The sequence below is a fragment of the Aphelocoma coerulescens genome, chromosome 5, assembly GCF_041296385.1.
Source record: "Aphelocoma coerulescens isolate FSJ_1873_10779 chromosome 5, UR_Acoe_1.0, whole genome shotgun sequence".
Taxonomy (NCBI): Eukaryota; Metazoa; Chordata; class Aves; order Passeriformes; family Corvidae; genus Aphelocoma; species Aphelocoma coerulescens.
In genome coordinates this window covers 11,189,249-11,333,427 of record NC_091019.1, presented here as the reverse complement: position 1 = coordinate 11,333,427, position 144,179 = coordinate 11,189,249, and the positions used below count along the sequence as shown (strand labels likewise).

At 40.6% G+C, this 144,179-nt stretch overlaps 3 protein-coding genes across 9 annotated transcripts in view; 1 reads left to right on the top strand and 2 right to left on the bottom strand.

The window, feature by feature from the left end:
- HIPK3 (homeodomain interacting protein kinase 3) overlaps nucleotides 1-45,781 on the bottom strand; it is a 68,373-nt gene extending 22,592 nt beyond the window's left edge. For 3 of the 6 annotated variants that reach the window (XM_069016525.1, XM_069016528.1, XM_069016529.1), the window contains exons 1-2: nucleotides 45,494-45,781; nucleotides 29,332-30,427 (exon numbers count right to left, since the gene is read on the bottom strand). In XM_069016525.1, the coding sequence (XP_068872626.1) occupies nucleotides 29,332-30,425 (1,094 nt within the window). In that variant the 5' untranslated portion in view covers nucleotides 30,426-30,427; nucleotides 45,494-45,781. Of the gene's footprint in view, nucleotides 1-29,331; nucleotides 30,428-44,703; nucleotides 44,813-44,834; nucleotides 45,042-45,493 lie in introns of those variants that run through there. The other 3 variants (XM_069016531.1, XM_069016526.1, XM_069016527.1) reach the window with 3 other exon arrangements.
- A 33,030-nt stretch (nucleotides 45,782-78,811) lies between these two features.
- CSTF3 (cleavage stimulation factor subunit 3) lies at nucleotides 78,812-127,151 on the top strand. Its single transcript, XM_069016521.1, has 21 exons — nucleotides 78,812-78,991; nucleotides 88,053-88,154; nucleotides 88,284-88,379; nucleotides 111,085-111,117; nucleotides 111,500-111,597; nucleotides 112,922-112,988; nucleotides 113,085-113,119; nucleotides 113,227-113,353; nucleotides 115,901-115,978; nucleotides 116,178-116,340; nucleotides 116,843-116,952; nucleotides 117,351-117,467; nucleotides 118,596-118,670; nucleotides 119,889-120,032; nucleotides 120,130-120,232; nucleotides 121,688-121,757; nucleotides 122,926-123,121; nucleotides 124,595-124,748; nucleotides 125,127-125,221; nucleotides 125,353-125,413; nucleotides 126,438-127,151. Exons 1-21 carry the CDS (start codon nucleotides 78,962-78,964, stop codon nucleotides 126,638-126,640), a joined length of 2,157 nt encoding a protein of 718 aa, XP_068872622.1. The 5' UTR covers nucleotides 78,812-78,961; the 3' UTR covers nucleotides 126,641-127,151.
- On the bottom strand, nucleotides 127,152-142,811 carry TCP11L1 (t-complex 11 like 1). Of its 2 annotated transcripts, XM_069016522.1 has the most exons (10): nucleotides 142,720-142,811; nucleotides 139,110-139,275; nucleotides 136,792-136,924; nucleotides 134,895-135,015; nucleotides 133,983-134,203; nucleotides 132,807-132,943; nucleotides 132,186-132,379; nucleotides 131,678-131,859; nucleotides 130,865-131,037; nucleotides 127,152-130,644 (listed from the first exon to the last, which is right to left on the bottom strand). In XM_069016522.1, the coding sequence occupies exons 2-10, from the start codon at nucleotides 139,261-139,263 to the stop codon at nucleotides 130,409-130,411; spliced, it is 1,551 nt and encodes a 516-aa protein (XP_068872623.1). In that variant the 5' UTR covers nucleotides 139,264-139,275; nucleotides 142,720-142,811; the 3' UTR covers nucleotides 127,152-130,408. The 2 variants fall into 2 exon arrangements, with proteins under 2 accessions (XP_068872623.1, XP_068872624.1); XM_069016523.1 differs by lacking the exon at nucleotides 142,720-142,811 and having other exon boundaries at nucleotides 136,792-136,920; nucleotides 139,110-139,200.
- Between the last annotated feature and the right edge of the window lie 1,368 nt (nucleotides 142,812-144,179).

Here is a 144,179-nt window from a genome sequence, read left to right as displayed (position 1 = left end):
AATCTATAGGACAGGATATTCTGTTAAATAATTATGTACTTTCCATTCATGCTAGCACTTCAGTTTTCCCCATCCTTGCCACAAACCATTTTGAATGTGATTAAATGAAGGCTAAATCTTGTCACGCTGAAGTGAAACTGGAGAGGCTCAGTTTTCCACTGCCTCCAAAGATTTGATTACAATAAACTTCTGGGGATCAAACATATGTATTTCTGTAATGCAGGATCGTGACACTGCAGTAAGTCTTAGCTAGTTTAGTTATCCAAGAAATCAATTCAATATCTCTGGATGCCATAAGACAGAAATAGCAGCGAGAAACGTCTGCCTTCCCCCGCTGGCTGGGTGCCAGTCTGCCTATGGTTGTTAGAGATCTCTGTTAAAATACACTTCCTTTTGTTGTATTATGTTACAGCCCTGAATAGTTAATGAATATACAAACAGCCTATGGATATAGGGGCTTTAACAAATGCTTCTGCTAAAATAAGCTCTGTAAAACCTCTTAGGTTTACTCAACGGTTAATATGTGCGCCACATAAAAATAGCCGCAGTCCGTCGGTCTGTCGTGCATCCCTTTGGAGAGACAGGATTGCAAAGAAAAGAAGGATGAGGGTAGACACAATGCCAAAAAAATAGAGAATGCTTGCTGTGTTTCAAAATACAGTAATCTGTTAGTTTTTCACAAAGAAAAGTACTAATAAATAAGTCTAAGGAAAAGGGATGGATTTCAAGGGAGGCAAAGTGCTCCTCACTTGCCAACACCAGACCTACCATCCAGAATGGAAGAGGAAATAAATGTGCTCCTGAGCACAGCTACCTGCACCATACTATAGTACAGTGAACAAAAAACATTTTCAGGCTAGCTTGAAGTGAGGCAGATGAAGAGCTGCTGCTCTTCTGGGGCCAATGTCTCCTACCATGTCTCATGTTAGTCCTTAAAATGGAGCAGCTTTCTCACAACAAATAAAGTTCCAGGAGAACTGTAACTGAGTTTGCTTATGTTTGGAGTGGTCTTAACCAGCTCAAATATTTTTGTTAAGGAAAGTTTGTTAATGTCATGCTCAAAACCACCTTCTTCTGTTTCTCCTTTTAAACTTCCTGTAAAAATCTGTCTGGAGAGCTGGAGAGAAAAGTGTTAGAGAGAATCATTCTTCAATTTTTAAGATGATCCACAGTTCTTTTCTCCTATAAGGAATATTTCACCATGCACCTCAAAAGGAAGGTATTCCCTTTCCTAACTACAACCATAGACATGAGAGTGGTAGGAACTCCAGATGTCCCAACAGTGACTTTAGCATCAGATTAAAAAAAAAAATGTGTAACTTAGTATTTCTCTCTCTCAAAACAGCACCACCACACACACCCCCTCCTGCCTGGTTTTTACTACAGATTACAAGATGTTCAGTGCACCAGAAGATAACACAGTGTCCACCTCAGTAAACAGCACCTGTTATGCCATACCAAGACATCAACAAGGAGAACACCAGATTTTTCTAAACTTCCTAAGGACACCGAATCTTACTTAAATGTACTTAAATGAAAAGCAAGATTTTAGAAAGCACCTATTTCTTTCTTATCAGTGTTAATTAAACATTAATTTAAAACATTATCATAAAACAGCTTAGACTTTACAATTAGAAAGATCTAAAAAGATGAAAGACACAAATTAATATTCGCTTCAGCTGCTTGTTTGGATAGTCACATTTCTATTTATTACATCACAGACCATAAATACATATAGTATCCTATAAGTTTTTGTAAGCTTATGAGGAAAGAAATCACACAATTTATTCCATTAACTTGTTCAAAGACCAGAATATTTCATAAAATAGTTTAGCTTCAGCATGTTAGCCAGCTTGGAATGAAGCAACAAAATAAACAAATTTGAAAAAATATGAGATCGATTCTTGATAGGAGGATTAAAAAAAACCAAAAAAAACACAAAAACAAACCCCAAGCAAAAACTTACAAAGAAAAGATCAAAACCAGCATAGTAACAGAAAATGTCTTCTAACCCTTACACTCGGGGAACAAAGAATGAAGTGCAAGAATTACCCATACTACAAAAAAAAGTCATAAAAAAATCTGTAAGAAGTCAAACCTTTTCAGATGATCATTACCTAGAAATGGTTGGTTAGAAATCCAATTTGGAACAGAAGTTACATGAAAAAGCTAAAACCCAACAGTCATTGTACAAAGTAACAACTGAAGAACAGCACAAACAATAAGAAGCAGCTTCCCAGAACTGTACTTTTATGAAAAATTCAGTTGAATGCAGGAATAACTTCCCAAATATGTTCCCACTGCAGGTCCTGTAACACAGTCACACTACACATACCCCCCCACAGACCAAGGAAATGAGATAAAGACTGAGCAATTTTGATTTCTATTTGTCTGGCAGTGTGAGAGGGTCAATGTAGCGACTGTCAATCACACCACTGGTTTATTTACTGACCACCTGCTGCTCTCCAGAGTGGAGAGTATAGAAATAGCCTTCCTCCCCTCAGGTCTCCCACTCCTTCCAACACAGCTGTGTGATTGCTTTCCAAGACCACACCTTTTACCCGCCACCCATACCAACTTCTGTGTTAGAAGCTGAAGGTAATGGTGCTGTATGAGGAACATGGAGCTAAGCCATTCCACAGGTGCTGCTGCCTACTCCAAAGATGCTGGACATCAGGAATGCTGGTAAATCCTTGGCAGTGTTAGCTCTCCATTACACATTTCGCAGAAAAGTTCTTTCCAAACAGGCATAAAATCCCTATCATGCTATTCCAACTTTACAGTATCAAACATACTGAATAAGAATTTTAATACTGGTTCTCCATAAATTTTGGGTTCTATACATTCATATAGGTGAAGGTATATGGAGACAATGCTCCTAATATGAGCATGTTACACAAAATGTATGATGTTCTCATACAAACCAAATTTTACTACCTCTATTTACCACTCTTTGTGGTGACAATGCCTAATAATTACCTACTCTGGATACAACACATCACCATTATAAGAAATACTAATGCAAGGAAGTCACCAAAAGGGTGGGATGTTTGTTTGTTTGTTTGTTTGTTTGTTTTTATTAGTGACCTGATAAAAGTCCTGGTATGGAGAACTCATGTAAATAAATCCAATTTGCAAGAGTTAAAGCCAAACAAGATGGCCAGCCTGAGAACACCTCCCCTGCTACCATCACAAGCATAATGCAAGCATATCCCTTCTGAAAGAAATAACCAGACATGGGTGGTAAGATGTACAGTTCTTCTCCTAAAGAGAGGAGGTCTAAGAGAAGGATTAGATGCAGTGAATAAGTTAATGAGAGATGGCAATGGGCATTCTGGTGAGTATTCTCATGTACAGTTCATTTTCTTCAACTACCAGTCTTTATCATGTACATCGAGGAATGCAAACCTTTCTTCAAGATCTGCAAGAACATCGGAAAGAGTCTTGGCTAGAGGGATCAAAATCAAGGTGGCAATGCCCAGAAAAAACTCCCAGGCAAGTACACTTCAATAACCTGAAGGATGAAATAGGAAGGAACCATGTAATGACAAAACCTGGAAATGATGAATGATATAAAGATCAGTCAGCTCTATTGTGGATTCATGATGGTCTTCAGAAGGAATTTCAAATATGCAATTAGATCAACACAACAACAGGAAGTAGAGCATACATGGTGTGTAGTAAACCATAGTGAAAAATTAATGTACCATATTCATTTATTAATTACCCATAAGAAATTATGTTATAAATTAACCACCTTTTCAATGAAAAATCTAGACAACTTTACAGATTACTCAAGAAAAATATTTTACAATTGGGAGCAAAAATAATCAGGATATCAGTATTTATTTTTAAAGGACAAAGACATATAAAAAATACTATGCCTTATATAAAACTAGTGATATTCCCTCACCTTGAATAGTGTGTGTTCACTTTTGAATTCTGTGTTCAGTTTTGGTCACCCCCATCTGAAAAAGGATACATCAAATAGAAAAGACGCAGAAAAGAACAATATAAATTAAAGACTTGAAGAGATTTGGGTACAAGAAGAAACCCTGGTTAGAACTATAAAGCTTCAGGAAGGAATGATCAGTAACATTACTCAAATTATATAATAAATAAGGGAAGAGAAGCAGACAGGTGTTTCTAACACTCTATCTCACTACAGAAGACCAAGGAATCCCCCACCCACTTTGAGATAAAGACTGATGTAAATACAAAAGTAGATTTTTAAAGCCAGAATTACAATTACCCTCGGAATCACAGGTCACTGTTAAGATAAATATTAGGAGTACTTAAGAATGGATAGACAGGAAAATATCCACAAGGGTTCTAGATTATATAGTAAGGGTTGAATCCATGTAGAACAAAAACAGCCATCAGTTTTGTAGAGCTGTAAGAAACCTGCATCAGAAGACACTGAAGTGCAACCTTCTGCTACAGTAAATTTTCTCCAGCAACAAAATACCAGAATACATAAAATGCTGATCTGAGAACATATATGTATCTCATTTCCTACATACTAAAATCACTGTTCTTGCACAAATATATGAGTTACCCAAGCAAATCCCTTGACCCAAACTACAATCTTCTGCACAATCTTCTAGTCTCTACAATCTTCCTCATGGTCAGAATAGTTTTAGCTTTTAATGTCATTTTGTTAAAGTTGGAATTATATCAACAAAATTTATAGATGTCTTTAAAATAGTTGTGTTACATATGAAAACAAAATCACTCAACTGCACTTCCTAAGAACACTTTTATAGTTGAATTGCCTCTTGTTTTCAAGCCCACTGAGATGTCAGAATGCAGACTGGCAGTGTCATGTGCTAACATATATTTGGTCTTAGAAATGCAAGTATGGTACACGATGCCAGACAACGAGCCTTCCTCCCTACCCTTTGGAAGGAATGCTGCAGCAAGTCAATAATGAAAAACTGAATTCTAGATTTACATTCACAATCCTGGCTTTTGTTGTTTTCTAGGGTTGTTTTAACTCTTATGATTCGGCAATAGGAAGTATATAAGTAGCAAACTGGTTGGGGGGTGTTTTTTTAAACTTTGAGCATGTAGGAGGACTTAAACAGAAAGCAAAAATATAAGTGCTTAGACACAGACTCAGGAAATGTTATTTAAGCTGGATAGGGGCATCTTTGTCTTTGAGGTAGCAAGAAAGACTCAACACCACCGCCTCTGCAATTCAAGGCTATGTCACCATGTACCACAAAAGACAGGGAGAATAATTATGTTCAAGCTGATAAGGGAAGTTATCCCCTCATTCCTAGTTTCATTCCTCCTTTGAAGGAGTTTGGTGCATGGGAAGTGGCAGTGAAGACACAAGCAAATGAGTCGCTGTATCTCCTGTAAATTTCTATGGTCACAGTATTAATTCTTCTACCATGAAATAATAAAACCTCATTTTTGCCTCATAAAACATTTTCATAGGACTATGCATGCTCAACAGCCAGAAAAGATCTACTTCCCCTCACAGCCTCCCAGTGATAAATATATAATGTACAAGACTGACATGCAGCTGCCAGTTTAACTTTGAACCCTGACCTGCCCCAGAGAAGGATTTAAAAATCTTATCTAGAAAGCGGCCCACATACATGACTCCTAGAAAAAAGAAGCAATCACTGCAAAAAAAATTCTTTAGAGCTTATGGCTCATGACTGAATGGGGAAAAGAAAATTCAACAAGAAATTAAATGAGACAGAAAAATAAATCCTAGGTAATTTCCTCAAATAATAAAAAATCACAAACTATCCTAGATCTTTTTCCTGATACTGAAAAACAATTTCGTTTTGGAAGAGCAAGCACCTATTTTAACCTAATATACCTTCTCTTACCACTTACCAAAAATACTGAAGATAATCATTATTTAGTTATTCCTGTCTGATTTATTCAGATGAGAGTAATAAAACAAGTGATTTCAGCAGACTCTCTTCCAATTATCCACTATCTCTCATGAAATGAGGAGTTGATTTTATTAAAACTAGAAGATGTTTATGCCTCTGCCTTTTCATGATTTTGATTTTCCTTGAAAAGACTTACCGAGTGATTTATTTATACACTTGATATGTTCAGCAGTTTTTGAATTACATGAAAATTAAGCAAAGTAGATACTGATGTAGCAATACAATGAACAAAATGGTGTAGAGATAAATCTTCAGATGCCTTATTGATAAATAAAGTCTGCTATTTAATACATTTACATTTTGGATAGCAAAGTGTCAATATATTTTAAGTGTCAAATGAGGTTACTTACCAATAACTGAATTTTGACAACACCCTTTGTGTCCTTGTACAATTTCCTCCTAACTGTGGGACGACCCTGCAGTGTTTTATCCTTGCACTGCTCGAAGGTTGCAAGAGATGGTCACACAGATATTGCCTCTGCCCAGAAAAGGAAAACATCCAAAATCTTGTACAGAGTTTTTGTACAAAACAAACCCCCAAGATGAGCTGGTGAATTGTCTAGATTGTTTTTGAAAAAAACCAGACTTGAAATGATCCTGTTTGGAAGAGTGATTGCAGTCAAGGCAAGCACAAGTAGCTGTGGAAGGCCAGGCAGTGGGGCTGTTGGCAACCACGAGCTGACCTCCACCCAAGGAGAGGATCAAACACAGATTTCCAGCTCTGGAGGAGGACAAGAGAAGAGCACAGCATGGGATGTTTCAAGGCCTCACAGATCAGACATGTTAGAACTTAATTTCCCCCCCCCCTTACTTTGTTATTCTTGATTCTGTGGGAATAACAGTTTCTAACTCTCTAAGGGTCTACGTGGACTTGGCAGTGCCCAAACACATCAGCTTAAGAACAGGTAGAGAATTTCTACAAAAGAGTAAGAAGCTCAGAAGCATTGGCTTGTGGCATCCTTGTCAAGAATGACATGGCATTGTAATTACGTCAGTTTTGTGCAAAGGCTTTTTATGCTTTAACCCTTGATGACAACAGTACTACAACTGGACTGAGGGTACAAAGTAACAATGGTGCTAAAAGAAGCAAGCAGTCAGATCCTGCTGTAAAAAAAACCAGCAGACACAGTGCAATGTGAAGAGGAATTAGTTTCTAATATCACTGATTAGCATGAGGGTCTCTGTTACTGGCATAGTCCAGGTAAAAAAACCAGAGAACACAAGATGTTGCTGTCAAGAATCAAGTAAATCATTACATATTACTTTATTTCAACCAGCTATTAAGAAAAACAAAACTAAAAAACCAAAACAAAACCAAAAAAACCCATACCAAAACAATACCAAAGAAAATTCCAACCTGAAGACACAAAGGAAAATTTCTTTCATTCTTCAGCAACACTTGTAAAAGAGTTTGTCCTCCAACACAGGGCAACAACACACCTGCCTGCTGCAGGTCTGCAGCTCAGCCCAAGAGTTCAATAAACCATGAAACTACTGAACTATATGAAATAATTTTCCAGCATAAAGCTGTTGCAGAGCAGTTCTCCAGGCAGGCACACTGGAGACAAACACATCACACAGGTACTCTACAGAGTAAGAAAATCTGCTCACATCCTTGTCCATTGTGAAAAGGATTTTTTAAACTGCTGATACATGCCCATCTGGGTGATGCAAAGTGATGTTCTGGTGAAATTTTGCAACTCAAACTGGAAAATTTTGACTTAAAATTACATTACTTAAATCATAGAAAACTCACCAAAAATTAACACCAAAAAAAAAGAAAAAAAATGCAATCTTAGAAAAAAATCCATATTTTCATTACAGATAATTTATGTAGTGATACTAGATTATAAAAACATTGTCAAATTGAGATTCAACACTGACAACATGACATCAGGCTAAATAGAGACAGTAGGCTTGTTAAAGCTGTTTAATTTTGAAAGACAAACAAGCAACAGACTTGTAGGAGAAACTAGTATTTTAAAAAATATTATCTATTAACAGCAATGTGATCACTTAGAATTCAAATATTCAAAGCACATACAATTTAAACAGTAGTGTCCTGCAAAATGTCATGTATTGATGCCACAGCTTCACACTGGAGATTCATGTCCTGTTCACTAAATAAATGGAACACCAGAATCCACTTCACTTTGAATACTCCCCTATAGAAAGTGTTATCTAAACACTTAGTATCTATGCCAGCTGCTAAATTAAACACAAAAAATCAGAAAGAATAGTAAAATGAAAGTTATGACAGAAAACCTACAGAGCAGCAACTGGGGCAGATGAATTAACACACATGAAAAATTAAATCTGCTTTCTCAAGGTTACACTAGTAGAGACCTTTTGGTGAATAAAAATATTTTTAAATATTTCTAGATACTATATGCTCTGCTGGATTCATACCCAAAGGTTATATCTCTAGCTCAATGTCCTGTGGGAATCTGTAACTTCCATAGAACACTGCAGAAAAATACACCCAACACACAGTACACATCAACACTTAACAGCATTAATTTTAATTTGAATACTGCTGTAGTATTTATGCTGTTCTGGCAAGTGATCCGACTGGCTGACTTGGCGAGTTTTTCCCATACAGATTTCTATGATTAGACTCATGGTGTAAACATGACACCACCAGAACAGGTCTCATCCTTACCCACTGCTTAGTGATCCCTCTAACACAGCCATGGGGACATACAGCAGCACCTCAGCTTTGGAGCACTACAGAAAATCACCTGCTAATGTTCCGACAAAGCTAAGAAATTACTTTAGAAGATTTAAAACGCTATTTTCTTCCCCTCCCTGATGAATTTAACCTATGGACTGCTCCCGGGGAAAACTACACAAGTCTATTTTGGTAGGCTAGACTGTAAGACCTCAGCCTTCCAGCACATCCCATCACTTGCTTCCCATTACACCAGTGTGCTGAAAGAATCCGTATGCAATGGTCCCTTCCAAATGTTCCACCCCAGCCTTGAACCCCAACAGCACAAGGCTGCTGGTTTTTCCCTCTTATTGTTCTCCCCAGATGCTTTTTCCTCTCTGCTTTTTTCCTATTTTTCCTTCCCTATTTTTCCATTTTAGTTTATTTGTCCTTTCCTGTTGAAAGAAGAGCCAGTCTATTCTTAGAAGAGTTTTGGATCCTAAAATAAACTGCTTAACTATGTATCTATTACATTCAGAATTGATGTCACATCAGACCCTGACAACATGCTACGACAAGAACGTGACTACAGCAAAGAGCCCCAGCATTTCTGCAAGCCCTGCTTTGCAAAGATTTTTAAAGTCAATTTACATCCAAAATGCATCTACCCAAACATAGGGTAAGGATTTTTTTCCACTTCTTCTTCTCACTACATAAATGCTGATATTTTTAAAGCCGTTCTTGCCTGATATTTAATACTAAAACCCAAACCCTCCACCACCACACTAGAGGAAGAAGTCAGGGTAACCAGATTATACTGGGAATTCTTTTTAATCACACTTAATGTTAAAATTCTGCTGTGAGCAAATAAAGGTTAAAAGCAGGTAGTGCAGTTTAAAGAAAATATATATATATATATATAGAAACGAGATATAGATAATAACTGGGTAATAATGGGAGCCTTTCATCTGAGTGAATCCTTTGAGCCTGGTCCAGGACACTAACAATGGCAAGTAGCTCATTAGTTATGGCTAAAAACTTCATTCCGTTCCCAATATAGACAGAGGCTCATGGTAGGAAAGGCACACTTGTTGACAATAATAACAGAAGCAACAAGGATCAAACAGGGAACTTTCCCCTCATTTACAGAAGAGCTACTGCTCAAACTGGGCTGAAGCACACGGACTGCACAGTGCCCTGAGCTGGGGCTGAAGAACTTTTGTCTCTAAGAGGAAAAGGAAAGGTAAGTTATCTACACTGCCTGGTCTTCTCAGAGTGCAGAGAAAGAATTATACAGAATTTCACAAGGCCCCACAAGGCCTTGCTGGAAAAGTCTGAGGGGCGATAAACATTTCCTGGACTTTAAAAAATAACAGCAATACTTATTTCAAGAACACAACTGTCATTTCATTTGAACTATTAAACACGCATTAATAGAATACCAATAAAGATTATGAAACACTTTCAAATATGTCCTGAACAGAGAATGGAAATATACACCACATAAAGCCCATAATCCATCTAAGTACCATACTAGGCCAGGGAGATATTCTGGGTTCAACTTTCAAATGACCTGTACCAAAATACAAAACCAAAATAATGCCAACTAAAAATTTATTCAAAGCATCAACAACTAACAAAAATTGCAAAAATAAAGTAATTGTGAACTTGGACTATTTTGCATGTGATGGCCAAACCCTGAACACTGCCCTAAAGGCTACAGCATTGTGAGAGTCTGCACAGTGGGAGTATTTACCTGGAACTCCTGCTCCTCGAAAAGATGAAAACTAAAGTCCAGTTGACAAATCTCTACTAAAAAGGTATCTGTGATTTCCTTGGAGATGTGTAGAATTCCACACTGTTTTGTTTCTAGCATATACGAATTTTCCATGGGGGAAAAAAAAAAACCAACTCAAATTAAAGAGCTACTTTTTTCTTAGTCCCAGCAGCTATTTTTAGGTTATGTTGTCACACCACAAATTGACAGGACAAACTTTCAAAGGCCAGCCCTGAATTATGTCATTGCTTTTTAGTAAGGCTCCCAGCACAGCCTTGCTGTGTCTTTGTTAATAGAGTTAATATTTCCTTTTGAGTCAGGTTCATTACGTTTTCTGGCAGTTTTACATTGTGCTTTTCACTTTTAGGAAGAAGTCAACCTACAAGCATAAGTGTAACCTGCATATGCTAAAATAGGGAGGGAAAAAAAAGTATTATTGAAAGGAAAAACACCTCCAACTCCAGCTTCATTTCAGCAATGTCCTACTTTGCTGCCTGCAGTCTGAGCAGTCTGTACACACACACTTCAGTTGGTGGGGAAAATCTTTGTGGCTTTTTTCTATATTCATTAAGTTCCTGTAGTTCTTTTGGGTCCCTGACATTGACCGAAGCTTATAGGTGAAATCAGACAGGATCAGCATCATCAGCTCAGTGGGATTTTTGTGTAACATGATTTTCCCCATAATCAGGTTTCCTGAATGTCTTCCTCGCAACATGGCAATTTTAAGATTGACAGCAGCAAAGAGTATTGACTACACAAGAATAAGAAATTATATTATCCATGAATAGGGTAGCATAAACTACCACAAGCAGGCCAATATACTAAATAAATCCTTGGCAATAATCCCACTGCCAAGACAGACTTACAAATTTGTTTACAATTACCCAGGAAGAGCTGCTGTCAAACAGCCTTGACAAGGCTCTGTAAACAACATATACATTAATGATGATGCTGGGAAAGGAGCAGCAAAATTATCCATTATCAGACAATTGCTGAGATGCTGGAATACTTGAAGCCTTATACAGAAATAGCCTCTTGAGAATAAATAGCTGGAAACAAGGACAGTATCAGATCTACATCAAAATCAAAATAGAAGAGATTTACAGCCTGGTAACATAACCTTATGAGAAAGAGTCCATTAGAGCATAATGATAAATACAAGTATTTTCATTAGTCATTTCAGAACTAGACAAACTCTTTATTATTATTATTATTTTCTGTCTCTGACGCTGCAAATGGCCTTAGGCAAATCAGTTTGTTCTATGATTTAAGATAACCAATTTTTTATAAACATAAAAATAACCAACTGAGAAAGACATAAAATCCAGCAAAGATGGGTTTTTGAAATAAATTTTCATCTGAAGATGAAAATAATTAAAGTCTACAAAAAGTATGTCACTGACTTATCAAGCCTTGGTAGGGTACTGTAAGTACCTAAAGACAAAGCTGCTTTGGTGAGGTACCAAGGAAACAAGCCTTTACCTTAGCGACCTCAAACAAGTGTCCCTGGAAATAAAAGGCAAGATGGCCCTGTTACAAAACAGAGAACAGAACATTACATTCTGCTACCTTTTCATGTTCTTTAAGGATGGCCAGCGTAGCATTACAGCGTTGACTTCAAGGCTTATTAAGCCTCTTGTAGCATTACGATTACTAAAGAGCTTTCCCAAAGGTGGTTACAGCCCCATAGAATAAGAAGTGATCATTTCTGCAATTTAAAACCATACCTATGCAACATATTTATGGAGCTCCAGCAGTTAAACCTGATGTAAACAGGTTTACATGATTTATAAAACTATAGGTGTGAAGGTTCCTCAAAGATGCTAGACCTGTTTCTAAATCATTTTTATTATTTTAAACATGACAAAAATAGACTCAATTGCATTTCCCTGATTTAAGTTGATATGAACTATAGCAGATGACAGGTTGCCACTCACTTGATTCCATCATCTTTCCAACCTCAAAGCAGCATGGGAAACTATCAGGAACACCAACCAACCAACCTAACAAGCATCATGAGACTTTATCTGCCAAGGTCAGGGGAGGGGGCGTTCAATTTTGAGTGATTATAGTTTCATCAGCAGAAAAAGAAAAAAGCCTATAATCAGCCTCAAACATTTGAAACAAAACAATTGTGCTCAAATGTCTTACATTTGCAAGAGTTAAGGACTCTATAGCAGCACCTTTCAATAAAGAATGGTGTGGCAATCCTAACATGGCACACTTTTAGCATCTCTACCAAATTTCAGAGGACTACCAAAAATAGGCTTCATTCTACAGAATAAGCACATACCTCACTGCGTTGTATATTTCTTATGCCCCACTGGTGCAAGTACACCCACTGAAATGAGAGACAAGTGAAATCATAGGTTTTTTTGTTTTGCTATTCAGCATGGGGGAAAAAATGTTAAAAATCGATGAACTGAGAGATTAAAGTTCCACCAGGAGTTAACTGAAGGAAGTCATCATGCATTTAACCAGCTCTTCTTCCTTCTAGGTGATTTCATCACCCAACCTCCAGAGGGGGAAGACAATGGGAGCTGAACTGTGTCCAGGGGATCTCTATGGTGAAAACTTACCCCTGGGAACACCTACTAACCAGGTGAAACAGAGGACTGGCTTCATAAACTTCTCCAAATCATCGGTATGTCTCAATGCAAGCTTGCTATGATTTAAAACTGGTGTATAAACACAAGCTGAATTACAATTGTCATACATTTGGTATTTTCTAAACAGTAAACAGGAACAGGCAAAAACTAGCTGATGAAGTCAGTGCTTACACATATCAACACAGCTTTAGATAAGAATGTTCTGAAATAAATACCATCCAAAGCCACTGCATGTGCCACAGCTTCAATAAGAAGTTATTGCTGTGTCATAACTGTGTCAAAAAAAGAAATCACCAAAATATCGAGGCAAAGTTTACAAGTTGCATGATTACTTTAAAGGTAATTATTTAGCTAGAACACATGACTCTTATTTCCCTATGAAAGGCTCTCTGCTTAACTGGATTAACACACTATTGATAGCTAAATTCCACTGCCGGAGGCAACTGTCAAGTCATCATTTCCAGAACAAACCTATAAGCTATTTTCTTTATCCTGTGTGCAACTATTACACCAAGCTCATCATGAATTTGTTCCCAAAGTGCTCTAAAAAAACTGCTGCAAAGAACATTCAAGAGATGCATGACACAGGATTACCTGTTCTAATGAAATTAGACCATACATCAGTCATAGGTTGGAAGGCTAAATACATTTTGCAGCCAACCAAGAACCTAACATCTGATTTTCAACATTGGTGGGGTTTTGGTTTTTTTTTTAGTTTAAAAACAATTCAATTTTGATGCCGTGAAAATTGACTATCGCCTGGAACTCAACTCTCAGATGTTTTCTAGGGAAAGCAAATCCAGCTCTGCATTCTCAGCAAATACTTCTCATGAAAATGTTTACATTTTTCTTATCAAAAGCAACCCTCAGATATATACACTCACTTTCTCCACCCCTTTCTTAGCACACACAATACACAAATTTTACACAGAGATGTTAGATAGGAACGAACAGAAAAAACCTTCGAGATAACCTTTCCTGCACAAACCTGCATTCAGGGTAATGCCACTGGAAAACGCGCCCCATCCTTTGCAGGGCCCTCATCCTCACATTTCTGTGGGATGGTAACACAGAGGTAAACAAGGAAGAGGAATTTCTGACCTCTCTGCCTTCATGGAATCATCAAGAACCATGACAACACAAGCAGAACCCTCATTTTTTTTTAAATCTCATTTCCATTTGCAGCATCTAACTAAAATCAGACAGAAACTGAAAAAAGCCTTTCAATAAAGAATGGTGTGGCGAAAAAAAGAACCCTGAAAGTGGCGTCACCATTTGTTACTACTGTACTTCACACAAAGGGAATTTATTTTAAAGTTAGGCTTAGTAACAGGAACAAAAACAATAAAAAAACCTAAATGATTCCAAACTGGGGAATTTTGAAGTCTAACTTCCTTCCTCGTCTCCCAACAACACTCTCTGTTTCCTGACGTTGATAATGCCGGGTGGGAGACAAGAGCACAGGCCTTCCTAATGAAGGGCCCCAAAACACCCCTATGAAGGGCCAAAGGGGAATAACCAAAAAGGTTAAAGTACAAAGGGAACACAATCCAAAGAAAACATGTTTGTTAGGGACAGGCCAGGCCAATGTGCTGGCTGCACAAAGGACTCAGAAAGCAAGTTAGTTTCCTCATTCTGTACTGGCAAAAAGTACTACCCTACTGAACTGACACAGGGCTGCTTGGAAAATTTCATGAGAGCATCTTTCCAATGCAATTTACCCTCTTTTCCTGGGCTCTTGTCTGCCTCAGCAACATCAGCAGTCAGTGATCACATTTCAAAGCATTGGTCACTCATGCAATAAAACTGCCTGTTGCACCACGCAGCAGCTCCTCATCAGGACCTTCTCACACAACAAACACAAAATCTATTTCATAAAGCAGAACTGGGCTGGGGAGCTTCACTGTACAATTTTGCCAGTGTAGTATGTCATTAATAAAAAAATAAAAAGGAAAAGAAGCAACAAAAAACTACTTTTAATGTGCTACCAGACAAAAGGTCCAACCTAGAGAAGCTAGAGAGCTCAGCCTGCCAGCAGCTAGGAGACAAGGAACCACACATACAAATGCACCTTCTTTGCTGCTTTGCCTTTGCATTTGCTATCAGTCACCAGCAGAGACTGGACACTGACTGCATCTTTGATCATTCAGAGCTGGGTTTACATTCTTCACAAAGTTATTAGAGGCAGCCTCTGCCTCATTCCATCTTTTACTGAATGGGTTATGTGTAATACAAGAAAAATAATGAGATTGAGCATAGGAAGATTCCCCCTTTACAAAGGAAATTACATTGTAATGACATCTAGGTTTCCTTGAGATACATTTGTTGATCACAGAAATCTGTGTGGAGTAGTTATTTTTATTATTTTAAAATGTATCAAAAACAGTACCCCTAAGCATGCATTTGCCAATTATGCAAATTACACAAATCAGGTTTCAAAGCACAACAAATCTTTTGCATTTTTCTTAGACAAGCCACACCTGAGTCCAATAAAGAAAAAAAGTTTATGACTAATGACAAAGAAAAAACAACTTGGAAATTTAGTTTGATTATAAATGAAAAGTGAAAAAATTAAAATATTTTCCTTAAAATCCAGCTTAAATCAAAAGCTAAGTGCGACAAACAATAAAAAAGGCTGTGTTAAACCACATCATAAATTAAAACCCAGGGTATTAATCCCTTTCAGTTACCAGTTCTCTAGCAACATGTAACAGTTCATTCAATGTAAAAAAACCAAAAAATGGACTAACTGTTGTACAAGAGATTTAAGAACAAGGAAAAAAAAATTGACTTGCAAAAGAAGATATTCTTAATCGCACATCATCCCTTTCCAGCGACTCCCTTTGCACTCCCACCTTTTTTGCACACCAAAATTCCAGCGTGCCATGTCGCCTTGAGCCAGCAAGGAGCATGGGAAGGGTCCCATTGCATAAGATGTTATTAAGGCAGCAAAGCCTGGCTGCTTAACTGCAGATACTTAAATACTCAAAATAATTACACAGATTAGCCAGCGACTCCGGCCGGAGTGCTGCTGACCTGGAGCAGCAGGGAGCTGTTCCAACACACCCTCTCCAGGTGCATTCTGCACCCCAAGGGCCGAGGTGGGAGATGCTGACCCTTGTGTGTTTTCCAGGAGGCAGAACAGGACTGACCACTACTCGTGGTAGACCCACACACTTCCAAGTGGTGGAAGAACTCCCCAACCACAGAACTAATTATGCTATAACAATAAGGTAAATGTGACTCCCACTGAAGTTCATTTACAGGCATAAAGTACTTTTCCTTCCTTCTCAAGCTGCTGCAGTTAAAGGACTCTGCTTAGCAGAAATATGTGAAGAATCCCACATTATAGTATTTCAGATGTCAAGCACCAGAGTGTATTTTAGGACAATCTGGGCTAATTTTAATTTTTCAGATATTTACTCCTAGGCTCAGACCTACAGAAGTTTGGCACAAGATACAACATACTAGTTTAAAGCAAGCAAGACATTATAAAATATTTGTTTCTTCAAGGGATAGTTAAAAACCTAACCAAAGCACCTAACAGAAGGAAAATTAAATACAGCAATACACTGCTCTGAGGAGGCAATCCTATAAGTACAGCTGTATACAGTTACAGTTATCTTCACGTGATTCCAAGCATGCACTCTCTTCCCATTCCCCATACACTTTTGGGTGGGGATGTCTTTTGCTTTTGGGGGTTTGTGGCTTTGTTTGGTTGCTGGGTGGAGGGTTTTTGTTTGCATTTGGGGGGGTATGACCATTTTGTCTTGATTTTCTTAAATAAAGTTCCCTGCCCTGTCTGCAGAGGTTTTTGTTCCTCTTGCAGTGGCAGTGCTAGTCATGAGAAGCAAGCATTGAGCAATGAGCTGGAGAGAGAACTAAGAGCACAGGCTCTTAGTCAACATCAGGAAACTATTTCCACTTCAGAAGTCAGGAAGCTTTTCGCACGTTACTCCACAAGTCTTTGTGCCACATTCTATTGAAGAAGAGAATCTGCTGTCATGCCCCACAAATGTAAACAAGCTTATCAACAGCCACTGGACCTAATTATACTTCACTGTTGCTGTTTTTTTCAGATTTGCACTACTACTCTCCCCAGACAACAATGAACAACCCTAGATCTCTGTTTTGTTTCCTATAGCATACAAAGGCAACACACATATTACTGAGTTAGTCCAGAGCTATGCACACACTGACTTGCCAAATAGCTACTGCAAAACAGCAAGAATAACTACCAGCTTCTTCCTTTTCACCCTGCAGCAGTCACTAGTTTGAATCTTCCCCTCTACTCTGCAGCTGCTGTTCATACCTCTGCCCCTGACACCTTGGGGATTTTCATCTCCTGTCAGATTTGGGTTGAAGTACTTGAAGGTTCAGTGGTACTGGGACAAAGGCACGCTTTATGCACATTAATCAGTCAAACAAAAAAAGCTCAGAGGTCAGCTCTGAAGTTTTTCCAAAAATCCCCACTAGATTACACCCATCCAGTAAACATCAGATTTCTTATTGCAGGAGTTTCTTGCACTACCCATTTCAGAAGTGCAAGTGCAGGCCACCAAACGCCCCCTCCAACAAGCTGATCACAGTCCATTTTCATAACAAGGTGCTGTCGCTCGTCCTCACAGCTCGACCACCGGCAAGTTAGAAGTGCAACACACACAGAGAAACTCCAGTGATTTATCTGTAACCATTCTCTTAACGGAAAACTCAAAGAAAACATTCCAAGAATCTTAAAGAGGAACTACATGGACACTGTCTCGTGCAGAAGAAAAATTAAGCTATGTCACTGTAACTTGAAAACTGCAGAATGAATCCGCTCCAATGACTGCCATTAAACCACAGAATACTTGTACTTTTTGATTTGCTAGAACACACTAACCTGTGTACTGCCTTTTACCTCAGAACATGTAAATCACGTGCTTGACAAAATGTTAATTTTGTCTCACAAAGGAAAGAGCCATCTCTTAAGGTAAAGCCACAAGAAAAAATTAAAATAGAAAAATGTTTGAAAACATCTTTCTAAACTTAAAGAGCAAAGCTAAAATCAAAGCACAACAGCAAGAACGAGTTGTTACATCCAATTTCATACATATTTAAAATACAAAAGCGATGCAACTCATGACCAACGAGGACTGAGAGCATGCACGTGTGCAATACACAGTGGTGGGATGTACAAATAAACCACCACCAAGTAGAGCAGCTTTTTGCCATACTTAAGCAGCCACAGATTAACATATGAGTTTTCCAACAGGTACACATTTTGTCACACAGTCTCTGGCTCCCCTGAGCATCAGCCTGGCACCCACTATCAGAAACACACGGAAACCCAAAACAAGGACCATGCTAAAACTAGGAAATTGCAAGTCTCCTGTGTCTGGAGAGAGAACAGCACTAATTATAAAGTAATTAACTTCTGTTAGAATTTTCATTGTGTCAGTAAAGGAGAGGGAAGGGCTGAGGTTGCTGTTATGCACTTGGCATTCCACACTCACGTAACACCACCTTCTTTGAAATGGTTACATTGATCCAGATTCTGTATCTTGGAGGAATATGACCTATATACGTTGGTTAACAAAGTACTTGAACGGGCATTTCACTGGCATTATTCCACACAAGTCTGCAAGAGAGAGTCAGTGGTCTCATGCAAGCTCAGTCCTCTGGACACACAGAATGAAAATGCTGAAGTGTCAAAAAATAGCTACAGAACAGGAAACCACATATGGGCGTGAGCTCCATCCAATTTAGTAAATTAAATATTAGACTAAATTTGGGGGCTTCTCTTTTAATTTTGTATCAGATACCTCTATGTGAGAACAGGGTCAGGGGGAGTCATTTGATGGTATTTGTACACAGTCTAATAATGATGCTACAGACAGACACATGAAGAAAAAAAGGTGCTTCATATATGCAAATGCTTAATAATCATAACCTCAAAAGAAGTGGTGTGTGGAGAGATTAAGTGGAACAAAATTAGAGCTAATTTGTCTTAGGCAATCCCAACGTTGTTCTTTCAGGAAGGCAACTACATGGCTACAAATTGAATATCCCAAACGGCACATGGCACCACTCCATGAGCAACCATCCCTGTGGGACAGTCATTCCACGGGCAGGGTGGAGTACTGGGGCACTAATGACACATGCTAATTCCTAATTCTCCTGCTATGTAATACCCTGCAGGGTTGCAGGGTTCCTCCCTTGTTAAATACCAGTTAGTTTCCTAACCTTTTTTTTAGCAGCTAAACAACTGCTGCCTATATTAAACACTACATTAAACAGGAAAATTACATAAAGCAAGACAACACCAGCGATGTAAGTGGTGTTGGTCAGAAAAAAACAGATCACTGTCAACTCAGTGAGAGAAGACTCAGAGTTCATGGTAGGGCCAAGAGACCAGTAAAAGAACCAGCAGAAATAAACCTGAGAATCAGTTAAGCACTTCACTCTTTTAGTGCCTCTCTGTGCAGAAGTTACTCAGCATAGCCAGACAGACATCAACTACAGAGCTTTCCCAGCTACTCTGCGTGTACAGGAAAGCTTTCAATTTAAGAATACTTTCTTACTGGAAACTGTTGAAATAATTCGAGGCTATATGAAAACCAAAGCACAGCCAGAAGCCATACCATATAATCTACAAATTATATGCTCCTGTTCTACTTTCCAGCTCTTGTTACCAAAAATGCTGAGGCCCTCTGCTCTACTTCCAGCTACTTTTCCAGAGAGGTAAAGTGTCCAAAGCCAGAATCATCTCCACACAATGCTGAGCCAGCACAACAATGGAGTGTGTCCAGAGAAAGGCAACAAAGCTGGTGAAGAATCTGGAACATAAAGCATATGAGGAGCAGCTGAGAGAGCAGGAGTGTTTAGGCCTGGAGAAGAGGGTCAGGGGAGACTTTGTCACTGTCTACAATCACCTAGAAGGAGGTTTTGGCAAGAGGAGGGTCAGGCTCTTCTTTCAGTAACCAGTGACACAACAAAGGGTGCCTCGAGTTGCACCAAGGAATGTTCAGTTTGGATATAGGAAAACTTTTTTCACAGAAAGAGCAATTAAACATTAGCAGGCTGTCCAGGGAAGTTGTGGAGTTCCCATCCCTGGAAGTGTTCAAAGAATGTGTAGAGGTGGCACTTCATGCTATGGTTTAGTTGGCATGGTGGTGTTCACTCAAATATTGGGTATGATGATCTTGGAGGAGTTTTCCAACTTTAATGGCTGTATGATGGGAATAGCAAGGACATGGTGCACAGACAGCATCTTGCAAGTCCTTACATTACTGCCAGAAACAGAGGAGCAGCTGGAGGTCTCTCCAGCCCTGCTGTGACCCATGGGGAGCATCCAATGCAGAATTCATTCACCAGGTAGTTCTCTAGAGGAGCCAAAAACCTATGGCATAGTCTCCAGATATACCATAAGACAAAGTCCAAAGCCCATGAACTATAGCCACCCTAGTGAACTCAGAAACTTGGCCACATACAAGATGCAGATGTTTAAATGCAGCTCAGAAGCCACATTCTTATAGTGATGGGTGGGACAGGTGTGTGGACATAGTGAAGAATACTTCAAGATACTAAAAACACTCAACAAAATATGTGTAGCATAATTTATATAAAAAAATACAAACTCAATCTTGACTGGATGGTAAGCAGTGAAAGGGTGAGAAAATTAGCTCAAAAATTTAAATATTAACTGGGGTTCAAAAAAAAGGCACCAAGAACAATATCCAATACTATTAGCGTGAACATGGCTTTTGCCATCATATCTTTTTGGCAAGTATCAAGTGCTATTACTGATCTATGACCTACAGCACACCCTATCAGTTGATAAAACAACAGTAATATGCAGTTTAAAAGCTTCATGTAGTGTTATACAAAAGCCTTGTACTTCAGTGAGGTGACAGGTGTTGCCTGCAGTTTTTCAAAGAAGCCATGAAATGCACATGTTCGAAAGTTATCAGGGAATTAAGTTTTATTGAGAGAAAGTAACAAAAATAACAATAAAATCTGTTTCAATTCAATTCCTAGAATCAATTTTGGGCAATTAAAATACATTTTAAATTCCCATTAATTTTTAATCTTCAACATTAAGAAAGGTTTTGTGCACTACACTTGAAACAATAAAGTGTACTCTTGTGAAAGATTTCATCATTAAGTATTGGGTGGTTTAAATATTTTGAATACTTACAGATTCACTACAAGGGTAAGACCTTATCATTCTAAAAACATCCAAGAAAGCATTCAAAACACTGATGAAAATTCAACAGTGCAATTCTGAATAAAGGTAACCACATAAAGAGATGCTTTGTGAGAGATTGCTGCACTGTCCTGGGACAACAGGAATATCCTTGGTATTTACAGAAGGGGTAAAGGTTCTTAAGGTAACATCATAGTCTCAAAATGCAACTGCTTGAAAATCTTATCTATGAAATGCTTTTGGCTTTCTTCTCCCAGCCCTCTAATCCCATTTCACTTGTTAGCAGCTGTTTTATTAACAATCCAAACAAACAAAAAAAACCACCTTGAAAACATTGTAGGACCAAGGACCATCAAATATACAGTATAAAATTTAACTGTCTGGACATTTCAGGCAACTCATTTTCATACAAACTTTAATTCTACTTAATTTTTATTTATTTTTTAAGTACTTATTTTTATCCCAGACACCTCTACTACTTTCCAATCAGTGCCTGAATTCACAAGAGGTTTCTTTTCTTATCAACATTTTGGTTTTTAGTTCTCTAATATTTTATTGCTGGTTTTGGTCTGAATACACGAGTGTTAAGTGTCCCAAACACGCTCACGTATCAATCTGCACTTGCTCAACCTGCTTGATTTTCCAAGCAATAGACTTCCCACATGTCTCCTCCATCCTCTTCCCTCCTGCTGGATGCCACAGATGCAGAAGAAGCCTTCACCCACAAAACACCTCTCAGCTGAAGCCAAGGATGTCAGGTGGAAGAGACAGGGCCGGTGCAGAGGCTTCACTTTTGATCACATTGATTCAGATCTACTACCTGCTCTTACACCAGAAATGCACAGCCACATTTTCAAAAGAAGCCCAGTGGGAGCAACTTGTCACAATATTTACAAATACAGCACTGCAGCTAGCACTGATATTTTCTGCAACAGAGATATCTGATATAGCCACACTCCCGTACGCACAGATGTACGATGAACAGATCTTTGTGACAGAAATATCAGTGCAGTGAAAAAAAAAAAAGGATCACATTTCAGGATCTATTTTAATGTGTGAAAAATAAAAGCTGCTTCCCAAAACTTTAGCCACAGCACACAGGTCTATCATTCAACCTCAGAAAAAATGCAATATAGCAAGAACCATGAGCTCATTTGTCTTGAAAATTAGGAAAGAATTTCCCTTCTGTTCAAACTGAAGCAATCTAAACACTGAGAACCCCCATCTGAAGTCTGAATTACACTGTTGCTCCAGCAATCATAATTAACTTGAAATCTGGGCTGACATTACTAGAATCTCCAGCAAGTACGTGGTACCTTCAAATGCTTCCTGTGTTATCCCAGGTTATGGTACTCAGAAAATCTCTAGCTCAGGAAAAAACCCAACATGAAGACTGGATGCCATTTCATCCACTCCCATCCCCACAATTCTCCTCTGGATCTTCAGAGAGTATTTAAAAAAAAAAAAAAAAAAAAACACAACTTGCAAAATTACAGTAACCCTGACACTCTCTTCTACAGCACTTAAAAAAAAATTCCCAAACACAAAATCAAAAACTCCACACCATTACCAAAATATCTACTCTTATTTTCTGCTTCTATGAACAAAGAATAATAAGGTATTAGAGACCACATTATGTTGACAAGAAAATAATGAGAGAATTGAAAATACATTTGTTATCAAATAGCTACACAAACATGAAGTTATGATGAGCTAAGATTGCCACTCCTGGATGATACTCATAAAGGTTTTTGTTAGGTCCTATTAATCATGAACTAGAAGTTTAAAATGGGAATTCAATGAAACAATTAATGAACAGTATGCAAAAAGTACAAAGTCTTGCCAAATCAATAAAACAATTTGTTCACAGACACAAGCCATGAAAGCTTATCTTGACATTAAGTTCCGTTTGCTCAGATAAGGAAATAAACCAGCCGCTGCAGCTCTGCAACTTTAAAGAGGGGAAAAAAATTGTTAAGTGTCCCAATTCACTTGTAAGAGCAATTCCTTACATTATCAGGACTCTCTTACATATACCACTGACAGTAACCATGCTCACAGCAGAGCAGCTGACTTTGAACAGGCTGACCTTGAGCAAGCAAACGACCTCAGCAGCATGTACTTCTGGCTTATTTCACTGCAACAGCGAAACAGCCTCACCATCTATAGAAGTCTACCGTCTCTGGCCACCACCCCTGACTATTTTAAGATATCCCAATACACTTTGGTGATGCACAGTTCAAAGTGATAGAATAACATCTGCTAGCATGTTGAAGTGCAAGTTGTTTACAGAGGCATTTTGAGCTTGTTCTCGTACCGCGCTTCCCAAACTGACGGAAAAATCAATTGATTAACAGAGCTCTGCTTCTCATTTAAACATATCAACCTCAAAATTTAATAAATAATGAGCAAGAATTTTAGGCATTGTGAAAGGAGAAAAAACCCCAAGACATCCCACTCTAGATAAAGCTCATTTAGAAGCTTCAAGTATACAACAGCAATGGGTGAACTTGAAAAGGCAGTTGCTTCCTGAGATGTCAGTTTTGCACAGCTTCTCCCCTTGGTCACTGCTATAAAGAAAAGCTGTATTAAGACGGATGTTTATTTGTATAGAGGTTTTTAACTGCTATTTTAAACATACAGAAGCTGCATGCTGATGTGATATTAGGGGAAGATAATCGTCAAGTTACTCGGATGCAACGGTTGTGTTACTGAGTCATAACAACCCATCCTGCTGACAACCCCAGCCTACAGAGAGAAAACATTCAATTTCCAAAAATCGCTCCAGGGAGAGTCACTGTCAGCCTGTGCTCTCAGGAGTCCCTGGAGTGACAAGGACTACGTCTAACCAAGTTACAAAGGCCAGGGAGAAAACAAGCCTCTCTGGGAATTTATGGCCATGAGAATTTTTTTTTTCTAATTTTGAAGGAACGCATATAATAAAGAGGGAGAACAAGAAATCTAGTAAATTGCATAAATTTGAGGGGGAAAAAAACAGCATAAGCTCTTGGTGGTATATTCTGAAACTTAGCATAAAGCTGAAAAAATCATAAATAAAAAGCTGTCCTAGTGCAACAGCCTCAGAGCACGCACAGAGCCCTCACTGAGCCCAGCTCACGGGCAGTAATTAAACCACACAGCTCAACTACTTTATTCTTTTTTTAAAACCCTTTAAAACAGAAGAGCCCACATCAGACCAAATCACTCTTTAAGCGGCAGCAGAACTGACTGGGCAAGTGAAAACAGTGTCGTGACCACAGAACACAACTATTATCACTTTTCCTCTGTCCTCTCTGATCTTCATGGGAGAGGACGGTAAGAGAAGGAGAGGGGGGAAAAGCCTGCTCTCATCCACCAGGAATACATCCAACAGCAATTTTTCCATCTCTCTGAGCTCTGTTGCAACACTATTGACATTTGGCATTTTGTCTGGAACAAGTCTGTTGATTAGCAGCTATCCTTAGTTGGAAGGCTGGAGGCAGAATATCACTGTCCGGTTCTGGAATGAGTTGACTGCACTGAGTGCATCTACTCACAACATTTGCTTTTCCTTATGAATGCACTGCTGAATACCTAGGATCCTATTTTACCGCTGTCACCAGTGGAATAGGAAAACATTTCTGAGCTACAAGCATCTCTTACTAACCAGACACGTTCCATTCTGCCACACCACTGAAGCTGCCCACCAGCCTATTGGGTCCAGCTGGTGCCCAGTTTAATCTGGAGATCAGCTATATTGCTTCCCACTCGTTTGGTTTTCCCAGTAAATTTGGCTATGCTGAACAACAGTTTGCTTGCAGACCCCTGGATGCCAAAAGGAGCATCCTTTGGTTGGGAAACCAAGTGCTTATCTTCAAAACACATTTTTAGTCAAGCTTCCAGCTGCACTCTACCAGCAATATAATCTGACACAGCACAAAGATGATGATGTTTTCTTTGGAGACAGGAGGTGAAATGACCATGGAGGCAGCTATGATGAGCCACTGTTCAACTCCCTTTGGGGGCTGTGCTGCAGCAGCCTGCAATGAAGTAGCACACTCGCTCCTACGCCTGCAATGGCTACTGTCAGATCCACAATATTAGAGGGATTTTATGAATTATGAGTTTGGTAAGGTTTACTGAAGACTCATTTTCAAAATCCCCTTAGGAAGACAATCCAAATTATATCAATATGAAGGTGATTCCCCTTGAAAAAAAATTAAGCCATAATTCCCTGAAGAGTTACCACTGAATGCAACACACTGAGAAGGCCACTGCTTCCCATGGAAACAGAAAGGAAGGTAACTTGGGTCCCTGAAGCAGGTGGGCAGCACTACCTTGATCATTTCAGATCACTTGACTCTTGGAGGCTACTGCTCATTGCAGACAGCCATTTCGAAGCCCCTCTTCTCATACGTGCTTTCCTAAATGCATCTCACCTCAGGAAAGAGGCAAAACAAAGGAAAATTACTTCCAGAGAGAAACACCATGCCCTGGAAAAACTTTCTGCCTCACCAGATGAGCACAAGAGACCAGACTTAGAAACAGATGTTTTTATTCTCCTCCTCCACAGCCTGCACTGTGTGATAAGGGGGAAAGAAGCTTTCTGTTTAGGATGCAACACTCCTCTCTTCACGATTTGGGGGGCAGTTGACCAAACGGGCAGCAACACACTTCTCATACCATTTCCATAAATGACAAAAGCTTGATCACCTACACTGCATGTAAGGGCATTTTCTTTTGAAAATGTACACACTGCTTAGTTATTTACCTCCTTAGATCACTCATAAAAGGTCAGCAGTCTTAACGTGTGAGGCCAGAAGCAAAAAAGGGCTTCAAATACCAGATCTCTCTAGTCCACAGCTATTAAAATCCAGACCAGCATAAAAAGAGCGTGTAAGCACAGACACTGCCTTTCAGGGAAAGAGCATTGAGAATAACATCTGATCTTTAAAACAAAAATCATCTGTGACTTCAGACAGTGTATCATAGCTAGTATTTACTCATACCCATACTCAACAATTTCTAGCAATATAACAAACAGGAGTTTCCAAAAGGTAACAAAACATCAAAATCTATTTTTCATATTTGTTTTAACCATTTTCTTATTTTCTCTTTGCTTGACACAGAAATGGGAAAGCATCAAGTCATTATCACTCCATCCACTTTGTCTCCATTTTTCTGCTTGCCTATACCCTTTTAAAATTCAGTTAGTCTCACTTGTTTAGGACCTCTCCTCATACAAAAGTAGCCTAAACATCTCCAACAGTCATCATTATGTCACCTCTCCTTCTGCTATAGGCAAAGGTAAGTCAGCTCATTATGCATTCACCTGGCTACATTATGTTCCCCTCCTTGAGTCTTAATCCTCTTATTACTCATTTTTCCAATTCATTACTCACTTCCTCTTACAGATGCAAAATACTGACACTAGAATTCAAAATAAACACTAACACTAGATTTTGTGGCATTCTCCATTCTCATGATCATTAGTTCACTATGGTCCCAGGAACAAAAAGAAGAAGTAGTGATCAGATTGGGGGGAAAAAATGAAAACAAAAACCCCCAACAACAAACAACGTTTTCTCTTTATTCAGTTTTGTAAAACTTGTTTCAACATGTCATAGTCAAACAGGTCAAACCTGCACTATCACCCCCAGTCTTTTCTAATACAAAAAGCATTTAAGTATAGTTATATTTTATATACAACTGCTCCTTATTTGATTGAAAAAAAGCACAATCTCTCTTAAAATAAATTCAATCTCAATACAATATATTCTCTGAAGGCCTTCTCATTCTTCAAAAAGAATTTTCACATTTCTCCAGCATCATCTATTTTGAAACCTTTTGAATCAAATCCCCATTTTCTGACATTATTTACACTAGTCAGGTGCTTCCAAAGGAACAAAAAGAAATTTTGAGGAACTGCCAGGCTACACAAAGTTAGTTTGAATCACACAACGGGTAGAGAGCTATGCATCCATGACGAAATGCTGAAAACCTTTTCAGAAGGAAAACGTTTGTTGACAGTAATTGTGAAGTATAGTTTTTTTTTTTTCAATATTATCTCAATCAATATTTATATATTAAAAAAAAATTCAAACAGATGGACCCTAAGCATTTTTCTTCTTTTTATGTCCTTTGTATTTTCAAAAATTACTGACTTAAATGCTACTTTATAGAGGGATTATAAAACTATACAAGACAAAGAACATGAGCTACCAAAGCCTGAATATTTACAAAGCTCTTAAGCACAACTTACTAACTACGAAATTTTAGATGCACATGCCATATGATTCAACATCATTGAGGCAAGACAAATACATGCACCCACAAATCTTATCTTATTCTTGGAGGATGATATTTTTGAATAAACATCCACAGGGAACCTCACTTGCTCATATTTCAGTGCAATACAAGCATCCAAAATGCACACAAGGTGCCAAGGAGTTGCACATTGATCCTGCCAGCATATGGACCTGCTCAACCCCATAAGCATGTCAGAATTCTACACAGAGGTGCAAAGTAACATCCAACCAAGTAAAACAGCACTACAGCTACTACATTTTTACGTAGGCAACTAAAAAAAGCACAACACTTTGTCTACTGAGCCATCTGAAACAGAAAAAAAATCTTGAAAGTAGTTAGTTGAGGCTGAAGTACTACAGTAGGACCACCCAGCCTGGCTGTCCACAGCCTCCCCTCTGTCAGTTCTCAGGGAGGGAGAAGGGAAAAATGGCAATAGCTCACAATAATATGTAATTGCTTAAATAAATAAAAAAGCCAAAATAGGTAGGGAAACTGTCTCAGACCATGCACCCTCAGTATCTGCTGGATTATGATTCTGTATGGACCAGCTGAAGCTAAGACCTTTGCACTTGTCCAGAGCCTCTCAAAATTCCTGCCACCTTTGCAAGCCTGGCCTGATTTTGTCCTGAGAGGCCCAAAGCAACGGTATCTTAAGTGGTGTATAGCTTTTACACCAAAATGAACTCCCAAGTTACTTAATTTTTTATTCACTCTTGTATACATTTTTGTATAATGTGGGCATGCATCACTCTGTATCGTTTCCAAATTTAGTTTTCTGCTGATGAACTTCATGTAGTTTTTAAATCCTCTGCTGCAGTTTGCAATTAAGTAATAGAGAATGCAGGTGATGAATTGGAATATTTTATGTGAGCACTGTACATGAAGCATCCTTGTTTACAAGCTCCAGTCAAAAAATAGATTCCTCTGGCATGAACTCCAATCACTAATTTCATCAAGCCTAGAATTGCACTGCACAAGTTTTCATTTCCAGCATGAATAGCCGTAAAATATTCAAAATTTTCTTCAAAGTACTCATTGTCCTAGTTTACTAGCTTCTTACTGAATTGGCAGACAGGCAATACACAGCACATACTACTGCCAATGACGCAAAGCAGAACTGAAAGAGGTCTTCCATCAAGACAAATTTGGCTTATAAGGAAAACAAAAGGACTAAATATTGGTAATTTTTAAATGTCAGGCAGATTGGCTAACTATTCAAAGAAAGCTTTAAAAAAACAACCAAACAAAACTATCAAAAACATACATCCATTTTCAGGCAAAAGTAGAATGCAACCATATACCAAAATCACTTTAAATACCCTTCTGGTATCACCCTAAACATTTAAGCATCCTATCACTCCCTAACTCCAGAAGTCCACTGAACTCCACAGCTGCTGAAGGCACTCAGTCAGAATGGAGTTTCTAAGAACTAGGGAAAATATTTACAAGTGCTGGAGAAAAACAGAGGCATTTACATAATCTTTGGCAATAGGATATAGAAACATGGCACTTCTAGTACACTGTCCAGCTGCTTACAGAAAAAAAATCCATCACGTCAGGAAGGCTGGAAAGACATCCTAAACAGGCAAGCAAAAGATAATTTTTTTCTCTTTTCCTTTTAAACAGTCTCAGAGGTCTCAAAATAACAGTAAGTGATGACTTCAGAGAGCAACACAAAACATACTTCCAGGAAAAAAACAACACTGTAAAAACATTCAAAGCAAGTATTCACATTCAAAATGGCTACCAACCACATAATTTGCACATTCCTAGATGGTTTTATCTTTTCCAAATCATTCTTATTAGTTACCTGGAAGAGTAATTATTTAAGCCATTAACTTCCAGAAATGCTAAAACCTTGTTCCACTACCAGCTAAAAAACCAAAGTAAAAGACACCTACCTGTAATACCGAGATTGTAAGTAAGTTGAACAAATAGTCTTTGATACATGGCTGGCAGACCCAAAGTCTATGACTTTGACCCGGTAAGGCTGCCGAACGGGATCCACCAACATAATGTTCTCTGGTTTGAGGTCAGCATGGATTAAACCCAGACTTTTTAGTTTTTTCAGTGCAGTGGCCACCTGTTGCAGAATAGGCCTTATTACTTTCAGTTGCAGAGGGCTGAATTTGTTTTGTTTCAGGAAGTCGTACAAATTCTGTTCCAACATCTCAAAAACCAGACAAGTATGGTTACGATGCTGAAAGCATTCATAGGCTCTCACAAAGTTAAATTCATCAGCATTTTCAGTGCTTAGTCTTGCTAAGATGCTCACTTCTATTTGCCCTTGCCGTGCGTACGAAGGATGATTCTTCAAGATTTTGATTGCCACAATCTCATTTGTCCCCCTTTTCCAGCACTTGACTACTTGTCCAAAGGTCCCTCGTCCCAGGAAATCAAGAACCTCGTAGGTGTTTTTCACAGAGCACAACACCTCGTGCTGCACTAACTGGTAGTCTCCATCCCCGCCGGTACCGCTCTGCTTGGAAGCCGCGGCCGTTGTCACCACCGTCACCGGGTTCCCCACGCTGGTTTGCAGCATTGCGGGCAGGATGGACAGTTCATCGACGATCTGCATCGTGCTGTTCTGATTATCCAGCTCCTCGCTCTTACGCTTCAATCCACATCGCTGGGCTCCTTCCAGGAGATCCAACCGGCTTCCCTGCGTCCCAGCCCGAGGGGCCTCTAGCTGAGGTTGCTGTGCCCACGCTGCCAACGCTTTTGTAGCACCTGCAGTATTTTTTAAAGCAACAGCATTTGACTGCAACCAAAAGTTCTGTCCTCGAGGTCTATCAAATGGATTTTTAGTCTGAAAGAAAGTACTAACCCTGTGGGGAGAAATTCCAAAGTTTTTACCATTCACATAGATTTGCGGGTAGGTTCTTTCGTGGTACACACAACTGCTTGGTTCTAGTTTGAGTTTCTTCACACTACAAAAGGCACTTGACTGGGTTTGATAAACATATGGTGGATAGACCAAGACTTGTGAGGCCATACCTACAGAGGGAGAGAAAAAGAAAAAACAAGTGAAAATTGTGCACATTTCCAAGCTTTTCGGCAGCTGCTACTTCTAAATGAAGAAACACGATACAATTACGTTCTCCAAATGAGCTGGTCTAAAGCTGTTTTACATTTAGTTTCTTGTGGCCAGAACAAAGCCCTCAGCGCTTTACCAGTGCATGCAGAAGGGCTTTGGCAGCAGCAGGTTACTGCAGTTAAGTGCTTTAGCTGGTTGCATAGGACTGAGTCTGCAGCAGAGCATTACATGTCATTTTTCAGGCGGGGGACCTACCTTTGTGCTATTAAACTCAGCTTTCCTTTAAAACCTCCCACCATTTCTACGTATAAAAGTAGCAGTAACACAAGTGAAAAACCAATTCAAATGTTTAGCAATGACAACACAAAATGACGCACAAGTTCTTAATTGTGAGTCAGTGCTACCTGCTATCCAAGGTATCCAACCCACTCATTGTAAGCACCACCAGACTTCCAAGAACAGACAAATGTCACGACTGCCAAAGCTCAAAGAATTTCACTGGGATGAAAATGAAAGTGATCAAGCCATGTGATAGGGCCCAAAATAACTTAGGGGGGCATGGGTATGTACACATAAACAACAACAAAGTTCCAGTAAATTACGATGTACAGTAACCTAATCCATTCACGAAAAGCAGGTGCTTTCCCTGAGTTCTGTTCTACTCCATTGCAGAAGTTCGTATATCAGTGACAGAGTCATCGAGGTAAAGGCACTGACTTTGCCTTCCAGGTGTCCTCTTTGCACTGACCCCTTGTCCCCTTCCAGACACCAGCCCTAAACTCATCTGTCATGCTAAATACTAAGAAAAAGGCTCTGGATAGACCCCAGTGTAACTACAAGGTTTCAGGGAAGTTATGGTTTATACCAGTCTGATCAGCTCCCAGAGACAAATTCAATACCAATAATACCTTAATTAAATCACTTACTCATACCAAGCACATGAAAATTCTGGTAATAGGCATTTAAATTGCAGATGAGCCACATAAAACCTGAGCTAGACATTGCAATGACTCTGATCAAATGAAAACTAACCAAAAGCATAGCATAATTATTCTGAAGCTGTGATTTGATTTATGCAAATGAACACTTAGATATCTTAAGAGCAATTAAAATAATCATACCAACACCTCAGTTTAGAATCCTCTAATGGGTTTTGTCCCAGCTGTAGAAGAAAATTTCAAAGCCCTCTCCTTCCCAAAGTTGTTTTCCCAGAGCCAGATGATGTAGAAAGCTGGAGACAACCAGGAAACAGCCACCAGCTGGGCTCTCCCACCACCAAACATGATGGGACTGCTACTGGCCTCCTGCTCCACACCAAGGATTTAACACTAACTATTAATCTCAAAACACAGCCAAAAATTCCCCAAGCTCTTGATTTCTCTCCTAAATAACTTACCCCATTACAAGGTACATAAGCATTATTACTGACTATGAGATCTTACTGCCTTTCCTATCATAATAAATAAATCACTTACACAGATCATATTGTTTAGATAAAAAAATCAGCCCTCACTGACCAGCCCAGAGTATGTCCAAGCCTCTCTGGAGCTTCCAGTGGCACCTGCATAGGTCAGGCCAAGCCAAACCTTCTATCAGCACATTACCATTCCTCCAGTTCTGGGATGACTGGAATACCACATCTGCCAAAGACACTAAAATATCAAAATAGTGCTTGGTTCAAGGTTCTCACTAGAAAACACTCTGCTTGCTTCTTCATCACAAACCCCTTGCTTTTTGACATACATGTGCATGAAACAAGTAGAATATTCAAACTCAAAAAACATTTACATTTCAAAAGCAAATAAACTTCTCAAGGACACACTAGTGTGTTATCCCAGTTTGCTGACAGGAGGGTTCAGATGCCCAGCATCATCTTTGTGACTCACAGACAAATCTAAATGCTGGGCAGGCCCAGAGGCACAGCCACACCGTGCAGCCCCTGGGCAGAAACAGGTCCAGTGCACTTCCAAGCAGGAGGGAGTGGGGACACCTGGCCCACAGGTGAGAATCTGGCCAAGCTGCAGCAGCCCCAGCAGGTCCATTTGCCTGAGATGTGCCGTGACCTAACAGCAAAAATCCTGCTCCATTTAACTTCTGGAGAAGGTATTTGCCTGTATAAGCATGTCACCAAAGCTGAGAACACTAGATTATGATGATGACTACTTTGAAAAAGCAGTGATAAAGCTACACTGCAATTAAGGATGTTTTTGGAAGACAGGACAACAGTCCAGTATGAGGGAGAACCAGAAGGACCAGAGGCCCACTCAAATCCTCATTTGAGCTTGTGGGGACCACTGGCATTCAAAAACAAATTTTCCATAGCTCATGGTGTTCAAACCAGTCCAGAAGATCTGGAGGAACACAGTCCCAGCTTTCTCTTTAACATTAATTTCAGTTCTATAAGAAAAACTAGGCTATCATCTTTTGGGGTTAGTGTGTTTGTTACAGGCCTAACTCCACGACCCTGAACTCCAACCACAGTAACAGCTCTGTTTGCAGATAAGAAGTGTGTACTGAGTTATTACAAGAACAGTTTTAGCAATTAAAAAAAAAAAGAAAAAAAGAAAATTGAGCACTAAATAGAAGAGATAACATACCCTGGAAGAACTACCTTTGATACAATCATGACAGACTGAACTAATAAAATAAAATTTTACTCCATGCAAATAAAAATGGATTAGTACAATCATCTTACTTCTTACCTTCCCCTAAACATTTCCTCATTACTCCCACCATTTTGCTCGGTTTTTTCTAAACATACACTTCTAGATGCCAATCTCATTTGGAGACGCTACAGTATCTTCACATAACCAGTGAATAAGGTGTTCCTGTGAAACAGGCACATAAAACCCTGCAGTATCCTACATTTGAGACTGCTTAAAGACCTCTGCCACACATTCACAGTGCTCAGAAGGCATTTCAGAAAGAACCACACTCTACCCAACATATATGCATGAAATCCACCAGAACACATGTAACTATCCAATACAACCAACTGCTGGAGGCCTTGGCTTTGAGAAGCTAGGCTTATAAACAGAACTGCTCTCCCCTCACCCAGATAAAAACAAGTCCCCAGACAGCAGAGCTGCACAACAAACCTTGAAGGGAAAGCGAAAATACCACAACACCCACTACCATAACAGCACCATAACATAACTGCTGTGTGGTAAGGGGCTGTTTGTTGGTTTGGGGTTGTGGGGTTTTTGTGGTTGGGGATGGTTCGGGTTTTTGGTTCTGTTTTTCTTACTGGGTTGATTTGTTTATGGGGTAGAGAAGCCTTTTCTTTTAAAAAGCTACACCTGAAAGAATAAAGAGTTATTGTGTTGTAGGTTTTATGTTGCCCTTCTTTTTTTAAACCAGGACTCCCAGCAAAAGAAAATAATACACAGCACATTTTCACCTAGCAGAGAGTGGATCTTTCTTTTCCCCATCACAAAACATTTCACTGAGTTTATACATCTTTCTACATACTTCTTAATGAGACTGTTCTAGCTTTTGAGTACAAACTGAAGCTGGTCAGACTATACCTACATTAACAAGCCCAGCAGCAGAATAAGAGAGCGATGTGCAGAGCCAAGCAATCAGTGCCAAAGGAAAGAAAAATCTTCTGTGCTCATTTCAGGGAGGTTGCTTGAGCCTGAACACTCATACGCAGCCAGTGCACATCTTCCAGCTAAATTTAATTTAAAATAAAAACCAAATGTGTGCACTACAAGACCTCACCAGGATGCAAACCAAAGCAGAGTAAACAAAACCATCAGAAGATGGACTGAAAAGTGCAATCCCCAAGTGACAGCACCACAGTTACTTGAGTAACTTCACAGTTGACTTTCAGTTTTAGCCTCAGAGAAGTTGTCCATTCCCCCACACATTTTTAAAGCCCTCTTCTCCCTCCCCAAGTGCAAGGAAAGTGTAACAACTTGACTGCGGCACAGTGACTGCTCCTGGGCAGTGATACACACAACGTGAATTTGGCTCTGGAGTTCTCCAGCTTGTATTCTCCAATATGGAGGTTGCTGATTCCACCTCATTGCTAGTGAATACTGCAGGGAATGTGCAAAAGAAAGACTGTCCCAAAACACCTACCAGCTGTAACTACCTCTAGATAGGCTTCCTGCAAAGGAATAAGTCTTCTTGGTTTGAAGCAGAGAGAACTAGGAAAACTTGGCTTATTAAACTATACAAAAATATGTGATTTCTGACCAGAGTTAAGACTGTGAATTCTGTGCTTCTGAAGAAAGTATGAACAAAGTAATGAAGCAAACATATTTCAACTAAGTAAATTCATTGTTTATTCCTTTAAATAAATTAATAAATATAATTTCACAAAGTAGTATCAGTCAACAGGAGATACTTCACAGTTTGTCCCCCCTGGCCAAGCTTCTCTCTACAGAAACTGAACAGCAAGCCACACAGATGTGTCTCAGCAAAATGAGACACCTCTGGTTAACATCTTGCTAATGTTCACCTAACCATGACAATGCTCTTTACTTCTCAAAATTATGTCTCCAGCCTTCTTGGGCAGTTCTAGGCAAACTCAGGAACATGACCGATTTGGCAGACTGTGACAACCTTGAGAGGCACAGGCTGTTCCAGGCCTGACCACCATTAATAATTAACTTTACTGTGACATTTCCACATGACTGAGTGAGGGGGTGTGTGGCAAAGTAACTGGTTAATAAGGCCACTGCAGGGGAGCTCAGGAGAAATGGCCACACTGCTCCCTTAACTCATCTGCAAAATACACAGCCCCTTCTACCTGCCCCGAGCAGTGCAATCACCATGTTGTTCCTGGCGTGTAAATTACCCGCACGCAAAGCCCAGCCAGCGGCAGCCACCTAATAACAGAGTTAAATTGTAACCCAAGAAAACTTGCTTTCCAACTGCTTTCTGGCCTCCATGGGCAAGAACCAGTTCCAACACTCTCACACCCTTCTCACAGTGCAGCTGGGCATCAAGGGAGGCTTTCTAAATGCTCAGTGGCTTCCAGCAAATGCACAATTTGAGCAGTGGCACTTAAGAAATGTTTTGTTTATGTTATGCATCACTTTGGAAACACTGCAAGGATACAAACTCTCATTTTTCCCACGTAAAACAATTGCTCTTTTTATATTAGGTGCCACCCAACTTCTCAAGCTATTTAGCAAATACAAAGCCGAATTAGTTGCCCTCTCTTTCCCCACAGATGAAAATTTACAACCAGTAGTAGCAGCACCTCTATGTTATTGTTTATTTTGGATATGTAGCTGAACAAGCTGTACTGATGCAAGTACTCTCATACCCCGTGACCTGTTCACCCTGAGGAATTCCCTTACTCCAGCTGTACAATTAATAACAAAGCACTGGCAATTGAGGTTTCATGCAATTTATAAAAGAAAACATATCCATAGAGAGTGTGAAGTGTCCAGAAATACAAGCCCCAGGAGTTCCACCCCCTGGCCACCTCAAAAGCAGCTCTGTGAGCAGATCTGTGACCCACAGAAGGGAGAGAGCAGAGCAAAGAAGACTGCACAGAGGTGTTTCAGGTAACTTATGCCATATAAATCACTTCCTCACATGACCACGGAGACAATTCTGGACACAAACTGCACAGGCACACACACACTCCACCACAGAGAACCGGGAAATGCAGAGGCAGTTGATGGTACCTCACCAAGGAAGCCAACACCCAGTTTGGGGGAAGCAACCAGAGACGCAGTTTCATGACAAAAGAAGTCATTACCATTCTTGATTACAACACATATTTCAGAGCTCAGGGATTTTGGCCCATCACACACCAAGAGAATTCAGCTGAACCAACACAGCCTTTGCACAACATGAAACCTCAGTCCTGCACAGGTCAGCGGCACAGGTCGAGGCTGAAACGCCAAAGGTTGCTTCCAAGCTTGGGAGAGTTTCAGTGGGAAGCAAATGATACAATGATCCAATTCTGCAGTTGTAAAACTTAGTTACTAACCACCGAAAAAAAATGTTACAGGGCTGACTTAGGTCTGTGCAGCAGTGGAGATATTTTTAATCAGACACCACCAGTGTCATGCTGATATCAGAAACTGAAAATATCAGTTCGTTTAAGTGTGATACAAACCAGTCTCAATTGCACCATTGTCTCGATACTTGGAAACAGAACTGATGCCATACACTGAGCACAAACATATTTTACATAAAATATCAGAGTGAACTGCTATGACTCAACGCTGCCATAGCACCAGTAGCAGTGCTCAAGAACACAATTGCTTTATTCATATTTTCCACGAATATCAAAAGCCAAATCTTGTGATACCAATACGACTGCAATCATAGCTGAAAAGATAAATGAAACAATGCTCGAAGCGTTTCTTTTTCTTCTGGGCAAGCTGCTGTTGTGCAACTGGAAAGCAAGTACAGGCAGGGCAGCATTGGCCACCAGCCCCAGTGAGAACATGCCCTCCAAATCAGAATGTGCCACCATCAACATAAACAGCACATTTCAACCAGCCAGGGCTTTGCCAGCCTAATCTCTTCTTTTAGAAGACTAATTCTTTTTGAACCTGAAAACAGAAGGCACACTCAAATAAAAGTCCTTAACAGTGGGGTTTTGGAGAGCCCACACCTTCTGCACGACAGTAGTGCTGAAGGATCTGTTCAAACTACTGCGACTGTCTGTCACTCTTCAGTGCAACAGGAGGGACCAGGGCAAGTAGAGAGGCACGACACAAAGCCAGACTTTTTCCATGGCTGTATTTCCAAAAGATTTTGCCACCTTCCCTCAAGCAAAATAAAATTTCATAGAGGAAATTAGCTCAAACTGCCTGATGGTATATTACGTGTTCAAATGCCACTGTATTTAAAACAAAAAATTCCTTCTTAGCCCTTTCTTACTTCCACTCATTTTATTTTTTATTCAAATTGCTTAACTTAGCATTCTTCAGAATGCTGGCCTTTTGTTAGAACTAGAAATGGACCAACCCAGCTAAGCAATTTATTTAGAAGTTTCATTTTAGAATAGCTCCAGACAATACCAAATGCAGCTCCTGTAAGAATATAAATCTAGATGGCTGTTATCTTCGTTGCCACTTTATAGAATGTCTGGCATGCCAGCACATCTGCACAAACATGAAGGGGTCCGACATACAAAGAGATTATCAAGTCCTCTAAACTACTCAAAGTGGAAGAAATTAATCCAAAATTATCTTTTTTCCTCTCACTATAAAAAATTTCCACCTAGACCAAAAAAAAAAAAAACACCAAAAAAAAAAAAAAACACAACAAAAAAAAACATAAAAAACCACCTACAAAACAATACACCAACACAAAATTCCCGTTCTCCCCACAGGACCTGCACATTAACTCTGCAGCAGCACACACACAAATAACCTGTCAAGCTCACTGAGTCTGACATGCAATGCAAAAATTTGCAAATCAGGCTCTTCTGTACCAAGAAGGTGAATAAAGCTGATTCCTACATTGAGAACCACCTGGCAGTAAGTAATATTTGAGTTAAAACTTTCCCCAAATACATGGAAAAATCAGCCCCTCTTCCAAGAGGACCAACAAGAATGTCACTATCAAGTGGCTACTGAGGTGACAAGACAGCACACCTAGAGAATATTCAACTTCCTCTGCAACAAAAATGTCAGAGTAAATAAGAACTTAAACCTTTATTTGTTTTAAAACTGACTTAACTGTAAAATAATTAAGGCATCTAATCCAATACACTTATCTTGATTGATCTTTTTCTGCTGCAGTTTTCAGGTCAGTTGCCCCAGCTACATCCAGTAACAACTTTCAAACACACACAGACTGAGGTAAACATGTACACACAGTAAGCACATGTTTGAAAGGTCTTTTTATACATACACAGAAAAAAACCTCTGTGAAGTCCCAGTATTTTTCCCATAATAAAAATTCCTTATTTAAAAGTGGTTTGAATATTCTGCTTTTATACAACAGGTGTTTTTCTTTCCTTGTAAGCAACATCATCATGAAAATAGAATTGGTCGCTTGCCGAAAACAGCTGCATAAATTGGACATGGCATATGTAGAACAGCAAAGAAAAAACAGAGGGAAAAGGTGTTTACCACTCCTTTCAGCTTTCTAAGGATGTGGAGGAAGCAGTGTTTCCTACAGGTAAGCATCAGGGCATCAGGGTCTCTCACAGAAGGATCAGCCTTCTGCTTCCTAATGAACCAATAACTATAATAACCCATATTATAATGTTCCCCAAAGCTACACCAGGGCAAGAAATTTCTCCCTCTCCCCTATGCAAAGAAACTTACTGATTTAATTACACAGAAGGCATACAAAAAGAAAGGCATGATCACATGCAGCATATGACCCACTACCTGGGGGCCATAATAGTATTGATAAATGTGCACACATTTTTTCTCTGTTGTATTCCCTTCCATGTTTAATAATCTTTCCACTTGTAGCATAAATAAACTTTTAACAGCCACTCTTGTTTTAATCTTCAAAAGAATGTTTAGACATCTCTGCGACAGAGTTTTAAAAACACCTTTAGTCTCAAACAGCATTTGTCACAAAGAGGTCCTAAAGAATTTCTTGGGAAAACTTCCCAGCACATCCTCTTGCTGGGCTCAGAGTTGACACAGGCCAAAGGAAGAAGCCAGCCCACAGCACCACTACAAAAGCCATAAAGAAGAGTTATTAAAATCACCCTTTAGCATCTCATGAAAGCAATCCACTCCTATTACACTGAATACCAACTAATTTCATGAATCACAAAATAAGTTGGTATTAAAAGGAAAGAGGAGACAAAGAGCTTTTTTCTCCTCCTAGGAACAAATCTGGTTCCTTCTGAAGGGCTTCACAAGATCTCAAACACCAAAATTCCTGTATTTAACAGACTCAAATGCTGAAAAATAAAGATATTTGAGGACCTCTTCTACCCCTATACAATTCCTATAAATCTTCAAAAAGAAGCTGTGGAAAAAACTTCTCAACTGGAACACACAGACTATAGACAAGCAACCAAGTCCAATAGTTAAAAAAAAAAAAAAAGGTAAGAATTGAAAGGAAAGGTGTAAGAAGTAGCAGATGACCAAAGTTTCTAGGAAAACACAGGAAGGAAGATGTTTACAAGACAGTGATGCACATTAACAGCTTCAGTCCAAAAGGCAGAAAGGCATCTTACATGAAACAACTAAAAAGCCTCCTGAAAATTGTGTGAAGTTCCACCAATTGTGCCAACACAGACAAAACCTGCACCATAGGAAAGAGGGGAAAAGTTAATATATTTTACTTAAACTAGTGGAATTTGGTAAAAGTTAACATAGCATTTTCTTTTTAAATGCTGACAGAGGACCAAAACAAAGTAGTAAACATGTTGAGATGCTGGAAACACAAGAGAAGAAATGCTTATTCTATCTATGAAAGAAAAAGTAAATTACTTTTGCAAAAATAAATTAATAAAACTTTAGATAAAATTGTGTATCTAGATATTTTTTTATGGATACCTGATACTAGTGGTTATTCTTGTCTTCCAAAGGGAGCTTAGATCACCAGTAAGAAAAGTTTCTTTTCCTCCCTTATAAACTTTCTAATGATTAACAGTATTGAAGTAGTTTTCTCTCTGCATTTTTGCCTTTATAGGTGAACTTCCTCATCCAGCCCTTGAGCCTGCACTAGCTCCTCTCTGCAGGACTTGTCTCAGTCTATTCCAGCAGGAACAGGGAGAGGTTCAGATGTCAGTTGACATCCAGAGACCCCAGGGAGCAGGCCTGGAGGGATCTGGTCACGCTAATAAAAGCAGCAAACATCTTTGCAATGAGGACACTCCAGCCCCACACAAAGCACAGCTGCACCAGTTATTGCAATCCCAGCTGAAGTTGCTCTCCTGGCACTTTTTCCTGCCCAGGGACCAGTTTTGCCATCTTACTTCACCACTGCAAGATGACGTCAGCACGAGGCGAGAAGATCCACTTCCATCCCACAGTTCACAACCGAGAGTCAAGTAAAACTAAAGCAAAACCCCTAAAATAACCCAAAGCAGGTTTTCTCTGGTACTGGTGGCTGCTTGCCCCAAGGCACGCTAACAGCCAAGCCAAGCTTCGAGATAAAAAATCTTGCCTCACCCAGCAATTTAAGTTCCTTGGGAGTTTAGTGTCCTGGTCACACAAAGAACAGCTGCAGGACAGCAGAGCGTGGTAACCCAGAGCAGCACAGCTTCCAGAACAGAGGAGAGCATGACACACTCACATCAGTGGATTACAGAGAGTGGTTTCCAACAGGCCTGGAAAAGCAGCCGTGGGCATCTCCAATCATCTCCAAATCCTCCCCTTTGAACGAGGATGGTTATGGGACTCTGCACAGGTATCAGCACTGAGCTTTCTTGCTCCTAAGTTTTCCACCACTTACTCTAAATGGGTGCTTACTACAGTGCCATATGTATCCAGCAAGTAATGTTCATACAAATAAAAGCAGACTTTCATTTGACAATAGCTGATTTTTTACATTAGAAACGTTATTTGTACTTAACTTGTAACATGCTTTAAAAAGCACTGAAAAGTTTTCTAGAACTGTTACATTATCTTAGCAAGAATGGAAAGCATGAGTTTAAGACTACTGATTTTAAAGACAGTTTTTTTGATGGGAGTGCCCTTCCTAACACACAAGAAGAGTTCTCTGTACATAAGAATCCAGCTACTTTTTTAATATTGGGAATTGCTGTAACTTTGATCATACTCAAAGATAGGAAAATATTTCTTATGCCTGCTGTCTTTGGATGTTTGACTGCATCTTATTTTATTGGTCTCTTTTGGAACTCAAACTTAGCATTTTCCTGTTATACCCAAATACTAGAGCATAAGAGAGCTGGAGAAAAGGGGGGAAAGGGATTATACTTCTTACTTACAAAAAGGAATAATTTTCTAATCTTTTTCTGAAAACATAATGTAAAAAAGACTGTCCAAAAAGTTTACATAGTGCTGGAACTAAAAAATATATGAAGTTAATAACATAGGGAGAAGTATTTTGAAATTACACACTGACTCCAAGTCACAGCATAAGAAAAAAAAGCCAGAACTAAACTACTTGAGTCAACTTGCTTAAAAAACAGTTCAGTTATTCAGCTCTTCTTCCTTTTCCAAGCACAATTGCTATACCAGAGATTATCTCCCTTTTGTCAGGAAGTTACTCACTCTCAAAAATGAAGCAGAGTACCAGGACACTATATGGAAAAAAAAGTGATATGAAATGAAAAAAATGAAAATACATGAAAAAAATACTACAGAACTTTACAAAGATTATCCCCAAAGTGCATCTAAAACCAAGACTCTCACCAACTCCTACCATCTTTTTCGACATTCACTATATTGAAATAAAACAACTGAAGAACAGGGAGGGAGGACCTACCCTGCAGGAAATACTGCATTATCAAATATAGTCACCAACTAAAATCCGTTTTCTCAATTACATGTTGTTCCCCTGTCATTCAATACTCAGTGACTCTGAAGAAAAACGAAGCTACAATTTCTGTAAAATTGTGTAAAAAGGTAGAGGCTCTAAATTAAAACAGTCTATAAAGGGAGGTGGGGGAAGCCAAGACCAGGTAACAGGATTTTCCAGGCTTTATCCTTCATTATAGGTTATTTCAGGTTAAACAGAGGGTGTTCACTGCCTGTGGAAGTCAGAAAAGGTAACCCATTACTAACCCATATCATAGCACTAGTTATTTTAGGCTGCTTTAAATAGAGTTACGTGGTCGTTTCAGGTGCACTGCGCACACAGCAGCCATCTCTAACATGCTCAGTGCTCATCCTTGCTCCTTTCCCCGTGTTTGGTGCTCTGCTTAGCACAGGCAGGGCTCTGAAATACAGTTTCAGATACCTCAAGAGCCATCCTATACCTATCCAAAATAACGAGCTCTTCTTTCAAGATCTATTAAAAGTAATACATCATTTTCCACTCCACCTCTGATTGTCAGTGAAGGCATCTCAAGAAATAGAATGTTTCAGTGACTTAGGAACTCGGAAAACACAAAATGCTACAAACAAGCTTTTTTTGAGGTCTGAAAGGTAGATTCTATTTGACAAAATTCAACAGCAAACTCGTGACAGAGGGATGTTGGTAGCACCACCGTCCTACTTCCACATTTCTTCTTCCCTCGGCCAAGGATCACCAGGTGATTATCAGGCCTGCTCTACCCAACTCACACTTCTGTCAGTCAGAGCAGTTTAATTCAGCTGTAATGCTTCTGCAGATCAGATGAAATCGTTATATATATTCAGAAAAGCCAAGGCTGATCTAATAAAAAAATGTAAGAAGGCCTCGCTGTCCTCTGCTTTATTCCCCAAAGTTCTGTGCAGAAAGTGACACTGCCTACAGCAACTGTTCTGTATACGTGCACGGCACTCATATGCCACGACACCTCACACTGCAACAGCAAAATTTAGGTCCACTAAAAGCAGTTTCTCCTCCTGTATTTAACATCCCTCCAAAATACACGTTCGGCCTCAAATGACAGTGTTGTTCCCGTTACCAGTGCTGCCCTTCTCCCCACCACATACAAGAAAGCCAACTACAAAATTCCCGTTTCAAAACCCACTGCTTTGTCAAAAGGGCCTTTGTTGCCATGATCAGCACACTGGCAAAAGAGAAAATACAAGAAAGAGAACCTATAGAGGTAAAAAGAAAACTATTCTAAAAACAGGAAGTGTGCAATCCCTTGAAATAGTACAAAGAGGTGTATATACACCTAAATACGGCAGCTTGGAAAAACACAGCCTGACATTCCTACACGTTTGGATTGGGGTTTTCACAAGAATTAAGGACAGTTAATTCTGTTCCACCCAGGGGCTGGAGAGCTAACCAACCCTCTGCCTCTGGAAGTGCTGTTCAGCCTCCCATCCCCTTTAACAGACACGATCAATCCAACAGATGCTTTTGGAAAAATCACCTCCAAAACAACATTTGTTTTGAAGCAACCGCTACAAATTGGAGGACACAACGAGAAAAGCAGCACATGCAAATTCTAGTATTTTTATCAGTTAGTTCTGTAAGATGAGTTGCAAGCTCACTCTTCCTCCCCACACCCTGTCTTTGTCTCTGCTATCTTGTTATGCAGGAGCCGGTCTCATTTCCCTGTTTCTGTAGGTAGCTGTTTGAAAGAGGAGGGAGGAAACATGCAAACACCAAAAAAACCTGAAACAAAGAAAAATCACAAGTGCCGCAGAGACCCCAGGGCAGGGGTAGCTTCCCGAGCAATTTTTCAATGAAACTTTATTCCAGCTCATGGAATCCGTCCAATTACAAACCGTCCCACAGCCCGGAGAGCCACACACCACCACCACCGCATTCTGTACTAGAACACCCAGCAAAATTTATCTATGAAAAAATAATTTACGAGCACAAGCAGCGCCACACCCTGAGCAAGCAACTACAAGAGAAGCCCCCAGGAACAAGAGCAGGGAGGGAAAAGTCCAAGCCCTGTTTTGCAGGGCTGCGAACACCCCCTCACTGCGCGCTACCATAAAAGGTCCGCGGCAGCGCAGATAAAGCCGGCACCGCCGCTCCATCGGGATCAGTTTTCCCCCGGTGAGTCCACGTTAACACTTTGCTCTATTTATTTGCCATCTCACCATGTCACTTCGTAATACAGTATTGACCTATTTTCCAGGTGCTTAATTAATCTCTCTGCTGGCTGCCACGCTTATTAGACAATTACTGTGTGTATTTTAAACTTAGTTTATAGAAAGCACTAGCAAATTAACTCTGTTGTGGAATTATTATGTCAAGAAAGTAAGCCCTCACAGTCCATCTGAGCTTTCCTACTTGGTGTGACATGAATCAGAGCCTAAACTTCTTGCAAATGATGTAATGGGAGGTAATATCGGGCAGAAAAAATTCCCAGAAACATGCGTTGTTATCAACAACTGCAGCTTTACGTAATGTAATTGTCTCGCATAATAACATATTTTCGCACAATTTAAAGACACTAAACTAACTGAAATAAACAAGGTGATACACAAGTAGGAAGATGTAAAAACATCAGGGCGCCACATAATTTCTGGGAAGTCAAGCCTTAGAGTCCCAAAAACTAAGTTAACAAAAACGGAAACAATCACAGTTTCTGACATTTTAAGTCAGATGCAACAGTTAGTAACAAAAGTATAGCCTCAAAAGAAAGCCCTTTATATGCGTGTAAGCACACAGCAGTAACGATTGAGGACTTAATGTAAATCAAAACAATTTTTACAAACTCATCACTATTTCTTACAGCGTTAAACACACGTAAACGCACCTGCCAGCTTTACAATTGATACCGCGACGAATCCAGAACAAACCCCGCACAAACCCTGCCGCAACCATTACGGTAAAGCCTCCAGCAAATAAACCCCTCTGTTTTTACAGAGCTCGTTCTTGGGAACTGACCAAATTTTAAAGCGTCCACTTCCTTTCCAGTTGCTGTTAGTGATACCGGCCCTCGGCACCATTTGCCGCCCCAGCTTCCCCCCAGCGCGGGTCCCGCGGGTCTCTCCTCGGGGGTCAGGGGGCGAGGGTCGCGTCCCGCCGGGACTGCCAGGAGCCACCGCGGCGGCGGCGGCCGAGCAGGACCCGGAGAGGGCGGAGCCGCGGCCGCGCCCGGGCGCCACCCCGGGACCCCCCGCCGCCCGGGCGGCCCCGGCGCTCCATACAAGGCGCAGGAGGAGGCGGCGCGCCCGGAGGGGAGCGGGGCAGCGCCGCCGCCGCCGGGAAGGGGCGAGGGGCGGCCACGCCTCCCCCGCCGGGCGGCGGCGGCGGCCTCGCCCGGCACCCGGGGCGGCTCAGGGTGGGCGCCTCGCCGCACCGAGGAACGGGAAACTTCGGGGACGCGGCGGGGCGAGCGCCGTCGAGGGCAGCGGGAAGGGGAAGCGGCGCTGCCCTCTCCCCGCCGCCGCGCTCGGCCAGGCCGGCGGCGCTGCCGCCGGGCATCGGGCAGGGGGGTCGGGTCTGCGCCGGAGCCCCCCGCGGACAGGCTGCGAACGCCGCCGGCGGAGGCAGCGCCGCTTTCCGCCTGCCGGGGCCGGCCCCGCTCGCCGCCGGCCGCTCACCTTCACGGGTCGGGCCGCGCTGGCGTCCGCGCTGGAGCTGCCGCCGCCGCCCTGGGCATGTCCGGGAGCGCTCCGGGGAAGGGCCGCTCCGGCCGGGCTCAGCCGCTCAGCCCCGCCGCTCCCGCTGTTGCTGCCGCCGCCGCCTCGGCTGCTGCCATCTTGTCCTGGCGGCTGCGAGGAAAGAGCCCCAGCTCAGCCCGCTCGACAGACCGGGCCTCCGCCTCATCTTCCCAGGGAGGGACCCAACCCGCCCCCGGCCGCCGCCTCCTCCGCCTCCGCCTCCTCCCGCCTCCGCCCTGCCCGCGGCGGCCTAGCGGCGCCCGCCGCCGCCCATCGCCCCGGAGCGGCGGGCCGCGGCCCCGCCGAGCACTGCGGAGGGGGCGCCGGCCGAGCCCCGCTCCGGCGCGCCCCGGCCCCCGCCCAGCCCGCGGGGCGCAGCCTGCGGGGCGCTCCCGCCGCCCGCTCGCTCCGCCCGGCCCGGCGGCAGCGCCCCCGCCCGGACCCGCCGCGCGCCGCAGCCGCCGCCGCCGCCCGAGCCCGCCGGCAGCGCTCGGACCGCGCTCCGCGCCCGGCCCCGTCCACGGGGAGTAACGCCGGGCGCTTCTCCTGCCCTCCCGCACTGACCGGCCGAGGCAGCTGTGTGGCCATCACCGCCCCTGGCAGCAGCTCAGCGGCGGAGCCTCCTCAGCGCCAGCTGACGGTCCCCCCAGGAAGCCCTGGGAGGATAACTTGAGATGCTCCTACCGCGAACTCTCCTCTCTGCTGGCCCCGGTCTGTCACTACCCGGAGGAAGGCAACCTCATGCTTTGCGGGGGCTCTCCGGCGAGCACCTGTAAAACCCCCAATAGTCCTCCAGTGCTGGCCATCCCAATCACCACACCCCGCGCGGTGAGCTCTTCTTCCCACCTTGTTAGCTGCCAACTCCCATAACACTATTCGGATACATAACGTACATAGCGGTGAGGAAACTGGTGCCAGGGGAAAGGCCTGACTCTCAAGACCTGGAGCTTAGACGATGACCAGGTGAGAATGAACATGTGAACTCCCAATTCATTTAAATGAGTGCTCGTGCCTTATAAGAAGAAGAGACTTCCCCAGCCAGCCCTCAAAATAACTGTGAAGCACCAACCTTCCAGATCTGGTCTGAGACATCCTTCGCTTTCCACGTTAGCCTGAGCCCATCAGAGACACTACTAACTATAGAGGTAACAGGACAGAGCAAATGTATTGACCAGTTTGCATCCAGTATTACACTTCAAGCATTTTGCCTTGCTCAACTCTTCATAAAATAACAGGATACACCCTCAGTAACAACATGTCCCTAATATTATGCATCACTTAAATATTAGTGGTTGGTTGTAGGACTGGTCAACTTCTGCAAACAGCATTCTTGACCCAAAATAGTGTTCAGCTGATGTGGGGCGAAAAAGGAATTACTGTTTGCCTATAAAGTATTTAGCCCCAAGATAAATCCTTGGCTACAGCTACAACTGGACATCACATGCTTCTCCACCTCTTGCCAAAAATAACAAAGAATTTCTTTATTTACTTGCACAACTACATGTACTCTGCTATTTTTTCTCACTACTTGTTCCAGTATTTTCAACACGTGTCTGCTTGATCTTAACCTTTATTTAGGACCAATCCTTGTAATAAAGATTGTTTGGATGTGAAGTCAGAATTTGAATTAATTAATTGGAGAAGACAGACTTATTGTACAGAAGTACTAAAACCTAACATTGGAGTTACTACCACAACACCACCAATGCTCAGTCTTGTAAGTAATGAGCCATATCATTTAGGGCTGCAGAAGAGATAGGTGGGTGTCAATGGTAGTAAATTATAGCTCTCAAGAGCTGCTTACTAATTTTAGAAATATTAATCAAGCTCCTAAAAAATATCATCCTACAGAATTATTTCTACATGTTTTATTAACATATAAATAGACAGTAAATGTTGATAAACATTCTTGTTGATTACTTAACCATACAAACTCTAAAATGGCTTAACCAAAAAAAAGCATTAAATGTATGCTCATTCAATCCATACTTCATCCGCAAACTTAAATTGGTGTACATCACCCCAAATTGTGATCCACTGACAAGTCTCAACATCATATTTCCAGCTGGTTTTTAGGATATATTTCTAGTAATTTTCCCATGTTTCACCATTCTTATAGTTTGATAACCAAAACAATCCAAATACAGTTGTAAATTTGAATGATACCAATCCTCTACTAACAGGCAAAATTATGAATCCAGTGCTCCACTGATACATATGCACAGTTTCAACCAACTTTCAGAAACAGATTTTAATTTAGATTTAGAAAAGGAGGGGTGACTTTGGGCTCATTAACCTCTCTTATCATACTGTTCTCTCACTGGAGTTTTGAGTTGGTCACGTTTACTAAATGACAGCACCACCCAAAACATCCCAGCACTGTCAGTTCTGTCCTCATGTTCCAGTTTTAGCTAATTAGATCAAGCTAGACTTCCACTCACCTTGCAACAGGAGTATCATCAGCGTGTAATCAAACTCTCAAATCTCTTTGAAACTCCTTCAGTTGCTTTTGTGAAGCACATCATCCCTCTGCAGATCCATTATTCGTCCTTATTTCCTTACAAGATCCCTTCTTTGGAAGCTGTTTCAATTAAAGGTTTCCTCATCCACTGCACATTTCTTCGGTGTTAGGACTGAGGGCTGGCCAGAGCCAGTGGGAGCTGAAGCCCTGAACCTCCTCCGTCAGTGACTCCTAAGGATTACTTTGGCCACAAAAAAGTTTTTAAGTGCCCACAAAGCACAGTAAAACAACATTAGATGTATCAGCAAGCTTTAAACACTCTGATGAACGTTTCTATCAGAGGTTAAATATGACGGTGTCTGAGAAACCCTCACATGATTTTTTGTCACCTGGAAAACAGCAAACACTTCCTTGTCCTAATTTTCTCTTGGCAGGTACATTTGTGCTGGTAGGCAACTGAGGGGTTAATGTGGAAACTCCTGTTACACCTGTAGGTACTGTGGACTACTGATACCGTTTGGCGGGGAGTGTTTTGTTTCAAAGTACCTAAGTAACTCAGTGGAAGGAGGCCCCGTGTCATTTAGATTCATTTAGAAAGTCCAGCATTGAAACACACACCTCCATGGCCTTCTGTTCCTCCTTGTTTCTAAGCCTTTGCAGAGGATAAGCACTAGTTAGGTGTGAGTGCTCTGAGTGGAAAAAAGAAACAGAACTTAGAAGAAGATATTTCCAACAGACATAATCTATTATGCAGCAAAAAGAAATGATCTAAGGACAGGCTAGAAGCTTTTGGCAGAACACCTACCAATGACATTTTGTGCTATTTTTGTTACCAAAATCCCAAGTGTAGATGCAGACTGAAAATGCTTTGGCTAGAACAATTTGTTTTACTCCTCAAACTGCTATAAGCTATATCATCAAAACACTTTTTACAGCCAGTATGAGTTGTTTATATCAGCTTATGAGTTGTTTGTATCAGCTAGACTCTTAATTTTTGAACAACCTTGAGTCCTGAACAAGGCTCTGCTCTTAGAGCAAAGCCACAAAGATAGGACAGGAGAAGGCAAGACCCCAGGGCTGTAATTCCATCCAGCAGGCCCCGTGCTCAGTCCCTAATAACACAGGTGCAATTGCATGAAACAGCAAGCCACACTTCCAGTTCCTTGCTGTGAAAAGGGACAGAACAGGCCTCTTATAATTTTCCTGACCAGTTAAATTTCCCCAGTGATAGCTCTCCACTGCTAGCACTGAAGATCCCTTTTAGCAGATTCAGCTCACCCGGCAGAAAAGGCTTTTCTTGGGTCAGGAAAACACTCTGTGACTGTCAGAGCTAACACAAAGAGGAAGGCAGAATTTTTCCTTGTCACCTGGATGGGAGAGCTGTGCAGGCTTCAGCTGTGTTTTCTGGGTAGAAATTATGAAATCCAAACAACCCAGAAGTTGTTTGGCAACGTGTTGTGACCACTGCAGGTGTCCAGGCCTTCACCTAATCTGACAAGTACAAGCAGCAAGTACAGATCAACACAAGGAGGGTGGAACAAGCAAAGGTTCCATTTAAATTTTTCCTTCTTTAAAACTTGCAGGCCACAGTCTTTAGTCTTTCCCCCAGTACTTAATAATTTGTTAAGCAGGGAATTAATTCATGGATTCAAATTATAGGATTCCAAATTATAGTATTACTTTGCTGTTTTTCACATTGGATGAAATATTTTATGTTTACAGTATTTTTCCTTCCCAAACAGATGTAACACTGGACAAAATTAAGTTGTTTATTTTCTTCTCACAATTCCTTATCTAATGAATTTTTTTAACTGATGTAACTGTCACCAAGTATGACTTGTATTATGAGAAACAAGTATTCGATATTCTGCATTTGGATTAAAACTTTTCAAGATCCAGATTCCTGTGGAAACGTGTAAAGGGATCAGAGTTAAACTGATAAAAAGTGCTCTTTTAAAATATAAGAATTTAAATTCTTATAAGAATTTAAAATAAGAATTTAAATCACTTTCCACTGATTACCATCATATTCAGATAAGCTTGGTTCAAAGCTCCCCATCTCCCCTCCCCATAGATTTGTTTGCTAGGTATATCCAAAATCCAACCTTCTGTTGCTGGGTGTAAATGGAAAATTACTTTCAAATTTAAAGCAAACATACACTTTGCTCCTTTTGCAACAACTGGAAGGTCAGTTGAGAAGCACTGTGTTTCCTCAATTAAAAAACACAGAGGCTTCTCTATGCATTTTACACTGAGTCACTTGCAAAAATAAGCACAAATTTCACTTTTTATTCCCACTTTATTTTTTGCAGATTTAATACAGGACTAAACAAAATAGACTGGAGCAGAGGTGGGGGAAGGTATTTGTTTATTGTTTGCTGTTTAACTTACAAATTCAACAGCCTGGCTCCTCTGGAAAGATTTAAAAGCAGCTAAGGACAGAAAATACCTTCCATGGGCTTGTGGTGGTTTCTGGGGCTTTGTGCCTGCTTGTGCCAATGTTCATTTCACGAAGACACCACAGGTCCCTGTGCATCTCCCAGGGAATGAATGAGGAGTGATCCACTGCAGCTCTTCCAAAGAAGAAAATCAGATTAAAACATTCTTCAGATTGCCTGTCTTTCTACTTGTTCCTTCCTCAGCCTTTAAAACCCAGTTCCAAGAAACCTCCCGCACCATCCTCACATTGCTATTTCAAATTCTGCCAGGTAATGGTAACTCTTAGGAAATAAACTTGTCTGCTATCTAAAGGTAATGACAGGGTGACTAAAATGGTAATTCTTAGAAAATGTAGAAGGAACCTAAAATGGTTTTGGTTATCATGTAGGTAAAAGCTGGCTGACTTGAAATGAAATGCACACCTCATCCAAACTAAAACACTAATCCCCTAATTTTTCACATCACAGAAAGGCAGAAAAACTACACTATAGAATCATTAAGATTGAGAAAGACCTCCAAGATCATGGAGTCCAACTTTTAATAGATGTTTATATACAAGGCAGCAGGAAAAAAAAAACATAAATAGAAAAATATCATTAATTTATCTTGAAATTACATAAATACCTACTAGTTCAATTTAGGTTTTACAGAACTTATCTCTCTCTCTCTCTTTTTTTGAATTGTTTCTTTTCAACCTTATTGTCCTTTTCAGTGCCATAGTTGTTGAAACAGCTAACTGGGACAACTATAATTTAAAAATATGGCACCCTGCTAATTGTCACAGATGATTTTGCTCAGGGACACTGTGAAATGCTTATTTCTCTGCCTGTGCACATATTACATCAATAGGTGTAGATTTGACAGATGCTTCATTGCTGTGTTTTAAACTATGCTAAGATCTATGTTCATATTAACATGTTTTCTTTAACAAAGAGGTAAAGAAATGCAAGATTTTATGGGGTGGTTGAAATATCTTTACTGGACCATGTAAATGCTAAGGTATCATGGTATTGTATTTTTCAGACTGTATTTTCATTTTCAGTCTAGTTTTCCTCTTTGTTAGAGTCATAGAAGTAGATCCCCCTCACACATGTACCTTAGGAGATCCACAGGGAAAGGGTTTGTCTTCAGGAAACGTGTCACGATAATATACATTTCTAGTTTGATACTCTAAATTTTCTTGCAAGGGTCTTTCTAATTAGCTATTTTCATGTAATCAATAGCCTCGGTGGTGTCTGAGTGTCTTTCACATAAGTGTATTTAATAATTACATTTTTATGTTCACTCTCTCAAGCAGGAAAAGAATTGGAAGTGATTGTTAGGATTAACTAATGGTAAATGTGTACAAAAATACAGTATGTTTCTATTTTTGAAGTGTTTGGCAAGGACAAATATATTTTACAATATCAGATTTCTATACGATAAAATGGTGAGAACCTGGTTTGAACTGAGAATGATAATATTCAAGGTAATCAGCAAAAAATAAGATCATCCACTGTCAATTTAATGATATCCAAACATTGTAAAAATGTTTACTTTACATAAAAAGTTAAAAAAAAATTGAAACACTTTTTCTATGGAGGAGAAAAATCACTTTTTGAAATAAAAAGCATATTTAAAACTAAAATTCAATGACATTGTGCTAATGTAAAAAATCTTTAATAGCAAATATTACCATTTTTTCCTGTTGTTTTGAAATAAGCATCAATAAGCACCCTACATTTAAGAATATCCATAGGGTACCATCCACTAATACTACAATCATTTCATTTTTACAGGTGAGTAATGACTTCTCTCTTTAGTGACTGATACATTGCAAGATCAAGGGCTGCAGACAGATGAAGAGCACAACAAATGTTCCAGCTGACCTCACTCTCCAAAAGGCATCATTCCTACAAATAAACATCATTAAACACAAGCAGGCAGTCAAATTACAGAATTAAAACATAACCCTGCATTACTCGAGTGCGTCGGTGCTTATTAGCAGGTGCACTGACTCCAGGGAAACTATTGACATGAATAAAGATCTCTGGGGCTGTGCTTTTGCAATATATTCCAAAGCCTTTTAAAGCAAATAGACTGATTGACTGCCTGCTCGCTCAGGCAGATGCTTTCCCGTGGCAAAGAGAAGTTTTATCTTAATGGAGAATGTATCAGTCTCCCCCACAAGCCACAGCACAGAGGAGTGGAGCCCACTCTAACCCTGGCAGGCACTGAATCACTTCCAAGCCTATTTTAGAATTAAATGGAAGATGACCTCGTTACCTGGGTCTCTCCAACCTCACCGTGAAAGCACTTGAGGACTGAGCCAGGGCTTTGCTATCAGCAGCTAAAATCCAACCACATTAAAAGCAAAACCCAAACCACAAAAAAAAACCCCTTTTGTTGCAGTGGTGTAAGGCCCTGTTACTAATCTGTCTGTGGCACAAATCCTCCCTGAGAAGCAGTTTTACCCGAGTCAATGTGCACGTGGCTTGCAAATGTCCACATACACCCTCCCTTAATAGTTTAAGGCATCAGCAACTTATCCATATGCTTTCCTACCTTTTAAAAGTAGATATCCTTATTTCTCCCCTCCCTCATGAGACATCGTTAATGAAATACCAGTTAAAAATATCTTCTAAAGACTTAAATTCCCACATTAGAGACTCTCTGCCTAGAATGAACAACAGAAAAGACACATTAATTACATGAGTTATGAAAACAGATCAAACCATTATAAAGAAAAAAACCACTTCCTTCTTTAGCAAAGAGCATATTTTCCTATAAATGTGTTTATTCAGAGATGTAAGTGTTCTAATGGAATTCTTACAAAGGTTACAAAAGTAACTTGTGCTTATTTTTTATTTTTCTGTTCCAAGCCAGTAACAGCCCAAATCTGTTCCAAAGGAAAAGCTGATGTTCAGCAGTAGTTTAATGAATTGTTTTGACCCAGTGAAATACACCGTGTCCCCTCCTAGTAATGAGACACTTGGCAGAAAGTATCACATCACACGAACAATGGCAGCAGGCTGTCATTACGACCCACAAAGGCCCGTCACCTCTGAGCAGTCTCTCTTCAGACAATGCAGGGGAAGATCAGGTAACACTTCTGCTGAGCTAACTGCATGTGCACTTGGTGGTGGTGGTGCTTTTACCTGCAGCATTTTCAGTTTATAACCATTTTGGTGATAGTAAAAGCTTTATAAATATTTTCATTTGCTTTTCTTTTAACACCTCTTTGCTAGTTAGACATAAAGCTGGTGTTACGTTCTGACTCATGCTTTTGATTAAACAAATTTAATTTAAAAATGTTTTAGTGTAAAATACACAAAAATATCACGTCATCACGAAATGACATGTCTAGCCATGTGACATTTTAATTAGATTTACTGTGAAGGTAGACAGGAAATCAGTTGGGTTTTATGGCTTTATCATATTTTGATATAATTACCACTCTCTGCCATTGGAACAGGGAGTACAGCCCTACACATTTATGATCTGATGTTGAAAAGAACATGAGAGAGGAGAAGTGGAAAGGAAAATGGCAAACAGATATCTAGAAATAAAAACATGGTCATAAGCATCATGTCATGCTCAAACAAAATGAACAGCAATGAGATACAACAGGTGAGAAAATGAAAGGACAGAAACTGCAGAGCACAAAACACGACCGCTACCCCAGGAATACTGAGCCTGGTGAGACCATGGGGAGATTCACTCATGTGTACATGCAAAAGTTCTCATGGTATCCTCAGAGTTTGCCAACAGCACTGCAATGATTTTGCTGCATTTTCTCTTGAAGGGGATCACAAGGAATGGAAGAATTGCCATCAGGACATGGAGGCACAAGAAAAGGCCCACGGCTCCAGTCTCAGATTCTACTTCAACTGAAGGTCTCAAGAAAACTGGAGATCCTTCTAAAACAAGTTATTTTTATCAACTCTGTGGCTTAGAAAACACCGTTTCTACAGTTCTAGTATATGCACTGAACCTCAAGACCATTTTCAGATTGATTTTTCTTTTTTAAATACAAACTGCACATCTCAGACTAAGATAATGAACTGGCACGTGTTACATAAATAGTACATCTGTCAGGGATTGAAGTACTTCCATTCCTACCTCTTGTGCCATATCTTACAAAGGAAAGTATGTACAGCTATTCCCAACAAAAACAATTTAATAAGTGCAAATTAGTTTATCCTTTTTCTATCTCGGTGACAAGAAACATCTTTATAGACTTCATTATTTTTCTATATTCATGTTTTTAAATAATTTAAAAATAAAAAATACAAATCTGAGATTAGCCATATTTTCAGTAAAAATATGCTTTATTAATCAATTTAATTTATTATTTAATTACATAGATGTGGGACACTGTAATCTATAGTTCCTATTCTGGATAGTCCTCAAAATGTGATAAAAGTGCATCCTGTGAGGAAATGTATCACCTATCATTCATGTTTCACAAAAATACCAAAAAGAAGCTGAAGGTAATAGCTAAAAGAGCAGGTGTTAGGGCACAGACTGAAATGCCCCAAAATTAAGGCATGAAAAAGAGCAGGAAAAAGCATTACTTAATCAAAAGCTATGGGCTTTTCAAGCAGCCTGTGTACAGGGTAGAAGCTACACCATTTAAATCACTGATTGTGTTATTTTATATCTCTTTTTGTTCACTTGTTTATGACTTATGCTTAAGCAGAGATTACAGAACAGGGATAGGACGTGCACAGGTCTTGGGAAGCAGCTTCCCAGACTGTGGAAGTGGTGCCATGACTTGGAGAGAAACCCTGCAGGCTTCCCCTCATGACAGAGGTCCTGGTGGAGGGGAGGGCTGCATTCAGCACAGTCTCCCTGGCAACCGCGGTGGGCATCGCACACAGGGTACCACATCCTGCACCACAGCCAACACACACAGGAAGTCCTGCCAGAGTTCTGCTCTCCTCCTACACCTTACCGAGCTCCTTTTGTACCTAGTTTTCCTCTCTGTAGTTGTTAATCACACAGTGTGATAATAATCACCACCAGCACTGATATATTTTGGAACAGGCCCGGGCAACTGGCAGCATCAGGGCTGGGGATAAATTTTCTACACATCTAACGTGATTGTAGGAAGGAAGCTGATGGGCAGCTGTGCAAAACACAAGCAATGCTGGCTAAATGATCTCCTGGAGCAAATCCATTATGGTCAGTCTAATTATTTCTAGGATGAATATGGCTCCAAGTGCTTTTTGATTACTGAAGAAAATTTGCACACTGAATACTTAATTTATTAAGTTTCTTACCTATCCTAAGATCAATGCTGGAATAATAGTAGAAGTTCCATTTTCATTCAAGTATCTCCTGATGCTTTGTGTGTTGTAACTACTACATAAAACTCAATCAAAATCTCACAATGCTTACATTAAACTACTAATGAACATTTATGGGAAATATCCAGAATATCAGTATTAATTTTAATCGATATAGAGACAACAATATTAGCAAAGTAGTCCAAATTATGGACCAGAATTTCATGGTCAGGAGTCACCTGAAATATAAACCACAAAGATGGCTTCCAAATGAAATCTTACAGAGCTTGCTAAGTATCAGACAAGAGACGACAGATGGATTCAGAGAGAAAAAGGGGAGTGTACAAGGAAAGAGGAGACAATCTTGGCCAGCACTGTAGGGAGCATCATATCAGTGCACCAGCTGCCCACCTGCCTCAGGAGTCCTTGTTTCCTGAAGGAAGAAATTTTGCCAGTGCCAGTTTTATTCATTATTGTAGGACTGCCAACATTTTTTTTCTCCTGAAAGACAAAAATGTGTATGTCATGTAAAGCCCAATAAATATAATGCAAGTCCCACTGAAATCTTCAAAAAGTACATCAGTTCCATGGGTGGGATCAGGATTTTTCACAGAAATTTTTCCATTTCTTCAAGTACTGTTTACACATGTATTCATTCCCCCTCAAAAGCAAGCGCTTGGAGATGACAATTTAGTGAGAAAACTATTTTAAAAAATCCCAAACAAACCTGGATTGTTAGTGTGGTTCCACTCATCATTACATACCATAAAGACGTGGAAATCAGCTTTTTATAGCCTGGCATGATGACAGCTATTTGACTCTTGAACTTAAAAGCAGTATAAATATTTTCGGTTTAACACATTAAATATAATGATCAGACATCAACCATTCTTTACCATTTAAATGCATTTCTTCAGGAGAAGCAAATTCATGTATTATAGTAGAAACTAATAACTATTTCACAGCAGGGTATGAGTAGCTTCTCATTCATTTTTTATTAAATAGTTGTATCTGTTACATGTGTGAAAGATTGCTTTAGCTGCTTATATGAGGCTTTTAAGGCAGAATAGCATTCCACTCAGCAGATGATACTGAAAAGCACTAATTTAATTCAATAATTAACTTCCTTGCATTTCATTTCCAAGCTCAAAATATTATCTTTAATTAAAAACACAATAGGAAATTGCCTAGTTATCTAGTTCTTTAACAATGTACTTCTTAGTGTAAGGCACTTAAAACTAATTCAATCACTGTCTGTAGCTTTTGCACTTAGTCATACTTAAAAATGAGCTGGATAACTCATGTCCCTTAAGCTTTATAAATAAGAAAAAAGTGCAGCTCCTGGCTTTATTTCTGATCAGTGGTGGAGTGCAGCAACTGCAGCAACCTGGCCATTTGTCCTTTCCCCCTTTCATTTCAGTGAGTGTTACCTCATATCTTTCCACAGTAGCTTCAGAAATGCCTTTCAGTCCAGCAGAGTCAGTTCTGTCATCTCTAACACCATTTGCATTTACATTATTTACAACAACTTTACATTGCCTTTTGTACCTTATTACACTCACTAAGTGAATGTGCAATCAAACTTACTCATTAAAACATCTTTAGCAAAGCTCCTTTCTGAATCATAATTTTCATTTAGTTTCTTTTCAGGGTATAATTTTTAAAGCTTGATGTTTATTAGACAAACAATAATGAAGTTGTGAGGCCTCCAAAGTGATTTATTTTTGAGACCTCTTTCTAACCTTTTAATTTAAATCTTAATTTGGAATTAGTTTAACATGAGAAAGTGAGATCTATTTTTCACTCTAATCCTAAATCAATATTGGCTCAGAAAATTATTCTATCTGAGCCAGAGAGCATATATTATACCATTAAAAGTAACCTTTTGCAGGGAATATCACTAATGCTGCCTAAAAATAATTCATTTCCACAAATCAGAATCCATGGGGCTTTTTGGCCCAGACACCTTAAAATAATTTTGTCTCTCCATAATCCTTCTCTGTATACTGTTCTTGCTTAATTGATGCTAATTAGAATGTAGAAATAAGGTGGTTAACACATCCCCTAAAATGTTTGCCTTGACATATGTAGAAAGGTTCTTCTAAGACACACCAAGACAAGCCACAGAAGTAATTGAGCTGAAGTACATTGGAAGAAAATCATGATTTAAAGGCAACAGTTTGATTACATTGCAAAATGTTGACATTATTTATTATAAATATCTACAAAATCATTACACTTTCATGAATTCTTCCAATTGACTTGGATCCATCTTTCTTAGTAGAAAGGCAGGTTTAATCAGTATTTCCCAGAGAAGAATGGTAAATACTGCAAAATTGCTGAACTTAATCTAGACATTAACCAAAATAAAAAACTCTCCAAATATTTTATTCTTTAAGAAAACCTTATAAATATAATCCCATCCTGTCATTGGGAATATGCAATTATTGCAAATTGTGTGGTTTGGTTTAAAAAAAAAAACTAAAAAAAAAAAAGTTGCTAAGCTGTTTCCTCTCCACTGATCATCACGGCCTTATTTTTAAAGCTCTTGATTAGTTTGTCTCCTCAGGCCCACTAGGACATCCCTGCAGATTTTCCTCTCCCTGATGCCATTTCAGTGCAGACCTAAACCACCCATGGATGTGTCTGCAGTAACTGTGGTGTTGCTTCATGCCCCTGGTGGTCCCAGCAACACAGCAGGACTGAAAACCAGCCAAAGAATCAAAGAGAAACGGTGGAAAAATCAAGTTATTCTTCTTGCCATCACAAAGCTTTCCAGGAAATTGCCTTTCCAGCTAAGGGAAATCATAGTGCTCTGTAGTGGTCCGTGAGGAAGTACAAAATCAGCTGGAATATCAGTAAGGTTTTCGTTTTCTTTGAATGAGATGGTATTAAACTTTATAAATACTATATAAATTTAACATTATTAAATTTCATCACATTCAATAATTTTTTATCCTATATTAAGATCATGCTTCTCCTGGGCTGCATGGTAATTTTTCCCCTTCTATAGCCCTCCCTCCCACACATGCAAAGGCTCAGACCCTTTCTTCCCTTTCTCCTCATGCGCCGTAAGTCCCGCAGGCTCTGTGCCTGAGGTTCCCCAAGCAGAGCTCTGTGCCTGTGCCACCAGAGCCTCCAGCACAGAGGTGTGTCAGGGCACACACTGTACTCCATCCCTGCTGGAGTGGCCCCCGAGGGCCTTGTCAGAGAGGAGCAAACTGGAATAGTTCTCATCTTTCACAGACACCAACGCAAAGGCACCACTTAAGTCATCTGCATTCCCCACTTTTCTCTTTCAACCAGCATTCTGGGTAGTCTTTTCCTGCAGGTTTTAGAAGCAGCTGTGATATTCAATTGATTTTCTATTAAAGGTCATTTTATTCTCACAGTTAAATTTCTATTACAATTCAGATTTGTTTTGGTTTGGTCTGGGGACATGACAGAGGTTAACCCAATTCATAGATCACATTAGGTGAATCATACGTGGAAAGTTTCCCAGGTCATTCAAGGTGAAACAGAATTTCAGATGTAATACCTTCTTACAGAAGAAACAATATTCAGGTGACTCCTGAGCAACGATTTGTAATAAATTCTGACTTAGAAATGGCACTGAAGAAGGAGTACTGCAAACAGTCACTGTTCTCCCAGATTTTGTGCTGCATGCACACAGCAGCCACGAGCTGTGCCCTGACATGTACAAAGCATTGTCTAACAGTATGAAATCCCAGCACTGATGAAACTCTGATTACCACCCACTGAAATGCCCAATTCCTGCCATTCCTTTTTGCATATTTCTCCCCCACCCAGCTGGCTGAGCCATCCTGCTGTAGTCCCGAGGTGTCTGCTTGTTAGTCTCTGTCACTTGGGCAGGGGGGTTAAGACTTTTTATTTCCAGTAAGGGGTTTTATTCCTTCTCTGTTTTTTCTTTTCTTATTTCTGATAAGTGGCACATTCTCTAGTTTAAAAAAAGTTTGAGACAGAGCGTGAACACTAATTAGTAAAACGACTTCAATGTATGTACTTTATATTTTTCAAGTATATTCTACACATTATCCAAAAAAAAACAACCTAGAGGAAATCAAGCAGCAAAGTTATTCTGTACTGATGGTACTAGAAAAACCCCTTTTACAGAAATAAAATTACAGCTTTGTAATGTCATAAAGTAGAAGAAAAATTAAAGGTTGCCCAGAAATATCAAAAACATATGCTTTTATGAAGAGCACACTGCAGAAACCATCTCATTTCCATGAATTAGCATTTGCTCATCCTTATTAGCAGACACATATGCCTACTTGTCCTGTAACTTAACATTGAAGGCCAAAAAGATGTCATACACCAGTTGCTGAACAGAAATTATCCATATAAAAAGCTCATTATTTAAAAGTCTCTTCAGAGGATGCCAGTGTTGATTTGAATTGACTCCAGGCATTTCTCTGCTTATTATTTGGAAGGTTGTGAGTTAATTCAGTGGCACTTCACTTTGACACAAAAAGGTATGATGCAAAACTGAAATCAGAGTAATAAACTCTGACAGAAAGAAGACTTTAATAGGAGCAACCAATGACAAAATAAACTGTAGATCTAAGCAATGGCTTATCAAACCTAAGAGGATTTGCCTAATTAATCCTGTGTTGCACAGCTATCCAAATTGCTTTTCTGACCAATCCATATTGTTGCTATTCATTACTTACTCCTGGCTTTCTAGAAACAAGAGACATATCACATAACAATCTAAACAGCATCACCTATTTTTGAACTGCTTTACTGTACTATCCTGTAAGCAGTTAACTAATGCACTGCAAAAATAGTTCCAGAGCTCCAAACTGTTTGGAATTAGTTTCTTTTTTTTTAATGACTATCCAAAAGGTAACAGTAAGCATTAATTATTTGGAGAGCAGCATTTGCCTTTAGAGGGGAACCTCTTTTTTAGAATAAATTGTGGAAAAAGGACTTTATGTCTGCATACTTCATGTTTGGGCTTGAGTTCACCAAAGAAAATGTGCAGGCTAACAAGAAGTATATTGTCAGTGAAACCCAAATGGTTACAGTTTAAAGGCTGCTCTAATTGATAAATGTAAAATATCTGACAAAGAAGCTTCAGAATGTGGCAGGTGTGTGTCATGTATAGTTTTACTGTCTAAGTAAAGCAAACATATGAAGAGATTAAAAAAATAGATTAAGTGTTTTATAAGCTACTGCTAGCCTACACTAGCCAGCTGAAGGCTTTAAATAATTTAATCCCTTCAGCAACTGCCAGTCCCAACTGCAACACTGAAACAAGGTCTGAATTCAGTTTGAAACCCAACAGGTGCAGTCTAATACTGCTTCCTTAATTCAGCTACTGATCTATGTTTATGCTTGTAGAGGACAGCATATTCTTAAATCCACCATGGCATTAATTAAATTAGTCTAAGTGCCTCTTGTTTTATCCCATCTTCTACTATCAAATTTACCTCAGACAGTACTCTGTTTCTTTCCCCTCCCCTCCAGAAATGCTCTTCGTGCCAGATGGAAGACAAAGACTTCGCAAAAAGCTTTTAAAATAGATTTTTCTTTATATATAACTTACACAAAAACACAACCAGGGAAATTAACAAATGAAAACATTTAATACTGGTTTTCTTAGCCTGAATTTTAATATTTGAAAGTGGAAGGAGGTATATAAAGTTATTGGCAAGCAAAGTCTCCAGTGCCATATCACCACTTATACTCACTCTTTTCTTTGGTTAATCCAGGCAATTTAAGTTGTACCTGATGTGTGTAAGCTATTTATCATTCTTATATGCTAATTATTTTTACCAACATTTGCTAGTAGCATGAAATAATGCATATTGACAAAAGTAATAATTCACTAGGAAAAAAAAAGAAAAAAATCAAAGTAAAAAAAGCAGCATTACTACAAAGTTTCCAGCAACAGTAATAGGCAGGGTCCCCACCACCCTCCTTCTCTTTAGAATCACGGACTGTTTAACAAACCACAAGGAAATGCTGCTTAGTATCCTACTTCCCAGAGAAATTTAAAGGTTAATCTACATTTTTCTCCAATCACAAGACAAGAGAAGAGGAAAACCCCCACCACCTTACTTCTTTCACTTTGCCAGCAGAACTGGAAGATGGGACAATCCAAGGCACAACTTCCTTTCCCTTCCTTGCAGACGGGGCCATGCTCACTCTTGGGCTGCACACAGAGAGTTTTGTCGCTCAAGCAATTAAGCAGCATGTTTGGCATATGCAAATGAGAGGACAGAGTTACCTTTTAATGCAACCTTAACTCAAAATATCTGGATGCTTAAGTAGTTGGCCACTGGAGTAGTAAGGCCAGCTCAGACAGCAGTTCATACTTCAATTTCATTCAGTTGATCAAGACTATAATACGCTATGCAAGGGACAATCAGCCTTCTGAAAATGAAAACAGATTCAATGTATATTAAACAAAATGTTTTCTTAAATCCCAAGCTGCTCAAGACAGTAATACCTAGCTAAAAAAAAAAACCTGCAAAGATTGTCATCCATAAAAAATGTCTCGTGACTACAACAAAAAGTGAACTCTGGTACACCAGCACAGGTTTGAATTCCCAATAATTCTACCAGCACATGGACAAACAATACTCTTAAGTATATTAAAAGTATCTTTGAAATCTTTGAAATTTCCACTGTTTCGTATATATGGAATGCAACTTTCAATTATTAACCAACAACTATTCTTTTGATTATGTGAAGTAATACAGGCACCATCCCTCCTCTATTTCAAAACTGGATGGATAATGTTGAGGTTACACGAATTTATTAACAATGACAATGTGTTCTCTGATCCCAGTTGTACTTCAAAGCACTAAATGAATGAATTTTTGGAGCACAGAACAACCCAAAGTGAATTCAAAGCTTCTGAAATGGCTCTACCACTTAGTTTATGCAAGCCTGAAATTTAAAATTCAGTTTCAAAACCATCTATTCCAGGATCACAGCTTCTGAAAGAAGGAAAAATCAGGAGGAGGGAAAGTTACAAAAGACATTGTAGGAAGGCTCAGCAGTGATAATAACTGTATTCTATTAACAAATCCCAGTTTTAATTCAGAACTCCCTATATGTCAAATAACTTACAATATTTATGGTATATGATTTTATTACTGTAAAAATGTTTTTACATTAACAGTTTTTAGTTATGTGAATAATCACTGCCTAATAATTCCCCACATAATATTTTGGGATTAAGTTTGCAGTATCAGACCTTTCTTAAGTATTTAATTAATAATATGCTCAAAAAAACCCCAACCCAAACCCCCTTGGCATTGCAGTGGTAAAACACTATAGTACTCCATGGACTTTTGGGGCAAAAGTAGTGCTTTTATGAAGACCTGCACTTCCAGAGATAGTTGGTATGAGAATGTGTGTGGAAGTGTGATAAAGACCTAGAAACTAGAGTCAGACCTGAAAGACCTCAAAATAATAATAAATACTGGGTTCGTTTAAATTCCAGTCTTTATGTTTTTGAAGCTCACTACTTTCTTTTCTTTTCTAAAACAGTTGCTCAAGAAAATCTCAATTAACTGAATTTTTCAAGAACAGCGGGATTTTAAAGAAAAAAACAAAACCGAAACCAAACCAGCTGCACTGAAATGAGAAGAGACTCCTAAGACCTGCCACCTGAATAGAAGGCATTACCGATTCTCCTTTCTGTGTCTTGTAGGGATTTAATGGGCAATGAAATCATCTTGGTTCTCTTGTCCATTCCCCTCCTGGCAACACTTGTCCCCAGGTGTACACACATAGCTGGAGAAATTAATACATTTTTTCTTGCTTACTTGCTATGTGAAGGGTACACGATGCTCTTGGTAGCTCTTATACCACCTGATGCACAAAATCCAGGCAGAGTCTGGCCTTTCATCGAAAGCAGTGCTCCAAATCTGCTTTATTTTTTTGTTCATTTGTCTGCAGAAGAGTCCTGGTACACGACAGAAAACAATACCACTTGCTAGAGGCAAGCACGATTCCGAAAGACACAGCCTAATTTTTCCTCAAAGTTCTGCCAATGCACAGCATTACTGACTTGCAAAGCTTCTGGGAAGACTCATGGAGAGGCTGCCAAGCTATCCTGGTACAGTGATGTGGGCTTATGACCAAAACAGCTCCCATGCAGGCTGCTTTGCCATACTGCACAATAATGTAAGTATCCTTCCATTGTACGAGGGTTATTCCATGAAATCCATTGCCTTATCTAATCCAGAACTGTTTAGTGGCTGGAGGATACTTCAGTCTTCACTGCTCCTTGAGCAAGCAACAATTGTCTGTGTTGAGTCTTCACTTGGAAGGCATCACATCCTGGGAAGTCAGAGCAATTTAAGGTTACACTGGTGGGAATGCCCTGTCCACTGTTGTATTCTTTCTCTCTTCCACCCATGTGTCAGTATTCTGGACTGTAAAAATTTCTGTGGGAGCAAGCAAGGCCTCTCTAGAGATTCCTGATTTCATGACAGATGTTTGCCACAAACCAAAGAGAGTCTCCAAATAAGCAAATAATGTTTGCCTTTGAATACCATCTCTTTTTTCAAAGCGGGAAAATGATGTTTCAAACACACACTCATGTATTTTAATAGACAGAGTTTGGCAGAGAAGCACACTGAAGAGAAATCCAGCCCTGCCCTGCTTGTGCCAATACGAACTTGATCACATGTTCTTTGAAGTGAATAGTGAAGTCTCCAGTATCCACTACACCTCTGTAAAAACAGAACTTATTAAACAGGTTAATTAATAGCCTTGTTTTATGGACACTGGAAATGAGATTAGTAACTCCTTATTCCATTTGGGTTCCATCCTATGCCCAGTCACAGCATGACTGTCTCCATCTAGTCAAGTAAATGGCAGATTTGTGACTGCAGGGTTTTTTCCGCCTCTTCCAGAGGAGAAAAAGTTAATGTTAAAATAATACCTCTTGCACATGCAAGAGAAAAAGTGGTCTACTTTGTGTCAATTGTCCATTCCCATGAGAATTAATTCCAAGAGCAAGCAGGAGCCCCTCTGTTGTCAAGTGACTGTAAGTGATACGTGGTAAGCGATACACAGAACAGAAGCAGTGGGCTACATCCACACCGGTGTTACTGCAAGGAAAGGTGTTACACCACATTAACCTGAACTGTGCAATTCTGCCTGCTCACCCTGTGGCTCTGGGCTCCCCCCACTCACAGAGGCATGATGCAGTACAGCCAGGGCAGGCACTTCCTCACTGGGCGTTCTTTGGGACCGACGTATCAGTGACTATATGAGCTAACCCTCCCCACACAACCCTTGCAGCGCCCTCTCACCACGGTCAGCTCACTAGAGATTACTGCACATACAATTTTCAGCAGCTGACTCGGGTAACACCCACTCCTCTGAACATGTGTGACCGCTGAATCCCTGCTGAGCCCCACTGTACACAGCGTTGGTGAGAGCAAAGTGTGACAGTCAGGAAAACTCCAAGTACTAAACGTGCCAATTCCTAAGTATCCTTACTATTCTTAGTACTTAGGACTCTTATCCCCACCACCACCATCCTTTCCTCTCAAGCTCATTTTCTAATTTCTCTTCACCATTTGTACTCATTTCTATTCCAAGTTGTATGTGTAGGGTTTTAATTATCTTCTATTTTGGGGCATTAAAAGATTCTGAATCATCCCACCTTCTGGGAGATTAGTAAACCCAGCGATTATCAACAAAAACGCTGTTGAATGCTTATTATCCATGCTAATTATTCAATTAAAAAATATGCTGGAGCCATCAGCGGGACACTTCCATTTCATGGTTGAATAAAAGAAAAAACATCTTTTAAAATTGCTCTAAAGCAATTATTTTAAAACTTGCTTTTCAGAGCTAATCTTTCCCCAGTACCTCCATGCTGGTACAATAAAACCTGTGCATACAGATCAATGCATGTGGCAACCCATGCAGAAAAAATTCAGGAGATGCAGAGACTTGTCTTGGACACCCCACTAAGATAAAGCCCGGATTTGTACCCTTTTTTTCCTGAGTAGAGTACATTTTGTTTCTGCCTAACCTTTTCAAACACATGGATGCTGCCAACATGTCTCAGTATCCTGACACTCTTCTGGTCTCAGTATTTTAAGCATACAATTATGATCATGAAGGTAACTTTCAGCCTAATCAGTCTTAAGACCATCAGTAGTTCAGAGTCTTTATATGATTTCTCCTCTTTCTAGCACTTTCTAGCACTTCACCCCCTTTTAAAAAAATTTTTTAATCATGATTTTGCAATCACAGTGCTTATATGCCATCTTATCATCTGGCTACAGTCTAAAATGAGTTGCCTGACTAAACTGGCAAGGAAACCCAGAAGCAGGTGGAAAAATAGCCTGGGATTGACCTTTCCCAACAGGTATTTACATCAGACAAAGCACTCACAGAAGTATGCTTCCTCCCAGGTCTGTCAAGCCAGTCTTAAATTCAGAGATGCCCTTATACTTCATCACCACGGCAAATTGAGCTACTCCAAGACTCCTCTAAATCCTCCTAACAAAACCCTGGGTGCATTTCAAAGGAATCTTTCGTTTCTGGGACCTGTTTGTGGCACCTGCGGAACAAGAGTTAGGCAACATAGAGCAGCTTGCCAAAACAAGCAGTTTTGAAATTAGTAACCCAGCAAGCACTACTACATGAAGATCTCACATTACCTGTCTGAGATTCCCATTATCAGGACATTTAGCTATCACAAATAAACATGCCCTAGAATGCAGAATTTGAGCAGAAAACACATCTGGGGTACACAAGTATTAGACAACAACTTGCAAAGCTTGCCTGCCTTTTACACTTCCACAAAGATTTTCAAGAGGACTTTCAAAGGGCCACCATAGAACAGTGTCTACACATATTCTGCTTCAAGGGAGGATAGGAAAAAATAGGGGGTTTTATTCCAAGAGATGGCATATGCAGGAAGCCTGTCAGTGCCTTGTAATTCCAGTTACAGTCTGTGCTCACCCTAGCAGCAAAAGCAGCATGGATGTGACCATACAGAATGGGCTCTGGAGAACAGAGCAGATACATGGGAGTCAGCTGTGCATGATGCCAATGAGTGGGTCAGGGACTACCATGGAAGGCTCCTGTCAGACATATTTTGTATACATATTTTTATACATGCAAATATAAATATACACACAAGCTTTAAAATATGAAAGAAGGATGAATAAATAAACTTCAGACTTGCTATTTTCAGGTGCATTAACATCTGCTCTACAGACACAAAAAGCCAAAAAGGTTAGACAAACGACTATATGCAACTTGTGACTTAATATGAGAGAACTGTGTCTGCTGCCTGGCTCTAGGGTCTGTTCTTCCATTTGGGGCTAACTGGACAGGTTCCTGCTTCCCTTCTATTTCCAGCCAAATGGAAAAGCTGTGACCCCAGCAGAGCACTCCAACTACCACAACCACGCTTGTTTAGAACAACATGGTTGTATCCTTCACTTTTGTGCAGCTGGCACGGACAAAACACTGGTGGCTCCATGGAGAAAGTTCTCTATATCAAATGGAGTAATTACTCTTCCCAGTCCAACCTGGAATGATTCTACTCACCCTTCAGTATCAGACTCGACAGAGAAGGCGACTGCCATTTGGTAAAGCCACCCACTCATCTGTCTCATGAAGATTGAGGTCAGCTAACAAGCAGCATTTCTGTTCTCTCCTACCCAAAGCCAAACACAGAAAAGTAATCTAAAATCAAAATATTGAAAAATCCTTCAAGTACTCTGTTTAAAAGACTATTTCCATCCCCATTTGTTTTCCTCAGATGCTTAACTTCAAAAAAAAGAAGGCAAATGTTAATGCAGTGCCCTGTGTATGTACATGTAGACGCCTGACACACCCCAGTGACTTGTTTTTATGGGAATTGCACAGTAGTCCCCGTGTTGCCTCAGTAACAACTCCTACACTGGGATACTTGAGGAAACCAGGGCACAACTTAATGAGTACCATGGCACGTACTCTGTAGTCCTAAAGCTACTTCAGCAGTGTCTGGGAGGAGCCTGTTTACTCCCTACCTTCCCATTTTCAAAGAGAATCTGAAGTAAGACTGTGTCACCCATGACAAATGTGCAAATCCCAGTGCTGTGCAGAGCGATGAGACACAGTTACTGGCACAAATTATTCCACAGAAATTACCAAAGTAAGTATTGGGTTTGGAGTCTTTTCCTAAATGTCTTCTACCCTTTTTTTTTTTAACCCTGTCTGAATGCAATTTACGAAATCAAATATTCCGTAAGAAAGAAGAGACAAAAAAATAAATGAAAGGGAAAAAAAAAAAAGTGTTAGCCTTGAGATAGAACAGGGCAGATCCAGGATCCTGTAAGGAAAACAGTCCAGCTCAGTACCCACCAGATTAGTGACGTTTTACAGTACCCAAACCCTGTTCTGGATTTCACATGATGCCTTTGTAGGGGAGCTAGCCTATAGTAAAAGAGAACTGATGAGCTGCAAGCAGACCATTGGCAGCAAAAGCAGCAATGAAAAAAGCAGGACAGATGCTTTATGAATAGCAGAGCTGGATGTGACAGGACTCTCAAAAGCTGGTAGGGAAAGTTTAAGAGGTAAGCAAGTAAACAAGCTAATATGTCTTCTTCTGGGTTTACCTTTTTACTCTTTTCAATTGTAATCTTTCTTTAAAAAGCTGTTTACTTTTCCCCTACTCAAACAGCCTAGAGCTGCCAGACCAGTCTGGACTGAACACCTCTCTTTTTAATGTTTTTTTGTTGTTTTTTTTTTTTTATAGCTTTTTGCTTTTCTGGTCAGGAAACAGGCAGAGAGGAAAGATAGAGGCCAGACAGTAAATTCAATAATGACTTTGTGATTTTTTTTCAAAGATAGCCAGTTCCTAAAAGGATTTGAAGGGTCAATAGGTGTCAAGGAAACAATTTACTTTGGAACTACAGCACCTCTGCACATTTTTATAGTAATTGTTAGGGACAAGATATTATTCTTGCAATTAGGGGACAAATGCAACAGTCTACAGGATCTGACACAGCTGATGTGAGGAAAACAGCATTGCACTTGGGAAACGAGATGGCCACCACAAATATACTGTAACCCCAGTTTGAGCTGAAGCTTTGCAAATTCCAGCAAGTGATGATTCTTTGCAGTAAGATCTTTGTGAGCTTTACAATTAACTTCTCTAGGATCAGAATTTAATCCAAAGACAAGGACAATCTAAAGAGAAGAAATAAAGATCCAAGATAGCCATGGGGAAAGTACAAACTCTTCAGATGGCACGTTTGGACTTATTCTTCCTTTAGTAATGGCGAAGCCAGGTCTGGGTTTTTTTTATTTTTAAAGTATTTTTCAAATTACACTGCAATATTAAGCATTCATTACTCCTTGGAGATGAACTTGACAGTAAATTTCAGTGCTGTTCAAGGGTGCCTAGGATTTGAAGAAGACAAATTATACACACTTTGACACATTGAAAATTTTAGCTTTGTATCTTCTATTTTTTATTTACAAAATTGGCTACAGAGAAAGCAAAGGGCTACTACACTTCTCTTGCTCTATCCCCCCTCAAGCTCTCGGCATCTGTTTTAGTCTATGGCAGGTTTAATTCTTGTACATTTTGACACTGCATTCTAAATATTGTTTCAGACATTTTTTTCAGTATGTGTCCTTTCGTAATAGAAGCCAGCTGCATTAATCCCTGGAAAGAGCTACACAGAAGGCCAACTAACGAGATCTTCTCTTTACTCCCAGTAAAAAATCTGGACAATACCTGTAAAGGATATTCTATAGTTATTTGTAAGTATTGATCACAAAATAGCAACACAAATGTCTCTCTGAATTTTATCATTTTACAAGTGCCTAAAGTATTCATTTCCCCTTTTTTTTCTCAGCCTACAATGGGAAAACATATTTATTCAAAATCTTTCTAAAATGAAAAACTAATTAATTTAATTGAATCTTATATATTCAGCTAATCATTAGGAATAATATTTTTTCTGAATTCACAAAAATAAAAGGTAAAATAATTTCTCTCAAAATAGTTGCTTGTTTTTCATTCCCCTTTCTTACATTACTGGAATTTCTCAGTCATTTGTTGTTGTGTGTCACTCAGATGTTTTACTGAAATAGATGGCAATGCTACCAGAAAGCTCTACCAGACGGCTCTGAGACAACACACTCTATCACCCTAAATGTAGCTTTTGGCCCACATTTGGTAACAATTCAGTCTGTGTTCTAGAACCCTATGTCAAGCACACAAGATATGAGAAAAATGTATAAGCAATGCCCTGAGTATACAGAAGCAAGAGCACCGAAAAAATAGCTCCTAAGGCCAGTCTTAGCTAAAATGTATTTTAATAATATAAAATATTTCAAACTGATTTAGAAGGGAAAAAAAACAGAACTTCCAGATGCAGGACTGAAATTGCCTTTTCACCCAGACACCTTATGTCTGGGGTTTATAAATGCCTTTGTCTATGTTGTTACCATCGTGTGCTGTGTGTCCTCCTTTTTAATAGGAGTTAAATGCAAAAATCAGAACAAATTAAATTCAGCTGGAAAAGAGAAACTGAAGTTGTTTCCTCAATTTTATATATGCATGTAGAGACAGGCGTTTTAAAAAGCTGTAGAGACACTTTAAATATATTTAATCTACGCAGTTAATTCTTCCAGATAGCAGTGGTTCTGTATGAGTGCTGGTGACAGCTGCTCCCGCTTTTAAGCACAATGGAGAGGGATAAAACAGTCATTAACAGTTTTTAATCCACAGTATTCTTCTGAAGCCTTTGAAAATGTGAGCAAATACGGGTTTGAAATGTATCATCGTTCTAAGGGTCATTTACCACTGTATTTAAAACAGCGGCATTTTTCTTCATTACTGCTTGGTATTAACTTACATTTCTTACAGTGACCTCCCTTTTCTGGTGCATACAGCAGTACTTTTCCTTACAGACTTGAATTCGTTCGGAAAATAAAATATATATAATGATTTAGCACATAGTTTGGGCATGGATCTTTAACGCTGGTGACTAGTACCTTCAGTGAGAAAAACGAAAAAAAAAAAAAAAGGTCATGAATTTATAAACATGAATTCTCAAAGCAAGCCTGAAAAGAAGAGCAGCAAAAGGAAGGAGTGGGATTCATTACGAAACCCAGCAGATAATTGTAGCAAATGCGTATTATAAAGATGAATCACCCAGCAAAGGCTGAAACAAAAGGCAGCGTGAGGACAGAGACAGCGCTGGAGAAAAGCGCATCGAGCTAGATAACACACACAATGCACTCAGTCCTTTAAGTACTCCACGAAACCAGCCGCTGTCTTTCAGTTACTAAACACAATTACATCCTCTAATGAGCAAATAACTTACAAGACACTATCGCAGTGCCATCCTTCTCTCTATCACATATGCAGAATCATCAGTTCACTTATCATACTCCTTTAACATTGTCTTCATTATCTGAACCAAGAAGTAAATTGCCACCCGCTTTTCACCACCACTTGGACATCCCTCCATAATACCACACTGCTGCCATGTTCCCGATCTCACCAGCACACACAAACAGCAGCTTGGCTCTGTATTCCAAGAATTCCTGCTCACACAGGACTACAACACACTGTTATTTCTTGACTGCACCCTAAAGAAATTAAGGAATAACTTCTTAATTCATCTTGGGGAGCACGAAATAAAGGAGACTCCTGAAGAGAATTTCTTAGTAGGAGCAAAGTTAACACATAGAAATTGATGCTGTTCTCCCTAATTAGAGACCCGCTGCGCTTTAGACACGCAGCATTTCTGCCAGGAGACAGCAACGGGAGCTTCAGAAGCTGAACGAAAGCATCAGCAGCAACTTTGTCAGACTGCACTGACACACTCCATGGACTGCCCTGGTTCTGTCCTGTCAGAGCAGCGATTCTTCCATGGGCTCTCTCTCACCCAGGAACGGGAGCACACTCTGCAGAAAGCACATTTTGATGTTGGAGCCACAGTGGGTCCAGAGCTTTCCATACTGCCTACAGCTTTGTGAGAAAGTGCCCTGGTCGTTTCAGCATCCAAACAACAGCCCAAAGGCTTGTTTCTCCCATTCTGTGAAAACAATTACTGCTTAACTGTTTCAAATCTCCTGGCAATATGTTTGTTACTGGGAAAGCTACAGTTGTTGCAATAGGCACCTGGATTTACAAGGTAATTAGTGTTGACAACGTTCCCAAACCTCATCTGAGTGGATGGCACTTCCAAACTGTGCTGGGATACACACATCCTTCTGTGCTCATGATTTCTAACGAATTACAGAAGGGAAAAAAAAAAAAAAAAAAAAAAAAAAGAGAAAGAGAAAGTTGTGGGATCCATTCATTTTCGACCAAATTTGCATTGAAAATCTGTTTTTCATATAATGGATGCATACTTCTGATCAGCAGCTCTAGTTCTTTGCTCCAAGAAACAAAACCAAGACAAATGACCACAACAAGAGTGACAACAGAAAGCCTTAATGATGACAAATAAAGACACATCATTTCTGGTCAAAGAGCAAACAAATATAATAAAAATGCAAGGTACCTCCTTTTTTTGTGTTAAATCACTGCAGGACCATTACATTTTGAGTACTTTTCCCAGGAACTGTCCCCAGTCTTTGGAAGGATGCCACTTGGAACAAGTACTAATATATAAGCATGACATTCCCTTTTCTGCCTCATTGCCCACTGTATGCTAATAAAACGAAATGGCCGTTCCAGAGTAAACACTCACCCATGTATTATTATTTTAAAACTGTCAAAACAACACAAGGAAAAAAATAACAAATGCACACATGTAACATGAAATGAACTGTAATGCAAGATTTAAGTTCAATCAATACATAATTAGGGCTGCCTGGAAGAGGCAATACTTTTCAGACTGTTGACCTGAAGGGTACTTTTTCTTATATTTAGGCTGAGACATTTCCCTTAAATGAGATTTCAAAGTGCAGTGTTATACTATTTCAGAAATACAACAACAAAGCAAATTCTACTACAGCATATGGTGCTTGAGCTGAGGTATCATTTCAGGTTCAAATGCAGCATAAGCTTAGCTAATAGAGAGAACATAAAAGCACCTTCTTAGCCTTGTGTCCTTATTAATTTAATAAAAAATGGCACGAAAGAAAACTTGGAATCACTGGTTTTACTACAGAACACAGCTCCATTAACATGAATCCCAGCTTCCTACGGAAAAGGACCCCAGCATTGCAGCTACCACCAAGCACAAGTGTATCTGTCTGCTTGTCTGGTATGATCACCATGGTACCCAGATGCTTTAGAGATAAGTATGAAAACACGGTCCTTAATTCAAAGTGCACGCAATCTGTCAAGGTAAATTTACACGGGGGTAAACACGTAGGGGGCTGTGATTTCACGTGCAGCATGCAGGTCTGGACTAGGTGACATCAGCAGTACAGGAGATTCACACAGAGGTCAGGAACATCAGTCATTTCTTCAAAATTAGCTTTGGTAACAATAATCTCTGACAATGGCCTCATTAGAGACAGAAATGTAGGTTAAGGTGGGACACACAGGACAGTGACCACGGGTTCCCAAGGTGAACTGAAGCAGGGGGTATTTTGCGGATCAAGCTGTACACTATGAATGTAGGGGGAGGGGGTGGTTACTATTCCAGCACCAGGAATGCATCTTGGCATTTCCAAGATTTGTAAATCAAGTATGCCTAAAATAAGGAGATTGAAACAACCCCAGACTTTGGTTTCTTTCACATTGCTTCTAGGTTTCTGGGAGCTTGCGATGTACTTGCATCACACAAACACGCTTTGTTTCATAATAGAAGGAAACAAACTTAGAAGAAAGATTGATTGATTCTTATGTAAACCCTTGTTTCCTGGAGCTGAGCTTTCAAGCAAAACATCAAATACCAAAGTTGCATAGCAACCTCCCCACCCCCATTACAGGTGGACCGGGTGGCCAGTTCCACCTTTCCTGTTTCTCCAGGCTGCACAAACACAGCGCTTGCATAGGTAGGATTTATGTCAGCAGGGTGAGCTTCCTAGCTGTGGACAACATGTACTTAAGAAAACAAGAGTTCTGCCCAAAACACTCCAAGGTGAAAACCTCTGATGTTCTGGGCTTATGTTTTCCAGTATATTATGAAAATGAACAGCATCTAATGTCTTATAAACTCACTCTCACACATCATCTTAGGATGATTGGATTATTCAGCCAAGTAGAAGGCATTTGAGTGCAAGCAACATTATGCTTAGATAGTCAATTTTTATTTGTTGTTAATCACTAGCAGTTTTTGGAAGCACTACAGTATTATATGCAATAATCACAATGAACACTAAATTTTGTATTGCTGGCTTTAATTGAGAAATAACTGCAATCATCACTATGGTTTTAAAAAGGCTTTGTCTGTGTATTTGCAACTAGAGTAAACATACACTAGAAAACACCTGAGACTAAATACTGCTATGCAAAAGCATAACACCAATTACAAGTAAGTATGTTCTGCCCCACCTCATTTTGTTCTCCCTTTTATTTGTTGGATGATCTCTATGCTGCCTACTGGCAAGTTCCCTCTTTGATTTCCAATCATCCTTTGATGACTATTTTCCTTCCATATGCTTCTACTTTCTGCCCTTCTTATTAACTGCTAAAACCCTTACACCCAAAATGTGCGTGACTTTTTCCTAAAATAAGATAAAGTTAAAATACTTTAAAAATGATTCATCATTGCAAGCTGTGACTCGACAGAAGAATTCACAGAAAGACACTTGTGATGTCCAACAACAATGTGGCAGGAAAAAGTCCTGTAATCCAGACACAAAACCCCCTAAGTTGTTGCCGTGCCATTTTCCCTGTTGGGCGGCTGCCAGGTACGTGCAGCTCGTCCCCTCGCTCCGCTTCCAGCCGAGCCGCAGCGGTGTTTGTCTGCCACCTCCCGGGTGAGTCACAGCGCTGGGGACACCGAGTGGGCACCGGCCGACCGGGACAAGCCGCAAGAACACATGTAGCCATGCTAGTGGGCATCAGGCACATTTTAACGACTTCAAAAATACTTAGCTTACAAACACTCAAAAATTTGACAACACTGCAATCAGTGAACTGTGCTGCTATTTGTAGACATTGCCTCATCTTGCTCCCTCCAGCTGCAAGGCTTCATTTGGACTCCACTTTGATCCAGTACACAAACAAATAGCATTTATTCAGTTGGTTTTTGTTGTTATTGTTGCTGTTGTTGGTTTGGTGGTTTTTTTGTTTTGGTTTGGGTTTTTATGTGTGCTGTTTTTTTTTAACTTCGTGATGTAATTTGAGGTTTTCTAGATTTCTACTCTTCTTCTGCCTAGAAATTTTGTCCAGGCAGAGCTGGTGGGTATCGGTCTCTCTCCGATTTTGAGACCCTTGGACACTCTTGCAGCCTGGCAGTGGACATGCAGGAATGCCAGAGGAATGGCTGCTGGACATGTGGGACTGACTGTGCCCATCCTGGGGAACTGATCTGCACACAGACTGTACACCCACAGCATTCGGGACGTTAGACTCACTGTATGTACACTATAAATGGTACATCCATAAATATCTGCCCATAAATCTTATGGGGAAAAAAGCAATGTAACCCTGCCTCTGAGGATACCCAGTTGTTGGCTTAAACAATTTACAGCACTATGTTCACTGCTTAGTGTTTCATCCTTAAAATACAGCTTTGACCACAGAGAGATCGATCCAGCTTCAGATTTCATTTCATTATAGTAAATTTTCCAAAGAATCCACAAGGCAATATAAATAAACATTGATGAACACTACTAATGATCCACAACAGCGAGAAGTGTTATAGAAAGGCAATAACTACTTGCACTGGAAAAGAACTCTGCATTGAGAACAGAAAAAGATTTAGAACAAGATTCTTTGGTCGATGTGATGATCATTTATACTTCTCTTAGAAAACTGAAAAGCTGCTTACAAAAAATAAATTATGCAATACTGCAATAAATAGCATTAAATGGTAGGCAATTCAAGCAAATGAATTGATGTTGAGGAGGCTAGGATTCAATCCAGAATTTTAACATCTTATTACACTATTAAAATATATTACTGCAACTATGTAGTCTGCTGTAATTATTTTCTACTAATCATGCAAGTTATTCACTGGTCCATTCACCTTTGTTTTCTGCTTATGCACTGAATTTCTAAACTAGTTTCAATCCCACTACTGCCTTCTCCTCCTCACCACCCAAATCCCCCCCAGACGCTTCCTTCCCTCTTGACTATAAACTCCAGTAGTATCAGTGCAGAGCCCAAGAAAGCAAACTCAGCAAATCTTGTTTGGGTTTTGCTTCCTCCCTCATGTTTGACATTGATGCATCTGATTAGTGAGACACAGCTGACTGGATGTCAAATGGGGAGGAAACCAGTTTGGCAGAAGGATGAATTTCATTCTTAATTATGGCCTATGGAAATACTAACTTAGACTGCCTTCTTTTTTTTAGTTCACAGAACCTCATGGTGTTGTCAATTTACAAACACAAAAGGAGTGATTATGGATTCTATATGGGACTCAGGCACTGCAGAAGTCTCACCTGAAGAACCACCGGGGCCCACCATCCCCCTGGCCAAGAGCAAGACAGGATCTCTCAGTTTTCAGGTCAGCATACCTTTACCCTGTGTTTGAAACCCATCTCACAGGAGGGGTGACAGCCCACAGCCTCCAACAGCGTGGTGACACTGGTGACACAGTGGGGAGGACAATCTTCAGTATCCTCTGCATTCTGGTAGCTTGAGATTCAGCACTGACACACAGAAATTAATGGCGCAGTTCAAATCTAAGGGCCTTAAACTTTCTCTCTAGCACTGAGTAGACATAATTAACATAATTATATCTGTGATTGAATCCCTTTGAAAAAAAGGTTGCAAACAATGTTTTTAGTGGTTATAGTTGCACAAAACCCGTGATTTCATAACTAGCATTAAAAATAAGCTGCTGTGGCAGCTAAAATCACTTGGAAGACAGGTACGTCAGGTCTGTTTGATAACCACTCCCCCAACTCTGTGAAAGCAGCCTCCTGTCAGATTTGCTTCACTTACAGTTTGCCAAGATCTTGGCCTGGCAGCCTTTAAGGTTCAACATCTATTTAGGTTCTCATTTTCTTCCAGTTTTAAGTACCACAGACCTGTAGGTACAGTAGTCTTCAATTCTTGACCAGCTTCAGATTAGTTTTTGATTCCTGCCACATTCCCTCCCAGAGCAGTACAATCCACAACAGTTTCCTAGTTAACTCATGGCTTGCCATTAAGTTTCACGGCAATGACTGAACTAAGCATGAATCACTGCAGCACAGCAGGTATTAACAACGTCCTCTTGCTTTGATATCACAAACCATCTGAAAATTAAAGTGCAGCCCTTCCAAGCAGCCAGGCCTGTAATCATGTCCTCACTGCCCCAGCTACCTCGGGCTGGGAGCCTCGAGCTACTCCCCTGGAGATGACGCAGCTTCAGAAGAAAGGGAAGGAACAGCCAGGCTGGAAAACAACGTTTGGGCTGCGCCGGAGGAACTTGCAACTCAGTACTTGTTGTAAGCTCAGCTGTTGCATCCCTATTATTTGCCCTCATGCCACCAAGGAGAAAGCCCCAAATCAGCCTTGCTCAATGGGCCAACTAAAATGAAATTACAGCATTATCAAGCTCAAGCCAGGTGACTTTTGCATGAGGCCCAAATTTAAGTTGCAGCAAGACAAAATTTGAGTTAAGCTAAACACTGCTCTGTTCTCTAAATTTAAGACAAGGAAACACTTTCAAACCTACTTTGAAACACAACCTATCATTTACACACTCTTTTTTTAAGTAATACTGCTCCTTAGGTGCGAGATTCACCCCAAAATGTAAACCTGAGGAACCAGAAAAAAATTTCAGCCAGGCCAGGGAAGCAGCTGACACCCTGCAGTCCTGGAGTAACATAAGTATTGTCTAATTAGAGGTTTCACAAGCATTGCTTCAAGCAATTACTTTGAAGTTCCTGTACAGGAAATGGAAAAACATTACAAGAATGAATTGGAAAATTGCAGGGGTTTTGGAAAGAAATTGTATTTATTTCTCAAATATTTTCACCAAATTAGGCTCATATCACAAAGTCACTGTTCTCCAAGGACAGGACAGTTTATCTGCCAAGACAGATTGACAGGCATGTTTGTATTTCAATTTTGAAGAACCGAAATTCTGAGAAATGCTACTGCACAATTAGTCAAATAACTCTTCACTCTCTGCTCCCTTTACTTTTCCCAGGTGAAGCTTCGGAAGGTTGCATATTATGTTTTCCTTATGTCCTCTTTCCACACATTTCTGTGGTTTAAGAATGGGACTTTTGGAAAATGAGGCAGAAAGGAACCCCTGGTACTGATACCGAGTTACTTCATGTATTTTTGCATGCCTATAATACACAATCTTAAGAACACTTACACTGCTGTTGTGAAGGCAGCTAAATCACCTTGGTATCTGCCAAGCCTCCTCCAGATTTTTTTTCCATACAGCAGTTTCCCTGCAGTGGCTGATTCAAGTCCCTTTCCGCATGAACAGGCTAGTGGGTATTTTGTAAATAAAATGAATTTACTTTAGGGGGAGCTGCCTTCTGTATCCTTGAGGTCTTGTGAGCGAGATCTCAGCCTGTGTTTTGAACTTGCCTCGATTAGCAAGAGCGCTTGTGAGGTGGAAGGGACGAGACTGCGGCTGGCAGCCATCGCTGGCGTTACGTCAGCGAAGGCAAAGCGCCGGCGAGGTGCCGCTGGAAGCCACCAAACCCCCTCAGCTTCCCCCGTCCCGCAGGACGCGGGGAGCGGGCGAAGGGAGCGAACGGCAGCGCCGCGACTCTCGCGAGCGCCGTGAGCCCCGGGACCACCCTCAAGACATGGCCGGGCCGGGCATCGCGGCCTCGTCCTGCCCATGTGGGGCGGGAGCGGCTGCGGGGAGCCAGCTCTGCCCCCACAGTGTGGAAAGGGAATGGAGGCACAGCGAAAGGGGAGGAAAAAGGAAAGGAAGACGAAGCGCCTGCCCAGCGCAGCCTCCCGCCTTCAGCGCGCCGCTCCGGCCACTTCCGGCCGCCCCCGCGCGCCCCGATGACGCACTTCCTCCCGCCAGCCCCGCTCCCCCGCCCCCGGGTCGGAGGTGCCGCCGCCATTTTGCCGCTCTCTCGCTGCCGCTCTCCCGGGCGCGGCGGCTGCGGCCGGAGCAGCGTTTTTAAGGGGCTTTAACCCGCTCGGGGCCCTGCGCCCCAGCCCGGTTTTAACGCGCCATGTCCGGAGAGGGAACTGCCGGTGACCAGGTGAGGGGGGGCCGGGTGGGCGCAGGCCGCGCCCTTAGGGGAGCGGTGCGGTGTGGGCTCGGCGAGGGCGGGCGTGCGGCGGGGGCCGAGGGGACCGCGGCCTTGCCCCGGGCTCTGAGCCCGGCCGGGGCTCCCCTGCCCTCCCGTCCGTCGGAAGTAGGTCCGTGTGCCCTGCCTCGAGCGGGGGAAACGCGGCGTGGAGCCGCCCCGGCCCGGGCGGTGACGCGCCGGGAGCTCCGGCTCGCTCAGCCCTCGCCTTCCTGGCTCAGGGCGAGGTGGACAATGGACGCCACGGCGAGCTCCGCTGTCATGGTCTCGCCTGGTCGCTGAACACAGCGGACTTGGGAAGAAAATTGCAACCCGGAACAAGCTGTTTACGGTGACAGTTTGCGGTGTTATGTAAAGTGAGCGTTGGCTGAACTTAGGCGTTTAATGGAGAAGGCCTCTTTAACGACACCATCTGCCCCCAGAATGAAACGTTATTAAAATATACTTAATCCTTAAACTGGAAGCAATATAAATGCGTTTATTTGATAAACGCATTTTCGTTGTGGTACAGGATGCACTCTGTTTAGTAAGAAGCTAAACTAAAACCGAAGGAGTGCCACCTCAACATAAGGAAGAACTTCTTTAGGGTGGCAGAGCACTGGAACAGCTGCCCAGGGAGGGCGTGGAGTCTCCCTCTCTGGGCACATTCAAAACCCACCTGGACGCATTCCTGTGTAACCTACTGCAGCGGGTGACCTTGCTTGGGCAGGAGGGTTGAACATGGGGATCTCCAGAAGACCCTTCCAAACCTGATAGTTCTGAGATTCTGTGTAATAACTACAGTTTCAGTGGAGTTTGGCTTGGTTTTTTTTGTTGTTGTTTTTTTGTTTTTTTTTTAAATAGACTAAAGTGTGTGTTTACCCTAACCTCTTAATTTATGGGGAGGTGCCACCAGAGTGCTGTATGTCACTTTTTAAAATCTGGTATTAGTGGGAACGATCTCCAACTTACTGGCAGAGTTTCTCCAAAATGGCTTGTAGTATTTGGGATTACGTTTAAAATCGGTAGTAATTGGAGGGGTGGGGATGCAAGTTCCCGATTGAGGGAAGAGTGATTGATAACAGTCACGTGTCTTAGTGGCCAATGTAGCCTTTAGAAATACTTAAAATTAAGCTGATGGCTTAGTGCTTTTTCAACTAGCTTTTTCTTTGTAGAATGATCGTTTCTTAGAAAACAGGTTCATTTCTGTGTGTCTGGGCATGTACCCCTGAAGGGTGGTGTGCAAATTTTATAAGATCACTATTTTGGTGGACAGGGTGGGTATAGGAAATGTAATGCTCAGAGTAAAATACTCAGTTTCTGCCTCATTAGGGTAATTTCCCAAATTTCCCTGTGTGCTCCAAGCTGATCAGGCTAGTTAAGTGTACTTGGCATATGTTTGAGCAAGAGACTCTTCAGAATGGTTCCCTTCATCGTGAGACAGGTTGCTGCAAAGAATATGCTACAGCAAAATTTTGTTAATGCTGGTGTGTAGTATGTTCCAGATTTAATTTCCCACTCCAATACGTTTTTAAAAATACATTGATGTTTCATAGCGTGATTAAGCTGTTTGTTAAAGTAGCATGTGTGCTTCTGTAGCTTGCAAAGTGTTACTGTTTAACTTCAACAATGCTGACTTGAGGCTTTATTTTCTTTTGCATGGGAGAATTTGATAGGCAGAAGGCTGAGTTACTGTCTGTATACTGCATAAGAGTAGCAGGTGTAATACTGCTGTGCCATATCTCAGAGGGGTTTAGCATTCCAAAACCTATAAATTGTTATTTGCAGCCTATGTAAAGCACATAGTCTAACCTGTGATTTCAGTCCATACTAAGGTTCATCTTTTTGCCCATTATTATTACTGTGTTCATGTTGGGTGCACTTAAAATTAATAAAAAAGCTCTTACAGGTTGGGTTTATTTTTATTTTTTTATTCATAGTGCACCATCCTCTTAATGAAGGCCTCTGTATTCTGCTTTCCTAGAAGTCTCTAATTTTGTTATGGTCCCTTACCTCCCTTCCCTCAGTTTTCTTCATTTTAAAGAACAGCTTTTTTTCTCACCTGGCAGACTTCTGTTTCTGACTGCTAATGTTGCCATAGGCCATATTTAGATCCCAGTGTCTTTAGCAACACTGCCATGGAGTTTTCAGCATGGAGGCTCCCACTCCCCCCGTGGTGTAGCCAGAGGGGTCCCTTCAGTGAGCTTGGCTGTGGTGTGACATGGCATGAGGAATCTAAATCCGGTGTCCCTGGAGGGAGGAACAGCAGAGCCCTGTGATGGGGGCAGCTGGGCCTTGTTCCCTTCACACCCTGCAGCTGCTGTAGACCAACGTAGTGCTGGCTACAAGGTCTCTAGCTTAGCATGCACAGTGTTCTGAGCATTCTAAATGTGCCTTGCTGTAGGAAACTGAAGCTGGGCAGAGGTTGGATTGCAGGTGCCTTTCCTGTTTCAGGTTTCATCTGCTGCTTCCATGCCGGCTCTGAGGTTTTGGGTGCTGTTTTCATTGGCAGTCACAGGGATCAGTACAAAGAAGGGGCTGCACAGTTAATTTGCATCTGTGCTGTACATAAAATGTAAATGTGAGAGTGTATGATGCAGGTGAGAAATCTTTGACAAGTCAGAGCTCTTAGCTTTGACCCACTCTCAGGCAGTGCTTCCCAGATCCTAGCTTTTGGAAGGCACTGCCAAAAGCAGCCAGGTGAATAATAAATTACCATGCTGTCTCTAGCAAATACAGAGCTGTGGTAGTGTGGAAAGGAAGAGCAGAATGGAATGCTAATTGTAGGAAGAGGGGGAGGATAAAGGTAATGTAAGGTTTAAGATATAGGTGGGCTTTAGGAGCCTTTATTGTACCAGGTGCAGTGCAGTTGAAACATGGCTTTGCTGCCTTTAGGCCAAGCTTAGCTCCAGGAATTTTTGGGCTGCTTTACTGTGTGAATCAAGAGCCTAATCTATGTTATGTCGGTCGTCTCCTCCTTATGCTGTTGTAGAACAGGCTGGAGCAGGAGGACAAACAAATACAATGCAGGCACCACTCCTGGAGTATCTTTTAAATTCTTGCACTGTGTTAACTATGCTGGACCCAAATTAATCCTGCAGAACCAGTTGAATCATGTGAGGACTTAAAATCTGTCAGGCCCCTGCCAGACTTCTGGCAAGGCCTCCATGATGTTTAACAAACCAGAATTTCCAGGGTCAGGTTCTGGAATACCAAACACTTAGCCCTGTTTGTATCACAGAAATGCACTTTTGTAGACTGAAAGGCTGCATCTGCCACTGTTTGCCAGAAAATTCCCTGACAGGCTCTTCCAAGCCTAACATGTCAGGGTTACAAAGAGCCCATGCTTACACCTCTGTATGTTTTTACATTTTTCTGGTCCTTGATGTACACATCTGGTTTCATTTCAGTCATGGTGGTTGTTTCATGTACTCTCTAACAGACCTAAATTCCTTCTTCTCTCTGCCACTTTCTACCATGGCACAACCACTTTTTTTTCCCCTCTTAATATATACTTGCCAGGCATCAACTTCATCTGAAGAGGATGTAACATTTGCTTTATCACTGCATTAGTTGCCTTCTAATCTTTTAAGGTTAGAACATGCATTTCACACTTCCAGTAACTGTTTCTTAGATACATATCCCAGTCTGTGATGTGTTTTTTATGTTACATGAATATGGATCTGGTCTAAGACTGAGCTGTGGAAAAAAAGATGTCTGTATTGTCTCTGTGACTATAGAAAATACCCCAAAAACAGTTTGTTCTGGTTTCTTGATGGTACTTTTGTCCCTTTTGATTCCTTCCTCTCTTTGTCTTGTGTCTGTTTGATGTGGTACATCATGAAAGTTTCTGCATGCTCAGTACAATAGTAAGTGTTGTAGTTTAGTTTAGCATTTTAAAAATAGATGTCATTGAATGCAGTGCTGAAAGCAGATTTTTTTTTTTGGTAGGATTGTGTGGGTTTAACATCACAGGAGGCTCCATTTTAGAGAAACTTCTTTAAGAGTAGACAGAATGAATACAAGTATTGGTGAAGGAAGGCTTCTGAGTTCATAATGCAGGGGTTTAGTGTCAGTTTTTACAGTTGTAAATAAATTGTAATTTAGGTGTATTTCCAGAGGCAGTAAGTTCCAAGTGTGCCAGTAAGAAGTTAAAGTGAAAAATATGTCAGCCCAACATTTGGGAAGTAGTCTATGAGGAAAGAATGGTAGTCATTACTAATCTAAAACTTTTTAATTTATCTAGAGTTTTGAGCCCAGATTATGTTGGGATGGGGCACTACTTATAAAAGTGCCTTTTTTTGGTTAAGATGAATGTGCCAGGCTATGTCTGCTCACAGTGATCCAGTCTTAAAGGACAACATTTTTTCAAGGCTGTTCACAGGTGAATTGATGTAGTGTAGAATAGAAGAAGTCAAGGCATTAAAAACATTTAAGAAAGTGCAAGGATTGATAAACTGAAACTACAGTTCCCCCAGTGAAGGGATGTGTGTCTGAGGAAAGGATTTTAAAACTTGTTCTCTGCACATGCAGATACAAATAAACTTAAAGGAAAAAAAGCCTTAGACTAAACCAGCCTGTAAATTTAGCAAACTGGACAACTAACAGTGCTTGTTAAGTTGCATGTTAATATATTTGAAATATTGTTCATTGCGTCTGGTACAGGCCGGGCTGTGCTAAGAGTGTGCAACACCCAGCCAAAACCACCAAACAGTGGCTTCTACGTTAATGGCCATAAACCTGCTTTTGGATATTTAACCAATTTGACTGAACTAGCTGTTAAAATTCCTGCCTTTTTGTATACAACAGCCTATATGTCTTGTTTGTAGGGGTTTTTATTTCATAATTAGTAGTAGTTTTTAAAGTATCTTGAGCTGGCCACTTCATGGATGTAACAGCTGTTTTAAATGCATTTCCTTTTCACTGCAGAGGATCCTTTTGTGGAAACAGTATGCCTTAAACAATTGGATGTATTTAGTCCTGCAAATAATGGAAAGGTGTTTAGGTATTTTCTTACACACTTTGGAGTCATGAAGGAGTCAAGAGGCCTGAGGAAACTGTTCCTAAACCAGGAATATTCCCTTGGTGGTGATTGATAAATAAACAGATCCTAAAAGTCAACTTTATTTCTTCTGGTTTTGTTCCCTCAGCCATTCTTTATGAATTGGTTTTTGTGCAGTTGATGTATTTTGCAGGAAGGAGATCCTGGAGTTCTTCCTAGAAAGTTTGGGTTTAGGTCTCTTCATATTTTGGAAAAATCTTTTTATATTTCTAATATCTGGGAAACTTAAAATCTATTGCTACTTGTCTGTATATAAATAATAAAAGGGTAGTTGTGAACTGAACTGGGTGGTAATAATTTGTAGAAACCCTGAGTGCTAAAATAATTCCATGACCTTCAGAGAGTTGTTTATGGGATAGGATCCTGATGATGTAGAGATCTACTGAACATAGTTAACAAAAGCAGAGGGAAAAAGTGTTTTTACAGTTTGTGTGCTATATTTGTTTTCAGCTAGTAAAGAAAAGTTAAAAGTAAGCATCTGATTAGGTTCAGTTTGATGGTGTTTAAGCTGATCTAAGTTGAGGCTGCTGCTAGAATCCTGAATGGTTTTGCATCCTTTATTCTGCATCACATCTGATCCTGAAACTGAGGGGTTGAGCCATTAACAAGTTAATTGCTTTTCTGATAGGATTATTTTTCTGCAGATTTAACTCCCTGAACTGGCTTGTTACAGGATGAGCTTATCTGAAAATGCTTATCTAGGGGCAGGTTAATGGCAGTGAACACCCGAGAATTACGTGTTCATGGTTTTGGATATTGGCTGTTGTGCAAGCAGTACCGTGAAAAATACATAATCAAAAGCTGTATGTCCTTGAACTGTGGTAACAGCAGCTCTAAGCACAAAGTGCAGTTAATGTAAAGTTCTCAAAACTAGGATCAAGTACCTTCCTGGCTATAGTTGGGTAGATTAAAAGTCAGGCCCTTTGTTCCATTTTGCTGTGAGCTTGCAATCGATGATAGTCCTCACAATGGGTGTTTGCTCACACACCTAGTTCTGGCAAAATGGTCTGGACTGGAAATTCTAAGTGTTGATTCCTCCAGGGTATTAGGAGTGATTATTTGTGAAGATGTAATGAGGCCTTATCTTTGCTCAGGTAGAACCAGGACACTGATTTGCCTGCAGTGCAGTGTGTTCCTGCGATGTAGATGGCTTTTATCTGTGCTGAAGGTGGAGAGGGACAGGAGAGAGTGTCCTCACTGGCTGTAAGAAGTTGAGTGTTTTCTTCTGTGTGACCTAAGGTACAAGCAAGTCCAGGCAGTCCAGTTTAAAACTGTGATCATAGAGTTAATTTTCAGTTCTGTAGGGTGCCTATAATTTGTCTTGTATAACTGAATGGAGAACTTTATCTGCTGTTGCTAAACAATTATTTGCCAACTTAGAAAATCAGTCTTTTCTATTTTCTAATAAAATAATGGACATTTTATTGTGCTTCTTGCACAGATTGATTCATGTTTCAAACATACAATATGAGTTTGGGATTGCTATGGTTGTGCATCTTATCCCCATCTATTTTTTCCTGAGCTGTTTCAGCCTTTTTGGGTTTATAACCCTGTATCTGCACAGGTGAAATCAAATTCCTGGAAGTCTTAACTCAGCTGACACGGCAGTGAAATGATTTTTTTTTTTTTTTTTTTGGTCACATGGAAAGGTTTGAGATAATACAACTAAACTACTGCTCTAATAGTTGAAAGGTGCTTCAGTGGCCCATTCTACTTTATGTTGTTGAAAAGTCAGTACTTACAGCACAGGACGTTGTGTTTTTTGTAGGGTGGGGTCCTTTTTATTGTAGCAGGCATTAATGGTACATCTGACAGGCATTTCTGTCTAATTGTATCCAGAACAATATATTTGAGACAAGTAGATTTCACTGGATGATTATAGTGAGAAGCAGTGCTTCCCACTGATGTTGATGTCTTTGAATTAGTGCTTTATTGAATAAGCAACATTTCAGCTTTGGGTTACCTGTGGGGGTAGCTTATAGAAATAGTCTTTAAACTTCAGAGATTTCATCTCCAGTGCTGTTTCTGGAAGCTGAAATCTGTTTGTGCAGGTCATTTGGGAAGAAATGAAACCAGTAGTTCGTTTTATACCATTTTGCATCTTAAGCCTGTATCAGTTGAACCTGGTACTACAGAATCAAAATTTTGATGGACTTAGGGATGTAAAACTATTCATATGGTAATTTATAAATTTACTACTTTCAAGCTGACAGCTTGGAGCTACAGCTATTTAATTTGATTTTTTAAATCAAATTAATTTTATAGTAGTTTACTGTGGGACTTGATATTTGCCTTCCAAGATAACAGTGCTTTGCATTAATTAGTGTTAAAAATTGCTTGAACTGCTTGAAAAGTGAATCAAGAGGAATAATGGTCTTGCAACTCCTATAAAGCTCAGCCTACTGATTTTTTTCTTTTCCTTTTAATGAATATCTGCCACTACATGTCCATTTAACAGTCTGCAACATTTTTGATTATTTGTCCATTTTGTAACTAGTTTTATTTAAAAAACATCTCTAAAGGGATATACTGCTAGGAGGATTGACACAAAAACTGGCAATGCTTAAATATATTCAGAACTAGTCTAGTTACCTTCTGTTTCCCATTATAAAGGATGATGGCACCTTTGAGAGAGAGGAGTGTTGGTTCTCTCTGTGCTGTTTGTCTTTTTCAGCTTCAGAAGGATGTACTGACCTCTCTGCTGTGCGCTCTGGGATGGCCCTGCTTGGGCAGGGAGGTTAGACCAGGTGACCTACTGTGATCTCTTCCAGCCTGCCCCATCCTGGGGTTCTGGGACCTAGACTCAATATGAAGAATTAAAATTAATTCCTTGAAATAATCTTTTAGCAATTGACAGGGTTTGGGTTTTTTTTTTTTAGATGGTAAATCAGTCACATTCCACTATACATTAATGTTCTAACAGTAATTATGTAGTGAAATTGTAAAATTTCACCAGCAAGGTCTTATAGTAGTGATTTAAGGGTTACTATTGTTACATCTCACAAAGGCAAAAATATAGTTGGTGGGGTTTTTGTATTGCTGTTATCTGCCTAAAAATGAGTCATATTTGCAAAGTTAGTGAATAAGTTGTTTGGAGTGCAGGTCAGAACAATATTTCAGGCTTAGTAATAAACTTCAGGTCATGTAGGCTTGTAACAAGCATGTATTTTAAGGATATCTCTGTGTGATCTTCACACTGTAATTTTTTATGCTACTTAGTGTTAACAATGTTAAATCTAGAAAAAAATCTCTGAAAATCATAAAGCAAGTTATTTCCAGAAGTGTTTGAAAGAACACTTAAACTTATACTATGTTAAGAAGTTTGCATTCAATTTGGTAAAGCTTTTAGCCTCAAAAAAGCTTTTAAACTTCAACAGGAATGTCTGAGTGTTAAAAAAAAAAAAAAGGGTGGTTTTAGTGCCAAAACAACAGGAAGGCATCTGTGGGGTTGAGAGGTCAGAAAGTTACCAAAAAAATTGTGCTTGGATAGTGTGTATCTTTCTGCTAAACTATCCTAGTTTTCATGGTAAATGCTCGATACCAAATGCTGCTGTTGTCCATCTGCGGAGTGACTCCTGCAGTAACCTGGATTTGTTTGCCTGAGCTCTGTAATAGCAGTGTTGGTCTGAATTTACTTTCGCATCTTAAAAGTTCCAGGTTGGTAAAGGTGTTTAAAATTCATAGTGCAGTAAATATTCTGGCAAACTCAAATTTGTTCTCATGTTTTAGAGACATTGAATTGGTTTAGTCTAACATCCCGGTTGGCGTCCATAACATGTCGAACCTGTGTGTGTGTTATCTTCCTGGGACAACTTGTTTTCCAGATGAATTCCGATTTAGTAACTGCGTCTTAAAAACTGAGCTCTGGAATGTTACACTGTTGGAATGTTATCTTTAGCTTGACTGTGTAGGTGGGACAGAACTTTTCAAACACTGCTTGTGATCTCTTATGTCTTCTTTTTAATTTTCTAGACTGCTGAATATGTCCCAGAAAAAGTGAAGAAAGCTGAAAAGAAACTAGAAGAAAATCCATATGACCTTGACGCTTGGAGCATTCTCATTCGAGAGGCACAGGTTTAGTGATATAGGATTACATTTCCTTATCTATGATCCACTCACACTATTTGGTTCTGGAGTAAAATCAACATATTCATTTACATAAATCATAATACTGTAAATGCTGTTTTGATTTTCAATTTTTAGAATCAGCCCATAGACAAAGCACGGAAGACCTATGAACGCCTTGTTGCCCAGTTCCCCAGTTCTGGCAGATTCTGGAAACTGTACATTGAAGCAGAGGTTAATATTTTTACATTTTTTCTTATATAACATTTCATAGGATTTTAAGTTTATATTTTTATAAACATGAATAAGATAGGCACATAATATCTAGGGGAAAGGGGATTTTAAATATGCCTTGCCTTTATTTTGTAAAATAGGTACAAAGGAAATGATTAAAATGAATTCTAAAGTATTGGGTCTTTTATGAGTTGATGATTGTTGCATTATGGAATTGCAACAACATTAAAACTGTTTCAATGGTATTGGAGTGCTTTAGCCTTTTATTTGCTTGTCGTGTCAATTTATTGCCTCCCGTGTCACTTACTTAGAGGACTTTTTTTTTATTTACACATACAAACTTATTTGAATGACTTTCTCTGAATATTTGGTTCTTTTATTTTTTTTGCTTTCTTAGGAAATTGAGTGTTTCTGTGAACAGTGTTTGCAGGGAGGGTGTGGGGATGGAAGCTAACTTCTGGAATGAAAATGCATTAGCACAACTCATTAGCTTTTAAAAATCCCACCCAAATTGTGATTGTTTACATAACTGGGTAAGACCACTAAGTGTGTTGGTCAATTGAACTCTTCAATGACATGCCATGAAATTCCCTGTATAATCATGGGGGGTGGCGGTGTTCATTTTGGTTTGATTCCTTTCTGTAGCTGTTATTTAATACTAATACACATGGTTTCTGTGGGCATCTTCCAGCTGCACATTTTTCTTGAGACAGATTTTCTATATGCTAACTTCAGGGGTGGGGACCTGTATTCAGTAGATGAGAAATGAGCTCTCTTTTTCTTCCATTCTATGTGAAATTTCATTGCATAGTTATCATATCTTATTTTACATTAAATTATGTATCCAGAAATGTCTGGCAGTAAATTTTGAAGATAAGGAAAATTGGGATCATGGGAATCTAACAGAAATTTTTATATGGATGTTTATAAGTAAGATGCTACAGTGCAAAGTAGTGCCATCTAAATTGAATGTTACCAAATTAAATATATAGAGTTTTCATTGTCTTGTTTCCTGCAGTTTGTAGCATTAGTTAGAATGTTGGTGGCTATTCATGTTTGGGAGATTGCAAATGGACTAACATAAAACTACATACTTTTCCTTTTTGGACCCTGCAGCCAAATCCATTACCCTCTTGTACCCTGAGACGTTTGCTACAGGCTCTAGTCTTCAGAATCTAAATCTAATTTCATAATTGCATAAAATTACCAGATTTCTGTGCTTTTTTAAAACCTTTCTTTCCAGTGCCTCAGATCTGAGTAAGGCCATCTCAGAAAGTCAGTACTATACTGTACATCCTTCAGCAGAAAGTCCTGTTATCGTTGTAAAGCTTCCTGTCTTAAACTCTGTTTAGAGATGAATTGACAGACGTTACCTCCCCTAATTTATAATCTAAGAGTACCTAAAAATGTTAACAGTGGCAAAGCTTGTAACAGTCTAGGGTAGAATGTTTACCTGTTGTTTCAAGGAGGGCTGATCAGCACCTCAAGCAGTTACAGTAACCAGGTAACACAAGGTAAATCTGAGAGGGAAAGAATTGGCATAACTGTCACTAGTTCTTGTGTGTCTGCTTATTAATACACTTCAAGTATTAGAGAAATTGAATATTTATATACATTATATATATACAGTCTGTTATTCAAAACAATGGAAAAACAGGAACTGTAGATTTCTGGTAGAGGTTGCACCTGAAGAGGGTTATATTTGAAAGAAATGTAAGAGGTTAATTTTCAGAAATTTATCTTTCAACTTAATAACCAAATTTTTTAAATGGCTTAATTTATGGCTTATGGCTTAATTTTCAACTTTCCTGTCCTGATTGCAGTGACATATTACAACTGATACAGTGGCCAATTCAACAACAAAGCAATGTACTTTTCTCTGCTTTTTTTTAAGCATATGTGAGCATGTATAGCTATAAGTTGAAATAACTTCCTATTTCTAAATTCCTCTCTAAAAAAACATATGCTCACACAATTGGGCACCATTGTCAGTGTTGTTTTCAGTTGTATGTCATATGTACAGTCCATCTGGGTGAGTTCAAATCAAAATGCTTTATCAAATATTCTTTTGACACTGTGGTTAAATTAAGACTTCAGTTAATTTTTGAAGACTACCTGAGTAGAGGAATTCTGTTCGGGCTTCTTTTATTGCAGCCTTAAGATGTATAAGGAGTATAAGCAAAGTATTTTCCAAAAGCTTTTTTCCATGGCAATTTTAGTAGTCTCCTCCTGCTAGAAAGCTTTTCTTTAATTGTTCAGAAGTATAGAACTTTTTAGTCATGACTTAGTAAAATAAACCTGTGGTAGATCTCCAGCATTGCTTTCAATTTACTTTTGCTGCCTCATTATTGAAATCTTCAGTCATCTGTTACCTGCATTTCCTCTGATGTCAAAACAAGCATTTTACTCTTTAACACGAAAATGTTTCCTCTTTGCATCCCAGAAAGACAGAAAGGGGGAGGGAATTGGGGGTTCTTTCCTGGCAGGTTGTCTTTCACTAGAGAATTTTGCACTCTGAAAGACATAAATCAGAGCTGAATAACATTACCTAGTTGTGGTGTAATATTGGAAGAGGAGACTGGGTGAGGGTTATGAAAATGGCCTTATGAAAAAGAAATTAGCCACTTAACAGCTGTACTCTGGATGAAGTTGTTAGAAGTCTTTAAATTCCCTTTTGTCTGACTTAACAAATGTGTTCTCTTTAGTCACTTCCAGTCTTCAGTAGAAGGTGTTTATAAGCAATCTGAACAAAAACTGCGTGTGCCAGTTCCTTTTGTAACGTGTAACTTCTGAGTGCGGGCCTTACCGCTGTGATTACCTCTTGGTTTTATGGCTGTGTTTGTTCAGCTCACTGACTGCTTTCCTTTTTGTGTGACTGTGTTCCCTAGTGGAATACAGCAGAGAGCAGTGCTCAGCACTTAGTGTATCCTCCAACTCACTGCAACTGATACACAGACCGTGAAGTAACCAGATTCTTCACATTAGCATTTCGTGTGCCAAGCACTGATTTATATACTCTGCTCTCTGTATTGTGATTGGTTAGGTAGTTGTAGAACATGGGGATTAATTAGGAAGAGCATGCTTTGACAGTTTGCTAATGGTAATTACACTATTAAAATTGAAATTGATGAAAAAGCTTGGATTCTTGCATTATTCTTATTTCTTGTGACCTTCAAAGAAGAATTACAGGACTTAGAAATAATATAAGTGGATGAAACAACTCCCAGTTCACAACTTTTTTTGAGTCATACTATTTGAACATCTAAGTAGAGTTTTGGGTTTGATAAGTATTTAAGCAAGTAAAATAGTTAACTTGCTATTCTGCATCTCTTAAAATTTAGGAAGTGGAACAGTAGTGCTACTCTTCCCAGACTCTTGTTTTCTCTAGTTACTTAAAGTACATTTTTCTCTTGATACCTTTCTTGTAAAAATCGCCTCTCAGAAAACTTAATTCACATGGCAGTGCCTCTTCCACAGTTGTATAAAGGAGTATGTAAGTCTCAGCCCCACATGTTCCATAATGTTAAATTCATAGATCACACGATCTGGACTCTAGCCTGCTCTGCTGATATGCTGTGTCTTCTTGGGTAAGTTATTTAACCTGTTTGCCATTATTAAACAGATACCTACCTACCTCACAGGGTTGTTGTGAGGCTGCTTTAGTGATTAAAGTGCTTTTGGCACCTGGCTAAAAGGTGCTACAGAAATGTGAAAATAAATCCAATTTAATACCCTGTGATCCCATAGGCCCAGCTGTCTGTTACTATTTCCTTTGTCATTTTGACTGTTTGAACCATCTTTTAGATACAGAAAGACCTGATAATGCTTTTCATGCACATGAAAGAACATTTACTTTACCAGTGTCATAAATACTTCAGTAATTCTGAAGCAAGCATTTGAAGTTGTCATTTTTTTCTCTGCTAGTTTCCTTTGAGAAATCACCAGGTTGAAAATCCTCTTAGGCACATTTATTAAACTGTATTCAGGTATTTGCAACATTTTTTTAATGATTTAAGGAATTTTTAGTTCCAGTTACTCTGAATGGAAACTTTGTTCTTTAATTGTCCTGAATGCTTCAGGTCAGTTCACACCACACCTTTTATCTTTTCTATTGAGTATACAGCATTATATCCTGGTCACTTTGAACCATTGTTAGTAGGGATTAAAAGGTTGCCATAACTAAAGACATAAAAATCATAACCAGAAGACAGTTGTGACAAATAGCCCAAGTCTAGAAACAATAAATACAAATCTGGTAACATGCATGTAAAAGGTTTGGCTGTTAATATGTATTTTTTGTCTTGCCAATTTTGCAAGTAAGACTTCTGTGTTATTGCTTGTCCTAAAGAAATGCAACTAGCTACATTTGTTTAGGTAACTTCTATTTCATATGGACACTTTGAATTTTAGATGTCTTGGTAACAAACCAGATGCTGTATGAGGATTCAGGGGGTGGAACCACAGCTTAGGGTTGATTGTTTTGCATTTCATCATATGCAATACATCAGTATCTTTAATCCATGTAATTCACACTGGTGTGGATACTAGTCAGAATGTATCATTTAACGTACTTGTATATGAAAAATGTAAATAAAGCCATTTAGAAAAATGATTGTTTTTGTTTAAAATGTCTGTGTTTCTTCAAAGCATTTTCTTCCCCTTTTTCTTTAGTCTGGTTATGAATTCAGAAAAGAAAATGTTATACATACCACCAAAATTATTCTGCTTGGGGAAAAATGGGAACTGACTCCTGTCAGGATGAAGTTGGAGTGATCAGAAGTCAAAGTAGAATAGACTTCTTGGCTGAGATTCTGTTTAGTGGTATTTTCAACTGAAAATATTGTGTGTATCACCAGCTGATCTTAGTTAATTTCTTAATGGAAGGCATCCCCATGATAATCCATGCCCACCCCACTAGCCAGCCACATTTCTCATGGTAAGCTTCTGCTTTTGAGAAACTGCTGTACAGGTGCTCTGTACAAATACCCATATTGCACAGTCTTGCCTACCTCAGTCTGAGATTTTCAGTCTTTTTTACAACTGTATTATTTATGATCTTCTCTTATTCGTGTGTGGACTTTGTTCCATTCCTGTTAATAAATGTTGTTCTGTCTGTGTGATTACTGTAGACTTGCACTAGAAAGTGAATGCAACTTCTTTCCTGTCTCTTCTGCTCAGTATGTCAATACGGGTGTGTACATCTTGCATAGTTCCCGTGGTCCTACAAGCTGTGTAATATCAGGAAGTTGCCCACATATTGACATTTGTAGTTTCAGAAGATGTGCGGTACAACACTAGTGGGTTTCTTCATAATTCTATTTTCTGTATTTGATCATTAAAAATACTATGGGGAAATTTTAGGAAATTTTTGAAGTGGAAGCGATGCCTAATGAAGAGATTACTCTGAACCCTCTTCTATAGTGTGTTGCTGTTTTCACATGAATAAACACAAACTACTTCCTGTTCTGTTGTATTCTTTCCATGTGGGATGACGGAAATATATCCCTGTTAGAAATGTTAGCTATTGTACTCTTGTTCACAACACTCCTGAAGTCTCACTTTCACATGTAACGAGGACAGTGAAAACTTACTGTGTGCTTTCTTTTGTAGAAATCATTTGTTGATTCTTCATTGATATTTTGAGGGGGGAATCTGTGTCAGGTCAGGCACAAACTTGGGCTTCTTATGTCTGAACCTGAAAGAAACAGAAGGAAAGAGAGGTTTCTTCTGTACCCTGTATTTGCTGTGGATTGGTTCTCCATCTGCTTGGGAGAGGGAAACTGTAATTGTAATTTCTGATTCTTTTCTACATCTTATCCAGCTGCCAGCTGGTTGAGTTTTCTGATGTTCTTTATTCAGATTTTGAGAAGCGTGATGGCTGAGAGAACACTTTCTCTTAAACCTTCTCTACTAGTGCTACTACATAAAATAATACATGACTATTTGCTGCAGCCTGCCTTTACAGACTGTGGGAAGGCTTTGACTCATGGCTGGGATGAAATCCAGTGGCTTCTCTTAGGTGGAAGGTCTGTGGAAGCAAGCCCTTCCCATGGCATTCCTGTGTCCCATTAGTACCAGTGGTCTTCATTTCCACCTGATTTTTCTCTTGATTTTTCTCACCAGTGGCTTCAGTGTGATGGGTGCTCCATATCTAGTGACAGTTTTGGGCTTCTGCAATGACGTGTGGTGTACCTAATACCCTGTGACATTTTTTTTTGTTTCTTACGTAAAACAATTCAAAAATGAGAAGAAGGAATATGCATTGGTTCATAACTGTACCATTGCATAGGCAGCATTCACTTTGTGCACATTATGTACATGTAGTTAACTACACATGAGGAAATCTTATAATAATTTGCATCTGATCCATATTGGGGTTTAGCTGGGTTGGTAATGACAACTATTCATAATACAAAAGCATGGGAGCATTTCAGAGTTCATTGGAACATCATAAATGTTAAATTTTAAGGATAGGCAGATAAGTGGAAAGATGTTCTTTTTAAATTTAGTTTGTGCACAGTTTTCAGTAATACTTCTCTAGAGTGGGGTCCTATTGCATCTTGAGACAAGACTGCTTGCTAGAGCTCACTGTTAACCTGACGTGTGAACAGCTGGTCTGTCTCTGTTCCCTTAAAAGCAGATTGTACAAGCCCCTGTGGCAGGGGCTGTGCATTAATCTTAGTTTGCACACACTGCTGATCTGTTAGTAGGTGCTGTAACCAGTGGTCTTGTAGATTGCTGGGCTCAAGGCTTTCAGAGCTTTAACATCTTTGATTTACTCAAAAGGAGAAGAGGTAATTGTTAGTATACTGAGGATATGTGGTAATTTTATTCATGCTTTCACCCTGTCTCTGAGTTTCAGCAAAACAACTTATACATATATTTAAGCTATATAGTTTTTATCCTTGATACAAACTATTCCTCTAAATCAACTAATTTGAAAAGTTTTGTAATGTGATGGAGGATCAAGAGTCTTACCTCCTTTGATTCCTGTAATATATCTGGATGAAACTTAGACTTTCTAATGAGGACAAGGTCCTCATGGTTTGCATTAGTGCTTGAAATAGAGAATAAGAAATAGTCAGTGTTTAAAACTGGAACAAGAAATGACTATACATTCTTGCTATAAACCATCTGGTACTTCTGTATGGGTTTTGTGAGAATGAATACATTGCTTAAAATACATTTCAGGTCTTGCACTTGGACGAAAATAATGCCTAATTATTCAATTTACAGTATTTTCTCTGTCCAGACTGCAACAGTCATTCCTTCAGCTGTCATTCACCCTGGAAGTACATGTTTTCAAACACAGTTTTTACTGTTGAAACAAAATAAAAATGAGCTCTCAGTTTGAAATTTAGATTTGCAAAAATGGGATGGCAGGTGTGTAGTTGTACATGTGCTGTCCTGCAGATACAACAGATGTGTTGACCTTAGCATGTGAGCTAACTTCATTGTGTTCAGTGGAACTGCATCTATACATCAAACTGTGTTTAAAACATTCTCTTAATTTAGGGGTTTGATTATTTTAATTTTTGTGGTTGAATGAAGACTTACTATAGGTTCTATGCCTGTGGATTCCTTAGGAATCTCCCAGACTATGTATGGGCATACATGGTCATTTGTGTATATAAATGTTCAGGTAATAAGGTCACACGGCATAAATAATGTTCTTTTTAAATCATAGTTTAGAAATAGGAGCATGTGAACATATCAGTGCAAATTGTCTACAGATAATGTACTCAGGCTACCTAAAGGTTTAAAGGTACTTAGAAAAATAATGTGTGTGGAGTATATTTAGAATAACAATGAAAAGGATTTCGTTATCTTCAGCTTCAGTCTGAGTGCACAATCATGACTTGGTGCTGTATGAAAGGAGTGGGAAGATAGAGCTAGATTTCCTCTTTATTTTTGTTGTCTTTAACCCAGTTTTGGCCTGCCTTTTCTCCATTCCTCCCTACCCATCACAGTACTGTTTTTGTGTGTTTGTATGGGAGTACATTCAGTGTGAGAATTGTGAGCTGTCAGGTATTGCTGGGGGCCATATCTTTCAATGTGTGCTTGCAGTTCATCCTTCAGGTGACGAGGAGGTCCCAGGAGGCCTTAGCCAGGAGCTGTCATTGCACAGCTCAGACGTGTTCTTTCAGTGCCATAATTCCACTGACCATGTCAGATGGGGGAGCAAGGGAGTGGGGGGGAGGGAGATTCCTTAGTAATGAAATATAACTCCTGGTTTGATTTAAAAAATAAATCTCAAACTAATCCCGTGACAAACTTTTCAACGTTGTTATTATTGCAGAAGAAATCTGGTACTCTTGCCATCTCTGAATTATGCGTATGCAGTTGAATGGCTGCTGGTGAGGTAGTAATGGTATTGCATTTGTAAAGTGTGCAAGCACATTTAGCAGCCTGTGATGGGCAGTATATTGCAGAAACAGTTCTGAATTAATTTATTTTAAACTTTCCCTGAAACATGGTTTAGTTAGTCTTTATAGGTTACTCCTGCATATTGTATCACAGATACTTAGAAGATTGCATTATAGCATGCAGGACCTTCAGGTACAAGAAGTCTTGCCATTGATGTTAATGCAGCAGGGGCTGGAATGATGGTAATTTAGTATATGTAGGCTTGCATCTACTTAAAGGTGTTATTATGCACTTCCAATATGCAATTAATACAAGTTGAAGATGAGTGACAGTGAATAAGTTAACAAAAAAATTGCTTTTGTAACACATGCTTTTTGGAAGCTTAGCTTGCAGTTCTCCTTCCACCAGCTATGGCAATTGACCCTCTCTTCAGATTTTCCGTGGCATTGCAGTAATTGATAGTTTTAGTAACAAGCACTGCTTTGGAAGTCTCCCTTCACAACCTGACAGTGCTGACAGGTTCATACATAAAGAAACATTTCCTTCATACCAGATCAGAGTAGCAGGTCCTACACTGAGAGCCTTAGTCTAGCAGGTTTCATTTCACTGGAGGAATTTAGTCATTCTAGTCCTGACTGACTGTGGCTTTGGGAATTCTAAATTCTGCCTAATTGCAGGATTGGCTAGATATTCTTACTCCATGTGATGATGGCTGATAGTTGTATAAAAAGTGACTAGGACAAAGTACGGTTCATTTATAATAAAGAATGTAAAGTTCAAAGGGACTGGATGTAAATAGACTGGGATAAATGTCTAAAAGTACACATGGGTGCCCTGGAAAACCCTAGTAGCTATTTAAAGTTTTCTTTGTAAAAATGCACTCTTAAAATAGTCCCAAATGCATTGGTCCAAGTTACCTGAAGAAGTGCTGAGGGTGCAAGCTAAATACAGAGCAGGGTCCCCATCCCTACTCCACCCCCCAAAAAAGGAATGGCTGCCCTGGTACCTGTGTCTGACTTACCCATGATTGTTGTCCACCAGTTGCCATTCCTCAGGGAAATGTTATCAAGTAAATTTACCTTGACTGAAATTCTGCACAGAAGTACTTGAGCAGGATGGGCAAGCACCTCAGAATATTCCATGGTGTTTGCTATTGATACAGTATCAGTGCTTGTAAGCCTGAGCAGGAAAGAGACTGTATGATTTATTGATAAAGGGTAAAACTTTAAATTCTCCCACATAAGATGTGACTAAATGTAATTCAGACCTCACTTCTTTAGGGGGGGAATTAAATTTCAGATTGATACTCAAAAATAACATAGCACATGCTTGTTTTGTATGTGTACAAGATGGGTATTAAAAGGGAAGTACTGTGGACCTTTAAAATTAGCTGGCAGACTTGAATTCAGCAGGAATATTTTTCTGGCACTAAGCAAATGGAGGTAAGTTTCATGCTAGTAGTCTTGGCTGTTAAAAAAACTACTGTTTCAGTATCAGCTATTTACAAAAGAAAAAGGCACAAAGATGTGACATGTTTATTTGTCGTTCTACTGATGTTCCCAAAATTTGCGTTTACCCCTAGAAAAGTTGTGAATAAGGTCAGTCTGTGGGCTTTTTAATTTGCCAGTGAGAAAAATACTGGTGTTTGCAAATAATTAACTTTGATAATTCTGATTGATCTTTTGTCTGAGTCAAATGAAGACCCTTGCACTGAGGAGGTGTCGTTAGACTTGTAGCAGTCTGTCATTTCTGCAGAAGCTTCAAACACTTTTCACTGCTCTTGGAGTATACCTTTGTGCCTCTAATGCAGAGCAGTGTTGAGCAACTGCTGAGTTGCCCCAGCTGCTTAAACTTGGTGATAGTACCTGTGTTTGCCTCCCAGGCTGGCAGAGTTGCTAAAACTGTGTAGAAAATGCTGGTTTTTACCTGTGAGCAGAGATTTCTGCTGCAGTCAGTACTGGAAGTCAGTTCTCAAGTGCTGGCTGATTCAGTCAATCACAGAGGTTTTGTAGTGATGCTTCACCGCGTTGCTGAGCCTTCAGAGTGGATTTTTTAAGCCTGCTGCGTCACCATGACGACATGCACCTAAACCGAGCCGAGCACCATTGTCAAGCACCGTTGTCTTCCAAAACTGGGCTAAAGTTTGGACGTGGGGAGATCCACATCTTTTCTTGGGAACCTTGGCTGCCTTGCTATGAGCTGCACCTTCTCAATTTAGAGAGCTTACATTATATTTTGGTAGCAGTTCTCTGTTTTGTACTTAGCAAAATTTTTTCTGCCGGTGATGGAGGTTATCAGTTAAGCTGCTGTGTTAGTTACATGTCATTTTTGCAGAGTGCTTTGGTACTGTCGTGTGCTTGGTGTCTTTATATCAAACCTGCTGTTGGCATCCTAGCTTAAAGCAGCAAAATATAACCAAAAAAAGCTATCTTAGGATTTCTGAGATCCCTCATGTGCTTCTATGCAAATTCAATTAGCTGGGAGCCTACATACCATTTTTAACACTATGCTTTAATCTTTTTGCAGACATTGCAGCATTCTGTAATGTAAGTGCTATCTGAATGTATTCTCTATTTACATAACAATGCACCTAGCCTAGGAGTTAAAGTCCTCACGGTCTGAATCAAGTAATTGCCTGCTGTCCATCTACTGAAGAGGCTCTTTTCTGCAGAAAGTTTTAGAACGCTTTACCATGGGTTTCTGAATGATCAGTTATAGCAGAAAAGCCACAGAATGCTTGGTTAGAGGGGTAGGGGAGAGAAGTATCAAACTGGCCAAAATTCTGCTGTCACAAAATGGCAGTTGCCTGCAATGTATTTCATTTTGCATGGCCAGCACTTGGTGGTGGTGGGGTGCAGAAGAAAACACACTTTTCACTGAAAAAGCAACAGAGAAGTGAGATGAGTGGTACCAAACAGGACTTTACTGCAAAGAAGCTGCAATTGTTCAGAGTGCTCTCTAGCGAGGGGGGCAGAACTGCCAGCAGTATTTATTTGTTTTGTACAGGTGTCTATACAAGTAGCACATTTCTGGTCAGTAAGCAGGTGTTCTTTCTAGCATATGGGTCAAGGCTGACCTTTCTTTGGCAAGGCTAGGGATTTACCTGTGCCAGTGTCTTTTCATTACTCCAAAATCAGAATCTGTAGCTTAAATATGTGGCCCTAACGCCTGGTATTTCTTCTCAATATACTGAGAGGGGGAGAGGTAGGAGGAAACTGGGAGGTCAGTTGTATTCCATCTCTCTCTCGTTTAGGCTACAAGGGCTGTGAGTTTCTGTACTGCTTTTGTGATGGGCTTCTGCATTTCATCTTCCTCCCAAGAGGTGAATTAAGCAGTAAATGTACCTACCTAGGCTGCATGGGAAATGAACGTTAGCACATGATTGTTACATTGAAATCTGACATAGAACAGCTTTTCTCTCTGTGAACCCAACACCACTGAATTTCAGATAGGAATAACAAATTGTCTTTACAAGTCTTTTGTCTTAGAAGTGCAGCTTACTTAAATGGGTTTTAATCCTTTAATTCTAGTTGTACTGAGTGTATAGAAAAAAGCCCACAAACAGAAACCAACCTCACATAAAGTATAAGTTATTCTGAGTTGACCTGTGAAATTAAAATATTTCAGTATGGAGTTAACCCCTCTCACCTGTCAGTGGCAATGTCACCAACATTTCATTTCTAAAGCATGGGAATGTGTGATCTGTGGTTTTACTTTCCAACTTCAGTGCATCTCTATGTAGCCAATTATTCAAGTGTAAAGCCACTCACTAAGTTATCTAAGCACTAACATCAACTCATAGATTTAAAAGTGGCTATACAAATATTTTTGTCTTGATCCTGTTTTGTCAATAAAGGGACTGTTCCCATGGATGGAAGTTAAGCAGGCATAGCTTCAATCTTTGAGGACATGAAGCTGAAATTTAGGGAAGGAGAAGGGGAACCCACTTAAAAAACTCTACTTGTACAGTGTTTAAGTGAGGAAAAGCAGTATAGCATTTAAGTATTCTAGAAACTTGAGGATTTTGTAATATAAGCAATCCCATTTGCTAGGGTAGTAAATACACTCAAATTCAGCTATTCTGAAAGGAGGATCCAGAGTAGCTATGCAGAGCCTAACCATGAAAAGTTTTTGGATCAAGTCTTTAACAAAAAGATTTGCATTGTTTGTGTGGTTTCGGATTAGGTTGTTGGTGGTCAGTCCAGACTTGGTAACTAGATATTGAGGAGACCATGCAGTAAAACTCCTATCTTGAAGGAAACTATTTTACCACTGAATCTATTTTTATAGTGAATTCTGTTTTCTCTTCATGGCCAAAAGACAGAAATATGGATGTTTAATTCTGTAATTGACTCTTCAAATACAGTCTTTCCTTTTTTAATATTAATTTAATATTACAGATGAGATTTCTCGGTAACTATGATTAAGAATATGCATTCTCAAAAAAGACACTGCAGAGAATTTCCTTGATTTCTGACTGACGTGAAGGATTTTTGATGAGGGCTGCTGCCTGTATTAGAAAAATGGGCTTATTTCCTGAACTTCAACAGAATACCTCATTAATGCAAACCAAAAGCAGCTCAGTCATCATCTGAGGCAGATTATTATCCTAGTTCAGTACATAATTGACATAATAATGTTTCTTAATGATTTCATAGGAAATCCATGGCAAAGCCAGGAACCACATCCCTTCCTTTAAAGATTCTTTTCATAGCCCTGCAGTTGAAGTGTGCTTCATTTGGGTTTAGCAGGTTACCTTTAGTAGGGTTTGTTTTATAATGCAGTGTGCAATATACAGCATCTCGTCAGCTGCAAGTCGGTGCTGAGAGGCACTTGCAGAGAATTACTTGGGCCTGAGCATTATTCTGTGCTATTAACTTTGAGATTTCTGATTTATGGTTTCTTGTGATGCGACAGCTGGCTTGTGTCGTCAGACATGAGAGCCCTTAGGCACTTTTGGAGGCTGAGGATCAGTCAAATGGTTTTGAGAACCATTCTCTGGGCCATTTCTGCTACAAATTACTGGAAAATTGCTTTTTATGTTCTAAGAACAGGCAAAATATTAAGAACAATTTGTTCTCTGCTAATGGGCCAAGCTAGTCTTGTGCTAATATTACAAGAGTAAGAAGATTATGCTGTATGATATAATTACATCTTCTAGTACCATTTTTTACTCTTTGAATAACCTGTATTCCTTTTCCTTAGGAGAACTGGTTGGTTGGCTGGCTTTATTGGGGAGAGCCTTTATGAGGCCAGTTCCATGCTAGAAAATGGGAGCCCTTAATGCATGATCTCTGAATGAATTTGACCACTCAAAAAGGCAGCAGTTCTTTCTGGTCTTAAGATGTCTTCATTTGGGCTGTCAGCCCTTTTTGCTAAGTCAGTGTGGAGGCTGCCTTACAGATCTGTTGCTTTTTTAAAATTTGATATTCAAGGATCTCTTTAAGAAGTAAGATCTTTTTGAAATTGTAAATTACTCAGGTGTACTTTTAACGTATGCTTGGTGAATGAACAGAGATTTCTTCCATAAAAATTATTATTATTTGATAGCCATATTTTACTAGAACAAATGCTCTGAAATGCTATAATTGACGGTGTGGAAAAAATATGCTTATCAAACTTACTCTTTTCTGCCCTTTTATGCAAGCCCTTTTCTTCTGAAAAGAGTGTAGGCATGTGATGAGTATAGTGAGAAATGATAAAACTATAAACCTAACGGGGAACTTAATGCTTTCTTCCCCAGCTATAACCTCAAATGACGTAGTAACCTGTCACTTGCTTAAAAATTTTGAGGATAGCAAAATGAAAGCAGGAATGATTTTTTAAATAACTGTATCTTACTGTAATGGACACTGGTTTCTGATAGAAGTGAAAAAACATGATGATTTCAAATTAAGCATCTTAATAAATTAAATCTTAGGTTAGAGCCTTGTAAGGTGTGAGATCTGTGTAGTGGAACAATTGGCTTTTTTTTCCCCTGCATGGTGATGCCTCACGTACCCTTTATGCCATGTAATCTCTTGCAGTGGTCTGATCCCTGCCTTGTTTTTAAGGTCTGAGTGTTGCAAGGAATTTCCAGTTTGGGTTATGGGGTAGGGCTTGTCTGGTGGCGCTGGCAGACTGCAGTCTATCTGTGCCACTCAGATAATAGGCACTGGTGCCTATTACCTTATTAAATCAGCTGAAAAAAGTGTTAGAGGAGTGCCTGTGTCCAATTCCATTGGCCCTGCTGAGGGACTGTTCTCTTATGAGAAGCAGTTGAAGTAGACAAATGGTGTAATTTGTCTGATTTTACAAGTTAGGGATCTCTAGCCCAGTGAGATGGGCCAAATACCTTTGCTTTAGGCTTCCCTCTTAATATAACTTTTTAACTTTAATGATTTTGCCAAAAGATAAGTCTGCAAATCTTCAATTTATCTCATTGCATTTTGTCATGTTAGTGATTATCTTGTGATCCATGGGTGCTGTATGTGCTTTTGAGTCCTGTAATCTGAGAGTTAAATGATAATTAATTCTAGGAGGAAAATCATGGCTGCTTTGCATACTTCCTAAGAACTGCAAAGGATCCCAGTAGATCTGTGAATGTCAGCTATCCGAAAACACATCTTAGAACATCCCACTGCTTCTGTAAAGTACAAAAGACATTGAGAAACAGGAATGAGAATCAGAAGTGAACTAAAGTACATAGGAAAAACCAAAATGCATAAGTTGGGAAGGAAGCAAGTTTGCAGGGGTGTGAATGTGGGGTGGTGTTTTCTACTGTGGCTTAAAGGGAGTGTGAAATTGAAGAGGAAATTACAAGCCACAGGGCATGCTGAAAATTGACTTTTCATTAAAATGAGATTGAGAATCTGGTTATGAAGTAGAATCTGGCTAGAAAGTAGTGGGTGCTTAGCATTTGTAAATTACTTCATACAGCTAATATTACATTACATTTCATAATGGGCAAATTGCCTAAGTGAAAAAGGTAATGGCTTCCCTGAGTTGGAGAACATATTAAAGAATGGGTAGAAATAGAGCAAGGAAGAAAAGCTGGCAGTGCTTATTTGAGCTGTTTATCTGGGAGCACCATCAAAGAACAGCCAGTTCAGTAGACTGAGGCCAGTACTCATAGGAAAAGAAAACTTAGACATGGAGCAGTTCTTTTCTTCACCCCCAATTTCTGGGCAAATTTTGAATGTCAGATCTGTAGGGTGGTAAAGTAACAGATAAGTGAGGCTCTCTGTCTTTTTGTTTTAAAGAGCATAGAGTGTGCTTGTCATCATGACTTCAAAAGGGCTGTTTTTGCTGCTTCACTTGACTACTTATCCTCAAGAGATGTTTGCAGTAATGGGACTCAGTTTGTCAGGAAGAATAGCAGTGCAAGTCATAACCGGTGGGTTTGGTGTTTAAACAAAACTGCACATTGGGGTGGGGGGTGTGTTTGGTTTTGTTTGTTTGTTTTTTTTAATGAAAGTGTGTTCTGGAAAGAAAACTCTCAAGCAAAATGAGAAGAGATAGCAGTAGGATGCTGTAGATAGGAAGGAAGAGAAAAGACACATGAGAAATTGCTTCTTTTTAATAATCAGATTAAAAACAAAAGAGAGATATTTGATGTCAGAAATAAATGAAATGGGGAGTGAATCAGTGATTGCAATTCAGTATCATTCTCCAACCAGAAAAATCACTGAAGAGTTTTGTCACCACAGGTTGTTTTCTTTTAGGCTGCCTATAAATAAATATTTCTCTGTACACCCTCTGTCTAGTCTCTTGATAGTGGTGCCTGAAAATTATGCATGCTTTTCAGAGTACTAACATGAAGGAAGGCTCTCCCTGCAGGACCAAGAGGCCAGCATTTTTTGTAGAGGGGTAGAGGCAAATGCTGCTCCTGAAGGTTTGTCTAGTTGTGAAAATTAATCAAATTGCACTAAGGTGTGAACCAAAGCACAGTTGCTATTTTTAGTAGCTCTGTCTCTGAGATCTTATTTCTTAGTCTTTGTTCTTTACACTGGAGTAGGTATTTAGGAATTAAATGGAGTAGGTAGTTCTTCTATGTTCCAAACTATATTATTAGTAGCAAAGTTTATTTACTGCAATGCATTAATCCTTCATCACTTCTAGATCAGTGTGTACTGTAAGTAACAGAGAGGTTGTCCATATTCTCAGGCCTTGTATTACTGCACTTTTGGAATGCAGTTTGCTCATACTTAAGCATTTTCTATTCAAGTATTTGCATGGACTGATTTCTTTCCTGATGCATCTGAAAATTAAAGGTACTGGGTCTTTCAGACTGATAGATTAAACAAAAGGACATCTTCCACTTGCAGATTTTTTAAATTGGTAATTACTTGTTTACATAGTTTTCCTAATTAAGAATGACTCTTAACACTGTTTTAACTGGGGAATGTTACTCTGTCTGAAGAGGGGCATTTCACAAGTTCTTCTTTTGCACCCTTTTCCAAAGCCGCCTGCTCTGAGCTGCTCCCTCACCGCCCTCAGGCCAGTGCAGCTGGGTTCCTTTCTTTCCCAGACTTCCAGATAAATCTTGTTTCTATGCTTGCCATTTTGGAAATAGCCTTTCCAAGTCTTCAGTCTAATTTTTGCAGTTAGTCAGTGAGGGAGATGTTCAGGCAGAGATTCTCTAGGCTGCTGCTTCTGAGAGGAGAAGTGTTGGTAGAGTTTGTTAACTTGATATGCTTTGGTAAATTGTTTCTGAAGGCTGTTGCAGGTTTTATTGAAGGCTTGGGGTGATGAGGCTGTAATGACAATTTTCAAAAGTCAAGAAAGTGAGGAGCAGTCTTGCATATTACTGGCCATTCATGCAGTGGCTGTCTCTATTTCTGCCACTGCCCTGTCCCCATTTCCTGCTGCCACTTAGCTCCTTATGAAAATTGCTGCCCTTCATTTCCTAATTACCATTTTTCCTGTAGACATGGCCACCTTTTTCTGTTGAAAATGGTAATGTGGCTCAGAATTTTGCTATAAAAAGCCAGCTTTCTCACTATCTGTTCAGCAAGTGCCTGTTCAATTGTTTTTGAGTGCAGGATATTAACTGGTAATTGGATGTACAGAACTGCAGCTTTTGGTTCATTAGCAGAGCCAATATTCTTAGTTACTGTTAAGTTTTTTATTCCACAATACTCTGAGCAAATTGAAAGTGTATCTAACTATAAATAACAGTGTATGTGCTAGACCACTCTTGGTAATCAGGAAACAAGTGTGACACCTAAAAGATGATGGGGATGAGGAAGCATGGCTGGTGGAACACTGGGACAGGCTTCCCAGAGAGATGGTCAGTGCCCAGAGCCTGTTGGTGTTTGAGTGTCGTTTGGACAGTGCCCTTAAGAACATCCTTGAGCCTTTGGTCAGCCCTGAAGTGGGACTGGGTGATCAGGGTAGGTTCCTTTCAACTGAAATATTCTATTGTTAGGTTTCCTCAGAATCTGATTGCAAAATTGTGGGGGTTTCCCCCCTCTACATTATAGCTATTTTTATGGCAGCTGTGACTGAATCCTGTTTTTCACATGATATATCTAGTGGAAACAACATGACTTTTAAGTTTTGATTCCATGGTTCTGGAAGCTCTGGAAATAATACTTTTAATAATAGTTGGAGGCATTTAATTTAGAATAATTTTAAGGAACTTTTCAAATCCCATTTTATGGCAGACTTTGAAATTGAAACACATAACCAGGTGAATGAAAATATGTAGAATCTCATCTTGCTGCCTTTTGAGAAAATGAGTTTTCCCATGGTCAGTGTACTCTATCTCTTCCTTGCAGGCTTTACTAATAGCAATATAAAAGCTGTATTTTCACAGGGAATATTAAAACTCCGAATGAAGGCAGCAGGAATACCAAATCATTCAATTCTTATCTGGTACAAATTGTAGCAAAACAATATATTACAGAAATTTCATCTGCAATCACGTGCTAATGTTTTTAAATAAAGGATTTGGAATATCTGGCACAAATGAAATATATGCTTTGTTCAGCATACATAAGATAAGTTTTGGATCCAGTTATTTAGACAGTAATAGTCCAGCCTCCTTGGGTTTATGACCACTGGGAAGTGCAGTGCTAGCCCTGCCTTCTACCTGCATTTCATGTACTTGAGCAGAGCTTGGGTTGCTGTTTGCAAAGGCAGTTGCTGTTCTTTGTCACGTTAAGTGCTCACACAATTAGTCACTGACTGGGGGCCTCAGCAGACAGCAAAAGGCTGAATGTGCTGAAGATAGAACAGAGAATTAGCATCTCCATCCTTTCAGAGATGGCATTCCTTTGGGGTGGTCTGAGCAGTTTGAACTGAAGTGGTCCCTAGCCTGTATTTTGGAAACAGAGAAATGTGAATATATTTTGTTACACCCACAGCTCTATACTGCTAGAGACCCAAATTGTCTGAGACTGTGCTTGACAGTGGGGAGTGGATTATTTCACCCTAACAATCAAGATGTAAAAAAAACCCAGGCAAATGGTCAACACAAATGGATTCAGTGATGATAAATTATGTGTAGTCTGATTTTATTTTTAAAATGTTAACTTTTATTTATCTAATACCTAGTCATGTAACTGTCACTGAATTTAGGTCTTTCACAGTGAGTTCCCTTCAGTTGACAAATAAAAGCAATACTTCCAAATACATGTATTAAACTCTGGTTGTAATTTTGTACTGTGAAACAGATGTTGATTTTTTTAAAAAACATTTTTAAAAAACAAACTCAAACATTAAGGATGGTGCATGCATTTTAGTGTTTGTAACAAAACCAGATTTTAGGAAAATCCTCGAAAAGATAACATCCATGCAGCTGTAGTGTTTCTTTCTCTCCAAGTTTGTCCCTCATCAGCTGGTGCAGTCCCAGGGGTGCAGAGTGTTTCTCTTCAGGTCCCTCTTCCAAAAAAACTCTAAAAAACCTTGGAGAGTAGTGCAGGGGCAGTGGGTACAGTAGAGAGCAAGAGGATCTACCTCACCAAGGGGAGAGCTGGAGGAAGTGAGTAAGGGAACATGAGGTTTTCTGCTGAAGAAAATAATTTTTTCCCCTGGAAAATAACAATTGAAAGAAAGAAAATGGAGTTGGGATATAGAGATAAATGACAGAACAAGCCATGCAAGTCCTTAATTACCACGTACTAAGCATGCTTCGTTAGGAACTTGATGGAATGCAAGAAACACTGAAAGGGTTAACATAAAAGAGGGATGCTTTTTGAGCTTGTGTTGTGTGTTGCCAGACAACTAGAACTAGTATTAAGTCCCTAGATTAGTAAAATCACTTGCCTTGCATAATCATAAATGATTCATGTGTCTTGTCTGTTTAAAAGGGTGAAATGGTATGTAATTTATGGATTAAGTTTTGCCCTTCAGTGTTTGTGAAGCTTATAGAGAATTACATTGTGTATTCTGGGAAGAAATTTGACTTGTATTATGAATTCATCTTGTACAAAGCTGATACAGTAGTGACCTAAATTTCTTATTGGAGCATCAACTCTGAAGTTACTCTTTCAGCAAAACAGGTGGAATTTCTCCTTGTCACGGGCAGAGGAAGGCAGGTTCAGGTGTATTTTGCTACAGGAATGTCCAAACATAGCTGGTCAGACCGGGTGGTCTTTGTGTAGTCTTCAAGGATGGATGGGAGACACTCATTGCATGGATTTTACCTTGGAATGAGAGTATCCCTCAGCTCATTGAATAGGAGGTGGATTCATGGTGGAGCCACTCCTGTGTGTCAGCCTGTGAGGGTAACACCTGCCTCTTTAATTAAAGCCATCAGAATATTGCCGGGAATCCTGGCAGCCTTAGACATTGGAGGATAAGCTGCTGTAAATACAGTTGACTTTATGTTTGGCTTTTAAGAACAAAATTACAGTATTAATGTCAGTTTTTAATGCTTTCCCACATCTCATCACTGCCTGTTGCAGTGTCTGTAATAGGAAAACCAAGAAGTGTGTGATGGTGGGTCCTGGAGGCAGCACCCGCCCTTGCTGGGCGTGGACTTTCCCTGAGCCAGGGCTGCCAGGGTGTTTGCTTGGGAGGGGTGAGCCAAGGAATGGAAGCAGATTCCTGCAGGAGAGAGAGTTGCTTTGCATTGAGAGACCCAGTAAGCTTTGGCCAATATTGCTTTGCCTTTTTTTTTAACAAATCCTTCTGCATGCCAACCTCCTAACTTCACTGGTACCAAGATTTCTTAATTTTAAGATACCAAACCACTTGTGTGGATTTAACAAATATGTAACGCTGATTTGAAGTCCAGATGTGGTCAGCAGCTTTTCATATATATGATAATCACATAGAAAATATTTTGCTTTGAGTCATAACCCATGCAAATAAAGAATATACCTTCTTTCCTTAGCAAAGTATTTTTCTTTTCAAGGTCTTTGGTTCTGGGAAGTGCATGCAGTCTAATTGATACGTATTCCTTGTGCTCCATCCTTTGATGTTTCCTGGTGACAGTGCTGCCAGGAGATACTAAACTTGCTGACACTGTTTACATGGCTACACCTGGCAGGCAAACCCATTTTTTGTCCTGTCTGCTTACAGCTTTTTGCTCTTAGCTTTTAAAAATTATTTTTCGTCTTGTTACTGAATAACTAGAAGCTGATGCCTTTTGTCAGTGGCAAAGCCATGAATTAATTATTTAATTTTCACAAAAGAATTCATACTATCTCCTATCTCGCTCTGTTTAAAAAAGAAAATTAATCCTGTATATCTTACTGAAGGCTTTACTTAAGTACAAGGGAAAGAAGGTGCAGGCAGCTGTGCTGTGTGCTAAGACATAGAAACCAAGATCCATTTGTTCTTTTTCACTCAGCCAAGGAGAGCAGGAGATTTCAGGGAGTGGGAGGCATAGACTGAGAGCTCTGTCTCTTTAGTGAATCGTTTTCATGTTGTAAGAGGTGCTGAGGGACATGAAAAGTTACTGTCAAAAAAGGATGAAGTAAAAATGTCTTTTTTTTTTTTTTTTTTTTTTTTTTTTTTTTTTTTTTTGACTCTTTGCAACACACAATTAGGTTTACCTTCCTGCCATCCTGGATTGTGTGGAATTTTTTCAGCCTGGGTGGGATACTGCTCCAGTTCAAGTATGGTACAGACACAATGGTCCAGTCTGCCTTGTGTGCCAATAAAGTTTTTTTTCAATGTTATTTGAATTCTCTCATTTTTAACTGATCTTTTTTGGGAGTGAGAGAAATGGGGATGGCTCTTTTAAGCCTCTCAGGACCGGGCTGTTGCAGGAGTAGAGACACTCGGGAAACAGGAGGCAGGGCATACTTATTTTAGGTCTCCTGCAGTCCGTGTCTCCTCTTGCATCCATTAAAAATTCCGCTGTACTTTAGAGTGGGAATGATATAAAATGAAATAAGGAATCCCTGGTGCAAAGGATGCTATTTGCTGCCTGCACCGTGCTCCTCGGGGAAATGGAGACGTGCTTGTGTTTCACACCACAATAAAGGCTGGGAATCCTCTAAGTAAACAAAGAGCCATGAGATTTAAAAGCGGAGTTTGATGCTTTATAAAAATGCAACACAGCATAACAAATCCTTATTTCATTAAAGGCGCTTTATTTCAAGGCAGATAAGCGTCTTTTTAGGGCGTTGTTGATTTTCCTTGTGTCATCAGGGTGTGTCTGTAGAGATTGCCTAGCATGTTGCCGTAGCTGGAGCTAACAAATCCATGCAGGATGCCAGCCTGCCCCCCTCATCAGTCTCGTGCTTTCCTTTGTCCTGCCTGAAAGGCAGCCTGTTAGCTGGAATCTGGGTTTCACCCCCTGCCCTTGTGGGGTGTGGGTGTCTCAGTGAAACTGCTGCTGACATGTGAATGTGGTTTGGTCCTTCCTCGGAGGGAGCACCAGGGCTAGGGCAGCTGCAGAAAAACAGGTTCTCCATGGTTATTATTTCCTAATTCAGCATCAGCATCTTGGAGCAAAGTGCACTTTGAGAAATAAATGTGCAAGTATAATACGTTTATTAGCCTAGTAGTTTTGTAAATACGGTATTTTACCCTTAATTTACTAAGTCTTGATCTAGAAGCTCTGGTACCTAAATCAGTATATGCACTGAAGGCAACAGAGTGCCTTGAAATAAAAGACTAAGTCTGGGTGTTCAAACCAGAATGCAGGAAAGCAAATTTGCCTACAGGTACCTATATTTTGGAATTGAAGAATTAAAAATAAAACACCTGCTAATTTTGCAACAAAGTACATTATTTTTGTATGTTTAATTATATTTTTGCAACATTATGTGGTGTTTTGGTGTAATTAGTTTAGGTAGCCAAAGTACAAACTGGAATGCTGTAGTACTGTATGAACAATATATTACTAGTATTCTAAAATAGTTTCTTAAGTGATTTGTTTTTTTCTGCTTCCCTATAGATTAAAGCAAAAAATTATGACAAAGTGGAAAAGGTGAGTCGTATTAATATATGTAATATATGTCTATAGCAAGAACAAGTACCTTGTGATTGGGCTAAATCAGATTGAAAACAAGCTGTAGTTGTCATTGAATGTGAAACACCGGTAAAAAGTATCACTGAAGTTGATTTGTTGTTGCTACCAAGCTCTAATCAGTGAAGTGTGCAGGGGGATTTCTCTGCTTAATTCCCTTCAGTTCCCTTGCATAGCATGGCAATACTTTAGTCAAAAGAACAAGTAGTTTTAACTTATTCTTTCTTATAAATCTCAACCATAATTACAAGGATTATTTAAATTTATTTTGTATAGCTTTTAAAGTAGAAACCTACTTTCTATATCTGGAATCCTGATCACGTCTTCTTGATGTATTAAACAGTTATTTCAGCGCTGCCTTATGAAGGTTTTACACATTGATTTATGGAAATGTTACCTTTCCTATGTACGAGAAACCAAGGGGAAGCTACCTAGTTACAAGTAAGTTCACAGAATTGCTCTGAATTATTCTAGTTTTATGGTGAGTCTCTTCTTGATTTTTGACCAGGGGATGGGGAGGAAGCTGGGTGGCAAATCTCTCTGGGGATTTTCTGTTGGAGTGTTGGGGGTTAATATATAATCTGCACTTAGAAAACATTGAAGTCTCTTTAGTTGAGCTTGCTGGATTCCTATAACAGGGTGGGATGAGAGCAGTGAAGGAGCTGGTGTATCCATGCAGATGAGATTGATGCTTGAGCCAACCTGAAACACACTTCCTCCTCTTTGTCCTTGTCCTCAGTGTCCTGTTTAGAGTCTCCACAAAACTCAGCACTGATTCCAACTGTGACCAGTACCAGTAAAGAGTTCAGGAATTAGAGGAAGTTTTAGAATGCATAAAAAAGTCATAAAATTTAGGCTGTCAAAATTTTGGGATACGTTAATCTTCATCCCTTTCCAGTTATTACATTTTGCTTGTTTATATTCCTGTGGATTGAGTTTCAAAAAATACTAGTAACTTCCAGCATCTATAAACTCTTTCTTCCCCAGCCCACCATAATTTCTTTGCACTATAATTGGCAACGTAAATAATGCATTAAGAGAGAAAATAAGCAACAGGTTTTAATTTCTTTTTAGAAGACTGTTTTGAAGCAATTTTAGAAGTGTCAGTTTATTCAGTTTGCCTTTCCTCTGGTTTTCCTGTTAATGTTGTCAAGAAGGTAATAAGGTACTGAAGTATGTTTGAGTAAAGGAGACTAGGAGAAAAGTAGGAGAGAGAAAAAACAGCTTTCACTGAAACTTAACCAAGGAAATTCTGTGAACATTTTCAATTTGAGGGAAAATACTTTGAATTTGGGGCAATAAGAAATCATTGGATTCACACAAGGGATTTACTTCTAATTGCCCCAGCCTTTTGAGGTTCCTGGAGAATTGCAGAAAGGTTTGGGGAATTCTGAGGGGAAAAAATAAGAATCCATGGGTGCATCTGTCAGCTAAGAAGATGTGGAGAGCAGTTGTTTTCTTCTCAACTTCCTGTAGTATTCGTGGATTTCCACTGACTTGGGGTGGGCCAGGAGCTGTTAAAATGCTGGATTGCCACCAATGCATTTAAATAATTCTTTAATAAAACAAACAACCAAAACCCCAACAGAACCTAAATACAGAATTTAAAGCTATCTGAATACCAATTTTTGCTCTCAGCTGTTGAATGATGTTTCTCATTCCTTGATGTTTGGTTAGAATTTGCTGCACAAAAGAATACTCTTAAATAAAGAATTTTTAAAATACTGAATACTTGCTTTATGGTCTTTGTGGTTCTTTTCCTCAGAGAAAAAATGGCTCAGGCATATGATTTTGCTCTGGATAAGATTGGCATGGAAATCATGTCATACCAGGTATGTTTTTTTAATCAAAACACAGTTTATTTCTAACTTTATGACAAGTACAGCTAAACACTGGTTTCACTATATTTAATATTTTTTCTCACCTAGATCTGGGTGGATTACATCAATTTTTTGAAAGGCGTGTAAGTATCTTAAAGTAACTTTTTTTAAGCTCAGTTAATGTAATGCTGATGTTCCTGCCAGTTGTGAGCCATAATAGCTGACGTTGATCTCTCTCCCCACTGTTTAGAGAAGCAGTAGGATCTTATGCAGAAAACCAGAGGATCACAGCTGTCCGTAGGGTTTACCAGCGTGGTTGTGTGAATCCCATGATAAACATAGAGCAGCTCTGGAGAGATTATAACAAATACGAAGAGGTAATCAACAACGTGATTCTTGTGACATTAAGAAAGCAATAATTATCATGTAATCAAATATGGTGCCCAAACTATATCCACTAAATAAGTATGTATAAAAGAGATGACCAGCAGGATGAACATATTTTGCATGTGCAGTATGTACCAAGTCCTGTGGCAAAACTCTACAAGTACCTGCGTGATTTTTTAATTTATTTCAATTACAGACATTTGACTGTCCCATTTCCCAGCTGGCCCAGTGGAGTGGCTAGTGAGTGAGTGAGACATCACTGTCCTCAGTGATGGAGCTGGAGCTCATCAGCTGGCAGTGAGGGCTTGTGTCCCCAAGGAGGCACTCCCCTCCTTTCACTTAGAGTCAAACAGGGTCAAATGGCATTCAGCTGGAATGGTTTGGACTTCCTCTGCAGCATTAAATTGCATGGTCTCAGTGCTTAAAAATGCTCCTCACCTGAAGCCATTCCAACACCCCAGGTGCACCTCAAGTGAGTCTGCTCCCACACTGTCTTCAGCCTGTGTAACCTCAGCTCACTGGCCTTGCAGGCCAATGTGTTGCTGCACCTTTAGAGTGTATTTTTAAACACATCTGGTGACAGCTGGTGACCAACCAGCCCCAGTCAGCAGCAGTGTGATTGCAAAGCTGATGTGGATGCCCTCATGCTCAGCACTGCCAAGCAGGGATGCTCACACAGCACTCGTCCTGCTGGTTGTGCCTAGGCATAGTCACTGTGGGTCACTGTGCCCTGAGCAGGAAAGAAGGACCAATTTCTCTTGCCTTGTTGTAAATTATGCAGGTTTTGAGCTTGGTGCCCTCTCATGTTAATAAGGCCACAGTGCTTAGCTGGTGGGAGAACCTCTGGGTGGGAGAACTCCAGGCACCCCCAGCCACGAGTATGTACCATAACAGCTCATTGCCCCATAGGTGTTTGGGGACACCACAGATAGCCTGCTGTTACCAGGGAGGGTACCCAGGACATGCTGTCTCCAGTTTAGGAAAATCCCAAACACAGCTTCCCCATAAACCCTCCCACACAGCAAGGGAAGGCTGTCACTGTTGGTTCCTGCTGCTTTCATTACCCATAGGGAGGCTTCCAAAACAATGGCTCAACCCTGTCCAGTTTCCAGTTGAGGCAGCTCTGGCTGACACCTGTAACTCCAAGCAGTCCCTCAGGCTGTTCCAAGCTGCTGGAAGGTGAGGGCTGCAACTCTGCTCAGACACAGGGTTCTGCCCATCCTGTTCTGGCTACACTGGCCTCGAGGGAAAGGGCTGCTGCTCACAGGTGTCCTGGCACAGGGAAATGCTCCTCACCAGGAGGGCTCTTTGAGGGGGTGGTGATTCCCCATGTCACTAGTCCAACAACACAGAGACCTCAGGCAGGTCTCAGTGTGGAAAGTTACTGGCAATTTGCTGTAATTCAAGTACTCTCAAGCTTCTCCTTAGCTTGGCTGTAGCCACTAGGTAACAATATCAGCCTGTCAGTCACCAGTCCTTAATTAACTAAATGGTCAGAGGTGGTAGAGCTCTTAGGGAGACCTCTGTCTCAGTGACAAGGCTGCAGTCTGGCTCTCAAAGCCACATGGCTGCTGGGCTGGGAGTGCATCCCAGGAGAAACCTGCTGCATCCTCAGCCTGGTCCTGGGTTAACTGGGGCATTGCTGGGTTTGTCTGCTACCTGGCCCAGACTGCTGTCCCAGACAGTGCCTTTGCTTCCATAGTGAGTGCCTTTGCTTCCCAGCTCGGGTGCCTCTTTGCACTCGGACTGAAAGCTCCGCGCATCTTCTGCAAACTCTTGGCAAGCCACGCCAGCAAAATCCACCCAGACACAGGCATCAGCCAAAGGGTGGCTGCTTCTCCTGCCTAAGAGCAGTCCTTTGAGGTTTTGTTCTTGCCAGGACCTGTGACCAGGGCCTGGCTGCCCCCAGCCCCTGCTGGTCTTGCTCAGCAGCACGGCAGAGCCCTCTGCACGTGTGTGCAGTCCTGGAGGGGTGTCATACAGTGTTGGCACATCTCAGGCTCAGCTGACAAAGGTCACACCTATGGCAGGGTGTGTGTTGAATAGGACATCTCCTGAGAGCTCTCAGTTACTTCAGGAACAGAGGAGGAGGCAGAGCTTTGAGCCTGGAGGTCAGTCTCTGTACTCCTTGTACAAGAAAATCAAATTGCTCATGTGCTGTCTGTCTTCCCCAGGTGAGCAGCAAGGCAGGGAGCTGTCTCTGACCATCATTTAAGAGCAAAATTGTAAATCACAAATACATTCTTCTCACTTTCACCCACAACAGTTCATGTGAAGCTCATTGTATTTTTGAAAGTGATTAAAAATATGCTGATGTGCTTCAGGTCAGGTGAATTTTAGTAATGAGTTTATCCCTTGTAATAAGTTCTTACCCATACATTTATTAGGTGAAATAAATATTTTGAGATTGGTATTTTAAAGTAACTTTGTCCTTGCTCAGTTTTGCATCCCCTTCCAAGCTCTTTCCTGTATAAAATAAGATGCAGTATTTCCAAAGTGAAATTGCACATTCCCAGTTCCTTTTTTTCCTTCACCAGGGCATCAATATCCACTTAGCTAAGAAGATGATTGAGGACAGGAGTAGAGATTACATGAATGCACGACGTGTGGCAAAGGTACAACCTTCTGTTGACTTTTCTTTGTTCTATTTAATTCTACAAACCAGCATTAAACTTGGTTCTTACTTCAAATAAAAGTGTGTCAAACTAGTAAGGTTGGTATGCTAAAATATTTGTATTTGTTTTAGAAAGCATAACCTAAAGTAAATGTTCAATGTGTTTAAATCTGCTCTTCACAACGTTGCTTCTGTTTCAGGAATATGAGACAGTGATGAAAGGCCTGGACCGCAATGCTCCCTCTGTTCCCCCCCAAAACACCCCCCAAGAGGCTCAGCAGGTGGACATGTGGAAGAAATACATCCAGTGGGAAAAGAGCAACCCTCTACGAACAGAAGATCAAACTCTCATAACAAAAAGAGGTAATTAGCTGTTGGGCTAGGACATAGAGAACTGTATTTCTTTGCTCCAGCATAAGTAATGACGTGATTTGGTGTTCAGGGATCGTGCTGGAGTAGAAATTGATCAAGTTCCTTGAATTGTGTCAGTATTTTTTTTATAAAAAAACAATCCAGATTTTGCTAAAGCCAAGCTGAAAGTAATAAATGGATTTGGGGAGACAGTGCTATAGTTGTGTTCCACTGAACCTCCTGTGCAGGTCAGGAAACAGTAGATTGCAGCCTGATTTTATGGCTGATCCTGAGTGAGCTGTGCTTCTTCCTCTGTGGACAAGGCAGGTTTTAGCTGCTGGTTACAGTTCATAATGTTCCTGGCAATATAGAAGAACTGCAGCAGGGATCATTGTATTCCAAGCCAGTTAGTGTTGATGTTGTCTGATTCATTTGATGGTTTTTGTATTTCATACTTGGGTTGTGCAAGGTGGTACCATTTACAAGGAGTGTTTGTTGCATGTTTTGCCCACAGTGATGTTTGCCTATGAGCAGTGTCTGCTGGTGCTGGGCCATCACCCAGACATCTGGTATGAAGCAGCTCAGTACCTCGAGCAGTCCAGTAAGCTGCTGGCTGAGAAAGGGGTAAGCTGCCAGCCACTGGTTTTATTTCCTTGCTTTGACATGGTGGACTGTCAATTTTTCCTCAGAATCAAGGAGGGGGGTGTGAAAAATATTTACACCGTAAGTTGTGACATGTTCGGGATTTTAAAATGGGGAAATTAAAATTTTAAAAAAATAACAGTGTCTGAATTTTAGATAAGAATTGTGAAAAACTGTTTCAGTCTTGGCCATTTTTAGGCTTGGGGGATTTTTTGGGCCTGATTTTGTGATTCCTTAAGTACTGGGGAGATGATTATCTCTTTGTTGGAGCACTGAATGGAAGTTCACTGGGACTTGTCACAAACAGAAGATTTTCCATAAATTGGCCTTCGTTGTCACAGATGCAGAACAATTATATTATTATACTTATTTTATAACAGGACATGAACAATGCAAAACTTTTCAGTGATGAGGCTGCTAATATTTATGAAAGAGCGATCAGCACTTTATTAAAGAAGAATATGCTTCTTTATTTTGCATATGCAGATTATGAAGAGGTGAGCAAAAATAGTGATGTACTGACATTAAAATCCAAATACATCTCCCATTAATAATGTCATTTATTTGAAACATCCTGAGTACACAAAATTCTGTAGAATTAATTTACTGATTCTTCTAGCCTTGTTCTCATTCAGTGTTTCTGAGATGGAGCTGACAAAATGGAGAGGAAAAGCCCATAGTATGAGTTACAAACGTTTTGAAAATCTACTGTCTTTCCATTTAAACATTGACTATATTTCTGAAATTGTCATAAGGGTGAAATGCTTACAAATTTCCATGTCCCAGAGCATCAGCTGCTTTGCTTTTGAGATGGGCATGAAGGGCACCTCTCCTGTCTGATTCTTGGGGAGCTGATGTTTGTGTTGGCACAGCGGTGACAGAAGATGGGAGCCACCTTTGCTGCAGCTCTCTGGAGAAATCTCTTTACCCAGGCCACCACCTCACTGTGCAGCCTCCACAAGGAGCAGTGCCCCATGGTGTTTCCATCAGGAATAAAGGCTGTTTCCCACTGCTCAGATGAGAACTGTGGAGTCCTCTGTGGGGTGTATTTTGCCCACTTCTTTTATCATGAAAGAATCTTTGCAGGAGGAACTTCAGGACAACGGGGAGGAAAGAGCCTTTGCCTTTAAAAGAAAAATCCTTCCTTGGTTTTCAGTGCAGCCTCCTGTATGCTAAGTGTCCTGATTTTCCAAGGCTGCACAGTACAGCCTGGAGGGCTGCAGCTGGCAGGGAACAGAATGGATTCTTGGAAATGTGCAGGTTGGAGAGTTAAGAAGGTGGTTTTCCTACCTATCTGCACATTGCTTTTAGACAGAGGTAAAGAATACAGTCTTTTTGTGCCACACACCTCCAATGGCAGCTCTGCTGCAGTATTACTACATGAGAAAAAGACTTCAGAGACTTCTGAAAAGCATGATTGTAACCATTAGTGGGGAATTAATGTGGGAAGCAAGAAATGTCTGCACAGCACCGAAAACATACCTGAGTAAAGGGGCTGACGTACACAGTGTTCAGCCAGGGAAAACAAACAGGAAAACACTAGTTTTGTCTTCAGCCTGAGTTTTGCATTCTGAGAGCTGATCTGGAATGGAATTACCAAGCAGTCTGTGTTCCCTCTCACTTAGAGCCGGATGAAGTATGAGAAGGTGCACAGCATCTATAACCGGCTCCTGGCCATCGAGGACATCGATCCCACGCTGGTAAGATCATCCTCAGTGTCTCCACACCTCCATGGATTGTCACCCAATGCATGCAGAGAAAGGGGAAGTACTTACAGGAGTTCCTTGGGTCACAGGGATGATGGAGCAGGAGGAGTACTGAGATGGCAGAATTAGATTAAAATTTTGGCAAGATTGGTAATTACAGTCTTTAATCCATTTAAATGCCCTAAGTCATGTGCACTTTCCTCCTCTGTCTCTTTTACACAGTCTTTTACAACAAGTAATGAAGATAAAAGATAGAAAAGATTTCATAACCGTCCTGTGGCCATGTAGTTTGCAAATAAATCTGTAATGCACCATATAAGTATCAAGAGTGCTGCTGTACCTCTGCTGAAGTGACACAGTAAACACTGTTCATATGCCAGCTGTGGTAGGTAGTGCTGCACAAGTGGTGTCAGAAGTAACCTGCCCTCAAAAAGTTATTTAGTTTATTATAAACAGACACAACCAAGCATGAGAAGGCGAAAGGAAGGTGTGAGGTCTAACAGTAAACAACAGGTCAGTGTCAGAGGAGAGGTATCCATTTACTGATGCTTTCCATTGTTTAGAGACACATCATAATGCTTCCCAAAGGCACATTTTGTGGGAAACCATGTACTGGTTCTTCCTGCTTGAGGAATGGTGTTATTTGTGATCTGATTCAGAGTGAAGGAAAGTTGAATCCCAAAGAAATGCAAGTCACAAATTGGCCGCTGAATTAAGTAGCACATTCATTATTTCCTTGATCAGGTGTAAATACTTGCAGGCAGGATGAATTGTATCTTGGATTGTATAATGTACAGTAAAATGCTTCATCAGGCCTTTTGGCTGTTCCTTGGCTTTATGGATATCTTAACTTTATTGGAAAGTTACTATTTTTACAACAAGCTTGAGTTCTCTGAAGGCACCAGCTTATGTAAATTACATTCATCTCCTTACCTCCCCTTCCTTGAAAAATCTGTGTATTAACTACTGTCTTTTCATGGGATCAATCTTAGGTGTATTCCCTTTTTTTATTAAAAAAAATCTATAAAAGATTTGCCTTGCTATTTAGAGCAAGACAACACAGAGGCACAAAACAGCCTTGTTTCTGTTACGTTTTATTTGCTGTATTTTGTGAGTCAAGATTAGTAAAAAACTTCATGTAGTAAAAAGCTTAATGGTATCCTGGTATTCTTGTTAGCACTGATGCTATTTAAATATTAATGTGCACCTTAGGTTTATATCCAGTACATGAAATTTGCAAGGCGAGCAGAAGGCATTAAATCCGGAAGGACGATATTTAAGAAAGCGAGAGAGGATGCCCGGACCCGGCACCATGTCTATGTTACTGCAGCTTTAATGGAGTATTATTGTAGTAAGGTAACCACAGGTGCTCACCCTGACCCTAAACAAGTGTCAGGAGGGTGCACAGCTCACTGAAGCTAATAACGTTTTTTTTTTCCCCCAATGTTTGCAGGATAAGTCTGTGGCCTTTAAGATTTTTGAGCTAGGGCTGAAAAAATATGGGGACATTCCAGAATATGTACTGGCATATATCGACTACCTTTCCCACCTTAATGGTAAGCTTTGAGCTTTGAGAGGTCTAATGAAGCATTACTCTGCCTTCACTGTGAGTTTAGGTCCAGGCCAAGTTCTTGGTATTTAAATTCTTCTTGAAGAGCAATGAAACCTCTTCATGAAGCTCAGCAGTCAATCTGAAAACAAAACCTGCTGGTTGGTCCATACTGGAGCTCCAGAAGTACAGAGACATTAAATCTTGATTCTGCTGAAGAGAAGAGAGTGAACTTTGCAAATTGTAACTAACTGGCAGTGCAGGACTTTTACAGCATCTGCTGTGAACAGTGGGAAGTACACTGAGGAGTCGAAATCCTGAGGAAAAAGATCTAAAGGAGTTTAAAATCAGCATGAGAGGAGTGAGGGATTAGCTGGTCCTGACTAGAATTAATTTAAACTCATTCTCCCCAAGTAGATGAGATGAGCAAGATATAAAATCAATACTGTGCATATCAGTCCTGCTTGGAAATTGCTGGGGAGCTGCAATGGAAAGAGCAGGGCACAAGGGGCTGGGGAGACCTGGGCAGGAGGTGGAGGTGGAAGGTCTCTGGGTGGGATTCCCTGAGGCAGGGGCTGAATACCCTTCTTAAAAAGGAACCCAAGGTGCTGTGTGGATTCTGCAGCTCAAGGCACCATTCATCTCCTGTCAGACTATAATACCTTGGTTTTTCAGGTACTGGAAGTTTAAAGATTTTGAGTTTTTTTGTCCTGTGAGCTGTAAACTGAGAGATTTTTTCCAAGTTAAAGTATATTTAATTTTGAGATAAATTATTGTGGGTCTACATGAATATTAGCAATGCCTTTCTGTAGGTTGCCATCAGAAAAAAATTATCTTAAAACTCACTAGTTTATTGCTCTATTTAATAACCCATCTGAACTCCTGAAGCCCAGAATTATCTCTGAACTCCTGTAAGAGGTGGTACAATGCACAGGGCAGGAGTTGGCAGTTTTAGGAACAAACCCACCAACCACTCCATCCCCTCAGCTGGCAACTTAATAAGACTGACTGCTTGTTGGGAACCAGGTCTCATAATTTTGGGAGGACTTCCAAGGGATATACAAGTGTATTAATATTGCCCTGATTTAAAAGGGAAGTAATGAATTGAAAAGCCAAATTTAAATTTACTGAGATATGCTATTGAGATAATTTTAAAAAATGGATAAAACCCCCAGAAATCCTGAATGCCAAGCAATGCTGTGCTGTTATAAAAGAACCTGTATTAGGATCAGTTTGTCACTATCAATAAAAACAGACTTTCAAAGAACAAATTCACAGTGGAATTTATATCAGTAAAGTTTTATGTGAGCATTCAGATCTCTTTTTATACTTACTGAAATTCAAATCCATGAAAGTCAGCCTTATACTTAATTCAATGTACACATTTCTTTGAATGGACATATTTGAAATTGTCTTTAATATATTTTACTCAGTGTGATTTTTTTTCTTTCTATTTTTAAAGAGGACAACAATACAAGAGTTTTGTTTGAACGTGTTTTAACTTCAGGGAGCCTTCCACCTGAGAAATCTGGGTAGGTCTGCAAAAGCAGTTTCACTGCACTGGGAAAGATACATAACCCCTTTCAACCATAAATATCCCAAAGAAATTAGAAACATGAACAGCAGAACAAAATTAGGTACAGATGTTCCTTCCCCTCTTCATGCTGTCCAAAATAGCAACAACTGTGACAGATTTGGGAAAGTCCCTATCCCACTTATAGTGAAATTCATTCGTTTATTGACTTTAAAACCTCACTGATGCAGGATTGTTGAGGATGGAGTGCAGTGTGGGTGCAGTGGTCTGAGCAGAGAAGGTGAGCCAGGCATTTGTTGAGGAGGGTGCTGAGCATCTCCCAGCCATGAAAATAAAATAGGGAAAGAACCAGAAAGGACTTGGATTAACCACTCACTGCCATATTTTCATTGCTACTTTTTAAGTTTCTCAAAAAAAATGCTCACCAAATCCTTGCAGTCTGAGGGCTCACTTCACCATTATTCTGGTAGACAAAAGCATCAAAACTAAGGAATCAAATAAGGCACTGCTGTGCACATTCATCCTGCACTTTAGTTCTGATCTTTTGTGAGAAATACTTTTATGCCCATTTTAAAAGTGAGAAAACACAAGAACTTAAAAGCTAAACCTTCTTCAAAGGTGAACTCCAAAGCTAAAATGAAAGTTGAATCAAGTCCAGAAATATGGTCAGATGTTGCTTAAGTTATAGATGAGATTTTCCATGGAGAAATCATCAGTAACTATATATATTTTGGGCTGTATAAAATTCTGAAGCACTGCCTGTTGTGTTCTTGCCAGCTAGAATATGCTAGTCTGTGCAGAGGAACTAGATCATAATGCATGTTAAAAAGTCCTTCACATATCAGGATCAGAGTGAAGCTCTGTGTACAGGATGAGCAGAGCATTTGATAAAAGCTCACCTCAAATGCTGAAGCCCTTGACACCAGTAATCCTTTCTTTTCTGTAACAAAGTCCTTTGCAGTCCACTAAACTGAAAGCTCTTACAGAAACACAGAAGGCACTGGGAGGGTAATGCCTGTGTTAGATGCACCTGAAGTAAATAATAGGAATGGCCATACACTCCCAGATGGCCTCCTTTGGGTCTGTGCTCTGGGGTGTTTTTGATTGGGTTGTGCTCAGTAATCCTTCCTCCTTCAATAACTCTCAATGTCCCTGTTCTGTTCCAGGGAAATCTGGGCTCGGTTTTTAGCCTTTGAAAGTAACATTGGGGATCTGGCCAGCATACTGAAAGTGGAGAAACGGAGGTTTACAGCGTTCAAGGAAGAATACGAGGGCAAAGAAACAGCTCTGCTGGTGGACAGGTACAAGTTCATGGATCTGTACCCTTGCTCTGCCAGCGAGCTGAAGGCCCTTGGTTATAAGGTAAGTGGGTGAGAACAGTTCACTGTTGTTCTTTTCAGTCCCAGCAAACCTGAGCAATTCCTTGTTCAGGACTTGCCTTAACAGTCCTTCCCCTTGCTAGAAAAGCAGGTAAAACAGGCCTGCTCCTCCTCCTCCTCCTCCTCCTCCTCCTGGTCTCATTGGGCAGCAAACTGCCAGGGGCCAAGGGCAGAAAGGACCAAGGACCATCAGTAACAGCTGCAACTTCGGGTATTTTTGGTTACCTCATCTTCCCGTGGAAAGTCGATGTGTTAATGCCATCACCACGTGGCTACAGGCCTCCACACTTGAGCCTGAGCTCCTTCAAAAAACAAAATTCTTTGGGAAGTTTGTAGGATATGGTCATCTGTGTGAAATGGCTGGCTGTCCTTCTGCTCTGAGGTGGCAAAGCTCCCCTGACTCCACTGGGAACCACATCGAACCCCACATGCTGCAGTCCCAATGTTTGCTGTGAATGGCTGAAGAAAGGTTTTGACAGGGATCAGTAGCTGCCTCTTTTTTCTTAGGGCTAAAATGCTTTGGTGCTGCCATTTGGAGTTCAAAGTCTGGGCCAGACCTGTGTATCTGGTGGTCTCCCGTTTCAAACCACATGTATTTTAACTACTATTTCTGTCATGTAACACTTTGGGAAATCATTAGAACAGGACAAAATGTAGGTTTACATTTTTTTAAGGCTGCCAGAGAAGCAGGAACAGCTGATTGCCATTTGCATGGACCAGATGAGAGCCCTTGATCCATGTCTCTAAAATAGTGCCTCAGCTTCCACTTACTTCTTACACAGAAAAGTAATTTATGACAAATACAGATGACATCAAAGTTAGCAAAGCAGCCAAATCATTGGCCATCACGGAGCTGTAAAATAATCTGATAGATGGAAGTCAGATTCACACTGAGCCACTGAATGCAGTGGGGCAAAGTTATTTTGAAGTTAGAAGTGAGCTTACAAACAAGTACGTTTTGCTAAGTGCATGCAGGGCAGTGTGTACCTAAGATGGTGCAGCCCTGGGGCTGATTCCTGTTGCTTGGAACATGCCAAAACGAAATCCTGTTTGAACTGATGCTTTGCATGCCTGCTGACTGCCTTATGCTTTACTTCTTTTCCAGCTAAAGCAATCTAGGGAATGAAATGAGGGAGAAATGATAGTTGTGAAGGCCTAGCGGTCTGCACCTGTTCACCTAAATCCTTTTAACCTAAAAAAGGAGACACTTGAAAATGAAAAACGTGGGCCCATTCAGTAACAGAAAACAAGTGTTTCCACTCCCAGCTGGGACACTGTAGGATTAAAATGTTTGATGAAACCATGCAAGTTTTGCCCAGATGGTCTTGTAAGAGGACATCTGAAATGGTAATGATGACAAAGTGAGACTGACTGGTCTAGAGTGAGGTTTTGTTCTGTAATTGAAGCAAGCAGTGTGATCCTGCCAAGTTCAGCGCTCTCTAATTGGCTTTCACAGGATGTCTCCCGTGCCAAACTAGCAGCAATAATTCCAGACCCTGTGGTTGCACCTTCCATCGTGCCTGTTCTCAAGGATGAAGTAGACAGAAAACCTGAATATCCCAAACCAGACACTCAGCAGATGATTCCATTTCAGCCAAGGCACTTAGCACGTAAGTCAGGTGTTGGGAAGTGGTTGTGTTTCACCTGTGGCGAGTTAGGAACCTGTGTGTTCAGCCAGCCTAATCAGAGGCTTTCCTACTCCCCAGTCATCCAAACATGTACTTAACTTTCAGGCTGTCATTTCACTGGGTTGCTGAAAGCATATGTGTTTTAATTAATGCCAAGGTCACATGGAAATAAGCACAAGGAGTTTGGGGTCTGGTAAATGGTAATGAGCTGCTACACACACTGCTCATAGAACAGATCACTGAGCGAACAGTATGTCATTAGTGGAGGCAAAAGGGACAGGGTAGTAATTACTTGTATCAAATAACAATCCAGTGCAAAAGCAGCTCTGGTCCAGCTTCATCCAGCTTTTCTCCCCACAGCTCCAGGTTTACATCCTGTCCCGGGCGGAGTATTTCCTGTTCCACCAGCAGCTGTAGTTCTCATGAAGCTCCTGCCACCTCCTATTTGTTTTCAGGTTTGTTTTAAAGAATTCTGAACATTTCAGAAAGCTGTGGAAGACATTCTATCATGACAGAACCACAGTGTGTATCACTCTATTGAAAATAACCTTCTAAACTTGTTTTGGCTTTTTTTATAACAAATCAGGGTCCCTTTGTTCAAGTGGATGAGCTCATGGAGATATTCAGAAGATGCAAACTGCCAGACAGTAAGTTGCTTGTCCTCTCTGGAGGCTGTGGTAGTGCTGCATAAGACTTGAGTTTACATATGGATATTGCTGTCTAAAACCCAGACCTCATTTACAGATTGTAATTAGTGTTTAAGAGAAGAGATTGGGCTGGAATCTGCATAGAGATGTTTGTACATTTACCTGGAGGGAGATAACAGAAAGTCAAAAAACTGCAAATCACCAGCTGCTCTTTTAATATGTTGGTGGTATCAATCAAAAGAAAGAAATGAAGATTTTGAGAATACCCTTTAAAGGCAGCATTTCCAGCAGCACTGCAGCTGTAACATGAAATTACAGACTGCAGCATGGTGAGGTCATTGGCAGGGATAACTCTGAGTGCACGTTGTTGCAGTGCCTGGGCACAAGCTGCAGGTAATGCTTTCTGAGCTCCTGCAATGAAGGAAAGGAGAGTTCTGGAACAGAGAAACAGCACAGATCCACATTGCTCCTGCAATGAAGGAAAGGAGAGTTCTGGAACAGAGAAACAGCACAGATCCATAGCCCAGGCTTTGAACTGCAGCAGATATGCTACTCTTCACCCCCCTTGTTAGTTTAAGGAAAAAAATGATCATAGAGAAAGAAATGTAGGATTTAATTTCTTTGAGTGAAGCTAAAATATCTATTTAAATTCTACACAGTATTTTTGAGGCTTCCTCTGTTGAGAAGCAGAAACTGACTTGCTCTGCAGAGTTTCTGGTGAATCATGAACTAGTTACCCTGATTCCCAAAAGGCCTTCCTGTTTTATTGAAGCTCGCAAATGGCCTCAATTCCTGTGCAAAGGGAGGGCTCGAGCTGAAGCAGCAGCATTTCCTTTATAATTGGCGTTCACCACAGCTCAGAGTTTCAGACAGTTGAGGCTTAATATTTGTAGAACAGGGTAGGAAAAGTGTCTTATGTTCCAGAACTGTCCCTGAGCTGTCTCTGGGTGTCCCTGCTGGGTGCTGATTGCTGATCAGGGGGCTGGGTTCCCCAGACTGAATGGCTCTGTGTCTCTTTCTGAAGCTGTTGATGAAGCCGTACGGATAATCACGGGTGGCCTGCCTGAAATAGCTGTGGAAGGCAATGGACCTGTGGAAAACAACACCATTCTCAACAAGGCTGTGAAGAGATCACATGAGGATTCTGATGATGATGAGGAGAAAGGATCTGTAGTTCCCCCTGTACATGACATTTACAGAGCACGACAGCAGAAGAGAATCCGGTGAAACAAGTTTGGAGTTCTGCTGTGACAGACAAAGACTTGCATTGAATCAGTCTCTTACAAGTCAAGCATTTAAAAGGGACAGCTGCAAACAAAAAAATCCTTGAAAATGGTTTTGTTACTGTGGTGCCTCTTCTCCCATATGGTTCTTGATCTGAAAACAGCCCAACCAACCTTAGAATGTGCTCTGAACAAAACTCGGTTTTCAAAACCATAAGTGCAAAATGTCAAAACTGTATTTTGTTCTTCGAGGGTGTACACATCTACCACTTGAAATCTTGTGGGTTTTCAACAGTTTTATTTTAAAAACTGGATGGCTTATACTTGTGAAGCATTTTTAATTCACATTTTCTGGAAAACAGTTGTTCTCAGTTTGTTCATGTAGTGTCCTGCCTTATTGTTCGTTTTTATTTATGGCAGAATGTAAGGAATCTGTTTTGTAGTTGAAAATGAAAAAAAAAAAAAAAACAACAACAAAAAAACATTCCTTTAAAATAAAAAGGATATCCATAACATCATGCCTCATTCTGGTTTATTCAAACACAACAAGGTACTTCTTAAATATTACTCAGCCACTTCAAAAGCAATGCTAATTATACCATCACAGGAAATTGATCAGAGCATACATATTAGAATGAGCTTGGTTTCCATATTCTAGAGGATACAGCACACTTTGGCTTGTAATTCCAGGACTGCTTGAAGAAGACAGCATTGTAAAACGAACTCAGTTCACGTTTCTAGTGTGGGTAGTCCAGGAGCACTGGCTCACACACTGTGGTCCTGGATACCTGCACTGGTCTTCCACATAATGTGCAAAGCTAAATGTTAATAATCGGCTACATCGTTGCACTTGTTATCTTCAGACAAGCTAAAAAAACACTACGTGAGCTTTCCAAGCAGTTTCTAGGTGTATTTCAGCTTTTAACTGGGAATTGGCTGTTCAGACTTGCACTCTGGTAAGATCCTAAGCATCCCTTGAACTACAGGACAGATAGAGCCTCGGGCAAATGAAAGACATTCCCTCCCCAGCACAGCTGCCTCAGCCAGGGCTCCTCTCTGCCAGGGCAAGAGGTGAAGCAGCACCTGCACATGGAGAGAGGGCTGGCCTTAGCCATCCTGGAATGTCCTTCTTGCTGCCACTCAATTGCAGCTCCCTGTTTCTTTTAGAGAGGATGTAGAGAAACTGTTTGTCAAACACTCTCGTTAAAAAAAACAACCCGGGAGAATCATTACCATGCTTTGAGGGCATTGATTGCAGTCTCTTTAGATCTTTCCTGTTGAAGGCCCACAGCACCTGTGCCAGAAGCATTTGTTCCTGCTGGCTGTGCCCTGGAGGTGAGAGTGTAGCCACAGGTGAGCACTGCGCTCTGTTCTCTCAATCTAGGATTTTTGTCTACATGAAGGCTTAGATCAAACCCCCACTGTGAGGAGAGATGGGACTCCCTGTGTGGACCCTGCGAGCAATACAAGCCCTGCTGGCAGCACAGTCCCTGCTGTGATGTCAGGAGCAGGCCCTCTTGGACCCTGGGCCCTGAATCCCAGCCCTGCACCAGCCATCTCCTCAATGACAATTTTACCCACTGCTGAAGCCGTGCCCTTCACTCTGCCATCAGTCACACACCTTTCAAGGGCTTTTCTAAGCACCTGTCTCACCATGATGTCCCTCCCCACAGCTCCAGATCATCCTGTACTTTGTGTAGTCAGCATAATGGCCTCTAAAGGCAGCTCCTAGGCAGTACTGAAAGATAAAATAAAGGCAGCAATTTTTAACTTGTACAGCTCTCATTTAACTCAACTGGAAACACCTTTGCCTTAGTTACTTATCTTGTTCCTATCTCCAGCAGTAATGGCTCTGGCAGCTCATTCAGCACAGGCTGAGGGAGTTTGTGGAGCTGCAGAGCTTAGGCTGTGTTATGAGGTGGAGCCTGCTCTGATAGCAAAGCCCAGCAAGCAGAGGCAGCAGCCTTGAAGACCTCTGTGGAATCCTTTGGTGATCTGAACAAGGAAATAGACCCTACTCAGAACCCTTTTTTTTTTTGGCTAACCAACCTCATTTTTGAGTTTTCAAGGATTCAAAGAGAGACATTCATTTTGGTGGCTGAGTACATTTGGCCAAGAGAAAAATCACTTGTCTGAGCTGATGAACTCTCACTGGGTTTTCCTGGGCTTTTCCCTTGGGGAAGGGGGATTTATAACGAATGAGAAAAGATTTGGTTTACAATTGCAGAGGCTAATATAGAAAAAAGGTCTTTTTTATTCCATCCGCTTCCAAACACAAAGTTGGTGCAGCTTTATCCATACTGACATTCAAAGGAAAACTGGAAAGGGAAGCAACAACAGTGGATCATAATCAAGTGCTTCTAGGAGTTCTGTTACTTTGGCTGATTCCTAAATTAACCTGACTGTTGGCAATAAAAGGGCCCCTTTATTTATGTATTTTACATACCTTGTTGGTTGTTTTTTCTAAAGACAGCACATTCTGCTTTGGACAACCTCATGCTCAGGCCACTTACTGTGTATAACTACAAACTTTGCTTTCATAAAACCATCAAATATTGATTACTGTAATACACTGTTGTGCTCAACCAGAGGAAAATTTCAGATGCACTTACCTCCCAGCTGAGCCTGAAATTGCAATGTAAGATCACTGGGCTCTTCTCCTCTATAAAACACACAGCTAATTAAATTCAAGACCTACAAATATTCAAAGTTTCAAGAACACCTCTACAAAGTGAAAAAATCTACTAAAATATTCCCTGTATATTCAAACTAACATCAAACCATTTACCTTTCACAGTACATTAAAATCACTTATACTGCCCACAGTGCTGTGCACTTCCTGGATATTTTTGAAGACATGATTGAATATGCAACCATCTCCTGTTGTAGTTTTTAAAAAAACCCAAAAGTTTCAACCTCAAGTTTCACACACTTTAAATCCACCTTCTGGAAATGACAATTTACTTTAAAATTAGTATTTCACCTAAAAAGGAGTAAACTACTAGCAAAAAAAAGGTTAGAAATGCCACTTTTATCAAAACATTTTAGCTCTGCCCTTCTGAAATCTTTACAAGATATAAATACAGCTGCAATCTATAAGATTGCCACCTCTGTGAGTACTGTACATAGCAGAGGACAGTTACCCAATAACCAGAAAATTTGCTACAAAAATATATTATGTTTTGTAACATCTGCAGGTAAACAGCAAAAAAATGCTATTAAAAATGCAGTAAAATGCAGAAAAAACTAGTAAGCTCACCATACTAACCATAATGTTACAGTAAAGTGCTGTTTGGCTTGGTGTTTTGTCTGTTAAAGTTCTTCTTCTCTAGAAATTTAGCTTTATTAATTCTTTCAAGTAAGATTTTTTTAAAAACCAAATCACCCCGTCTGGGAAGAACCATTGCTAATCAGCTCTGGATAAATTAAACTAAATTCACTGTAAATTAAGAGTTAAATGCCCTAAAATGAGTCACTTAAAATACAAAGTTTGGTTCTTAAACTTGCCCTACTTATCATCAGCTCAAAAGTCTAAAAATTGCAGCCAGAAAACTACAATGATATCCCCCAAGGTTGCATAATTATGTTAGAAATGCATCTCTCATCTTTTACCTCAGAGCCCTTCCTGTAACTCATGTATTTCCCTCATCAGTCACCACTTGTGGGTTAAAAGGAACCAGTATTTACACGGAAAGCTGTTGTCCTAGACAAATATTGGTACAATTTTTATTTAATAGCTGACAATACTGTATTGGTAGCACAAAGACTGGTTTTATGATTCTTCTGACTTCCCTACAATTTGGGATTCTTCCTTAGTCAATATTTTGCCAAGGACTGCATCATAGTAAGGGCTGAAGACCATTTTGTTGTAGTTGACAAGACGAATATACTTGGCAGCAATCTCCTCCAGCTCCCTCTGAATAGGGCTTAATCCTCCAGGAATGGCAGGCAATGATTTCTGGTGACTGGATGCAAGATAATTCTCCAGAAACTTCTGAATTCGAGAATCTGGAAAAAATGGGTTTGGTTGTTTTCAAACGAGACGGTGAATTAGAAACAGTGTAACCTCATGTAAAATGCAACAAGCCTGAACATGGTCAGCAAGCTGAAAAGACAACATGGAAACAAAATGGAAACAACATGGAAAAAACATGGAAAGAGAAGCCCTGCACACCCCCCCACCCCCAGTTCCACAGACAGGGAGTGCAGAGCACTCTGCCAGACCTACCTATGAGCTTGCAAATGGAATTATCCGTGCTGGCCACTGCCTGGATCTGTCCCTTCAGCACAGCCTCTCTCTCAGCTGAGAATGGGGTAAAGCCATGCTGGGAAAGGCAGCTGTTCACTTCAGCACACACCTTCTCACCCACGGTGGCCAGGGATTCCTTCAGGTTAAAGGAGCTAGAAAACATGAGGTACAGTGTAACTGTATTAGGTACTCACTTTTTTCCCACTTTTTAAAAGTAAACCATTCAATTAGAGTTGCCTTATTTATCAAATGTAATGGAAAAAGCATAATGCAAATAAAGCCAATTATAAAGAATAATACAATTATATATACATGAAAAATAAAGCTGAGATCTCAAGCAAGGAAGTAGGAGAGCATTCAAGACCTCCAGCCTGAACAATCCATACACATAAGAGCTGACTTTCTGCCTGAGGACAGCTCTGACTAAAGCAAAACCTGTAGGTGTAGACGAGTCACTCTGAATCTGCAGGCACTGTGCCACACTCAGGTTCTTGGGGAGCCTGGCCCAAACTCTGAGCAGGGGCAGCTGCTGGCACTCTCCTGTGCCAGCCTGGCACCATGAAAAACACTCTGGAAAAAGCAGTGTGTCCAAATCATGAAAGAACAGAGCAAGAAAAGACAGCTCTGTGTGAGTAAGCTGAAGAAAAACTGTCAGCTCAGGCTCAGAGAAAGCCCTCATCACCTCCTCTGCACTTCCTGCAGTCCCCAGCCAGAAAGAGGCTTAAACTGATCATCTCCCAGCATGGAAACAGAGCTACACCTGCCCTGTGAGCAGGACTGTGCCATACTCACGGAAGATGCATTCCTGTCAGCAGCACCTTGACAATGGTTTTGATTTTCTCAGCGAATCCGGGCACATCGATGAGCGCTGGGCCTGCTGCGCTGAACGTCACCAGCAGCACTGTCCCCACCAAGAGGAGCTGCTCCAGCTCCAGCTGGATCTCCAGGAAGCGCGTCTGGTCCATAAGCACCGTCTGCAAGGAGGGAAGAAGCCAGCGCAGAATGGAGTCAGTCTGCCAGGCTGGGAAGGGACACCGGGATGCAGCAGCAAAAGGCAAGACAAAGGCACGGGGAACAGCAGGCCAGGAGCACAATGAGAAGCACTGACTCCTCTTTTCCAGCTGAGAAGGCTTCAGCACTGAAAGACAAGTGCCTATTAGAGCTGCCAGATCTCCCAATCAGAGATCAATGGTTTAGTATCGTACGTATTGCAAGGCTACAAGTCCGAACAGCTTCTGCTATGTCCTGGGAATGGAAGAGTGGAACAAGCACAAAACCAATTTTTCTGTCAAATACCTACTTCTGGAAAAGGCCTGTTCACATGATCCCACTTCAGGAGCTTCAGATAGGCCTGATTTTGTACAGCAGTGAAGCACAAGGTGGAAGCTCCACCAGTGGCACCATCACTAGAGTAGGGAGGCAACATTTCATGTCCCAGCTTTGCAAGATCATCTGCTGCTTCTTGTAACCACTTTGTGACAAGGTCTAAAGAATCTGGAAGAGCAGGGGAAAAATTTTCTTAAGAAAATTCCTTTTCAAAGTTAGATTTTTCCACCAATAATTTCCAAACAATCCCATTAGTTATTATGACTAATGCCCATGATATCAGGTATGACATGCATTTCATTTATTGCATCAAGCAGAACATCTAAAACAAAACCACACAGCTACAGGAAATCAGAGGTGAGATGATGCTGGGTAATCATGCCCTACACTGTATTGAAATTAAACTGAATGTCCCAAGGGCAGAACTATTGTTCTGGCAGGTTTTTTCTAACTACAGTTTTGGGGCACAAGCTGTCATTTACCATATGAATTCTAGAACTTATAAAAATATCTGAGTTCTTTTCATGATCTAAAAGCAAAGACACGCAGTTTACTGGGAGGTCAGAGGGGAAGAAAGAAAGGAACAAAGTCATACTTGGCTGTTTCTCAAGAAACTCCTGAAACTTCTTTCTTTCATATTCAGCAGACTGCTGCATTAATTTTGGCCTAATACTACTGACAGCGAAGTTTGCCATATCCATTTTCATTAGGTCTAATACAGAGAAAATTGCTCTAAACAAACAAACAGAAAAAGTTATTCAACGCTGCAGATGTTTCAGAGGTGCTATTTACAAGATTTATTACAGATTGTCTAAGGAAAGAGCAAAAACATGCATGGGAAACAGTAACAGCTTAACAACTTCAGGGCATGAGAGAGAAAGCTGGAGCAAGCATGTGCATGCATGCATGTGCCTCTACCAAGTAGGAAATAAATCTTGCTCTCCTGTAAAAAAGCCTCCATGGAATTAACTTCACTAGCTCCACAGATTTTATCTCCCAGGATGTGCAATACTGTGTATGAGAAGACATGTGGGTTTCCAAGCTTGAGTGCCATGTCTGTTGGCAGCCTGGAAAGCCAACCTCAGTGGGAAGCGAATAATCAGACCCAAGGGGCAAAAAAGAAAAAACAAACAAACAAACACCAAAGAAAAACACCTTAATTTCAAAGCAACCGAATTCCTGCTGGCAATATTTCTGCCAAGTCAATCCTGAACTCCTGGAAGCTTTTCAAATTAGAAAACAGCAAGGTTAATGAAGATTCTCCCAACTTTTGAGACCTTGAGCTGTTCCACTGAGAACATGGTGACAAAGCAGAAGCCTGGATGCTCCCAGATGTGGAACACACACTCCCTTTAGAACTGACAGGGAATTATGCAGGGAGTGGGGTAAAGAGAGCTCAAACTGGGAGGAAAGGAGAAACTGGTAGAAGTAATACATTTTCCCTATGCTCCTGTGTGCTTTTTTTCACCCTCTGCTGTTGATATTCAATTCTGATACCAACTGACTATTCATCTGCTACCTTAAGGCTTATTTCCATTTGACATTTAAGCAAATGTCCTTCAGTGACATGCAGGAGCCAGACAAATACTCCAACTCACCAGATCAGAGATGGTCCTTGTTAATGACTCCTGGAACATCTCTCCCTTTCACACCCACAGCTATATCCTTTTCCCTATCACTCTTCTCTTTCTAAGAGTTGCAGGTTGCCCCCCTCCCTTCCCCAAAATTATTTAAGGGACTCTGAACATGACCAATAAACACATTTCAGTACCTGAAAAGAGGAACTATTTCATTAATATCTTTCAGTTTCTTAATGTCTTCATCTCGAGCTGGAGCACAGAGAGTCCCCATCATGCCAATAACAAATCTGACCAACTTAGAAATGTCAAGGGCCCCATTCTCTGCCTCCTGTTTTATCAAATCCAGGTCAAGGACTTCTGTAATCTGGCTTCTCAGTCTAGTATGACCAGGCAACAAGAAAGATAGAAGACTCTGAAATGGAAAGTTTTTAACAGTGCATTAGTTCTACATATCAAAGACTACAAGGATCAAAACAGTTACTGAACAACTTCTTATAGAATTATAGAATCATAGAAAGGTGTGGATCAGAAGAGACTTTAAAGACCAGCTAGTTCCAAACCCCCTGCCACGGGCAGGGTCACCTCCCACTAAACCAGTCTGCTTAATGCCAACCTGGTGCTGGACACTACCAGGGATGGGCCAGATTCTTATTTAAACAACTAAATTGTTGAATTTTTTTTTTTTAACCATCGACTTACCAACTCCAAATGTTTCACCTCATGCTGTGTGATACTGAAGTTACTAAATGGGAAATTCTCTGTGGCACAGATCATACTTCAGACTGTTGGGCTCGGTTTTATCAATCCAGCGTTGGAGCATCTCACTGGTTCCATAACTAATACCAGTGCCATAACATGAAGGAAGCTTGGAATTAGGGAACTAGTATAGCTTACCTTTTAATCACCTTACATGGTTTTCCATTTGGTTTTACATTCAAATTTCTCCTCTAGGATTATACAGCTTATATATGTTCACAGTGATACAGTAAGGAAAAAGAACAAGAGGATTTTTTATGAAAAGCCAAACTCCAACCACTTTTGCTCATTCATATCATTGCAGCTACTCAAATTCATTAATTTTTCTTCGTATCACATCATCTTACCTCTTTAATTTCTCCCAATAGTTTAATTGCATGATCATATGTCGGGGGGTCTTCCTTTAGCTGAGCTTCCAGACAATCCCAGAAAGCTTTATGCACAATATCTCTGACTTTCTTTTCTAAGCTGAGAATAAATATGTTAAAAAGAATGATACTTGTCTCTGCACCACCTTACAAAGATAGCCTGCAGCTCCTGAAGCACAGCATGTAATAATATGAATATAATGTAATAATAACTAAATTGATGATTAACAGAGATCTGTCATTTTAAGTTACTCAGAAAAGCAAGAAAAACTGGACTCAGGATTTGGAATGGCTTATGTCCTAATAAAGGGTTACATACAGGCAAAAGTGGCTGCAAATTTAAATCCTTCAAATATTTATCACACGCTACATCTAGGCAAGTGAAAGAAAACAAAAATCACAGAAATTACAGCTTGTCTTCGAAAGACCACTATTCATGTTCCTTTTAAAGGCCCCACTAAAGCAAAATCAATTCTCCTGTATAAAACTCATTAGTAAACCTAACAGAAATTAAGTAACTTCCCTGACACAAAATCTTCTCTGTTTCACTGCATAAGTATTGCACCTACTCTGAGATAAGGGCCCAGATCAGTTTGTATAAAAAAATAAATGAATTCCACTGCCTCAGTACCAATTCCTAATTCAAAATACTGACGGTTCCTGCTCCTCAGCAGCGGGCACCTTTTCACACCAGGTGTAACTTCAACACCAGAGAAGCAACACACACCCACGTAGCTGGGTGCACACAGAGAATCCCACAGCAAACACCAGCTTCCCAAGGCTCTGACTCCAAGTGCAGCTGAGGCTCAGGCAGTACCTGGAGGCACTCCTGCCCTGTGGCTCTCCAAGAGCAGCCAATACAGGCTCCACTGAATGCCTACAATGACAGCTACAGCCACTACAGCTGCTTTCTCCTCCCACCACTTCAAGCATATTCGAGCTGCAAGGGACTCTAACCTTGAGATATAAATAAATATCCCCACACATAACCCAAGTCCCCTGCCTTTGCAGTCAGGGACAATTCTAGTTCCAAGCAAGATCCTCTCACTATTAATGCTAAGGGAAACCACTGTCACTTCCTTTTTGTCCCAGCATGACCAATTTCCATAGAGCACAACAATGCCAGTCTCCCAAGAGTCAGCCTCAGCATCCTCTCCTGCAGCACCCATCAAGGCAGAGTGCTCTGGGGTCTCTCTCACAAATGGATACCTACAGACAACACTGGCCCAATGGGGACCAAGTGTTCCATGAGATATGCACTCCCTTTCCCAAATCAAGCCAGGAGGCTGTCAGCCACACCTCACTGTGTGTGAGAGAGAGGAACAGCAGATGAAGCCTCCTCTGTTCTCCCTCTCCCCTGTCAGCAGGGCACACAGTTACTGCAGACTCACACAGAGAAGGAAAGGCTTCAAACTTGAAAGGAGCAAGGGCTAATCTAATAAAACACAGGAACCTCTTCCCAAAATACCCCTGAAGAAACAGACAGGAAAAGCTAAAATAATCAGTTTCATTTAGCTCCCACAGGCAGTGAAAGCTTAAAAATTGCTGAAAGCACTACCCACATCTGCAGCCAGACTGGGGTACTTAGAAGGCTGCAGCCCCAGAGTCCTGGGACAAGGGGACACAACAGAAACCACAGCACTCTGGGATTTGCACCACACATGTCCAATTAATCCAAGAGGTTCACCTTTCACACACACACATATCTGGGGAAGCAGAACTGCACAGTTACCACCTTCTTCTTATATTCTTTCCTACCTCCTCCCAGGCACTGCCAGACAAGACACCAGCCAGAGCCTTTACCTGATCCCCCAGAGCTGCTCAGCAGTTCTACAAATACAATTTTTTTCAGGTATCTATTTGGTAAGAACCTTACCTGTGTTCTGGTAATTCAGCTGGTTTTATCTGGAAGTCTCCATTCACCACAATTTCGTGTGCCAGAGCCATGTTGGTGACTCCCTTTGCTGTCTCCATAAGCTCTTCTATTGACACAGGCCGAGAAGGACTGGCTGCAACATCAATTACACTGTCAGATAGTTCTCAACAAAAGACTACAGAAAGTCTTTTGGACCCCTTCCACTTTATTGACAGTCCAGAGGGTCAAATGACAGCATCAGCAGAAGATTTTTCTCCTTTCTTTCCCTTCCTTTCCCATCTGATGGATGACACAGGTTTGGAGTATTTCAAAAAACAAAGGAGTGGATCCCAGTTGATATTCTGGGCTCAGTGTGTCAATTGCTTCTATCAAGCTCTTTTAAAAAACATTTCCAAACAAAACCCCCCACACAAACCAGTACTTCTTTAGGGTGGCTTAATAGCATCTTGGCATCTTTCTCCACACTGCAAGAAGAAATAATTACAAATAGCAGCATTTCCACAAGTATTGTGCCGATATTGCCATTTCAGTTTTACATTTTTCAAGGAAGTGATTTCATCATTAAAGCAGTCAACAAACAACCACCATCACTGTTAACCACAGCACACCAGTAGCTAATTATTCTCACTACTTCCAGTGCAACTGGCACTCCTCCAAACACTTTTTTTCCCCCAGAGGCCACCACCCAAGCAACAGAAAACATTAAGACCTAGCACCCACACTAATGCCTAAGACCTCTTCCCCTGGCAGGCACTTGGGACTGACCAGGATGGGCCAGCAGCCTCAGACTGGGCCCTAGGTTAGTGCTAGGGTTGGTGCCCTGATGGATCCATTCCATCCTGTAGTTCATTCACTTCAGCTACAGTCCAGGCATAGGAGCAACATACTAATCCCAAAGTGAAAGAAACCAACCAGGCATCTTGATAGGCTGGGCTCACTGAGAAATGTTTCAGGCAAGCTATTATGATCATCCCATTTGATAATCCATGTTGATTGGACCTAAGTAATTACATAGAAAATGTCTTTCAAAATTAAGTGTCCATCACTTGTCTGCCATGCAGAGCTCTTCTGAGTTCATACAGTTTGGTTCCACTGAGCTAGTTTTTCAATAATATCTTGTTCTTTTCATGCAGCCCTCCTAAATCTTTATTTCCTTCTGCCTGGAGCTTGACCTTGCATAGTGACTCTGGGAACACAGCAAGGACTCATATTCTGAGAAGAACCAGCAGACAGCAAAGTCCACCGTGCTCTTGTCTGAGTGCCAAATGACTTCACTCCAGCAGTGGGTGCACTAAGAGCTAAGGCTCTTTCATTGACTAAAGACTGCTCTCAAATCACATTCCCTCATTCTCATACTTGCTCCCATACACGAGGGAAGAGCTTGAGACCAAACCACTTCTTTGTGGTACAATGCAGTGCTAGACTGTGCCATGCTTTTTACTTCCACGTGTTCAGAGCCTCCCTCCATACATACACTCCGTTTCCTACCAGGGAACCAGCAAGGCATAGGAACAGAAACTCCCTCAGAACATCTCCTCTGGGTAACATGACACTAAACATAACCCTAAACCTCAAATCACAATGAACACAATTAAAAAATATAAAGAATGCAATGAACAAAATGTTACTGCTCAGCCACTCCCTACAGAAATTTAGAACTCTGAGCACTTCTGCTTCTTTGAATTGAATCCCCGGAGCCAGAAAACTTCCCCTTGGTTTTATCTAAAGATTTGCCAGAAATATTTGGTCCCATATTGCATCCAGACCCTCTTGTTAAAAGCAGAATGACAAAGAAAGATATGCCTTAGGAAAAATATGCAGTCCTACTTGACACTGGAAGTAGTATTAGGATTAAACATACAACTTTCCATCTTTGTTGTGAGGGGACTGACAGGACATCCCTTTGCTGATAACAGCCTTCCTTGCCCTGCAGTAGGAACAGGGGCTGCAGCAACCCAGAAGGTTCAGCTGATAAGGCAAACAGCAGAGACAGAGTTTAGCTGGAACACACTGGGGTAGTGTTTATCCCTTCCAAGAGCACAAACACAACAGGATATTTAGGATATATGTGGCTCAGAGCAACGTGGTCATTGTGTACAATTAAGAAAATGTACACATTGTGCATACAATTAGGAAAAGAAAAAGAAAATGGGAAGAAAAGCGTTACACTTTCAAGGCATATCATCAAGAGTCACACTGTACTTAACTGCAAGACAGTCAAACTTGCACAGAATGCTATAAAACACTAGGATTGCCTCCTGCAACAATTAGAGAATTTACTGGGTTTTTATTGTATTTCATAAAGCAGTTTTGCTTACACTTTGGTGTATCATCTCTGTGTGACCCTGGAGCACTCTGCCGTATTCTTTTTCGGACAGACTGATCCGAGTTGTCCAAGTTCTCCTCCTGATCATCCTCCAAACCACTCAACTTTTCTTCACTTGAGTGTAGCTTGTCAGGATTCTGAGACATTTTCAGTTGGTTCTTTACAAAAAGAAAAAATATGAATAAGCATCTTCTGAGACGACTGAGTGGGTAAACATCACCAGGAGTCCTCTTGATTAAGAAAAAAAATTAAGAATGAAAGAATTCTTATGAGGAATTTTATGATGTCATCCCCATAATGGCAGGGGACCTGGACTCAGTGACTCACTTCCCATCTTCCACAAAATGGGATGCTTTCAACACAGCTACCATTTATTTAATCTGCAGTCCTAGTCAGTTCTCAAAAATCTGAAACTGTTCCCTTGCCATAATGATACAGATGGGAGAAAGAGATATTGTTTTCTTTCCTAGCATTGCTTTTAAGAGAATGCTGAAAAACACCTCCAGAACAGTATTACAAACACGTTTTACAAAAGATTATGCCAAAGGAGACGACGTTTCCTCACTACACAGCAATAAATCTTCCTGAACATAACATATTCCTGAACTATGATCTGCTCCAACTGCTCACAAGTTAAAAACTTCACTCTGAGCCATTCAAAAGCATTAAGAAGCAGGAAAAGAACTAGAGAGAAATTAACATAAAATTCTGTTCCCATTTTTCAGTACATTCAAGAGTCCTGATTTATGCATAAAATATCACAGTTGTTTGGGTTTTTTAATTAAGACAGTAAAGAACACTTATAGTATTTCAAATATTGGTTTATTAGACATTACATATTAAAGGATATTTATATCCCATTGCAGATATCTGCAGTGTACCCAAAGTTACACTGAAAAAATTACCAGTAGAAAACCAAGTCTCACTGTTCCTTATCTTCACTTATTTCATTTTTAGATTTCCCTATAAAGAATGTAATTTCTACATCCACCATTAAAACCTATCATGCAGGAAGCTGCTGCTCAGGCTTTAATTTTATAGAAATCTATTTGAGAACATATGATGTCTCTAAATTAAATAACCTAGATGTTCTGTGAAGTGGGAGTTGGGAAGAGTCTGCCTTTCAAAATTAAATAAAGCTCCTGGAAAAACAACAACTTCCTCTTTCCCCTAGTATCCCACCATTCCCACTTTCAAATTTTGAAAGAAACCAAGTTCTCAGCAAGAGATCCACTCTCCAGAGGCACCTCACAGCTACTAAGGGAAAATACAATATCAAAAACTACACTGAAGAGGATGCAGCAGGAGCAACCAATAGTGTAGAAATACAAAACACAGCACTGAGATTTATTTTCATACAACAGCTGTAATAACTAACCCTGCTCCATCAGTGCTTAAATTGATTGCACAAAGTGATTCCACAGGACAGCTGGAAAGCTCAGGGCATATAAGGAACAGTTTTGCTCTACAGCAATGACTCAGGATCATCATCTTGCTCATTGCATGAGAGACAACAGCATGCAACACTTGCCCACAGCACTGTGTCATTTCTATTTTAGAAGAGAAAACAGCACGAAACGCTTGGGATAAATGACACAGGAAAACACCCTTGGCACACAGGCATCAGTACAGGTACTGTTAGACTCGTTCCACCTCTAGATGGAACAGAGTCCCCAATGTCTCTGCTCCAGACGCTTGGTCATCTCCCCGTTCACATGCTGGGACAAAGAAGCGTCAGCCTGTCTCAGCTGCAGTCACATTGCCACCCCCTGAACCACGGCAGAGAGCCTCCAGCTGGCTGTAACAGCAGCCATCCCAACCAGCAGGCAAGTGGGGCATGCTCCAGGAGAAGTGGATCTCCTGTCTGGCAGACAAAAGGCTTGCTACTGCAAACACTCCACCAGCAAGATGATGAGGAGCTCTGTTAATAAAGGGGCTGTTCACAGAGAAGAGCACAGCAACCATTACAACATAAAATATACAATAAGTGGTTAAAGACAGAGAGATAAATCTGTTGGTGAATTTAGCTAGGATAAAAGCATTACCATAAAGGCTTCCACATTCATTCCAGACTAAATAGTTGATCTTCCTATCCATTCTCTTCCACAAAGCATCCTCCTGAAGTCAAATCTGAACCACAAAGATGACTCAACCAAGCCCCACTTAAGTCTTTAATGCATACACTTCCTAGTGCCTTACAATCTCTCACTGCACTTTATCCTCACTACCCTAAGAAAAGCAGAGAAATATAATATACCTCACTTCCAGAGGGGAAACTGAGGTTTGAGTTAAGTTGCTTGAGGACTCGCAGAAGATAAATGACAGAGACAAGATCATCAGTCTGATGATTGCTACCCCCAGCTTTGCCCAGCAGGCCATCATTCCTACAACGCAGACTACACTCTGAAGTGTGGCTTTCCATAAAATGGCAGCTCAAGAGCTAAAGTCTCAAACCCAGCCCAAGTTTCATATAATTACCATTTGTTTTTAAAAAGTCCTATTCCAGCTATGGAGGGCAGGCATTAGAACTCCTGGGCCATTCTACCAAATGACTGTTCAGCAGATGAGGTAAACAGGCACACTTGTTGGTTTCGTTGTTTAGTTTGCAATAGTCTGCTCTTTTCTGATGGATTACTGCTATTATTTGCCAGAACACATCTAGAACATATCCTCTTTCCACTGGGTAAATAAGCTTGACAATACCTCTTCCAGAAGCATGATCATCATCTCTTCTTTCACAGAAACAATACTGACTTAATAGAGCAAAGTCTACTTCTTGGCACTTTCCTTGCATTTATTTTTAATGCGAATAAAAATGCAAGAGAAAAATGCAACAAATTTAAATTTAAACAAAACATTTTCCACAGCTTATTTTCATTAAAGGTCCTCAAATCATGTGATGTGCACCAGCACTAAATAAACTTCACTGTGCTTCTCTGGGGCACACACAAGGCTGGAGCAGCTGCTCCTCACTCCCTGTGCTGTCCCACTGTATGAGAGCACCTGACAGCTCCCCTGCCCTCCGGCCCGAACACACCAGGCTGCCTTTCCTCAGGCTCCGCGCCAACGCTGAACTCTCCTCTTCCCTCTGTTCACCTGCCACATACATCACCACCTACTTTCCCTTGTAATCCACTAGCAGGCAAGCCGCAGCCTGTCCCCTGTCCCTCTTCCGAATTAAAAGGGATGCTGTGAAATTCCACAGTTTCCCCTCCGCCGCCTGTTCTGTGTGTGGCCCTCCCAGGTCCACCACCACGGGGAGCACACAGGGCACCGTCCCCATCCGCACCGGCCCGGCAGCAGCGCGGCCGCTCCAGCCCCGCTCCGGCCACACTTTCCTTGCCACCCCTTCGCAAGGCCCGGGAGCTCCGGGGTTCAACATGGGCTAAGGGGGAAAACGAGCCCGGGAGGCTGTGGGCTCCCGGGCAGAACCCAGGGGGAAGCGGTACTGAGCCGGCCCGGCGGCCCCTGCGCAGCGCTGCCCGGCCCGGCCCGGAGCCGCCGCGGCGCCCGCTCGGCGCTGCCGGGCCCGGGCCCTGCCCGCCGCCCCCGGCCCCGCCGCCGCCGCCCGCCACCCTCCGCCCCGGCCCCCCGGGCCTTACCGCCCTCGGAGCAGCCGCCGCGGCCGCCGGCTCGGACGGGCCCGGCCCCTCCTGCGGCCGCGGAGCGGGGCTGGGCCGGCGCCGCAGCCCCAGCGCAGGGCGGGCCGCGGCGGCTCCGGGGCGGGGCGAGGGCCCCACCGCCCCCCACGGCGGCAGCGGGCTCTCCCCGCGGCAGAGCGGGGTGAGGGGCCGCTGTCCCCGGCACCGAGGGGGCTCGAACGGCCCTCAGGGCGCCCGCGGCTCTGGGGCAGCGCGGGTCCGCCTCGCTGCAGCCCAGCGAGGAGCAGGTCCCGACCCCAACCAGAGCCCCCAGAGCCCGCGCTCAGACATCGATGGATAGATCGGGGTCTGCCCCATCACACAACGCTGATTCAGATTAACCCCCCCAGCAACCAGGGAAAGCAGCCCTGGCTTGTCCGTGCTGTCCTTAAGACACCTTATACAGGTCACAGTGTGACAGCCAGTTCCCCCCAAGAGGAATCTGACGTACTCGTAGAGGAGTCAGACCACCCTACGGAGAGAAAGGACCGTGCTGACCCTGCCAGGTGCCCACCTCTGAGTGCCCCTGCCCCGTTCCCACCTCCAGGCTGCTCTTCTGCAGCCCGAGCGCAAACTTGGCACCAGAGCCAGCCCAGTGACTCACAGGGCAGGGGATCTGTAATTCGGACTCACTGCAGCAGGCAATGCCCACAGGCAGCAGCTCATTTTCAAGACAGGAATCTCATCTCTTAACTGTAATGTTACAGCAGGCAGGAGGTAGAAAGAGAAAATACTTCTGCTGAAGAGCAAACCAATCCAACACCACCACTAACTTAGGATTTCCACCCCCACATTTTAAAGTATGAGCTCAGACAATTTTTCTGAGGAAGTGCATTTATAATAAAAACCTTTCAGTTAAAACTAAGAACAATAAAATATAATTAGTATAAAGGCTTATACTTCCCTACTAGTTTTCAGGAACTGATTATTTTTAGAAGTCCTTTCTAATTAACTAGAAGAAGCTTTTTACATGTTTATCTTCCATCCCCCATCATCGCACAGAAAAACATTCTCCTGTGGCACACCAAGTCCTTCAGCTGCATTTCAGAGAAACACTCTGGCCCCTGGCAGCAGACACCCCTAATGACTGAAGCATTAGTTAGTGAGACATGAGAGTCTGACACAGGACTGTGTTTTTTTAAGAACAGCCCACCACATGACTGTAACAGTTATTACTACTTTGTTGTCATAATTAAATTAGGTTTTGGTCCTAAATAAAAGAACAGAGCTCAACACTTTAAATGGAACAAAATTCATTTTGGTTTGTTTTTTTTTTTTTCAACAGCAGCTATAATAAAGTTTTAGTGATATCATTCCAAAGATAACTCCACAAGAGTCAAAATTAGATCTCTAAGCATGCTTGCTCTATATATATATATTTATGTGCTTATAGTTGCCTGTGTTGCAAAGCTTGGGATTTC

Excerpts from the sequence above, each read along its gene's own strand:
- CSTF3 (XM_069016521.1), top strand. The coding sequence starts at position 78,962 with ATGTCCGGAGAGGGAACTGCCGGTGACCAG. Across the intron at positions 88,380-111,084 it reads AACTGTACATTGAAGCAGAG|ATTAAAGCAAAAAATTATGA; the intron begins GTTAATATTTTT and ends GCTTCCCTATAG. Across the intron at positions 116,953-117,350 it reads AGCTGCTGGCTGAGAAAGGG|GACATGAACAATGCAAAACT; the intron begins GTAAGCTGCCAG and ends ATTTTATAACAG.
- TCP11L1 (XM_069016522.1), bottom strand. The coding sequence starts at position 139,263 with ATGTCTCAGAATCCTGACAAGCTACACTCAAGTGAAGAAAAGTTGAGT. Across the intron at positions 132,944-133,982 it reads GAAATAGTTCCTCTTTTCAG|AGCAATTTTCTCTGTATTAG; the intron begins GTACTGAAATGT and ends TTGTTTGTTTAG. Across the intron at positions 131,038-131,677 it reads CTGACAGGAATGCATCTTCC|CTCCTTTAACCTGAAGGAAT; the intron begins GTGAGTATGGCA and ends CATGTTTTCTAG.